Source organism: Thalassophryne amazonica, chromosome 9 (assembly GCF_902500255.1).
Source record: "Thalassophryne amazonica chromosome 9, fThaAma1.1, whole genome shotgun sequence".
NCBI lineage: Eukaryota > Metazoa > Chordata > Actinopteri > Batrachoidiformes > Batrachoididae > Thalassophryne > Thalassophryne amazonica.
Genome location: NC_047111.1, coordinates 5,211,419 through 5,333,314, shown reverse-complemented (window position 1 = coordinate 5,333,314; position 121,896 = coordinate 5,211,419). Strand labels below are relative to the sequence as shown.

Genomic DNA, 121,896 nt, shown 5'->3' with positions numbered 1-121,896 from the left:
CATTGTTACGACAGGCAATTCAAGTGCTATAAAAATCTGAAGTTTATTGGTGTCATAGTTCAGTCCATTTTACTTTTGTAACAATAATGTTATATGCATCGCATCCAGTTTATGTAAACAAAAATGCCACAAACTTACAAATAGGACAGTCGTTATGCACAGTGTTAGAAGCTTTATGTGTTTTTACTGTATTTTCTGACTGTTGATGTGTGTTTTTGGGGAGGACGGGGATGTCAGGGAAGTCCGTCTGTCAAAACCTGCCACTGTGGCTGACGTGAGGTATCACAGGTTGGCTTGATCAGGAGACGTCTCCACTGGAAGGCTGGTGGAGCTGATGAAGGATATGACGGGATAACGCTCTCCTCCTCGCTCGTAATATGGCATTTTTAATATTTCATCGAGTGCAAGTGGAGTGATCGACAGCATCAGTTTCTGTCAGGGAAATTTAACATGATAGAAACAAATGTTAAAGATGCTATAACTACCACAGTGTGTGTGTGTGTGTGTGTGTGTGTGTGTGTGTGTGTGTGTGTGTGTGTGTGTGTGTGTGTGTGTCACACACACAAATAAAATTAGTTAAAAAACCACAGCACAAACCACTGATATACTTAACTTTGCAACGCTCAGAGCTCGTAAAAATCAAGTTACTGGGGGCTTTCTTCCAATACACACACAGTATAAAAACTCCAGTCAGGGTTTGAGCCGTTACTGAGAAAGCATCAAAAGAAATCAGTTTGGAATTGAAGAAAAGAATTGTTGGTGCTCACAAAGCAGGAACAGGATATACAAAGTTATCACAGCATTTCCAAGTGTCAAGAACTGGAGTGAGAAGTACCATCAAGAAATTAATACAAAAGAAACTTGGCAGAGGTCGGAAGTGAAAGATGTCAAAGAAAATTTGTGAGAGACGTGTCTAAAGACCCCAGAACAGCTGTCAGGTCACTCGTGAGTGAAGAATTCTAGTCTCAAAAAAGACAATCACTAGAGCCCAGGGGCCGCATGTACAAAGACTTGCATAGATTTCTTAGTAAAACATGGCGTATGCCAAAACCCAGAAACTGGTGTAAACACAAAAATTTTCAGATGTATGAAACAATGCGTAGGCATGGATCCACGCACATTCCATTTGTACATCCCAATCAACATGGAATTGAGTGCACATGCACATGGGTGAAGCTCCTCCCTTTCCATGCCCCTATTTTTAAATAGGGGCGTGGAATTTGCATATTTAAACAAATGTAAATCCATGTAAATAGGCCCCGGAGCTGGGATTCCCCACGCTATCACATCAGTCAACATGAACACAGAAAAGAAATTATACACTTGTGTGTCACAGATGACAGGAAGTGACACGGACACAAGCAGGGATAGTTTATTTCCTACCCCGTTAAATGGAATGAACGGGAAATATGTTAGTAGGAGTGTGTGTGTGTGTGAGGCTGTAGCCACAGTGAGCTCACAGCAATGCACACACACGGAGGATAAGAGAAATGTGATGCTCCACAACTGAACACAAAACATATTTGAATGTGCACATGCCCAAATGTGCCCATGCTGGTTTTCATTTGGAACAATTACTTGAATAAATTTTTTAACCACCAAGCAACCATCCATCACACACCATGCCAGCCTCTAGCCTGTTCCCAACGTAACCCAATGCATTTGCACATCACGCGATTTGAACATTGATGGAATGAAAATGTTTACTGTTAACAAAAACAAATTCATCATGTGGTGACGCCTTTATGTGTGCAGTCAATAGCTCCAATTACATTAGGGAAACCAGCTCTTGCTGCAAATTGCAATTTAATGTTGGAATGTGATGTACCTGGATGACATTCGGATGATTTCATCCCACACAGCTGGCATGGCTCGTCTCAAGGTTGACTGGCACACTCCTGACTGATTGGCCAGCTCATGTTGGAATGCCCCTGTTGCCAGGAAGCCCAGTATGGTCAACACCTATGTGCACACAGTCAACCGCTTGGCTCCTCACCATATTGCGCTCTGGGCTGCCACAGGTCTGCTCACAACTCCAGTAACAGTGGCCTTGGTCATTTAAATAGGCTTATGAACCAGTTATCATAATTTGCAAGTAAATCCTTGCGTTCCCTGAATACACGCTCACGTCGGATTGCACCATTTGCAAGGTCCTCTAACAACGCTAATGCAGCCACTGTTGATACCATTTTCCTCATCACTTTGCACACGCTTTTATATCCACCCATATAACTGCAAACAGTTATGTTTGTTTTAATTGTTCATCAGTGTGGCTCCAATGTGCACATCACTCTGATAACTTCATGTTTTCATACTATTGATGGTTCCCAGCATCACCTCTATGTGTCGGCAGTGGAACACTAGCTGTGGAAACGTGCGTACCCCGGCAGGATGTTTGCGTGATGTGCCACACATTTCCACAATCATTTCACTTTTGATGCATCTGAATGTGGGCGTGCAGGCGGTCAAACGCCAGGTTTTTGTGCGTACACAGCCTTTGTGTATGAGGTCCAGGACAGGAATGGACTGTGAGGTTGTAGCCCAAGAAAGATAGGCCGCGGGACATGTAACAAATATATGCTTCATTTTTTTCATTTTCGTGCAATACAGGTGGGGGCAAACTAAAACTGGTATGTCTTTGTAGGAAATGTGTCCCTGATCAGGAATATCAATGTTCATGAATTTATGACGTGAAAACGCATGTTGTCCTCTGGTACATCAAGTGTATTGTGTATCATGTTTTCCACAGATCATCAGATTGGCGATTAAAATGGATTGAGAACAATATCCAAACTATTGTGAAGTACTTCAAGGTCTTGTGCATCTGCAGGGGTGGGGTGGGGAAAGGGGGCAAATTTATACCACATATTAAAAGTTGTTAGCAGGTAATCTAACGATATCTCATATTACATTTTTGGAGGGGTAAAGTGAAGCAGGCCATGTTGGAAAATAATTATAGATTACAATGTAGTCATATTAAAAAAAAAAAAACTCAATGGTAAGTCTTAAATATAGCCGAGTGTTGCTGGGGTGGGGTCAGTTATTACCATATACCTTCTTTGTATGAAATATGAAGTCCACAAATTTTGTGGTATTATGATTAACAAGACTAATCTACGTTTTATTGAATTGAAATGATCACTTCTCTTTGAGACAAGTGTCAGGACCACAAAGATAGGACAAGATCCCAGGACCTTCCCTAAGGACCCCAGGGAATGGATGAGACCCCAGATTGAACAAGATCTTACAATGCACATGAACACAAAATGCCAAATTTTCTGCACACTAGATCTTTGCTTTTAGGTAGTTGCTACTGAACAATAATGAAAATGCAAAGAATTGAAACTGTAGAAACAGTCCTATTATGTAAACAAAAACACAATATGACTCTAATAATCAACACAGACAAGTTATCTTGTTTTATAGTTTCTAATTCTCACCTTTTCATCAGTATACAATGAGCTACTGCAGCTTCCAATCATTTGACCCATCAAAACATATTTCTGAATCATATATTTTCCTAATTCTTTAAGCACTTTCAGTAATTTGTTGGATATGGATGGTGCATAAAACAACCAATTATACATTGTACATAACCAAATTATTAAAGAATTAAAAAAAAATTGTAAAAAATATTTTCTGATGGCGCGATTCTTCAGTATTATATGCTGTTTAATCTATTGCATTACAGTGGAACCTAATTATGAACATCCATGGGACAAGTAAATTACTTGAGCTCCGATTTTTTTATAATATCAGGGTGGAAAAAATAATGAATAATAAAGAATTTAAAAAATCAACTGTTTGATGTTCAAATTACTTTATTTTATGAGGAATTTATTATTGTAATAGGTTTCTTTATAACAAGTTTCCACTGTATCATGTGCCATATAATCAATTGTACAGTATTATATTTTACTGAGTGACAATAAATATTGTACAGATAATAAGTACTTGTACAGATACTTGACACTTGTAAGTTAATTTACAAATTTGATATTAACCCTCTGGAGTTGAATGACGTGCCCTTGGGAAGAAAGTCACATGACCTAATTAAGCGGACGTAACACTCAATCTGCTGCACTCTGAGGCTCCCTTTAAATGCGCGTTGAACGTGGAGACTTCAACCTTTATAGCACTTTTTAAATTTTATTAATGGCATAGTATAACTTGACTTATGAGTATTTTTACCTCCATCCGTTTTCATGAATATTATTGTCATTTTTCGCTGCACGTTTATCTACACACAAGCAGCGAAAAGGATCATTTCCTTCTCTACTGCAGCAGCAACAGCGGTGGGAAGAAATATGACTCCTTCTTCCTCATTGGTTGGCTCCTGAAACTTTCCACCAATCAGACGTCACTAACCCTGTGTGTGTTTGATCACAGCCCACCCCACGTGGGTCTGATTGTGTGTGCGTTTTCTCTTTGTTACTGATGGGAAACGTGTGTGGTTAGTGTTTTGTTGCTGTTTGGGTTTTTTTTTTTTGTAAAATTGAGGCATATGAATGTGGAGTAAGTGCTTCAGTTATTTTTTGAACTGGAAGAAGATGGAGCGTGCAGCGCATTGTCAGAGTCTGAAACAAACAGTGAGGATTCTGGTGCTGAAAGAGATGATCCCTTTTTTGTTCTGGAGGAGCAACCAAAGCAGGTGGATCCACCTACGTGCGCACAGAGATCTGAAGAGAGGGTCGGCATGCGCGCTTCTGTTTCCAGAACCAGATCTCCACTCGGATGCACAGCAGAGACATGCCCCAGCGCTGACTGCTGGAACATGGAGGAGGACACAGAACCCCCTCCAGCAGTAAGCAGATTTCAGCCTCGGAGAACACCAGAAGTCCAGGTTGATAGACTTTCCACCCAAAGTCCAAAAGATCTTTTTCTTTTGTTTTTTGCAACTGACACAATTAGAACAATTTGCACCAACACCAATAAATTGCTGCAAAAAACAAGGCATTAGGGAAAAAATACAACCTGGACAGACATTGAAATGGAAGATCTGCGCACATTTTTGGAATTCTGATATACATGTCTTTCTTGTCACTGCCAAGTCTCCAGGACTACTGAAAACAAAGTCATATTTTGTCTGTGCCCTTTCCAGCGAAAGTAATGTCCAGAACAGATTTAGATTGATATCTGAACATCCACCTGATGTGATCCAGATGAGGATGTAGAAAATTCATAGAAAAAAGGGTCATGACAAACTGTTTCGAGTCAGACGTGTGTTATTTATGATGACATCCTCAGTGCCTGAGACCTCCTCGGGTTATTACCACCCGAGGAGGGAGCTGGCAGTGAATGAAAGGATGGTGGTGACGAAGGCAAAAAACTGGAATGACTCAATATTTGAAGGACAAGGCAACAAAATGAGCATGAAACTTTTGTGTTGGCTGTTTCAAGTAATGGCTACACACCTCAAGTTTCACCATTTACACTGGCAAGACTGGGACCACAAGTGAGCACGGGCTGTCGTATGATGTGGTCATGACCTGATCCAGCCATCCTCGCTTGGCTACTGGGTACCACATTTACATGGACAATTTTTACACGAGTCCCAAACTGTTCATGGACCTGGCTAACATGAAGTTTGGGGCATGTGGCACATACAGGGATAACAGACGAGGATGCCCCAGAGGGAGGGCAAATGTTCTCACAAAAAATATGACAGAGGATCTATAAGACGGATAAAGAGGGGCCTCTGGTGTTTGTCAAGTGGATGGACACACAGGAGGTGTCTCTGTGCTCCACCATCCATCATGCTTTTTCAGTGAGACAGTGCAGAGAAGGGTGAAGGATGCGAAGGATGGATGCTGGATGGTGAAAGACATTCCCTGTCCTACCCCAGTGTTGGCTTATAATAAAAACATGGGTGGAGTCGACTTATCTGACCAGCTCATCCAGTATTATTCCACCATCAGAAAACTGCACGCTGGTACAGGACAGTGTTTGCTGCACTTCCTTGACATTGCAACCACAAATGCATTCATCTTGCATCATGAGATCAGCAGTGTCAAGCAAGTGCAGCCCATGACACACAAGGACTTTTTGGTGGAGCTGGTGTGTCAACTGTGTGGCACAGACAAAACAGGTGTCTCACAGAACAGGAGCCAGAACCATGTACCTGTGCCAACTGTGACAGGCATAGATCTTCGCCAAAAGGCCACAAAGACAGATTGAGATGCCAACGGCGCCTTCAGGTGGACAACAAGACAAGTGACACACAGTGGAAGTGTCAGGCCTGCGATGTGCCCCTCTGTTGTGTTGGACAGGAATTGTTTTTTTGAGTGGCACAAATAGTTTAGCATGTCCTGCACTACATTGTACATATGTTTTTGAAATTTACCATTTATATTTACATTCTAATCTTATTTTGACATCTGATTGTTTTCTAAATAGTTTTAACATTAGCGTTTCCTGCACTATATTTGTACATATGTTTTTGAAATTCTAAATCTTATTGTGAATCTGACTGTTTTGGAAATAATTGTACAAAAAAAAAAAACAAAAAAAAAAAACACCTGAAGCATTTTCTGCATTTATGTAAATACAACCCCAGTTCCAATGAAGTTGGGACATGTGTAAAATGCAAATAAAAACAGAATACAATGATTTACAAATCCTCTCAATCTATATTCAGTTGAATACACCACAAAGACAAGATATTTAATGTTCAAACTGATAACCTTTATTGGTTTTGTGCAATATTTCCTCATTTTGAATGGATGCCTGCAACACGTTTCAAAAAAGCTGGGACAGTGGTATGTTTACACTGTGTTACATCACCTTTCCTTCTAACAACACTCAATAAGTGTTTGGGAACTGATGACACTAATTGGTTGAAGCTTTGTAGGCAGAATTCCTTTCCCTATTCTTGCTTGATGTATGACTTCAATTGTTCAACAGTCGGGTCATCCGTTGTCATATTTGCGCTTCATGATGCGCCACACATTTTCAATGGCGACAGGTCTGGACTGCAGGCAGGCCAGTCTAGTAACACGTGCAGAATGTGGCTTGGCATTGTCTTGATGAAATAAGCAGCGACGTCCCTGAAAAAGACTGAAAAAATTGCTTGGATGGCAGCATGTGTTCAGCATGTGTTGCTCCAAAACCTGGATGTACCTTTCAGCATTGATGGTGCCATCACAGATGTGTACGTTGCCCATGCCGTGGGCACTAACACACCCCCATACCATCACAGATGCTGGCTTTTGAACTCTGCACTGGTAACAATCTGGATGGTCTTTTTCCTCTTTTGTCCGGAGGACATGACATCCATGATTTCTAAAACAATTTGAAACGTGGACTCATAGACCACAGCACACTTTTCCACTTTGTGTCTGTACATTTCAAATGAGCTCGGGCCCAGAGAAGGCGGCAGCGTTTCTGGATGTCGTTGATGTATGGCTTTCACTTGCATGGTAGAGTTTTAACTTGCACTTGTAGATGTAGTGACGAACTGTGTTAACTGAAAATGGTTTTCTGAAGTGTTCCTGAGCCCACGCGGTAAGATCCTTACACAATGATGTCCGTTTTTAATGCAGTGTCGCCTGAGGGATCGAAGGTCACGGGCGTTCAATGTTGGTTTTTGGTGTTGCTGCTTACGTATAGAAAGTTCTCCAGATTCTCTGAATCTTCTGATTATATTATGGACTGTAGGTGATGGAATCCCTAAATTCCTTGCAACTGAACGTTGAGAAACATTGTTCTTAAACTGTTGGACTATTTTTTTTTCATGCAGTTGTTCACAAAGTGGTGATCCTCGCCCCATCTTTGCTTGTGAATGGCTGAGCCTTTTGGGGATGCTCCTTTTATACCCAATCATGACACTCACCTGTTTCCAATTAATCTGTTCACCTGTGGGATGTTCCAAACAGGTGTTCTTTGAGCATTCATCAACTTTCCCAGTCTTCTGTTGCCCCTGTCTCAGCTTTTTTGAAATGTGTTTCACGTATCCATTTCAAAATGAGCAAATATTTGCACAAAAACAATAAAGTTTATCAATTTTAACATTAAATATCTTGTCTTTGTGGTGTATTCAATTGAATTTTGGTTGAAGAGGATTTGCAAATCATTGTATTCTGTTTTTATTTACATTTTACAAAATGTCCCAACTTCATTGGAATTGGGGTTGTAGTTGTATTTAACTTTGTTTTTTGCTACATTTGTACATATGTTTTTGAAATTTCCAATCTATATTTACATTTGAAGTTATGAAAATGGTTCGTTAAACAAATTTGTGGTTTTCACAGTTAAAAAAAACAAAAAACTTTTTCCTGCTCTATTTTATGTTTTTTTTGTGTGATTTTAGGTACACAGTTTCACTTTAGGTCAGAATGAATGAGAAACTGTACAGTCACACAGGTGAGGTTGTGCTGAAAAAAACGACACTAAACAAACCCAGGTAAACACTTTTTAAAGGTAAATTATAAAAGGTATATATAAAGTAGTCAAAAAACGGCCATTATACCCTGGACTCCAGAGGGTTATGCATGTTTTCTGTCCATTTTTCTCCTTATCCCGGCAACAACCAAAGGTATCTTAGCCTTTGTGACAGAAAATATTTCCATTTTAGACCAAATGTTTTGACACTCTACAAATTTGAAGCAGACATTTTTATCATTCATTTATGTAAAATGATTGGACAAAAAACATTATTGTAACCCAACAGGATCATGACAGTCAGCCAGTTTCCTGAACAAGACTATGCACTTGGGCTTTAAATGGATTTTATGACTATGAGAAACATGAAACCTAATAAGAATGTTTTATAGATTTTTGTAGCACGTGTGAATGCCTAGGAAGCAGCATCTGACAAAATGAACAGTGTTTGATTACTTTTGTCAAACTGATCATTCGGTATGTTGTCATATTCATGTTTCCGTGGGTTAAAAATTGCTATACAAATTTTAAATAATAGTACGGCAATCATAATTGGTCTACTACACCATCAAGTCTAATTTCGATATCGCTGATTTGATTTGCTGATCGCTGACAAGAGTCGGGCGAGTCTGCCTACAGACTCAATCACCTGGTGTCCTGGTGCAGATAAACTATCTGGAGCTCAACGCCCTCAAGACAGTGGAGATGGTTGTTGACTTCAGAGAAAACCCAGTTCCAGCCAACCCCATCACCTGTGTGACTGCCCAGTCACCATTGTGGAGTCTTTCTGTTACTTGGGGATCACCATCATCCAGGACCTCAAGTGGGAGCAGAACATCAACTCTCTCATCAAGAGAGCACAACAGAGGATGTACTTTCTGCGTCAGCTGAGGAAGTTCAACCTGCCAAAAACAATGATGGTGAACTTCGACACTGTCCATCACTGAGTCCATCATCTCCTCCTCCATCACCGTCTGGTTTGCTGCTGCCACTGCTAAGGACAGGAGGCAGACTGCTGCACATCATCACACAGCAGAGAAGGTGACGACTTTCTTTTTTATTGTTGTTTATGCACCAATAACACCAGATCAAATTCCTTGAATGTGAGAACTTACTTGGCAATAAATTTAATTCTGATTCTGATTGGTTGGCCACGGATGTTAAAGTGAAAATAATTGCTGAAATTATGAAATTTTACACTGTTGTGAGCAGCTTTTGATGTGAGGATATACATTTTCTGAACAACAATAATTTTTTCAAATGTCTGTTCAAGAATAAAGTTGTCCCTCTATGTGTTGCATGAAACTGAGCTTTAGATGAGATGTATTAAAAACTCCAATTCTGAAGAAGAGACACCTTGAAAGTCAGACTACGCTCAGGACACCTGGACAAAGAGTTTGCAAACTCGAGCATGTCCTTGGTCAAGACGTGCTTATGTTTGGAGAAAGAAGGGAGGAGCGCAATAACCCAACGAACAGTGTCCTCGCAGAGAAACATGGTGGTGGGAGTGTTATACTGTCGGGACGCATCTGGAACTGGAATCTCCTCAAGGTGGAAGGAATCATGAAGAAAGAAGGACGTGAAGATTCTGAAAGAAAACCTCAAGCAGTCAGCCGCAAAACTGGGTCTGAGTTGTCGCTTTGTCTTCCAGCACGACAACGACCCAAAACATACGACACTTCTGGTGAAGAAGGACCTCCAGAAGATCAACGTGAACATTACTGACTGACCTGCACAAAGCCCTGACTCGAATCATACTGAAAATCTGTGGAGGGGGACTGAAGGTCCTGACAGAAGACCATCACATCTGGAGGAGATTCACCAAAGAAGAATGGTCTGGGATTCCTCAGGAGACGTGTCTGAGACGTGTTTAAAAACTACAACAAATGACTACCCTGGTAGTTTTTGGGAAATAATTTTGTTTCTGTGTGCAAAGTAAAATAATGTTAACACCTAAAATAAAACTAGGATGTTTAGAAATGTTGTGTTGAAATTCATGACTCTGTTAAAAAAAAAAAAACTGTGTGTGTGTGTGTGTGTTACCCTCATCAGTGATCCAGGCAGCACCCACAGTGGTGTGAATGGCAGCCAATGGAATCCAGATGATGGAGGCCGAGCGATGACCCCGCCCACCCCCTGAGCCCATGGGGGAACACGTAGTCCTCATAACCGGGCTGGTTTGAACTGGATGACAGCGAAAATCAGGATAACCTGCAGAAGAAGGTGGTGTCCAATTTAGCTTTGAGTCGTTCAGAACAAAGATGTGTTTGATCTCTGGGAGGAGACTCACAGTGACCAGAACAGGAGCAACTACGAGCCAGCAAAGTCTGAAGAAGACGTTTGCTCTCTTCCCTGTCATCTCTTCAAGGTTGTCTGAAAGTCGATTCACACCTGCACAATGAAACATGCTTCAGAATCGCTGTCCCCTGTGTTCAGCTTCAACACGCTTTTGATTTTTAAAGGTTAACATTTCTCACCGTAACACCAGCACACAGCAATAACCTCAAAGAACGCTAGAAACACAGATGGACACGATTGCCGTGTAATGTCCATCAGCTGAAAGACATAGACCCCCACCTGGACAAAGACACACACACTTCAGGACAGACCACTTCAGCTCCATCCCGGAGAGATTTACCTCAAATTACCTGCATGACCGAAGGAATCCCAAGAAGGAAGGCTGCACCACAAACACAAGGACATACAGCTCCTTCCGACGGAAAACCTTCATGAGATGTTGATTGAATTAATCCATCAGGCTGGTCACCATCACATCAACCATCGCAAACTGAAATCAAATAAAAGACAGAGTCACAGCAGTTTGGGGGTTTAGTGCCCCTGAATGAGTATAAATGTAATACCTCGCTGTCCAGGCCGAGACAAAGCAACATGAAGAAAAACATGGCAGCCCAGAGCTGAGCCACCGGCATGCTTGCAAAGGCTTGTGGGTAAATGATGTAAACCAGCCCTGGACCTGAACATACAAATTATTTAATAAAAAAAAAAATGATGTGGAAATGTACTTACAACAGGAGCGCTGCACTTCATGGACACTGATTATCAGGTTACAGCACCAAAACAGCTGCACTTTATTTATCAAAACCTACTGTTGCCCTACGAGCAAAGTATCTGCAGTTGTTGTTGGTTTTTCTTTACTTTCTATCCAAAGATGTAATGGGTCATTTTACATAGTTTTAATCATATATTCACATCATCCACTTTTGGATCAATTTGTTTGAAAAAGGCATTAACTGCTATTTAAAGTGTTTCTAGCTTCCACCACATGATGAATTTCTAAAATGTGAACAGGTCTGTGGATAAAGTCGAGGAAGTGCTTTAAGACACTGACAAATTGAACAAAAAAGGAGAGAGAGACGACTGAATGACATGGAGACAGTAAATTAGAACATGCAATGGTTTAAGCACCCCAAATGAGGGCAACTATGAAGAGTGGAAAGGCAGTTGGTTCAGATGACATCCACTGGAGGCATCAAGTAAATGTTTTTGGAAAGATGTCAGTAGTTTTTAAACAGATTGTTTTAATAACATCCTGGAAAGTGAGAGGATGAGAAGAAACCCTCATCATGAAAAATACCCACTCTGGTGCCATCATTCCTCCCTCACATACGTTGCATCCAGAAAGTATTCACAGAACTTCACCTTCACCACATTTTGTTATGTTACAGCCTTATTCAAAAATGAATGAAATTCATTTTTCCTCAAAATTCTACACACAACACCCCATAATGACAATGTGAATAAAGTTTTTCTTGTTTATAGATTTTTGCAAATTTATATATACAGTAGTGTTCAGAATAATAGTAGTGCTATGTGACTAAAAAGATTAATCCAGGTTTTGAGTATATTTCTTATTGTTACATGGGAAACAAGGCACCAGTAGATTCAGTAGATTCTCACAAATCCAACAAAACCAAGCATTCATGATATGCACACTCTTAGGCTATGAAACGGGGCGTTCCAAATAATAGTATTGTGCATTTGGTCCAGTGAGTTGTCAATTTTGTGGAACAAAGCAGGTGTGAATCAGGTGTCCCCTATTTAAGGATGAAGCCAGCACCTATTGAAACATGCTTTTCCTCTTTGAAGCCTGAGGAAAATGGGACGTTCAAGACATTGTTCAGAAAAACAGCGTAGTTGATATAAAGTTGATTGGAGAGGGAAAACGTATACTCAGGTGCAAAAAATTATAGACTGGTTCATCTACATGATCTCCAATGCTTAAAATGGACAAAAAAAAAAAAAAAAAAAAACAGACGCGTGGAAGAAAACGGAAAACAACCATCAAAATGAATAGAAGAATAACCAGAATGGCAAAGGCTCACCCATTAATCAGCTCCAGGATGATGAAAGACAGTCTGGAGTTACCTGTAAGTGCTGTGACAGTTAGAAGACGCCTGTGTGAAGCTAATTTATTTGCAAGAATCCCCCGCAAAGTCCCTCTGTTAAATAAAAGACATGTGCAGAAGAGGTTACAATTTGCCAAAGAACACATCAACTGGCCTAAAGAGAAATGGAGGAATATTTTGTGGACTGATGAGAGTAAAATTGTTCTTTTTGGGTCCAAGGGCCGCAGACAGTTTGTGAGACGACCCCCAAACTCTGAATTCAAGCCACAGTTCACAGTGAAGACAGTGAAGCATGGTGGTGCAAGCATCATGATATGGGCATGTTTCTCCTACGAGGTCTGTCCAAAAAGTAACGGACCTTTTTATTTTATTCAAAAACTATATGGATTTGAATCACGTGTGATTGCATCAGCCAAGCTTGAACCTTCGTGCGCATGCGTGAGTTTTTTCACACCTGTCGGTTGCGTCATTCGCCTGTGAGCAGGCTTTGTGTGAGCACTGGTCCATCCCTCTTGTCGGATTTTTATTGTGAATAAAATGTCTGAATGATTTGGAGCTTTGCTGCATCAAATTTTTCCAGAAACTGTGAGAGACCTCCAGGTGGACACCATTCGGAAAATTCAGATGGCTTTCAGGGACGATTTTATGGGGATTACACAGATTAAGGAGTGCTCCAGCCGGTTTAAAGACCGCCCACAGTGTCTGAGAGCGCGGCGCACTCCGAGCGCCAATCGACAAGCTGAAACAACCAGATCATTTCCAAAGTGAAGGCTTTGTTGATCCGAGACATCGTGTGACTACCACAGAAATGGCAGAAGACGTGGACATCAGCACTTTTTCAGCACATTCCACTCTTACAGGAGATTTTGTAATGAAAGACGTGCGGAGGATTTCACACGCCTGGCATGGAGCCGCTCATGGCGCGCAACAAAAAAAAACACCTCCGTGTTGGAAGTCTCACAGGACATGTTGTGGCTTGCTTGCCTCTACTGGTGGTTGGCTCTCACTGCGGTATTGTATCACTTCCTGTTCCGGAGCACAGCGGTGTTTTTCTGTATCTGTTAGCTGTTTAATCTGCACAGTTAGATTGATCTAGTTATCTAGATTACGATTTGTTTCCCAGTGTAATCTTTACGTGCCTTAACTAAAGCACTCCTTCTGCTGAATCACCTCTAAATTATTTACACATTATTCACTTTGCGTGTTTTAGGAATCCGCTAGCTTAGCGTAGCTACTAGCTCTTAGCCGATTTAGCATGGTGGCTTCTCCTGTCTCTCCCGCACTTTTCTGCTCTGGGTGTGAAATGTTTAGTTATTCCTCGGCCTCCTTTAGCAGTAATGGTACTTGTAATAGTGTAGCTTATTCGTAGCTTTGGAGGCCAGGCTGGGCGAATTGGAGACTCGGCTCCGCACCGTGGAAAATTCTACAGCTAGCCAGGCCCCTGTAGTCGGTGCGGACCAAGGTAGCTTAGCCGCCGTTAGTTACCCCCTGGCAGATCCCGAGCAGCCGGGAAAGCAGGCCGACTGGGTGACTGTGAGGAGGAAGCGTAGCCCTAAACAGAAGCCCCGTGTACACCGCCAACCCGTTCACATCTCTAACCGTTTTTCCCCACTCGACGACACACCCGCCGAGGATCAAACTCTGGTTATTGGCGACTCTGTTTTGAGAAATGTGAAGTTAGCGACACCAGCAACCATAGTCAATTGTCTTCCGGGGGCCAGAGCAGGCGACATTGAAGGAAATTTGAAACTGCTGGCTAAGGCTAAGCGTAAATTTGGAGTTCCACAAGGTTCTGTGCTAGGACCAATTTTATTCACTTTATACATGCTTCCCTTAGGCAGTATTATTAGACGGTATGCTTAAATTTTCATTGTTACGCAGATGATACCCAGCTTTATCTATCCATGAAGCCAGAGGACACACACCAATTAGCTAAACTGCAGGATTGTCTTACAGACATAAAGACATGGATGACCTCTAATTTCCTGCTTTTAAACTCAGATAAACTGAAGTTATTGTACTTGGCCCCACAAATCTTAGAAACATGGTGTCTAACCAGATCCTTACTCTGGATGGCATTACCCTGACCTCTAGTAATACTGTGAGAAATCTTGGAGTCATTTTTGATCAGGATATGTCATTCAAAGCGCATATTAAACAAATATGTAGGACTGCTTTTTTGCATTTACGCAATATCTCTAAAATCAGAAAGGTCTTGTCTCAGAGTGATGCTGAAAAACTAATTCATGCATTTATTTCCTCTAGGCTGGACTATTGTAATTCATTATTATCAGGTTGTCCTAAAAGTTCCCTAAAAAGCCTTCAGTTAATTCAAAATGCTGCAGCTAGAGTACTGACGGGGACTAGAAGGAGAGAGCATATCTCACCCATATTGGCCTCTCTTCATTGGCTTCCTGTTAATTCTAGAATAGAATTTAAAATTCTTCTTCTTACTTATAAGGTTTTGAATAATCAGGTCCCATCTTATCTTAGGGACCTCGTAGTACCATATCACCCCAATAGAGCGCTTCGCTCTCAGACTGCAGGCTTACTTGTAGTTCCTAGGGTTTGTAAGAGTAGAATGGGAGGCAGAGCCTTCAGCTTTCAGGCTCCTCTCCTGTGGAACCAGCTCCCAATTCAGATCAGGGAGACAGACACCCTCTCTACTTTTAAGATTAGGCTTAAAACTTTCCTTTTTGCTAAAGCTTATAGTTAGGGCTGGATCAGGTGACCCTGAACCATCCCTTAGTTATGCTGCTATAGACGTAGACTGCTGGGGGGTTCCCATGATGCACTGTTTCTTTCTCTTTTTGCTCTGTATGCACCACTCTGCATTTAATCATTAGTGATCGATCTCTGCTCCCCTCCACAGCATGTCTTTTTCCTGGTTCTCTCCCTCAGCCCCAACCAGTCCCAGCAGAAGACTGCCCCTCCCTGAGCCTGGTTTCTGCTGGGGGTTTCTTCCTGTTAAAGGGAGTTTTTCCTTCCCACTGTAGCCAAGTGCTTGCTCACAGGGGGTCGTTTTGACTGTTGGGGTTTTACATAATTATTGTATGGCCTTGCCTTACAATATAAAGCGCCTTGGGGCAACTGTTTGTTGTGATTTGGCGCTATATAAAAAAATTGATTGAATTGATTGATTGAAGATGATGAAGATCCGAGCTGTTGATTCATGTCTTTTGTCTCGTCCCGATCAGATGATTGTAATGTCTTGTTTTCTGCCCCTAGGCGTCTGCAGAGTTCTGATCAGGACCAGAGTTTGACCATATGACCCTCTTTCTCTCCTGAAGTCTTCATGTCCATGTGAGCTCAGATTTTAAGCCCCAACCAGTCCCAGCAGAAGACTGCCCCTCCCTGAGCCTGGTTCTGCTTGAGGTTTCTTCCTGTTAAAATGGAGTATTTTCTTCCCACTGTCGTCAAGTGCTTGCTCACAGGGGGTCGTTTTGATAGTTGGGGTTTTTCCTGTGATTATTGTATGGCCTTGCCTTGCAATATGAAGCGCCTTGGGGCAACTGTTTGTTGTGATTTGGTGCTATATAAATGAAATTGATTTGATTTGATTTGATGTCCAGCTGTTAAACAAATTTCTTAGATACTCACTCGACTGAAAAGCCATCAAAAGCCGTCTGAATCTTCCGAATGGTTTCCAACACGGAGGTGTTTATTTTGTTGCGCGCCATGAGTGGCTCCGTGCCGACGCGCGAAATCCTCCGCACATCTTTCATTACAAATCTCCTGTAACAGTGGAATGTGCCGCAAAAGTGCTATGTCCAGCTCTCTTGCCATTTCTGTGGTAGTCACACGATGTCCCGGATCAACACAGCGTTCAGTTTGGAAATGATCTGGTTGATCCAGCCTGTCGATGGCCACTTGGTGCGCCGTGCACCCTCTGCCGCTGTGGGCCGTCTTTAAAAAGGTTTTAACACAACTTAATCCGTGTGACGCAGACAGAATCTTCTCCGAAAGCCATCTGAATCTTTCGAATGGTTTCCAACTGGCTGTCTCTAACTGTTTCTGAAAAAAATTTCATGGAGCAAAGCGGCAGTCTCTCAGCCATTTCCCAGACAAAAGAAATCCGACGAGGGGGATGGACCAGTGCTCACTCAAGCCGGCCCACAGGCGAATGACGCAACCGACAGGCGTGAAAAAACTCACGCATGCGCACGAAGGTTCAAGCTTGGCTGATGCAATCACACGTGATTCAAATCCATATAGTTTTTGAAAAAAATGAAAAGGTCCGTTACTTTTTGGACAGAGCTCGTATGGTGTTGGGCCATATATATCTTCTGTTAAAAGGGAGTTTTTCCTTCCCACTGTCGCCAAGTGCTTGCTCATAGGGGGTTGTTTTGACCGTTGGGGTTTTTCTGTAATTATTGTATGGCTTTTGCCTTACAATATAAAGTGCCTTGGGCAACTGTTGTTGTGATTAACCCCAATATAAATAAATTGACTTGATTTTGATTTGATTTGATATATCGCATACCAGGTATCATGGATCAGTTTGGATATGTCAAAATACTTGAAGAGGTCATGTTGCCTTATGCTGAAGAGGACATGCCCTTGAAATGGGTGTTTCAACAAGACAATGACCCCAAGCACACTAGTAAACGAGCAAAATCTTGGTTCCAAACCAACAAAATTAATGCCTCGCAGATGTGAAGAAAATCATGAAAAACTGTGGTTATACAACTAAATACTAGTTTAGTGATTCACAGGATTGCTAAAAAAGCAGTTTGAACATAATAGTTTTGAGTTTGTAGCGTCAACAGCAGATGCTACTACTATTGTGAACACCCCCTTTCTACTTTTTTTTTTAACTAATAGCCCAATTTCATAGCCTTAACAGTGTGCATATCATGAATGCTTGGTCTTGTGGGATTTATGAGAATCTACTGAATCTACTGGTACCTTGTTTCCCATGTAACAATAAGAAATATACTCAAAACCTGGATTAATCTTTTTAGTCACATAGCACTACTATTATTCTGAACACTACTGTATATATATATATATATATATATATATATTATATACTCAACAAAAATATAAACGCAACACTTTTGGTTTTGCTCCCATTTGGTATGAGATGAACTCAAAGATCTAAAACTTTTTCCACATACACAATATCACCATTTCCCTCAATATTGTTCACAAACCAGTCTAAATCTGTGATAGTGAGCACTTCTCCTTTGCTGAGATAATCCATCCCACCTCACAGGTGTGCCATATCAAGATGCTGATAGACACCAGGATTAGTGCACAGGTGTGCCTAGACTGCCCACAATAAAAGGCCACTCTGAAAGGTGCAGTTTTGGTTTATTGGGGGGGGATACCAGTCAGTATCTGGTGTGACGGAGTCAAGCCACAAGACTAGTTATCTAGTTAAACTGAAATAACGATGCAAATTGTACATCACTTTACCATTGAGACAGTGGTTCATTTTTTAGAGTGGTCTCCATCATCCATAAATAGAAGAAGTTCTGATCCACCAGGACGCTTCCTAGAGCTGGCTGCCTGTCTAAAGCCTGAGCGATCAGGGGAGAAGGACCTTAGTTCAGGGAGGTGACCAAGAACTGGATGGTCACTCTGTCAGAGCTCCAGCATTCCTGTGTGGAGAGAGGAGGAACCTTCCAGAAGACAACCACTCTGCAGCAATCCACCAATCAGGCCTGTATGGTAGAGTGGCTAGACAGAAACCACTCCTTAGTAAAAGGCACATGGCTGCCCGCCTGGAGTTTGACAAGAGGCACCTGAAGGACTCTCAGACCACGAGAAACACAATTCTCTGGTCAGATGAGACAAAGATTGAACTTTTGGTGTGAATGCCAGGCGTAATGTTTGGAGTAAACCAGGCATCATCCCTACAGTGAAGCATGGTGGTGGCGGCATCATGCTGTGGGGATGTTTTTTCAGCAGCAGGAACTGGGAGACTAGTCAGGATGAGGGAAAGATGAATGGCAGCGAAGAACAGAGACATCCTGGATGAAAACCTGCTCCAGAGCGCTCTTGGCCTCAGACTGGGACAACGGTTCATCTTTCAGCAGGACAATGACCCTAAACACACAGCAAAGATATCAAAGGAGTGGCTTCAGGACAACTCTGTGAATGTTCTTGAGTGGACCAGACAGAGCCCAGACCTGAATCTGACTGAACATCTCTGGAGAGATCTGAAAATGTCTGTGCACCGACGCTCCCCATCCAACCTGATGGAGCTTGTGAGGTGCTGCAAAGAGGAATGGACAAAACTGCCCAAAGATCGGTGCACCAAGTTTGTGGCATCATATTCAAGAAGACTTGAGGCTGTAATTGTTGCGGTTTACCCCTGATTCTGTCTGGTCTGTCTGGGTGTTCTGCTCTGTTCTCTCTCTCCAGGTGGAGCTGCTGTGGCAAGTTTGCTGTTTGCTTGGTGCATCAGCTGCTGGTGATGTTATGGCTCATCTCCCAGCTGTCAAGACAGCACATTGCTCTGTTGAGTGGCATCTCACGGCTGATTAGCATTCCTGCTGAGTGGGTGTCCACAGCCGACCATCATCTCATATCATCACGGTTCCAGATTTAACCTCAGATCCTCCATTGGTTCAGGGGCCAGAATCTCTGCTTTCCTCCAGCAGAACTTCTGTGTTCCTCTGGGTTGAAACCGGGTTGCCACAGGTTCCCAGCTGTGCTCCTACATTGCATCCAGTTGTTCTTCCAGTCCCACTAGCTCTGCAGGCTTGCTTCACCTGGTCCCGTCTGTTTTGTTGATCCGGTCCAACTGGTTTTTGTCCTATATAGCTCTACATAAAGGCAGTCCATTTACCATGTATGAAGTGTTGTGAGCAGAATTTTGAGGGAAAAAATTAATTTACTCCATTATTGAATAAGGCTGTAACATAACAAAATGTGGAAAAAGTGAAGCGCTGTGAATACTTTCTGGATGCATGTATGTGCTGAACATATCTTTTTAAAAACTACTAATTGAGGAGCAATGGCAATGCCAATGATTTCAACTTTTCCTTTGTATGAACAGAAGTTGGTTTATTGCCGTACCATCCACAGCCAGGTTTTCGATAGGAATCCCCTGCAGGTGAGACATGTATCCAAGGGCACCAAAGATGACAAAACCAGCCAGGATGCTGGTGAGGGAGTTGACGATGGAAATGACCAGGGTGTCTCTGCAGAAGAGAAGATGTTTAGATCATCTCAAATCCTCATTTTCCTGTTGATAAGGGGCAATTTGAGTTGAGAGGATCATCCATTGTAGATTCTTACTTCAAACACGTTGTTGTTGAAGGAGTTGTAGCTGGACATGGCCATGAGGGAACCATAACCAATCCCAATGGAGTTAAAGATCTGAGCTGCAGCGTTCACCCACACCTACCAACACAGTGTCATAAAAAAAACACCAGCCTGACCTGTAGCACCAGTATCACTACAGCAGCTTTACATTTAGTGACATGTGATCTGATGACTTTTACTTTGTTCTTACCTCCACAGAAAGCAGCAATTCCCACTGCGGCACAATAAAAAAGATTATTCCGTCTAATGATCCAGGAAGCTGCATGTTCATGATGAGCACAGCAAACAGTACCAGATATGGAAACAGAGCTGTGAAGTACACAACCTCCACACACACACACACACACACACACACACACACAAAGTACAAAACACTGAGACTAACTAAAAAAAATACAGTACTCTACTTAAATACACAACTAGTATGTTGCCCATGAGGATCCACGGGTTCTAGATTTGGGCAATGTTTATAAAATGGGACAAAGTAAGACCGTTCGGCTGCTCCCTTGTGTGTCGCCACAGCAGATCTGAGGTGGATCTGCATGTTAATTTGGCACAAGTTTTACGCCGGATGCCCTTCCTGATGCAACTCCACATTGCATGGAGAAATGTGGCAGGAGTGAGATTTGAACCGGGAACCTTCTGTACTAAAAATCAAGTGCACTAACCACTCATCCACCACCCCTGCTAGGGTTTATAAAATAGGTAGCTGACATTTTTCAAGGTTGGTTGTTGTGAATAATTGTATTTATTATTTGGCACATATAGTTGATGTCATGTTCTACAGCTGGCAAGGTTGAGACATTTCCTTTGTTCAGAGCTTGTCTGGTTACCAGGAACTGTTTAATGGTGATATCAATGTCCATTGTTCACTGTTGTTACGTAACATCCTTAAATTTTCCAAAAAATATTAGTCCTATCAACTTTCTGTCTTTGTGGTGTTCATCCTTGACCCAAAATACATAAACATAGCAAACGGAATGCAAGGGGACGCAGTCTTCTGGGTTGATGTGTGTAGCATCTCTGCAACAAGGAACAAGCTGAAGTTCACGGATGCAATCACACATCGTTGCCTGACTCCAGTGCAGACTAGAAATGCGTTTCTCCTCCTCCTTAGACCTGGACCATGGCTCCATCATGCAGAGATGTCAGAACAGCTAACAGCTCCTCACACCGCAGAGGTTTCAACAGTAAAAAAGGACCAGGCCAGCTGGTTACACACACAGCAGGGGGCAGACTGCTGCCTGCTCCTGCCACCATGCAGTGAGTGATCAGAATTCAAATATGTGTGATCAGACAGCTTTGAGAACAATCAATCGTACATCACCTGGCAGGGGTCCTGCCAAGAAAGCAGGTATGTGCATCTTGGTTTATTAACGCATATAAAACAGAACTGGAATACACATATGAAACAGGCTTTAACATATGGAGCTGGACACGCATTGTAACCACAGGTGGTGATCTGATGCTGAATTTGTCTTTGAACAGCGTATTGCATGTGGTCACATGATCTGATCTAAAACGGTGTGGGGGAAGAATTGATGCGGTCGCGGTAACGTCACTTCCAATTTGCTTCTGATCAGTCACCGGAGTGACAATACGCAGCTGTTGACGTGTTTTACCATAGAGACACATCCTGTCTGGAGTGGTATTTGCTCTTGAATTCTACATTCAAGTAATTATTTGTTTGAATTTAGTTGTATTTCTGTTGTTGGGACCTTAAATAAATGGACTGCATTTATATAGCGCTTTTCCATCTGCATCAGATGCACAAAGCACTTTACAGTAATGCCTCACATTCACCCCGAAGTGAGGGTGCTGCCACACAAGACGCTCACTACACACCAGGAGCAATAGGGGATTAAGGACCTTGCCCAAGGGCCCTTAGTGATTTTCCAGACAGACTGGGATTTGAACAGAGGATCTTCTGGTCTCAAGCCCAACGCCTTAACCACTAGACCATCACCTCCCCATTTCATTTTCCTTCTCGCTTTGTTGGTACAATCCACTGCCCAGGCATTTAGAAACAATAACAGTGGCTAAAATGTAAAATCCCGCATCTAATTATACTGTCTGACTTAAACGATTCCACCCAGCTCGATTAGTGTCACTCCAGCTGGTGTTGCTAAGCACATTGGTAAGACCTCACAGACGGAGTGCCCAGATGTGCGAACAAGTCAACAGACTGAAAACGCATGTTGGATTTGAAAGTAAGTAGTGCGTAGTGCCAAAATTGGCCACTTAGCACACCACTCAGATTTCTGTCAGTTGTTGTTTGCAACATCATCAAAATTGATTGAGAATCAGCGATATTCTTTAAACCTGATGCAGAATAAAGTAACATACTGCAGAAATTGAGTCGGAAGAAATGAAGAAATATGATTTCTACAGTGTAGAATGTTGTGTCCTTTACTCACACAAACACACACACATACACAAAACTACTGAAAACTTTCCAGGCCCAGCTTCATACCCTGCAGGGGACTTGACAGTGAAACTCAAAGGGCCGGGCTGGCTGATTGCATGAACAGCAGGTGTAGACAGTTGTCTGCGCTTGGCACAATGCAGTGAGTGATCAAAGTTTGCATTCACATTATCAAGACATCAATAGAACATTGCTCAGCAGGGGACCTGCCAGGAAAAGAAATGTGGGTCCCATGAGGTCCACATTCATGTGATCAAACCTCTGTTCTGGTACTAGGAAGTGAGGGGGGCTTTGATGTTTCAGTAGACCTTGGAGCCCTGGCAGTTGCCACAAGAGGCCACCCAGGCTCTAACATCTTTTTTGAGCCCATGCCAGACAAACCTGATTGCCACCAACCTTTGTGACGGTTTCATCCCCGGGTGGGAAAGGTGGTGCACAGCCTTAAAGATGTGCCGCTTACTGCGGCTGGGCTGACAGGTTGTGGCTGTCCTGTGGAAACATCAAAGAGCAGCCTGGTGCCGCCCTCACCGAAAGTGAGGTCCGTCAGCTGTAATCCGGTGGCCGCAGTCCTGAGTGTTTGCACCTCTGGCTCAGCAACCTGATTGGCTGCCATGAGGGCCTAGTCCAGGTCCAGGTGGATTGTGGCTGTGAAGGCTCGGGAGAGGCAGGAGAGTGACAGAGTTCGCCTTGCTGGCGATGTGTTGGATGTCTGTGATGAACTCTGGGATGTAGTCAAGCTGCCATTGTTGGCGGGCAGACCAGGGTTCCGACACTTTGGCTACAGCAAAAGCCAGCCTCACCTTCCTCAGCCCTTCTGTGATTATGTGTATATTGTCTTTTGGTTTCTTGATTTATGGGGTTTTTGTTAATCTGTGATGTGGTATTTGTATGTTCCTTGAGTTCCTGTCAGCTCGCAGTTCTTGTGACTCTCTGATTATTTATTGATTGTTGGTCCTCATTTGTTTTTGGCATTTTATGTTATAGTTTGGTTTGTAATTCATGATCAAGTTTATTTTTCCCACTCCTGTGATGAAATTGGTCTGACTGCATTCACTGAACTCGTCTGAGATGGAGTCTCTTCACCCAAAGCAATCAAATGGATTAATGGGATTATTAACCATCAGATAATAAAGGTAAAACCTCTTAATTGATTTTAAAGTAAGTTTTAGGCAGAAATTAGGCCATTTTAAGCAGAAACTCAGTGAAACTTCATGGCGCTTTGAAATAACCGACACGCAGTGAACGCATCAGCTAGCAGCTCATGTAGCTGCAGCACTCTGATCACTTCATCTGTCTTTTATTGATGAAATAATGCTCAATTTATGTGGAAATGATTGTTGTACCAAAGCTTCAGATATCTGTCGCTGAAATAGATGATGACTGGAGGCAGTTTGAAGCAGAAACCAGGTGATAATAAATGAACCGCAGCTAATGATACATGTGCAGTGAAGGCAGGGCGGACCGATTTTTTTTTGCAACAGTGGGTCTGCATCTCATGTCTCCAGTGTTTCCATTTTCACTTGTCACACACCTGTCACTCATTAGTTTTCCTGTTTACAACTCTAATTCCAATGAAGTTGGGACTTTTGGGAACTGAGGACACTAATTGTTGAAGCTTTGTAGGTGGAATTCTTTCCCATTCTTGCTTGATGTATGAATTCAGTTGTTCAACAGTCCAGGGTCTCTGTTGTCATATTTTGTCGCTTTTTCCTTCCCACTGTCGCCAAGTGCTTGCTCACAGGGGGTCGTTTTGACCATTGGGGTTTTTACGTAATTATTGTATGGCCTTGCCTTACAATATAAAGCGCCTTGGGGCAACTGTTTGTTGTGATTTGGCGCTATATAAATAAAATTGATTGATTGATTGATTGATAATGTGCCACATATTTTCAATGGGTGGCAGGTCTGGACTGCAGTCAGGCCAGTCTAGTACCTGCACTCTTTTACTACGTAGCCACGCTGTTGTAACACGTGCAGAATGTGGCTTGGCATTGTCTTGCTGAAATAAGCAGGATGTCCCTGAAAAAGACGTTGCTTGGATGGCAGCATGTGTTGCTCCAAAACCTGGATGTACCTTTCAGCATTGATGGTGCCATCACAGATGTGTAAGTTGTCCATGCCATGGGCACTAACACACCCCCACACCATCACAGATGCTGGCTTTTGAACTTTGCACTGGTAACAATCTGGATGGTCTTTTTCCTCTTTTGTCCGGAGGACACAACGTCCATGATTTCCAAAAACAATTTGAAATGTGGACTCATCAGACCACAGCACACTTTTCCACTTTATGTTTGTACATTTCAAATGAGCTTGGGTCCAGTGAAGGCGGCGGCGTTTCTGGATGTCGTTGATGTATGGCTTTCACTTTGCATGGTAGAGTTTTAACTTGCACTTGTAGATGTAGCAGCGAACTGTGTGTGCCCACACGGTAAAATCCTTTACACAATGATGTCGGTTTTTAATGCAGTGCCGCCTGAGGGTTCGAAGGTCACAGGCATTCATGCATTCCTTGCTGCTTACGTGTAGAAAGTTCTCCAGATTCCCTGAATTTTGATTATATTATGGCCTGTAGATGATGGAATACCTAAATTCCTTGCAATTGAACGTTGATAAACATTCTGCTGGACTATTTTTTCATGCAGTTGTTCACAAAGTGGTGATCCTTACCACATCCTTGCTTGTGAACAGCTGAGACTTTTGGAGATGCTCCTTTTATACCTAATCATGAGTGTCCTCAGTTCCCAAACACTTATTGAGTGTTGTTAGAAGGAAAGGTGATGTAACACAGTGGTAAACATACCACTGTCCCAACTTTTTTGAATCATGTTGCAGGCATCCATTTCAAAATGAGCAAATATTTGCAAAAAAACCCCAACAAGGTTTATCAGTTTGAACATTAAATATCTTGTCTTTGTGGTGTATTCAATTGAATATAGGTTGAAGAGGATTTGCTGATCATTGTATTCTGTTTTTATTGACATTTTACACAACGTCCCAACTTGATTGGAATTGGGATTGTAAAACCACAGCTGTCTATCTTTTCATTTGCTAGTTGATCACTTTCACCTTGACTCCCTGTGTCGATGTTCCTGGGCCTTGTTTCCTGTGTCACTCACCTTGCCCAGCGTAACCCATAGTTCACACCTTTATAGTACGTGTTTTTGCACTGTCAATTTTTTGACAGTTGGCTTTTGTTTATCACTTCATTTGTGGGCACACTAGACTGTCATAGCATTTTGGGATTTTTGTCACTTTGGACTTTTTGATGTCACTTTATCTACAGACATTGATAGCATTTTGGGTTTTTTGTCACTTTGAATTTTAGGTTACATTGCCAAAAGACATTAGTTATGTTTTGGATTTTTGTCACGTGAGACTGTTGTTCACACTCGTATATTTCATTGTCACCTAAAGAATAAACACCTTGTTGCTGCACTTAACCTCTTGTGTCTGGCTACCCTCATCCCGGGGTCCAATTCCTTGTGTTCTGTGGTTTCGACCACAACAGTGAGTGTGTGTGCATGTGTGTCCCCCGGTTTGTTGCGTATAATTCTCCCTGCTGCCGGTGTGGGTGTATCCATCCTGGTCTGTTGCATGCACTGCTCCCTGCCTTGGGTATGTGAGTGTATGTATGTGCTCCCCGGTCTGTTATGTGCACTTCTCCCTGCTGCTGGTGAAACGTCGTTTTGTTTTGAAACGTTGATATGTGTGTGAGTGTGTCTCCCCGGGTCCATTGTGTGCACCTGTCTCTCCACATCCTGCGTGTAGGTGTGTGTGTCATGCACATTGCTCCATTCATCGTCTGTGTCTTGTGTGTTTCCAATCCCCTGCTCTTGTTTTTGTTTTTGCTCTTGTCCTTGGTTTTGGTTTATGTGTCTGTCGTCTACCAGTTTCGGGTATGCACGGTTTACTTCTTTGTTCAACAGCTTTGATCCGTGTTGATTCAGGTTTTGGTTATGATCATAGTTTTGGTTTTGATTGTCATTTATGTTTTATTATCTTGATGTTTCATTCTATGTTTTTCATATTTGGTTTGCATTTTGTCATCTCCAAGGTTGTCATTGATTTCCGTCTTTTGTATTTCTCTTCTTCTGCGGTTTTGGTTGGTTTGTTATTTATTTTGTACTCATCATTTGTTGTCCCTTCATTTATTTTGTCTGTTCAGTTATTTGTCTCCCTGAGTTCTGTTCATTCACATGTGTCCTGTAGTTCTGCCTCCACCTTTGTCTCTCACCTGTTGTCAATTCCACCTTTGTTATTAAAGCACTTGTTGTGTGGGCTGCCAGAAGAGGAGGTACTGCTGGCCCACCACCAGAAGGCGCCCTGCCTGAAGTGCGGGCTTCAGGCATGAGAGGGCGCTGCCGCCTCAGGAACAAGCCGTGGTGACAGCTGTCACCCATCATCCGTGACAGCTGTCACTAATCAACACGTCTGGTATAAAAGCAGGAAGACACCTCCACCAAACTGCTGAGATATCATCTTCATCTGGAGGTAATACTCTCCTTTTGTGAGATCGATAAATCTATTATTGTGAGTGTTTGCAGGAGAACCGGTCGTTTTTGAGGAGGCTGTGCAAGACGGCGCTCCTTTTCAGCTGAGACCGCTGCAACGCGCTGAGTGAGAGGTGGAGGTGGCATTCCCACCATTGTTACTGGGTGTTCACACACCCACCCTTTGACTGTCTTTTGCTTTCTGCCAGCAGTACCAGATCCGACACACCGGGAAGGTGGCCACCTGGGGACTCCGGGACTTGGCGGCTCCAGTATTCCTCGGGTTCAGGTGGCGGTGGAAATCGTGTGGTTCCGGTTCATTTCCAGACGGGCGTCTCCTATCGTCGAGCCTGCCCACACGACACCTTTTATTAATTGACTGTTGCACATTCTGATTCTGCTGTGTTTGGTTGTGACATTCACACCAGTAAAGTGTTAGAATTTGACTCCTTTCATTGTCCGTTCATTTACGCCCCCTGTTGTGGGTCCGTGTCACTACACTTTCCCAACAGGATATCTCGGCCAGCGTCATGGACTTCGAGGGGCGTCACCAGGTTGTTGAACAACCAATGGGAGAGCAGGGAGCGCAGGCATCTGCAGAAGGCGTGATTGGTGAGCTACAGCATATCCTCACCGCCTTTACGGCTCGAATGGATCAAATAGCCGAGCAAAACATCCTCCTGAACCGCAGGGTGGAGGCTCTCTCCGCGCAAGTGGCGGCGAGCGCTCAGGGCGCTGCTGCAGCTCCTCCTCCTGTCGATCCTGTGCTAGATATTAATGTTCCAGTGGTGGTCCAACAACCCCTCCCACCATCCCCTGAAGCATACATAAGCCCTCCTGAGCTGTACGGAGGTTGTGTGGAGACGTGCGCGGACTTTCTTATGCAGTGTTCGCTCGTCTTCGCACAACGTCCCGTCATGTACGCGTCAGACGCAAGCAAAATAGCTTATGTGATCACTCTGCTTCGGGGAGAGGCACGCGCTTGGGCTACAGCGCTTTGGGAGCAAAATTCACGGCTCCTTCACACGTACACTGGGTTTGTGAGGGAGTTCAGAACTGTGTTTGATCACCCTAACAGGGGAGAGACCGCTTCAACTGTGCTGCTGTCGATGAGACAGGGGCGCCGGAGCGCAGCCGCTTATGCAGTCGACTTCCGCATCGCGGCTGCGAGGTCCGGCTGGAATAACGCTGCGCTCCGCGCCGCCTTTGTAAACAGACTGTCGTCAGTCCTAAAGGAGCACCTAGTGGCCAAGGATGAACCGCGGGAATTAGATGGGCTTATTGATCTCGTTATACAGTTAGACAATCGGTTGGAGGAACGCCATCGGGAACGAGACGAAGGACGTGGCCGGGCGTGCGCCGTCCCTCTTCCTTCCGGGTCCGAGAAGGGTCCGCCCTTCCCACGCTCCCTGGCCTCTACGTCCCGTGGGGCGACAGCTCCCCCTGCTGACGAAGCTATGGACACGAGCAGGGCCACATTTAGACCACCTATTAGACAGAGGAGGTTTCCACGCGGGGCGTGTTTTGTTTGTGGCTCAATGGAGCATCAATTGAGCGATTGCCCCGAACGGTTAAACACCAACGCCCGCCCCTAGAGACTGGGCTTAGGGTGGGCCAAAAACTTCACGTGGGACACACACATGTTGCCGCACGACTCCCAGTTACAATCCTTAGTGGGGATTTAACCCTTCAGGCCCCAGCACTGGTAGACACAGGGTCAGAAGGGAATCTGTTAGACAGCAGATGGGCCAGGGAGGTAGGGCTCCCTCTGGTGGCGCTACCTACACCATTGCAGGTGCGAGCACTAGATGGCACCCTACTCCCTTTACTCACACACAAGACACCACCAGTAACGCTGGTAGTGTCAGGGAATCATAGGGAGGAGATTGAGTTTTTTGTGACTCCTTCTACCTCCCGTGTGATTCTGGGGTTCCCCTGGATGTTGAAACACAATCCCCGGATTGATTGGCCGTCCGGGGTGGTGGTACAGTGGAGCGAAACCTGCCATCGGAGGTGTTTGGGATCCTCGGTTCCTCCCGGTTCCCAGGCGAAGGAGCAGGTCCAAGTACCCCCCAATCTGTCGGCGGTGCCGGTTGAGTACCACGATCTTGCTGACGTTTTTAGCAAGGATCGGGCACTCACTCTTCCCCCGCACGTGTTTTTGCACTGTCAATTTTTTGACAGTTGGCTTTTGTTTATCACTTCATTTGTGGGCACACTAGACTGTCATAGCATTTTGGGATTTTTGTCACTTTGGACTTTTTGATGTCACTTTATCTACAGACATTGATAGCATTTTGGGTTTTTTGTCACTTTGAATTTTAGGTTACATTGCCAAAAGACATTAGTTATGTTTTGGATTTTTGTCACGTGAGACTGTTGTTCACACTCGTATATTTCATTGTCACCTAAAGAATAAACACCTTGTTGCTGCACTTAACCTCTTGTGTCTGGCTACCCACATCCCGGGGTCCAATTCCTTGTGTTCTGTGGTTTCGACCACAACAGTGAGTGTGTGTGCATGTGTGTGGGTGTGTGTCCCCCGGTTTGTTGCGTATAATTCTCCCTGCTGCCGGTGTGGGTGTATCCATCCTGGTCTGTTGCATGCACTGCTCCCTGCTGCTGGTGAAACGTCGTTTTGTTTTGAAACGTTGATATGTGTGTGAGTGTGTCTCCCCGGGTCCATTGTGTGCACCTGTCTCTCCACATCCTGCGTGTATGTGTGTGTGTCATGCACATTGCTCCATTCATCGTCTGTGTCTTGTGTGTTTCCAATCCCCTGCTCTTGTTTTTGTTTTTGCTCTTGTCCTTGGTTTTGGTTTATGTGTCTGTCGTCTACCAGTTTCGGGTATGCACGGTTTACTTCTTTGTTCAACAGCTTTGATCCGTGTTGATTCAGGTTTTGGTTATGATCATAGTTTTGGTTTTGACTGTCATTTATGTTTTATTATCTTGATGTTTCATTCTATGTTTTTCATATTTGGTTTGCATTTTGTCATCTCCAAGGTTGTCATTGATTTCCGTCTTTTGTATTTCTCTTCTTCTGCGGTTTTGGTTGGTTTGTTATTTATTTTCTACTCATCATTTGTTGTCCCTTCATTTATTTTGTCTGTTCAGTTATTTGTCTCCCTGAGTTCTGTTCATTCACATGTGTCCTGTAGTTCTGCCTCCACCTTTGTCTCTCACCTGTTGTCAATTCCACCTTTGTTATTAAAGCACTTGTTGTGTGGGCTGCCAGAAGAGGAGGTACTGCTGGCCCACCACCAGAAGGCGCCCTGCCTGAAGTGCGGGCTTCAGGCACGAGAGGGCGCTGCCGCCTCAGGAACAAGCCGTGGTGACAGCTGTCACCCATCATCCGTGACAGCTGTCACTAATCAACACATCTGGTATAAAAGAAGGAAGACACCTCCACCAAACTGCTGAGATATCATCTTCATCTGGAGGTAATACTCTCAGTCCCTTTTGTGAGATCGATAAATCTATTATTGTGAGTGTTTGCAGGAGAACCGGTCGTTTTTGAGGAGGCTGTGCAAGACGGCGCTCCTTTTCAGCTGAGACCGCTGCAACGCGCTGAGTGAGAGGTGGAGGTGGCATTCCCACCATTGTTACTGGGTGTTCACACACCCACCCTTTGACTGTCTTTTGCTTTCTGCCAGCAGTACCAGATCCGACACACCGGGAAGGTGGCCACCTGGGGACTCCGGGACTTGGCGGCTCCAGTATTCCTCGGGTTCAGGTGGCAGTGGAAATCGTGTGGTTCCGGTTCGTTTCCAGACGGGCGTCTCCTATCGTCGAGCCTGCCCACACGACACCTTTTATTAATTGACTGTTGCACATTCTGATTCTGCTGTGTTTGGTTGTGACATTCACACCAGTAAAGTGTTAGAATTTGACTCCTTCCATTGTCCGTTCATTTACACCCCCTGTTGTGGGTCCGTGTCACTACACTTTCCCAACAGGATATCTCGGCCAGCGTCATGGACTCCGAGGGGCGTCACCAGGTTGTTGAACAACCAATGGGAGAGCAGGGAGCGCAGGCATCTGCAGAAGGCGTGATTGGTGAGCTACAGCATATCCTCACCGCCTTTACGGCTCGAATGGATCAAATAGCCAAGCAAAACATCCTCCTGAACCACAGGGTGGAGGCTCTCTCCGCGCAAGTGGCGGCGAGCGCTCAGGGCGCTGCTGCAGCTCCTCCTCCTGTCGATCCTGTGCTAGATATTAATGTTCCAGTGGTGGTCCAACAACCCCTCCCACCATCCCCTGAAGCATACATAAGCCCTCCTGAGCCGTACGGAGGTTGTGTGGAGACGTGCGCGGACTTTCTTATGCAGTGTTCGCTCGTCTTCGCACAACGTCCCGTCATGTATGCGTCAGACGCAAGCAAAATAGCTTATGTGATCACTCTGCTTCGGGGAGAGGCACGCGCTTGGGCTACAGCGCTTTGGGAGCAAAATTCACGGCTCCTTCACACGTACACTGGGTTTGTGAGGGAGTTCAGAACTGTGTTTGATCACCCTAACAGGGGAGAGACCGCTTCAACTGTGCTGCTGTCGATGAGACAGGGGCGCCGGAGCGCAGCCGCTTATGCAGTCGACTTCCGCATCGCGGCTGCGAGGTCCGGCTGGAATAACGCTGCGCTCCGCGCCGCCTTTGTAAACGGACTGTCGTCAGTCCTAAAGGAGCACCTAGTGGCCAAGGATGAACCGCGGGAATTAGATGGGCTTATTGATCTCGTTATACGGTTAGACAATCGGTTGGAGGAACGCCATCGGGAACGAGACGAAGGACGTGGCCGGGCGTGCGCCGTCCCTCTTCCTTCCGGGTCCGAGAAGGGTCCACCCTTCCCACGCTCCCTGGCCTCTACGTCCCGTGGGGCGACAGCTCCCCCTGCTGACGAAGCTATGGACACGAGCAGGGTCACATTTAGACCACCTAATAGACAGAGGAGGTTTCCACGCGGGGCGTGTTTTGTTTGTGGCTCAATGGAGCATCAATTGAGCGATTGCCCCGAACGGTTAAACACCAACGCCCGCCCCTAGAGACTGGGCTTAGGGTGGGCCAAAAACTTCACGTGGGACACACACATATTGCCGCACGACTCCCAGTTACAATCCTTAGTGGGGATTTAACCCTTCAGGCCCCAGCACTGGTAGACACAGGGTCAGAAGGGAATCTGTTAGACAGCAGATGGGCCAGGGAGGTAGGGCTCCCTCTGGTGGCGCTACCTACACCATTGCAGGTGCGAGCACTAGATGGCACCCTACTCCCTTTACTCACACACAAGACACCACCAGTAACGCTGGTAGTGTCAGGGAATCATAGGGAGGAGATTGAGTTTTTTGTGACTCCTTCTACCTCCCGTGTGATTCTGGGGTTCCCCTGGATGTTGAAACACAATCCCCGGATTGATTGGCCGTCCGGGGTGGTGGTACAGTGGAGCGAAACCTGCCATCGGAGGTGTTTGGGATCCTCGGTTCCTCCCGGTTCCCAGGCGAAGGAGCAGGTCCAAGTACCCCCCAATCTGTCGGCGGTGCCGGTTGAGTACCACGATCTTGCTGACGTTTTTAGCAAGGATCCGGCACTCACTCTTCCCCCGCACCGTCCATATGATTGTGCCATCGATTTGTTGCCAGGCGTGGAGTTCCCGTCCAGCAGGCTGTACAACCTCTCCCGACCTGAGCGCGAATAGATGGAGACCTACATCCGGGACTCCTTAGCTGCCGGGCTGATCCGTAACTCCACCTCTCCGATGGGAGCGGGTTTCTTTTTTGTGGGAAAAAAAGATGGCGGTCTTCGTCCATGCATTGATTATCGGGGGCTGAACGAGATCACGGTTCGCAACCGATACCCGTTGCCTTTGTTGGATTCAGTGTTCACCCCCCTGCATGGAGCCAAAATCTTCGCAAAGTTGGCTCTTAGGAACGCATACCACCTAGTTCGGATCCGGAAGGGAGACGAATGGAAGACGGCATTTAACACCCCGTTAGGTCATTTTGAGTACCTGGTCATGCCGTTCGGCCTCACTAACGCCCCCGCGACGTTCCAAGCTTTGGTTAATGATGTCTTGCGGGACTTCCTGCACCGATTCGTCTTCGTATATCTGGATGATATACTCATCTTTTCTCCGGACCCTGAGACCCATGTGCGGCATGTACGTCAGGTCCTGCAGCGGTTGTTGGAGAACCGGTTGTTTGTGAAGGGCGAGAAGTGTGAGTTTCACCGCACTTCTTTGTCCTTCCTGGGGTTTATCATCTCCTCCAACTCCGTCGCCCCGGATCCGGCCAAGGTCGCAGCGGTGAGAGACTGGCCCCAACCGACAAGCCGTAGGAAGCTGCAACAGTTCCTCGGCTTCGCAAATTTCTACAGGAGGTTCATTAAGGGGTATAGTCAGGTTGTTAGCCCCCTGACGGCCCTGACCTCACCAAACGTTCCCTTCACCTGGTCGGATCGGTGCGAAGCCGCGTTTAGGGAGTTGAAACGCTGGTTCTCGACTGCACCGGTCTTGGTGCAGCCCGATCCTGGTCGCCAGTTCGTGGTTGAAGTGGACGCCTCTGACTCGGGGATAGGAGCCGTGCTATCCCAGAGCGGAGAAACCGATAAGGTTCTTCACCCGTGTGCCTATTTTTCCCGCAGGTTGACCCCAGCAGAGCGGAACTATGACGTGGGCAATCGAGAGCTCCTTGCGGTGAAAGAGGCCCTTGAGGAGTGGAGACACCTGCTGGAGGGAGCGTCAGTGCCTTTCACGGTATTCACTGACCACCGGAACCTGGAGTATATCAAGACCGCCAAGCGACTGAACCCCAGGCAAGCCCGCTGGTCACTGTTTTTTGGCCGTTTTGACTTCCGGATCACCTACCGCCCCGGGACCAAAAACCAAAGATCGGACGCCCTGTCCCGGGTGCATGAACAGGAAGTCAAGACCGAGCTGTCGGATCCACCGGAACCCATTCTCCCAGAGTCCACTATCGTGGCTGCTCTGACCTGGGACGTGGAGAAGACCGTCCGGGAGGCCCTGGCACGGAGCCCGGATCCCGGAACAGGACCGACGAACAGACTATACGTCCCACCAGAGGCCAGGGCTGCCGTCCTGGACTTCTGTCACGGGTCCAAACTCTCCTGCCACCCAGGGGTGCGTAGGACCGTGGCAGTGGTCCGGCAGTGTTTGTTTCCTGTGGTGGAGGGAGAGGTCGGTGTGTCCTCGGTCCAGGCCCACCTGCGGAGATGCCGTCGGGTGTGGCGCACCGCCCGTTCGGCCTTGTTGAGGGCCCGGACGAGGGCTAAAGCCCATGCAGACCGTCGACGGTCCCTGGCCCCTACTTACCAGCCCGGGCAGGAGGTGTGGCTTTCCACCAAGGACATTCCTCTCCAGGTCAAGTCCCCCAAATTGAAGGACCGCTTCATTGGACCCTTCCCCATCCTCAAGGTTCTCAGTCCTACCGCAGTGAGGCTCCAACTCCCGGCCTCACTGCGGATCCATCCGGTCTTTCATGTCTCCAGGGTAAAACCGCATCACACCTCACCCCTCTGTGCACCCGGTCCGGCGCCGCCTCCTGCCTGTATTATCGACGGGGAGCCGGCTTGGATAGTTCGCCGGCTCTTGGATGTCCGTCAAATGGGCCGGGGTTTCCAGTATTTGGTGGACTGGGAGGGGTATGGACCCGAAGAACGCTCCTGGCTGAAGAGGAGCTTCATCCTGGACCCGGCCCTCCTGGCCGATTTCTATCGTCGCCACCCGGACAAGCCTGGTCGGGCGCCAGGAGGTGCCCGTTGAGGGGGGGGTCCTGTTGTGTGGGCTGCCAGAAGAGGAGGTACTGCTGGCCCACCACCAGAAGGCGCCCTGCCTGAAGTGCGGGCTTCAGGCACGAGAGGGCGCTGCTGCCTCAGGAACAAGCCGTGGTGACAGCTGTCACCCATCATCCGTGACAGCTGTCACTAATCAACACATCTGGTATAAAAGCAGGAAGACACCTCCACCAAACTGCCGAGATATCATCTTCATCTGGAGGTAATACTCTCAGTCCCTTTTGTGAGATCGATAAATCTATTATTGTGAGTGCTTGCAGGAGAACCGGTCGTTTTTGAGGAGGCTGTGCAAGACGGCGCTCCTTTTCAGCTGAGACCGCTGCAACGCGCTGAGTGAGAGGTGGAGGTGGCATTCCCACCATTGTTACTGGGTGTTCACACACCCACCCTTTGACTGTCTTTTGCTTTCTGCCAGCAGTACCAGATCCGACACGCCGGGAAGGTGGCCACCTGGGGACTCCGGGACTTGGCGGCTCCAGTATTCCTCGGGTTCAGGTGGCGGTGGAAATCGTGTGGTTCCGGTTCGTTTCCAGACGGGCGTCTCCTATCGTCGAGCCTGCCCACACGACACCTTTTATTAATTGACTGTTGCACATTCTGATTCTGCTGTGTTTGGTTGTGACATTCACACCAGTAAAGTGTTATAATTTGACTCCTTCCATTGTCCGTTCATTTACGCCCCCTGTTGTGGGTCCGTGTCACTACACTTTCCCAACAGCACTTCTTTGTTTGACTGTTAGTTGCTGGTTCATTGAGTATGTGTCCGTCATGGTCAATACCAGTATCTCGGTCAGTACCTCGTCTTTGTCCTCTTCTCGATTTCCTCGATATGTGTAAGTACCAGCTCCCTGTGTTTACCCCGTCGTAGTCCTTTGTAGATCTTGTTTAGTTTTGTTCATGTTCCATGTCACCTCTTGTGTTCACTTCTTGTGTTTCGCGCTTCTCTGGGATTGTGGATAGTTTTTGGAACTGTTGTTCACCTCTGCACTTTTGGAATAGTTGTCACAATAAATCAGTTTGATTGATAGATATCCCCCGTGTCCTCGCTGTCTGCACATTCAGTTCATCGAGTGAAAAGTGTATTGCATTTAATGTGTTCAACCACTGTCTCTGTTTGCGCATGTCTAAAAATAGAAGCACCTGCTTGCGGCAGAATGCAGAAAATCTCTTTGTGCATGCATGCGTACAACTTCAGTTACAGACAAACTGTGTAAAGCTGACATTTGCCATTTGGTATGCTTGTGTATTCTGCATCAAGGATGAACGCTGCAAAAATGGAACAGTGATAGGACTAATATTCTTGGAGAAACTACAGATTGATAATTATATTCTGGACAACACACCATTCCAGCAGGGGGCAGTAAATTAGCTTTATATTAAAAGCGTGGGTGTGTTCATGTGTGATTTTATTTAGTAAGTTCAATGTAAGTGCATAATATAATTGTAAAGCGCCTTGGGGCAACTGTTTGTTGTGATTTGGCGCTATATAAAAAATTGATTGATTGATTGATAAATATGTTAAAACACATGGATGACAAAAGAAAGTGAAAACACTTATTTCCATTGTGGTTCATTTACAAATCAAATGACAAAATAGAAGTAAAAATAAAATAAAATAATAACAATAATAACAGTGTGTGTATGATAACAAGAACCTAAATTTGTAAATACAAGACAGTAAATTAACATAAAAATTACATAACTACAATTACATACTTATTTTAAAAACCAGTGAGGTCTAATGTTCTAAAACATTTTGTACTCACATGCCATTCCAACTCATTATAGAAACTTATTACCACCCTTGAAAAATGTCAGCTATCTATTTTATAAACATTACCTCATCTAGATCTCGTGGATCCCCAAGGGCAACATGCTATAGTATGTTGCCCGTATGCTATAACATCCTAGGGTTGAGTTGACCATTAATTTATATTATAATAGCCAAGTGGCCTCTGTGTACGTGCATGCGTGCGTGTACATAGTTTTGATCACAGAGAACCTGGGAAGAGCTGACATTTGGTGTTTGGTATGCTTATGTATTGTGGGTCAAGAATAAACACTGTGAAAACGGAAAGTTGATAGGACAAATATTTTTGGAGAAATTAGTGATTTTAGCTAACAACAGTGGACAATGGACGTTGTGCTGCAATGTACCATGGGAGTTCAGGGTTTTGGGGTTTTAAATGTCATTGTGGTTCATATGTAATGTAATCAGAATGGCTGACAAACTAGAAACTAGATTGCCTGGCAAGGTTTTGCATGGCCAGCTTACTGAAGGCTGCCGCTCCGTGGGTGGCCAGAAAAAGAGATTCAAGGACCACATCAAATCTACACTCAAAAAATGGGTGATTCCCCCTGAGAGCTAAGAGCACCTAGAACACCTGCCGTTCTACCTGCAATACTGCAGCTACACGCGTTGACGAGGCCTATGACCGGGCCACCAACGAGCGACGAGCCCATCGACACCAACCCAACACTGAGGCTCTGGCCCCACCCGGTTCTGCTCTCTAATGCCCTGTGTGTCTTTTGGTTTCTTGATTTATGGGGGTTTTGTTAATCTGTGGTGTGGTATTTGTACGTTCCTTTAGTTCCTTAAAATAATACCATTAATTTAATTAATACCATCAGTTTGTCAAAAACACTATATCTGCCACGACATGAGATATTGTATAACTATTCTGATCCTCTCCTGTATTTGTTTTGACAAATAGTGGCTGTACAAATATGGGACTGAGTTTGAATAAATGTAACAGCACAGAAAATGCAGATTTATCCTGAAACTTTCTTTAAAACATTAATCATGTCCACATTGATTTCTATTGATGTCTGGTTTTCAGACGCTAACCACGATAGCGATGTTCTGGCAACAGCCAGCGAATGAGGTCACCGTGGCCCTCCATCTCGTGAGTAAATAAAAATCAATGGGCTGTCCACTGCTCCTAGTGGTTGCTTTGGGCCTCTGCAGTTAGGATGAGTTAAATGCTGTGGACACATTTTGTTGTATATATGTATGTACAATGGCAATAAAGGTTATTTACTTGACTTTATTTTACTTTGGTGGCCTCTGTCTACTGATGCACTCTGACTGGGTGACACAGATCCATTAACACTCCAGAAACCCTCTCACTTGTCAGGCTTTGAGTTTTGTTTGGTTTTATGTTTTATTTTGTTCTTTTGTTCTGTCTGTCATTTTTGCATTTCATTGCTTTTAGTTTGTTTATTCTCTTGCTGGGTTTCTCTGCTTGGGTCTGTCTGTCTCTGCTTCTCTTGTCTCTCTCTTGGTTCTTGGTGATGGGTGTTTCTCTCTCTTTGGCCATGCCCTGGTTCTGGTGCTTTCCATGCACACCTGTTTCTGATTTGCTAATTGTGACCTGGGGTTATTTAAGCTCACTGGGCGTGTTTGTTCCTCGCCAGTTTGTCATACCTTGTGCCTTCATTCCAGCTCTGTACCTGCGTTCCATAATCCTGCCTGCCTCCTGTGTGTTCCTAACCTCCAGGATGTTGCTTTGACCACGCCTGATTGCCTGATGATTTTTGTACTGCTGCTTTTTCTGGACTGCTTACTCGTGTACCGACCTCTGCTATCCTCGACAGTAAAGCCTTCTAAAAAACCAGAGCCGTTTGTTTGAGCTGTGCATTTTTGCCCTGCTATTCCTGACCATCCAACCAGATATCACTTGAGTCTGATTTCTATATAGCAACTCAACTCAACTCTTTTTTTTATATAGCGCCAAATCACAACAAACAGTTGCCCCAAGGCGCTCCATATTGCAAGGCAAGGCCATACAACAATCATGAAAAACCCCAACGGTCAAAACGACCCCCTGTGAGCAAGCACTTGGCAACAGTGGGAAGGAAAAACTCCCTCCCAACAGGAAGAAACCTCCAGCAGAACCAGGCCCAGGGAGGGGCAGTCTTCTGCTGAGACTGGTTGGGGCTGAGGGAAAGAACCAGGAAAAAGACATGCTGTGGAGGGGGGCAGAGATCGATCACTAATGATTAAATGCGGAGTGATGCATACAGAGCAAAAAGAGAAAGAAACAGTGCATCATGGGAACCCCCCCACAGTCTACGTCTAAAGCAGCATAACCAAGGGATAGTCCAGGGTCACCCGATCCAGCCCTAACTATAAGCCTTAGCGAAAAGGAAAGTTTTAAGCCTAATCTTAAAAGTAGAGAGGGTATCTGTCTCCCTGATCTGAATTGGGAGCTGGTTCCACAGGAGAGGAGCCTGAAAGCTGAAGGCTCTGCCTCCCATTCTACTCTTACAAACCCTAGGAACTACAAGTAAGCCTGCAGTCTGAGAGCGAAGCGCTCTATTAGGGTGATATGGTACTACGAGGTCCCTAAGATAAGATGGGACCTGATTATTCAAAACCTTATAATCAATCAATCAATCAATTTTTTCATATAGCGCCAAATCACAACAAACAGTTGTCCCAAGGCGCTTTATATTGTAAGGCAAGGCCATACAATAATTATGTAAAACCCTAACGGTCAAAACGACCCCCTGTGAGCAAGCACTTGGCTACAGTGGGAAGGAAAAACTCCCTTTTAACAGGAAGAAACCTCCAGCAGAACCAGGCTCAGGGAGGGGCAGTCTTCTGCTGGGACTGGTTGGGGCTGAGGGAGAGAACCAGGAAAAAGACATGCTGTGGAGGGGAGCAGAGATCGATCACTAATGATTAAATGCAGAGTGGTGCATACAGAGCAAAAAGAGAAAGAAACAGTGCATCATGGGAACCCCCCAGCAGTCTACGTCTATAGCAGCATAACTAAGGGATGGTTCAGGGTCACCTGATCCAGCCCTAACTATAAGCTTTAGCAAAAAGGAAAGTTTTAAGCCTAATCTTAAAAGTAGAGAGGGTGTCTGTCTCCCTGATCTGAATTGGGAGCTGGTTCCACAGGAGAGGAGCCTGAAAGCTGAAGGCTCTGCCTCCCATTCTACTCTTACAAACCCTAGGAACTACAAGTAAGCCTGCAGTCTGAGAGCGAAGCGCTCTATTGGGGTGATATGGTACTACGAGGTCCCTAAGATAAGATGGGACCTGATTATTCAAAACCTTATAAGTAAGAAGAAGAATTTTAAATTCTATTCTAGAATTAACAGGAAGCCAATGAAGAGAGGCCAACACGGGTGAGATATGCTCTCTCCTGCTAGTCCCCGTCAGTACTCTAGCTGCAGCATTTTTAATTAACTGAAGGCTTTTTAGGGAACTTTTAGGACAACCTGATAATAAAGAATTACAATAGTCCAGCCTAGAGGAAATAAATGCATGAATTAGTTTTTCAGCATCACTCTGAGACAAGACCTTTCTGATTTTAGAGATATTGCGTAAATGCAAAAAGGCAGTCCTACATATTTATTTAATATGCGCTTTGAATGACATATCCTGATCAAAAATGACTCCAAGATTTCTCACAGTATTACTAGAGGTCAGGGAAATGCCATCCAGAGTAAAGATCTGGTTAGACACCATGCTTCTAAGATTTGTGGGGCCAAGTACAATAACTTCAGTTTTATCTGAGTTTAAAAGCAGGAAATTAGAGGTCATCCATGTCTTTATGTCTGTAAGACAATCCTGCAGTTTAGCTAATTGGTGTGTGTCCTCTGGCTTCATGGATAGATAAAGCTGGGTATCATCTGCGTAACAATGAAAATTTAAGCAATACCGTCTAATAATACTGCCTAAGGGAAGCATGTATAAAGTGAATAAAATTGGTCCTAGCACAGAACCTTGTGGAACTCCATAATTAACTTTAGTCTGTGAAGAAGATTCCCCATTTACATGAACAAACTGTAATCTATTAGACAAATATGATTCAAACCACCGCAGCGCAGTGCCTTTAATACCTATGACATGCTCTAATCTCTGTAATAAAATTTTATGGTCAACAGTATCAAAAGCAGCACTGAGGTCCAACAGAACAAGCACAGAGATAAGTCCACTGTCCGAAGCCATAAGAAGATCATTTGTAACCTTCACTAATGCTGTTTCTGTACTATGATGAATTCTAAAACCTGACTGAAACTCTTCAAATAGACCATTCCTCTGCAGGTGATCAGTTAGCTGTTTTACAACTACCCTCTCAAGAATCTTTGAGAGAAAAGGAAGGTTGGAGATTGGCCTATAATTAGCTAAAATAGCTGGGTCAAGAGATGGCTTTTTAAGTAATGGTTTAATTACTGCCACCTTAAAAGCCTGTGGTACATAGCCAACTAACAAAGATAAGTTGATCATATTTAAGATTGAAGCATTAAATAATGGTAGGACTTCCTTGAGCAGCCTGGCAGGAATGGGGTCTAATAAACATGTTGATGGTTTGGATGAAGTAACTAATGAAAATAACTCAGAAGGAACAATCGGAGAGAAACAGTCTAACCAAATACCGGCATCACTGAAAGCAGCCAAAGATAACGATACATCTTTGGGATGGTTATGAGTAATTTTTTCTCTAATAGTCAAAATTTTGTTAGCAAAGAAAGTCATGAAGTCATTACTAGTTAAAGTTAATGGAATACTCAGCTCAATAGAGCTCTGACTCTTTGTCAGCCTGGCTACAGTGCTGAAAAGAAACTTGGGGTTGTTCTTATTTTCTTCAATTAGTGATGAGTAGAAAGATGTCCTAGCTTTACGGAGGGCTTTTTATAGAGCAACAAACTCTTTTTCCAGGCTAAGTGAAGATCTTCTAAATTAGTGAGACGCCATTTCCTCTCCAACTTACGGGTTATCTGCTTTAAGCTACGAGTTTGTGAGTTATACCACGGAGTCAGACACTTCTGATTTAAAGCTCTCTTTTTCAGAGGAGCTACAGCATCCAAAGTTGTCTTCAATGAGGATGTAAAACTATTGACGAGATACTCTAACTCCCTTACAGAGTTTAGGTAGCTACTCTGCTCTGTGTTGGTATATGACAATAGAGAACATAAAGAAGGAATCATATCCTTAAACCTAGTTACAGCGCTTTCTGAAAGACTTCTAGTGTAATGAAACTTATTCCCCACTGCTGGGTAGTCCATCAGAGTAAATGTAAATGTTATTAAAAAATGATCAGACAGAAGGGAGTTTTCAGGGAATACTGTTAAGTCTTCTATTTCCATACCATAAGTCAAAACAAGATCTAAGATATGATTAAAGTGGTGGGTGGACTCATTTACTTTTTGAGCAAAGCCAATAGAGTCTAATAATAGATTAAATGCAGTGTTGAGGCTGTCATTCTCAGCATCTGTGTGGATGTTAAAATCGCCCACTATAAGTATCTTATCTGAGCTAAGCACTAAGTCAGACAGAAGGTCTGAAAATAGCAGGGTGCTGTGTGCCTGCTGTGTGTATTGAATGTCATTTTGATTGGTTTAGATCATGTTATGTTAAAAAAATATGCCCACAGCTACTTCAGACAATAAATCCAGCATCTTATGCACCCTATTCTACACTCACATAACACACCTTTTAAACAGCAAAAAAGCAGTTGGGCCTATCTGAAATCCACTTGTGTTTTGTGTTTCAGAACATGCGCTGTGGATTGTCAAGATAGGGCCCAAGTGTTTTTGAAAACGTTTCTCGATTGCAACATTAAAAACTGTATACACAGATAACAATGTGTGTTCTTTTTAAGTGAGCCAAATTCTTTGTAACATTGTGCCAAACTGTCATGCTTAAAAAATGAAGCTGTGTGTGTTTAGTCATGAGACCATCTCTCCTCTCTTCACTCACTTTGCCTGTTGATTTCACTCCTTTGAAGATGCAAAAATAAATGATGATCCAAGCCAGCAGGAGAATTAGAAAGAGGTCCCAGCGCAGCACTCCGGCCTCCTCCACTCCCCGAGGTCTGCTGCAGCATCTTGTATCTGAGAGAGAGATGGCGGGGAAGAGGCCAGGTTTAACTGGACATGGATAGTCAGATGTGTGTGAGATCCCTGCGCCAATCCTGGTGGGAGGCATAGAAAATGACTTAAGGCGAATTAACATGACTTTTAACAATTAAAATATTGGTACACTTAGGCCCCGTCGTGCCCTACACTACACCCTTCTCTTCATTTTGCACGAATGTGTAACGTTGCTGGCAGATGACAGAAATGATGACAAGTCAATGTCACATCATTAATAAAACAATGTAGACTTGTTTGCTGGAACATTATCTAAAGCTTAGCTTGTGTTTGTCTCTCACACTCATATTGTTTGTTGTAATTTCCATGAATCATATGTGATAACACCATAACTACAGTGCATCTGGAAAGTAGATTAGATTAGATTAGATTAGATTAGATTAGACAGAACTTTATGAATCTCTTGGGAAGACTCCCTCAGGAAAATTGGAGGTTCCAGCAGCATTGTATAGCAGCACACAGGGTAGGAAGCACACAGAGTATCAAGAGTAAAAGTAAAAAACAATTTGCAAAATGTAATACTAGAGCCTGACCGATATGGATTTTTTGAGGCCGATGCCGATAACGATATTTGGATGAACAAAAAATGCCAATAATCTATAAATCGGCTGATTTGCCGATAGCCGATAAATCAGCCAATATTATTATTTTTTTTTTTAAATGAATAAAATGTTCTTTTTTGGACCCTTAACAAAAAAGGTATGAGTTAAAGCTGAAGCTTTGTCCTCATATTGATTAACTTATAACAGAGAAGAATTAAGTAATAATTATGTAAGCAGCTCTCAGTTGAATGGAGTCAGAGCTCCATCTACTGGACAAACAGTGCAAGGACATTTTACATTGCCGACAAACATAATTTCAGTAACTGTCTGTTTATGAGAAATTATCTGCGTTCTAGCTGCAAAGTTTTGGCCGACAGTGAGTACTTTGAAAGGGCTTGTATTGGCCGATAATATCGGCCGCCGATATATCGGTCGGGCTCTAAGTAATACAACATAAATACCAGCAATACTGCTCACTACTGGTGGAAGGTGCCTTGACACTTGCACGAATTTGATCCTTGCACTGGCACTCAATCTGGCATGCCAGTGAGTAGGCTAGTTTGTAAACTGTGCGTGGCTACGTGCCAGTGTGCAAAGAAAATTTTGAACTTCTGGAATGCATTAACTTTGTGAACTAGGCAGGAACATTGCGCAACCCTATTCAAAAACACTGTGTGTCACTGCTAGTCAATGCATCTCATTGCCCACAGCGCATCTGATCGAGATGTTATATCCATAATAAACCTAATTTGTCAGATACATTGTCTAAGGAAGGAATGACAATGCAACTGTCTTACAATTTCCATTACAGTATAAATATTATAAATAATTTGAATAAATAAATAGAAGCTGCAGCTGTAAATAATTTCTCTGTGTTTCTGGGAGTGATGAGAGATAGTTCATCAGCCAAGTTCTGAGGAGCAAATTGCATCATGGGCTATGAAATTATTACCTCCGCCAAGGAGTTATGTTTTTCTGTTGCGTTTGTTGGTTGTCTGTTCTGTTTGTCAGCAGGATAACTCAAAACGTTTTGAACGGATTTGATGAAATTTTGTGGAGTGGTTGGAAATGACAAGAGGAACAAGTGATTAAATTTTAGTGGTGATCTGGATCATGATCTGGATCCGATGCTAACGCGGTTCGCATGTCTAAGGCATTTTCATGTTAAAGTTAGCATAAGCAGTTGCAGCTGTCATCGAGTTCAGGTGCTTGTTTTCAAATTGTAATATTTCTTAAATTTATTTTTGTTTATATATAATAATCTAATGATTATTATATACAATTTTAGAGAAAGAGACAATAAGAAATAGATCAGTGTGCAAGGAGGGAATCTCTTTAGGGTCAGTGACCCTATGGCTGTTGTGTGGGCTGCGAAGAGGAGGTACTGCTGGCCCACACCAGAGGGCGCCCTGCCTGTTGGCAGGTTTCAGGCATAGAGGACGCAGTAAGCCAGGAAGGAATCCACCAGGTGCGCCGTGGGGCTCGTCATCACCAGTCATCAATCACCTCATCTCTTCATCCATAAAAGCCTGGGAGAGACCACAATACTATGCCGAGGTATCCGCTTACCTTACAGGTAAACCAACTCAGCCGTTTTGTGCCGTATGCCACATTCATGGTTACTAAAGTCTTTGCAGTCGTGACTTATACTTGCAGCTTGTAGCCGAGTTGTGGAAGTTGGAGGAGTTGGCATCTCAACTCCTCTCTTCTGACTTACTAAGTATAACAATTGACACTGCACGTCCTCAGTTTTTCCTCTGCACTCTGGGCGTATCTGGATTTTTCCTTTAGGAGGATTCGTGAGTTACTGACTGTTTGCTGGGGTGGCACACACCCACCTTAACCTGTTTTATTCCTGCCCGCAAGTACCGTGTCTGACAGCTGGAGCGGTGGCCACCCTGGGGATTCAGGAATTGGCAGCTCTGGTGTGTTGCAGGTCTCCGTTGGCGGCATATTTGAGTGTTTATGCACATTTTGCAGAATAAATTTGTTATTATTTGGAAACCCTATTGACCGTTCATTTACACCCCCTGGCGTAGGTCCGTTGCATTCACTTTCCCCAACAGGTAACTAGACCATGTCATGGACTCCGAGGGGCGTTTATACCACCGACGTGAACAGCAACTGGAGATGCAAGGTGCGCAGGCTCCAGCAGGAGGTACGTTGGGTTGAGTTGCCAGCATATTCTCACCAACCTCACTGCTCGGTTGGATTGTTAACGAACAGAATATTCACCTCAACCATAGGATTGGAGGCTCTCACCGCTCAGGTGGAGGGTGCGGCGCGCAAGGCACTGGCTGCAGCCACGGCTGCAGCCACTCCTCCTGCGGACCCCCCGTCCCCGTCACCTGAAGCTTACATTAGCCCACCGGAACCATACGGGGGTTGTGTCGAGACTGTGCACAGACTTCTTGATGCAGTGCTCGCTCGTCTGTGCACAACGCCCCGTGATGTACACATCAGACCACAGCGGGTGGCTTATATTATAAATTTGCTTCGAGGCGAGGCACGCACCTGGGCTACGGCACTCTGGGAGCAGGACTCACGGCTCCTTTCGACCTATACTGGGTTTATTAGGATTTTCGACAGGTGTTCGATCATCCCAATAGAGGCGAATACGCTTCACATTATGCTGCTGTCGATAAGACAGGGACGCTGGAGCGCGGTCCGAATACGCAGTCGACTTTCATTGTTGTGGCAGCGAGAGCTGGTTGGAATTCGGTAGCGCTCCGCGCCGCCTTTGTAAAGGGCTGTCTCCAGCCCTAAAGGAGCATCTGGTAGCGTAAGGATCAGCCACGGGATTTAGATGGGCTGATAGATCTGGTTATCCGGTTAGACAATCGGTTAGAGGAACCTAAATGGGAGCGAGACGAAGGATGTGGCCGGGCACGCGTTGTCCCTCTCCCTTCCAGGTCTGAAGCAGCACGTCCTCACCCCGCTCCAAAGTTAGGGCTTTCCGCGTAGCACCAGCTCCCCCTGCTGACGAGCTATGGACACGAGCAGGGCTAAAGTTAAATCTAATGACAGACAGAGGAGGCTGGCCCATGGAGAGTGTTTTTACGCGGCTCGAGTGAGCAGTGCAGGAAAGAAACTGCCCCAAACGGTTAAACGCCAATGCTCGCCCTTAGAAACTGGGGTTAAGGGTGCGCCATAAACACACACGAGGGCATTCCACCGGAAATGCACACAACTCCCAGTCACAATCTTCTGTGGGGATTTAACCCTTACCCGCCCCACACTGATCGACACAGGGTCGGAAGGGAACCTACTGGACAGTAGGTGGGCTAAGGAGGTAGGGCTCCCTCTGGTGGCCATTCCTTCACCATTGAAGGTGCGGGCACTAGATGGCACTCTACTTCCAGGGAGTTTTTCCTTCCCACTGTCGCCAAGTGCTTGCTCATAGGGGGTCGTTCTGACCGTTGGGGTTTTTCTGTAATTATTGTATGGCTTTTGCCTTGCAATATAGCGCCTTGGGGCAACTGTTGTTGTGATTTGGCGCTATATAAATAAATTGATTTGATTTGATTTGATTCCAGAAATCACACACCAGACACAGCCTTTAACCTTGGTTGTCTCTGGTAATCACAGGGAGGGGATTGTGTTCTTTGTAATGCCTTCTACCTCCAGAATTATTTTGGGATTTCCATGGATGGTGAAGCAAATCCCCGGATCGATTGGCCGTCTGGGGTTGTGGCTCAATGGAGTGAAACCTGCCACCAGGAGTGTTTAAGATCCTCGGTGCCACCCGGTGATGCTGTTAAAGAGGAGGTCCGTGTCCCCCCCAATCTCACGACGGTGCCGGATGAGTATCATGATCTTGCTGATGTTTTCAGCAAAGATCTGGCACTCACCCTGCCCCCACTGACCGTATGATTGTGCCATTGATTGGTTCCAGGCGCTGAGTACCCGTCCAGCAGGCTGTACAATCTCTCACGTCCTGAGCGCGAATCAATGGAGACCTACATCCAGGACTCTTTAGCTGCTGGGCTAATTCAAAATTCCTCATCCCCGTTAGGTGCAGGTTTCTTTTTTGTGGGCAAGAAGGATGGCGGACTCCATCCATGCATTGATTATAGAGGGCTGAACGAGATCACGGTTCGCAACCGATACCCATTACCTCTATTGGATTCAGTGTTCACGCCCCTGCATGGAGCCAAGATATTCACAAAACTGGATCTCAGAAATGCTTATCGCCTGGTTCGGATACAGAAGGGACGAATGGAAGACGGCATTTAACACCCCCTTAGGTCACTTTGAGTACCTGGTCATGCCGTTCAGCCTCACCAACACCCCCGCGACATTCCAAGCTTTGGTTAAAGACATTCTGCGGGATTTCCTGCACCGATTTGTCTTCGTATATCTAGACGATATCCTCATCTTCTCCCCAGACTCTGAGACCAATGTTAAGCATGTCCGTCAGGTCCTGCAGCGGTTGTTGGAGAACTGGCTGTTTGTGAAGGGCGAGAAGTGTGAGTTCCACCGCACTTCTTTGTCCTTCCTGGGGTTTATCATCTCCTCCAACTCCGTCGCACCCGATCCGGCTAATGTAGCAGCGGTGAGAGATTGTTCCCAACCGGTAAATCGTAGGAAGCTGCAACAGTTCCTAGGTTCGCCAATTTTTACATGAGGTTCATTAAGGGCTATAGTCAGGTTGTTGGTCCCCTTACTGCCTGACCTCCACAAAAGTCCCCTTCACCTGGTCGGATCAGTGCGAAGCCGCGTTTAGGGAGTTGAAACACCGGTTTTCGACTGCACCAGTTTTGGTGCAGCCTGATCCTAACCACCAGTTTATTGTTGAAGTGGATGCCTCTGACTCAGGGATAGGAGCCATGCTGTCCCAGAGCAGGGAGTCCGATAGTGTTCTCCACCCTACTTCTCCCGCAGTTAACCCCCGCTGAGCGGAACTATGACGTTGGCAATCGGGAACTCCTGGCAGTGAAAGAGGCCCTTGAGGAGTGGAGACATGTGTTGGAGGGAGCTGTGGTCCCATTTGTGGTTCTCACTGACCATCGGAACCTGGAATACATCCAGACTGCTAGGCATCTGAACCTCAGACAAGCCCGATGGTCACTGTTCTTCGGTCGCTTCAATTTCAAGATCACGTATCACCCCAGGACCAAAAACCTTAGGTCTGACACCCTGTCCCGGTGCATGAAGAAGAAATTGGAGCAAAGCTGTTGGACCCACCTGATACCATCATACCGGAATCCACTGTCGTCGCTGCCCTCACATGGGACGTGAAGGAAGTGGTCAGGGAGGCCCTGATGCGACACCCTGATCCCAGAGGTGGACCATCCAACCGGCTGTAAGTCCCACCAGATGCTCGGACTGCCGTACTGGACTTCTGTCACGGTTCCAATCTCTCCTGGCATCCGAGGGTGCAAAGAACTGTGGCAGTGGTCCGGCAGCGATTCTGGTGGGCGTCGGTTGAAGCCGACACCCGGGACTACGTCCAGGCCTGTACCATCTGTGCCAGTCAATCAATCAATCAATTTTTTATATAGCGCCAAATCACAACAAACAGTTGTCCCAAGGCGCTTTATATTGTAAGGCAAGGCCATACAATAATTATGTAAAACCCTAACGGTCAAAACGACCCCCTGTGAGCAAGCACTTGGCTACAGTGGGAAGGAAAAAACTCCCTTTTAACAGGAAGAAACCTCCAGCAGAACCAGGCTCAGGGAGGGGCAGTCTTCTGCTGGGACTGGTTGGGGCTGAGGGAGAGAACCAGGAAAAAGACATGCTGTGGAGGGGAGCAGAGATCGATCACTAATGATTAAATGCAGAGTGGTGCATACAGAGCAAAAAGAGAAAGAAACAGTGCATCATGGGAACCCCCCAGCAGTCTACGTCTATAGCAGCATAACTAAGGGGATGGTTCAGGGTCACCTGATCCAGCCCTAACTATAAGCTTTAGCAAAAAGGAAAGTTTTAAGCCTAATCTTAAAAGTAGAGAGGGGTTGTCTGTCTCCCTGATCTGAATTGGGAGCTGGTTCCACAGGAGAGGAGCCTGAAAGCTGAAGGCTCTGCCTCCCATTCTACTCTTACAAACCCTAGGAACTACAAGTAAGCCTGCAGTCTGAGAGCGAAGCGCTCTATTGGGGTGATATGGTACTACGAGGTCCCTAAGATAAGATGGGGACCTGATTATTCAAAACCTTATAAGTAAGAAGAAGAATTTTAAATTCTATTCTAGAATTAACAGGAAGCCATGAAGAGAGGCCAACACGGTGAGATATGCTCTCTCCTGCTAGTCCCCGTCAGTACTCTAGCTGCAGCATTTTGAATTAACTGAAGGCTTTTTAGGGAACTTTTAGGACAACCTGATAATAAAGAATTACAATAGTCCAGCCTAGAGGAAATAAATGCATGAATTAGTTTTTCAGCATCACTCTGAGACAAGACCTTTCTGATTTTAGAGATATTGCGTAAATGCAAAAAAGGCAGTCCTACATATTTGTTTAATATGCGCTTGAATGACATATCCTGATCAAAAATGACTCCAAGATTTCTCACAGTATTACTAGAGGTCAGGGAAATGCCATCCAGAGTAAAGATCTGGTTAGACACCATGCTTCTAAGATTTGTGGGGCCAAGTACAATAACTTCAGTTTTATCTGAGTTTAAAAGCAGGAAATTAGAGGTCATCCATGTCTTTATGTCTGTAAGACAATCCTGCAGTTTAGCTAATTGGTGTGTGTCCTCTGGCTTCATGGATAGATAAAGCTGGGTATCATCTGCGTAACAATGAAATTTAAGCAATACCGTCTAATAATACTGCCTAAGGGAAGCATGTATAAAGTGAATAAATTGGTCCTAGCACAGAACCTTGTGGAACTCCATAATTAACTTTAGTCTGTGAAGAAGATTCCCCATTTACATGAACAAACTGTAATCTATTAGACAAATATGATTCAAACCACCGCAGCGCAGTGCCTTTAATACCTATGACATGCTCTAATCTCTGTAATAAAATTTTATGGTCAACAGTATCAAAAGCAGCACTGAGGTCCAACAGAACAAGCACAGAGATAAGTCCACTGTCCGAAGCCATAAGAAGATCATTTGTAACCTTCACTAATGCTGTTTCTGTACTATGATGAATTCTAAAACCTGACTGAAACTCTTCAAATAGACCATTCCTCTGCAGGTGATCAGTTAGCTGTTTTACAACTACCCTCTCAAGAATCTTGAGAGAAAAGGAAGGTTGGAGATTGGCCTATAATTAGCTAAAATAGCTGGGTCAAGAGATGGCTTTTTAAGTAATGGTTTAATTACTGCCACCTTAAAAGCCTGTGGTACATAGCCAACTAACAAAGATAAGTTGATCATATTTAAGATTGAAGCATTAAATAATGGTAGGACTTCCTTGAGCAGCCTGGCAGGAATGGGGTCTAATAAACATGTTGATGGTTTGGATGAAGTAACTAATGAAAATAACTCAGAAGGAACAATCGGAGAGAAACAGTCTAACCAAATACCGGCATCACTGAAAGCAGCCAAAGATAACGATACATCTTTGGGATGGTTATGAGTAATTTTTTCTCTAATAGTCAAAATTTTGTTAGCAAAGAAAGTCATGAAGTCATTACTAGTTAAAGTTAATGGAATACTCAGCTCAATAGAGCTCTGACTCTTTGTCAGCCTGGCTACAGTGCTGAAAAGAAACTTGGGGTTGTTCTTATTTTCTTCAATTAGTGATGAGTAGAAAGATGTCCTAGCTTTACGGAGGGCTTTTTTATAGAGCAACAAACTCTTTTTCCAGGCTAAGTGAAGATCTTCTAAATTAGTGAGACGCCATTTCCTCTCCAACTTACGGGTTATCTGCTTTAAGCTACGAGTTTGTGAGTTATACCACGGAGTCAGACACTTCTGATTTAAAGCTCTCTTTTCAGAGGAGCTACAGCATCCAAAGTTGTCTTCAATGAGGATGTAAAACTATTGACGAGATACTCTAACTCCCTTACAGAGTTTAGGTAGCTACTCTGCTCTGTGTTGGTATATGACAATAGAGAACATAAAGAAGGAATCATATCCTTAAACCTAGTTACAGCGCTTTCTGAAAGACTTCTAGTGTAATGAAACTTATTCCCCACTGCTGGGTAGTCCATCAGAGTAAATGTAAATGTTATTAAAAAATGATCAGACAGAAGGGAGTTTTCAGGGAATACTGTTAAGTCTTCTATTTCCATACCATAAGTCAAAACAAGATCTAAGATATGATTAAAGTGGTGGGTGGACTCATTTACTTTTTGAGCAAAGCCAATAGAGTCTAATAATAGATTAAATGCAGTGTTGAGGCTGTCATTCTCAGCATCTGTGTGGATGTTAAAATCGCCCACTATAAGTATCTTATCTGAGCTAAGCACTAAGTCAGACAGAAGGTCTGAAAATAGCAGGGTGCTGTGTGCCTGCTGTGTGTATTGAATGTCATTTTGATTGGTTTAGATCATGTTATGTTAAAAAAATATGCCCACAGCTACTTCAGACAATAAATCCAGCATCTTATGCACCCTATTCTACACTCACATAACACACCTTTTAAACAGCAAAAAGCAGTTGGGCCTATCTGAAATCCACTTGTGTTTTGTGTTTCAGAACATGCGCTGTGGATTGTCAAGATAGGGCCCAAGTGTTTTTGAAAACGTTTCTCGATTGCAACATTAAAAACTGTATACACAGATAACAATGTGTGTTCTTTTTAAAGTGAGCCAAATTCTTTGTAACATTGTGCCAAACTGTCATGCTTTAAAAAATGAAGCTGTGTGTGTTTAGTCATGAGACCATCTCTCCTCTCTTCACTCACTTTGCCTGTTGATTTCACTCCTTTGAAGATGCAAAAATAAATGATGATCCAAGCCAGCAGGAGAATTAGAAAGAGGTCCCAGCGCAGCACTCCGGCCTCCTCCACTCCCCGAGTCTGCTGCAGCATCTTGTATCTGAGAGAGAGATGGCGGGGAAGAGGCCAGGTTTAACTGGACATGGATAGTCAGATGTGTGTGAGATCCCTGCGCCAATCCTGGTGGAGGCATAGAAAATGACTTTAAGGCGAATTAACATGACTTTTAACAATTAAAATATTGGTACACTTAGGCCCCGTCGTGCCCTACACTACACCCTTCTCTTCATTTTGCACGAATGTGTAACGTTGCTGGCAGATGACAGAAATGATGACAAGTCAATGTCACATCATTAATAAAACAATGTAGACTTGTTTGCTGGAACATTATCTAAAGCTTTAGCTTGTGTTTGTCTCTCACACTCATATTGTTTGTTGTAATTTCCATGAATCATATGTGATAACACCATAACTACAGTGCATCTGGAAAGTAGATTAGATTAGATTAGATTAGATTAGATTAGACAGAACTTTATGAATCTCTTGGGAAGACTCCCTCAGGAAAATTGAGGTTCCAGCAGCATTGTATAGCAGCACACAGGGTAGGAAGCACACAGAGTATCAAGAGTAAAAGTAAAAAACAATTTGCAAAATGTAAATACTAGAGCCTGACCGATATGGATTTTTTGAGGCCGATGCCGATAACGATATTTGGATGAACAAAAATGCCAATAATCTATAAATCGGCTGATTTGCCGATAGCCGATAAATCAGCCAATATTATTATTTTTTTTTTTAAATGAATAAAATGTTCTTTTTTGGACCCTTAACAAAAAAGGTATGAGTTAAAAGCTGAAGCTTTGTCCTCATATTGATTAACTTTATAACAGAGAAGAATTAAGTAATAATTATGTAAGCAGCTCTCAGTTGAATGGAGTCAGAGCTCCATCTACTGGACAAACAGTGCAAGGACATTTTACATTGCCGACAAACATAATTTCAGTAACTGTTCTGTTTATGAGAAATTATCTGCGTTCTAGCTGCAAAGTTTTGGCCGACAGTGAGTACTTTGAAAAGGGCTTGTATTGGCCGATAATATCGGCCGGCCGATATATCGGTCGGGCTCTAAGTAAATACAAACATAAATACCAGAAATACTGCTCACTACTGGTGTAAGGTGCCTTGACACTTGCACGAATTTGATCCTTGCACTGGCACTCAATCTGGCATGCCAGTGAGTAGGCTAGTTGTAAACTGTGCGTGGCTACGTGCCAGTGTGCAAAGAAAATTTTGAAACTTCTGGCATGCATTAACTTTGTGAACTAGGCATGAACATTGCGCAACCTATTCAAAAACACTGTGTGTCACTGCTAGTCAATGCATCTCATTGCCACAGCGCATCTGATCGAGATGTTATATCCATAATAAACCTAATTTGTCAGATACATTGTCTAAGGAAGGAATGACAATGCAACTGTCTTACCATTCCATTACAGTATAAATATTATAAATAATTTGAATAAATAAATAGAAGCTGCAGCTGTAAATAATTTCTCTGTGTTTCTGGGAGTGATGAGAGATAGTTTCATCAGCCAAGTTCTGAGAGCAAATGCATCATGGGCTATGAAATTATTACCTCCGCCAAGGAGGTTATGTTTTCTGTTGCGTTTGTTTGTTTGTCTGTCTGTTTGTCAGCAGGATAACTCAAAACGTTTTGAACGGATTTTGATGAAATTTTGTGGAGTGGTTGGAAATGACAAGAGGAACAAGTGATTAAATTTTAGTGGTGATCTGGATCATGATCTGGATCCCGATGCTAACGCGTTAGCATGTCTAAGGCATTTTCAATGTTAAAAGTTAGCATTAAGCAGTTGCAGCTGTCATCGAGTTCAGGTGCTTGTTTTCAAATTGTAATATTTCTTAAATTTATTTTTGTTTATATATTAATAATCTAATGATTATTATATACAATTTTAGAGAAAGAGACAATAAGAAATAGATCAGTGTGCCAAGGAGGGAATCTCTTTAGGGTCAGTGACCCTATGGCTGTTGTGTGGGCTGCCGAAGAGGAGGTACTGCTGGCCCACCACCAGAGGGCGCCCTGCCTGTTGGCAGGTTTCAGGCACTAGAGGACGCAGTAGCCAGGAAGAATCCACCAGGTGCGCCGTGGGGCTGTCATCACCAGTCATCAATCACCTCATCTCTTCATCCATAAAAGCCTGGGAGAGACACCATAACTATGCCGAGTTATCCGCTTACCTTACAGGTAAACCAACTCAGCCGTTTTGTGCCGTATGCACATTCATTGTTACTAAAGTCTTTGCAGTCGTGACTTATACTTGCAGCTTGTAGCCGAGTTTGTGGAAGTTGGAGGAGTTGGCATCTCCACTCCTCTCTTCTGACTTACTAAGTATAACAATTGACACTGCACGTCCTCCAGTTTTTCCTCTGCACTCTGGGAGTATCTGGATTTATTCCTTTAGGAGGATTTCTGTGAGTTACTGACTGTTTGCTGGGTGTGCACACACCCACCTTAACCTGTTTTATTCCTGCCAGCAGTACCGTGTCTGACAGCTGGAGCGGTGGCCACCTGGGGATTCAGGAATTGGCAGCTCTGGTGTGTTGCAGGTCTCCGTTGGCGGCATATTTGAGTGTTTATGCACATTTGCAGAATAAATTGTTATTTATTTGGAAACCCTATTGACCGTTCATTTACACCCCCTGGCGTAGGTCCGTGCATTCACTTTCCCCAACAGGATAACTCGACCATGTCATGGACTCCGAGGGGCGTATACCACCGAGTGAACAGCCAATGGAGATGCAAGGTGCGCAGGCTCCAGCAGGAGGTACGTTGGGTGAGTTGCAGCATATTCTCACCAACCTCACTGCTCGGTTGGATTTGTTAACCGAACAGAATATTCACCTCAACCATAGGATGGAGGCTCTCACCGCTCAGGTGGAGGTGCGCGCGCAAGGCACGGCTGCAGCCACGGCTGCAGCCACTCCTCCTGCGGACCCCCCGTCCCCGTCACCTGAAGCTTACATTAGCCCACCGGAACCATACGGGGGTTGTGTCGAGACGTGCACAGACTTCTTGATGCAGTGCTCGCTCGTCTGTGCACAACGCCCCGTGATGTACACATCAGACCACAGCCGGGTGGCTTATATTATAAATTTGCTTCGAGGCGAGGCACGCACCTGGGCTACGGCACTCTGGGAGCAGGACTCACGGCTCCTTTCGACCTATACTGGGTTTATTAGGGATTTTCGACAGGTGTTCGATCATCCCAATAGAGGCGAATCCGCTTCACATATGCTGCTGTCGATAAGACAGGGACGCTGGAGCGCGGCCGAATACGCAGTCGACTTTCATGTTGTGGCAGCGAGAGCTGGTTGGAATTCGGTAGCGCTCCGCGCCGCCTTTGTAAATGGGCTGTCTCCAGCCCTAAAGGAGCATCTGGTAGCGAAGGATCAGCCACGGGATTTAGATGGGCTGATAGATCTGGTTATCCGGTTAGACAATCGGTTAGAGGAACATAAATGGGAGCGAGACGAAGGATGTGGCCGGGCACGCGTTGTCCCTCTCCCTTCCAGGTCTGAAGCAGCACCGTCCTCACCCCGCTCCAAAGTTAGGGCTTTCCGCGTAGCACCAGCTCCCCCTGCTGACGAAGCTATGGACACGAGCAGGGCTAAAGTTAAATCTAATGACAGACAGAGGAGGCTGGCCCATGGAGAGTGTTTTTACTGCGGCTCGAGTGAGCATGTGCAGAGAAACTGCCCCAAACGGTTAAACGCCAATGCTCGCCCTTAGAAACTGGGTTAAGGGTGAGCCATAACACACACGCGGGCATTCCACGGAAATGCACACAACTCCCAGTCACAATCTTCTGTGGGGATTTAACCCTTACCGCCCCAGCACTGATCGACACAGGGTCGGAAGGGAACCTACTGGACAGTAGGTGGGCTAAGGAGGTAGGGCTCCCTCTGGTGGCCATTCCTTCACCATTGAAGGTGCGGGCACTAGATGGCACTCTACTTCCAGGGAGTTTTTCCTTCCCACTGTCGCCAAGTGCTTGCTCATAGGGGGTCGTTCTGACCGTTGGGGTTTTTCTGTAATTATTGTATGGCTTTTGCCTTGCAATATAAAGCGCCTTGGGGCAACTGTTGTTGTGATTTGGCGCTATATAAATAAAATTGATTTGATTTGATTTGATTCCAGAAATCACACACCAGACACAGCCTTTAACCTTGGTTGTCTCTGGTAATCACAGGGAGGGGATTGTGTTCTTTGTAATGCCTTCTACCTCCAGAATTATTTTGGGATTTCCATGGATGGTGAAGCACAATCCCCGGATCGATTGGCCGTCTGGGGTTGTGGCTCAATGGAGTGAAACCTGCCACCAGGAGTGTTTAAGATCCTCGGTGCCACCCGGTGATGCTGTTAAAGAGGAGGTCCGTGTCCCCCCCAATCTCACGACGGTGCCGGATGAGTATCATGATCTTGCTGATGTTTTCAGCAAAGATCTGGCACTCACCCTGCCCCCACACTGACCGTATGATTGTGCCATTGATTTGGTTCCAGGCGCTGAGTACCCGTCCAGCAGGCTGTACAATCTCTCACGTCCTGAGCGCGAATCAATGGAGACCTACATCCAGGACTCTTTAGCTGCTGGGCTAATTCAAAATTCCTCATCCCCGTTAGGTGCAGGTTTCTTTTTTGTGGGCAAGAAGGATGGCGGACTCCATCCATGCATTGATTATAGAGGGCTGAACGAGATCACGGTTCGCAACCGATACCCATTACCTCTATTGGATTCAGTGTTCACGCCCCTGCATGGAGCCAAGATATTCACAAAACTGGATCTCAGAAATGCTTATCGCCTGGTTCGGATACAGAAGGGAGACGAATGGAAGACGGCATTTAACACCCCCTTAGGTCACTTTGAGTACCTGGTCATGCCGTTCAGCCTCACCAACACCCCCGCGACATTCCAAGCTTTGGTTAAAGACATTCTGCGGGATTTCCTGCACCGATTTGTCTTCGTATATCTAGACGATATCCTCATCTTCTCCCCAGACTCTGAGACCAATGTTAAGCATGTCCGTCAGGTCCTGCAGCGGTTGTTGGAGAACTGGCTGTTTGTGAAGGGCGAGAAGTGTGAGTTCCACCGCACTTCTTTGTCCTTCCTGGGGTTTATCATCTCCTCCAACTCCGTCGCACCCGATCCGGCTAATGTAGCAGCGGTGAGAGATTGTTCCCAACCGGTAAATCGTAGGAAGCTGCAACAGTTCCTAGGGTTCGCCAATTTTTACATGAGGTTCATTAAGGGCTATAGTCAGGTTGTTGGTCCCCTTACTGCCCTGACCTCCACAAAAGTCCCCTTCACCTGGTCGGATCAGTGCGAAGCCGCGTTTAGGGAGTTGAAACACCGGTTTTCGACTGCACCAGTTTTGGTGCAGCCTGATCCTAACCACCAGTTTATTGTTGAAGTGGATGCCTCTGACTCAGGGATAGGAGCCATGCTGTCCCAGAGCAGGGAGTCCGATAGTGTTCTCCACCCTACTTCTCCCGCAGGTTAACCCCCGCTGAGCGGAACTATGACGTTGGCAATCGGGAACTCCTGGCAGTGAAAGAGGCCCTTGAGGAGTGGAGACATGTGTTGGAGGGAGCTGTGGTCCCATTTGTGGTTCTCACTGACCATCGGAACCTGGAATACATCCAGACTGCTAGGCATCTGAACCTCAGACAAGCCCGATGGTCACTGTTCTTCGGTCGCTTCAATTTCAAGATCACGTATCACCCCAGGACCAAAAACCTTAGGTCTGACACCCTGTCCCGGGTGCATGAAGAAGAAATTGGAGCAAAGCTGTTGGACCCACCTGATACCATCATACCGGAATCCACTGTCGTCGCTGCCCTCACATGGGACGTGAAGGAAGTGGTCAGGGAGGCCCTGATGCGACACCCTGATCCCAGAGGTGGACCATCCAACCGGCTGTAAGTCCCACCAGATGCTCGGACTGCCGTACTGGACTTCTGTCACGGTTCCAATCTCTCCTGGCATCCGAGGGTGCAAAGAACTGTGGCAGTGGTCCGGCAGCGATTCTGGTGGGCGTCGGTTGAAGCCGACACCCGGGACTACGTCCAGGCCTGTACCATCTGTGCCAGTCAATCAATCAATCAATTTTTTTATATAGCGCCAAATCACAACAAACAGTTGCCCCAAGGCGCTTTATATTGTAAGGCAAGGCCATACAATAATTATGTAAAACCCCAACGGTCAAAACGACCCCCTGTGAGCAAGCACTTGGCTACAGTGGGAAGGAAAAACTCCCTTTTAACAGGAAGAAACCTCCAGCAGAACCAGGCTCAGGGAGGGGCAGTCTTCTGCTGGGACTGGTTGGGGCTGAGGGAGAGAACCAGGAAAAAGACATGCTGTGGAGGGGAGCAGAGATCGATCACTAATGATTAAATGCAGAGTGGTGCATACAGAGCAAAAAGAGAAAGAAACAGTGCATCATGGGAACCCCCCAGCAGTCTACGTCTATAGCAGCATAACTAAGGGATGGTTCAGGGTCACCTGATCCAGCCCTAACTATAAGCTTTAGCAAAAAGGAAAGTTTTAAGCCTAATCTTAAAAGTAGAGAGGGTGTCTGTCTCCCTGATCTGAATTGGGAGCTGGTTCCACAGGAGAGGAGCCTGAAAGATAAAGGCTCTGCCTCCCATTCTACTCTTACAAACCCTAGGAACTACAAGTAAGCCTGCAGTCTGAGAGCGAAGCGCTCTATTGGGGTGATATGGTACTACGAGGTCCCTAAGATAAGATGGGACCTGATTATTCAAAACCTTATAAGTAAGAAGAAGAATTTTAAATTCTATTCTAGAATTAACAGGAAGCCAATGAAGAGAGGCCAATATGGGTGAGATATGCTCTCTCCTTCTAGTCCCCGTCAGTACTCTAGCTGCAGCATTTTGAATTAACTGAAGGCTTTTTAGGGAACTTTTAGGACAACCTGATAATAATGAATTACAATAGTCCAGCCTAGAGGAAATAAATGCATGAATTAGTTTTTCAGCATCACTCTGAGACAAGACCTTTCTGATTTTAGAGATATTGCGTAAATGCAAAAAAGCAGTCCTACATATTTGTTTAATATGCGCTTTGAATGACATATCCTGATCAAAAATGACTCCAAGATTTCTCACAGTATTACTAGAGGTCAGGGTAATGCCATCCAGAGTAAGGATCAGGTTAGACACCATGTTTCTAAGATTTGTGGGGCCAAGTACAATAACTTCAGTTTTATCTGAGTTTAAAAGCAGGAAGTTAGAGGTCATCCATGTCTTTATGTCTGTAAGACAATCCTGCAGTTTAGCTAATTGGTGTGTGTCCTCTGGCTTCATGGATAGATAAAGCTGGGTATCATCTGCGTAACAATGAAAATTTAAGCAATACCGTCTAATAATACTGCCTAAGGGAAGCATGTATAAAGTGAATAAAATTGGTCCTAGCACAGAACCTTGTGGAACTCCATAATTAACTTTAGTCTGTGAAGAAGATTCCCTATTTACATGAACAAATTGTAATCTATTAGACAAATATGATTCAAACCACCGCAGCGCAGTGCCTTTAATACCTATGGCATGCTCTAATCTCTGTAATAAAATTTTATGGTCAACAGTATCAAAAGCAGCACTGAGGTCTAACAGAACAAGCACAGAGATGAGTCCACTGTCCGAGGCCATAAGAAGATCATTTGTAACCTTCACTAATGCTGTTTCTGTACTATGATGAATTCTAAAACCTGACTGAAACTCTTCAAATAGACCATTCCTCTGCAGATGATCAGTTAGCTGTTTTACAACTACCCTTTCAAGAATTTTTGAGAGAAAAGGAAGGTTGGAGATTGGCCTATAATTAGCTAAGATAGCTGGGTCAAGTGATGGCTTTTTAAGTAATGGTTTAATTACTGCCACCTTAAAAGCCTGTGGTACATAGCCAACTAACAAAGATAGATTGATCATATTTAAGATCGAAGCATTAAATAATGGTAGGGCTTCCTTGAGCAGCCTGGTAGGAATGGGGTCTAATAAACATGTTGATGGTTTGGATGAAGTAACTAATGAAAATAACTCAGACAGAACAATCGGAGAGAAAGAGTCTAACCAAATACCGGCATCACTGAAAGCAGCCAAAGATACCGATATGTCTTTGGGATGGTTATGAGTAATTTTTTTTCTAATAGTTAAAATTTTGTTAGCAAAGAAAGTCATGAAGTCATTACTAGTTAAAGTTAATGGAATACTCAGCTCAATAGAGCTCTGACTCTTTCTCAGCCTGGCTACAGTGCTGAAAAGAAACCTGGGGTTGTTCTTATTTTCTTCAATTAGTGATGAGTAGAAAGATGTCCTAGCTTTACGGAGGGCTTTTTTATAGAGCAACAGACTCTTTTTCCAGGCTAAGTGAAGATCTTCTAAATTAGTGAGATGCCATTTCCTCTCCAACGTACGGGTTATCTGCTTTAAGCTACGAGTTTGTGAGTTATACCACGGAGTCAGACACTTCTGATTTAAAGCTCTCTTTTTCAGAGGAGCTACAGCATCCAAAGTTGTCTTCAATGAGGATATAATACTACTGACGAGATAATCTATCTCACTTACAGAGTTTAGGTAGTTACTCTGCACTGTGTTGGTATATGGCATTAGAGAACATAAAGAAGGAATCATATCCTTAAACCTAGTTACAGCGCTTTCTGAAAGACTTCTAGTGTAATGAAACTTATTCCCCACTGCTGGGTAGTCCATCAGAGTAAATGTAAATGTTATTAAGAAATGATCAGACAGAAGGGAGTTTTCAGGGAATACTGTTAAGTCTTCTATTTCCATACCATAAGTCAGAACAAGATCTAAGATATGATTAAAGTGGTGGGTGGACTCATTTACGTTTTGAGCAAAGCCAATAGAGTCTAATAATAGATTAAATGCAGTGTTGAGGCTGTCATTTTCAGCATCTGTGTGGATGTTAAAATCGCCCACTATAATTATCTTATCTGAGCTAAGCACTAAGTCAGACAAAAGGTCTGAAAATTCACAGAGAAACTCACAGTAACGACCAGGTGGACGATAGATAATAACAAATAAAACTGGTTTTTGGGACTTCCAATTTGGATGGACAAGACTAAGAGACAAGCTTTCAAATGAATTAAAGCTCTGTCTGGGTTTTTGATTAATTAATAAGCTGGAATGGAAGATTGCTGCTAATCCTCCGCCCTGGCCCGTGCTACAAGCATTCTGACAGTTAGTGTGACTCGGGGGTGTTGACTCATTTAAACTAACATATTCATCCTGCTGTAACCAGGTTTCTGTTAGGCAGAATAAATCAATATGTTGATCAATTATTATATCATTTACCAACAGGGACTTAGAAGAGAGAGACCTAATGTTTAATAGACCACATTTAACTGTTTTAGTCTGTGGTGCAGTTGAAGGTGCTATATTATTTTTTCTTTTTGAATTTTTATGCTTAAATAGATTTTTGCTGGTTATTGGTGGTCTGGGAGCAGGCACCGTCTCTACGGGGATGGGGTAATGAGGGGATGGCAGGGGGAGAGAAGATGCAGAGAGGTGTGTAAGACTACAACTCTGCTTCCTGGTCCCAACCCTGGATAGTCACGGTTTGGAAGATTTAAGAAAATTGGCCAGATTTATAGAAATGAGAGCTGCTCCATCCAAAGTGGGATGGATGCCGTCTCTCCTAACAAGACCAGGTTTTCCCCAGAAGCTTTGCCAATTATCTATGAAGCCCACCTCATTTTTTGGACACCACTCAGACAGCCAGCAATTCAAGGAGAACATGCGGCTAAACATGTCACTCCCGGTCCGATTGGGGAGGGGCCCAGAGAAAACTACAGAGTCCGACATTGTTTTTGCAAAGTTACACACCGATTTAATGTTAATTTTAGTGACCTCCGATTGGCGTAACCGGGTGTCATTACTGCCGACGTGAATTACAATCTTACCAAATTTACGCTTAGCCTTAGCCAGCAGTTTCAAATTTCCTTCAATGTCGCCTGCTCTGGCCCCCGGAAGACAATTGACTATGGTTGCTGGTGTCGCTAACTTCACATTTCTCAAAACAGAGTCGCCAATAACCAGAGTTTGATCCTCGGCGGGTGTGTCGTCGAGTGGGGAAAAACGGTTAGAGATGTGAACGGGTTGGCGGTGTACACGGGGCTTCTGTTTAGGGCTACGCTTCCTCCTCACAGTCACCCAGTCGGCCTGCTTTCCCGGCTGCTCGGGATCTGCCAGGGGGTAACTAACGGCGGCTAAGCTACCTTGGTCCGCACCGACTACAGGGGCCTGGCTAGCTCTAGAATTTTCCACGGTGCGGAGCCGAGTGGGGCTTCTGTTTAGGGCTACCGCAGTGAGCCAACAAGGGGCAAGGCAGTTCACCAGCCGAGAAGGGACTCCTCCAGCCGTTACCCGTGCCTCGTCCCCCCGGTCCCACATCGGCCTGGACTTCGTCACAGCCCTCCCTGCGTCCCAGGGAATGACTGTCATCTTGACGATAGTGGACCGGTTTTCCAAGGCGGCCCACTTCGTGGCCCTCCCAAAGCTCCCGACTGCCCAGGAGACTGCAGACCTCCTGGTCTACCACGTCGTGCGTCTGCATGGTATCCCAACTGACATCGTATCGGACCGCGGTCGTCAGTTCTCCTCGCAAGTCTGGAGGAGTTTCTGTAGGGAGCTGGGGGCCACGGCGAGCCTGTCATCTGGGTACCACCCCCAGACCAACGGCCAAGCAGAGCAGGCCAACCAGGACTTGGAGCAGGACTTGAGGTGTGTTACCTCTGTGCACCCGATGGCCTGGAGTCAACATCTGGCCTGGATCGAGTACGCCCATGACAGCCAAATCACGTCATCTACCGGCCTCTCCCCCTTTGAGGTCTGTTTGGGGTACCAGCCCCCATTGTTCCCTGCCATGAAGGGAGAGGTCAAGGTGCCCTCGGTCCAGGACCACCTCAGGAGATGCCGTCAGGTGTGGAAGACAGCCCGCTCTGCTCTCTTGAGAGCCCCGACACGGGCCAAGGACCATGCAGACCGCCGACGAGCCCCGGCCCCAGCTTACCAGCCAAGTAGGAGGTTTGGCTGTCAACAAGAGACATACCTCTGCATACGCACTCCCCGAAACTCACTGACCGGTTCATCGGATCATTCAAGATCCTTAAGGTCCTCTTGCTTGCCTCTACTGGTGGTTGGCTCTCACTGCGGTATTGTATCACTTCCTGTTCCGGAGCACAGCGGTGTTTTTCTGTATCTGTTAGCTGTTTAATCTGCGCAGTTAGATTGATCTAGTTATCTAGATTACGAGTTGTTTCCCAGTGTAATCTTTACGTGCCTTAACTAAAGCACTCCTTCTGCTGAATCACCTCTAAATTATTTACACATTATTCACTTTGCGTGTTTTTAGGAATCCGCTAGGTTAGCGTAGCTACTAGCTCTTAGCCGGTTTAGCATGGCGGCTTCTCCTGTCTCTCCCGCACTTTTCTGCTCTGGGTGTGAAATGTTTAGTTATTCCTCAGCCTCCTTTAGCAGTAATGGTACTTGTAATAAGTGTAGCTTATTCGTAGCTTTGGAGGCCAGGCTGGGCGAATTGGAGACTCAGCTCCGCACCGTGGAAAATTCTACAGCTAGCCAGGCCCCTGTAGTCGGTGCGGACCAAGGTAGCTTAGCCGCCGTTAGTTCCCCCTTGGCAGATCCCGAGCAGCCGGGAAAGCAGGCCGACTGGGTGACTGTGAGGAGGAAGCGTAGCCCTAAACAGAAGCCCCGTGTACACCGCCAACCCGTTCACATCTCTAACCGTTTTTCCCCACTCGACGACACACCCGCCAAGGATCAAACTCTGGTTATTGGCGACTCTGTTTTGAGAAATGTGAAGTTAGCGACACCAGCAACCATAGTCACTTGTCTTCCGGGGGCCAGAGCAGGCGACATTGAAGGAAATTTGAAACTGCTGGCTAAGGCTAAGCGTAAATTTGGTAAGATTGTAATTCACGTCGGCAGCAATGACACCCGGTTACGCCAATCGGAGGTCACTAAAATTAACATTAAATCGGTGTGTAACTTTGCAAAAACAATGTCGGACTCTGTAGTTTTCTCTGGGCCCCTCCCCAATCGGACCGGGAGTGACATGTTTAGCCGCATGTTCTCCTTGAATTGCTGGCTGTCTGAGTGGTGTCCAAAAAATGAGGTGGGCTTCATAGATAATTGGCAAAGCTTCTGGGGAAAACCTGGTCTTGTTAGGAGAGACGGCATCCATCCCACTTTGGATGGAGCAGCTCTCATTTCTAGAAATCTGGCCAATTTTCTTAAATCCTCCAAACCGTGACTATCCAGGGTTGGGACCAGGAAGCAGAGTTGTAGTCTTACACACCTCTCTGCAGCTTCTCTCCCCCTGCCATCCCCTCATTACCCCATCCCCGTAGAGACGGTGCCTGCTCCCAGACCACCAATAACCAGCAAAAATCTATTTAAGCATAAAAATTCAAAAAGAAAAAATAATATAGCACCTTCAACTGCACCACAGACTAAAACAGTTAAATGTGGTCTATTAAACATTAGGTCTCTCTCTTCTAAGTCCCTGTTGGTAAATGATATAATAATTGATCAACATATTGATTTATTCTGCCTAACAGAAACCTGGTTACAGCAGGATGAATATGTTAGTTTAAATGAGTCAACACCCCCGAGTCACACTAACTGTCAGAATGCTCGTAGCACGGGCCGGGGCGGAGGATTAGCAGCAATCTTCCATTCCAGCTTATTAATTAATCAAAAACCCAGACAGAGCTTTAATTCATTTGAAAGCTTGTCTCTTAGTCTTGTCCATCCAAATTGGAAGTCCCAAAAACCAGTTTTATTTGTTATTATCTATCGTCCACCTGGTCGTTACTGTGAGTTTCTCTGTGAATTTTCAGACCTTTTGTCTGACTTAGTGCTTAGCTCAGATAAGATAATTATAGTGGGCGATTTTAACATCCACACAGATGCTGAGAATGACAGCCTCAACACTGCATTTAATCTATTATTAGACTCTATTGGCTTTGCTCAAAAAGTAAATGAGTCCACCCACCACTTTAATCATATCTTAGATCTTGTTCTGACTTATGGTATGGAAATAGAAGACTTAACAGTATTCCCTGAAAACTCCCTTCTGTCTGATCATTTCTTAATAACATTTACATTTACTCTGATGGACTACCCAGCAGTGGGGAATAAGTTTCATTACACTAGAAGTCTTTCAGAAAGCGCTGTAACTAGGTTTAAGGATATGATTCCTTCTTTATGTTCTCTAATTGTTGTGTGGGCCGCTGAAGAGGAGGTACTGCTGGCCCACCACCACCAGAGGGCGCCCTGCCTGGAGTGCGGGCTCCAGGCACCAGAGGGCGCTGCCACCTTATGGGAGCAGCCTGGGTGACAGCTGTCACCCATCACTGGACACAGCTGTTCCACTCAGCACGGAGGTATATCAGTAGGACGGCGTCTCCACCTCAGTGCCGAGATATCGCCTTAAGATAAAGGTAACGTTCTCTGCTGTACTTCGTACATTATTATATTGTCTTTCTTGTTGAGCATTGCAGGACAGCTGTTTACAAGAAGCCGTAGCTTCAGATAAGTACTCACCTTCCTGCAGCATTGTGACGTGAGGTGGAGGCGACTTCTCCCCTCCTCTGTGTTACTGGGTGCAGCCGCACCCACACCTGTGTGTCTACTGTTTTCTTGCCAGCAGTACCGGATCCGACGAGCGGAGGCAGTGGCCACCTGGGAATTAGACCCCATTCCTACCAGGCTGCTCAAGGAAGCCCTACCATTATTTAATGCTTCGATCTTAAATATGATCAATCTATCTTTGTTAGTTGGCTATGTACCACAGGCTTTTAAGGTGGCAGTAATTAAACCATTACTTAAAAAGCCATCACTTGACCCAGCTGTCTTAGCTAATTATAGGCCAATCTCCAACCTTCCTTTTCTCTCAAAAATTCTTGAAAGGGTAGTTGTAAAACAGCTAACTGATCATCTGCAGAGGAATGGTCTATTTGAAGAGTTTCAGTCAGGTTTTAGAATTCATCATAGTACAGAAACAGCATTAGTGAAGGTTACAAATGATCTTCTTATGGCCTCGGACAGTGGACTCATCTCTGTGCTTGTTCTGTTAGACCTCAGTGCTGCTTTTGATACTGTTGACCATAAAATTTTATTACAGAGATTAGAGCATGCCATAGGTATTAAATGCACTGCGCTGCGGTGGTTTGAATCATATTTGTCTAATAGATTACAATTTGTTCATGTAAATGGGGAATCTTCTTCACAGACTAAAGTTAATTATGGAGTTCCACAAGGTTCTGTGCTAGGACCAATTTTATTCACTTTATACATTCTTCCCTTAGGCAGTATTATTAGACGGTATTGCTTAAATTTTCATTGTTACGCAGATGATACCCAGCTTTATCTATCCATGAAGCCAGAGGACACACACCAATTAGCTAAACTGCAGGATTGTCTTACAGACATAAAGACATGGATGACCTCTAATTTCCTGCTTTTAAACTCAGATAAAACTGAAGTTATTGTACTTGGCCCCACAAATCTTAGAAACATGGTGTCTAACCAGATCCTTACTCTGGATGGCATTACCCTGACCTCTAGTAATACTGTGAGAAATCTTGGAGTCATTTTTGATCAGGATATGTCATTCAAAGCGCATATTAAACAAATATGTAGGACTGCTTTTTTGCATTTACGCAATATCTCTAAAATCAGAAAGGTCTTGTCTCAGAGTGATGCTGAAAAACTAATTCATGCATTTATTTCCTCTAGGCTGGACTATTGTAATTCATTATTATCAGGTTGTCCTAAAAGTTCCCTAAAAAGCCTTCATTAATTCAAAATGCTGCAGCTAGAGTACTGACGGGGACTAGAAGGAGAGAGCATATCTCACCCATATTGGCCTCTCTTCATTGGCTTCCTGTTAATTCTAGAATAGAATTTAAAATTCTTCTTCTTACTTAAAAGGTTTTGAATAATCAGGTCCCATCTTATCTTAGGGACCTCGTAGTACCATATCACCCCAATAGAGCGCTTCGCTCTCAGACTGCAGGCTTACTTGTAGTTCCTAGGGTTTGTAAGAGTAGAATGGGAGGCAGAGCCTTCAGCTTTCAGGCTCCTCTCCTGTGGAACCAGCTCCCAATTCAGATCAGGGAGACAGACACCCTCTCTACTTTTAAGATTAGGCTTAAAACTTTCCTTTTTGCTAAAGCTTATAGTTAGGGCTGGATCAGGTGACCCTGAACCATCCCTTAGTTATGCTGCTATAGACGTAGACTGCTGGGGGGTTCCCATGATGCACTGTTTCTTTCTCTTTTTGCTCTGTATGCACCACTCTGCATTTAATCATTAGTGATCGATCTCTGCTCCCCTCCACAGCATGTCTTTTTCCTGGTTCTCTCCCTCAGCCCCAACCAGTCCCAGCAGAAGACTGCCCCTCCCTGAGCCTGGTTCTGCTGGAGGTTTCTTCCTGTTAAAAGGGAGTTTTTCCTTCCCACTGTAGCCAAGTGCTTGCTCACAGGGGGTCGTTTTGACCGTTGGGGTTTTACATAATTATTGTATGGCCTTGCCTTACAATATAAAGCGCCTTGGGGCAACTGTTTGTTGTGATTTGGCGCTATATAAAAAAATTGATTGATTGAAAAATTGATTGTTTGATCAGCCCCGCTGCAGTGAAGCTCCAGCTCCCAGCTTCACTGTGGATACATCCGGTGTTCCATGTGTCAAAAATAACCCCCAGACCGGCGCCGCCTCCTGCCCGCATCATCGATGGCGAACCAGCTTGGACCGTGAGAAAGCTTCTTGATGTCTTCAGCTTTCAGGCTCCTCTTCTGTGGAACCAGCTCCCAATTCAGATCAGGGAGACAGACACCCTCTCTACTTTTAAGATTAGGCTTAAAACTTTCCTTTTGCTAAAGCTTATAGTTAGGGCTGGATCAGGTGACCCTGAACCATCCCATAGTTATGCTGCTATAGACGTAGACTGCTGGGGGTTCCCATGATGCACTGTTTCTTTCTCTTTTTGCTCTGTATGCACCACTCTGCATTTAATCATTAGTGATCGATCTCTGCTCCCCTCCACAGCATGTCTTTTTCCTGGTTCTCTCCCTCAGCCCCAACCAGTCCCAGCAGAAGACTGCCCCTCCCTGAGCCTGGTTCTGCTGGAGGTTTCTTCCTGTTAAAAGGGAGTTTTTCCTTCCCACTGTAGCCAAGTGCTTGCTCACAGGGGGTCGTTTTGACCGTTGGGGTTTTACATAATTATTGTATGGCCTTGCCTTACAATATAAAGCGCCTTGGGGCAACTGTTTGTTGTGATTTGGCGCTATATAAAAAAATTGATTGATTGAAAAATTGATTGATTGATCAGCCCCGCTGCAGTGAAGCTCCAGCTCCCAGCTTCACTGTGGATACATCCGGTGTTCCATGTGTCAAAAATAACCCCCAGACCGGCGCCGCCTCCTGCCCGCATCATCGATGGCGAACCAGCTTGGACCGTGAGAAAGCTTCTTGATGTCTTCAGCTTTCAGGCTCCTCTTCTGTGGAACCAGCTCCCAATTCAGATCAGGGAGACAGACACCCTCTCTACTTTTAAGATTAGGCTTAAAACTTTCCTTTTTGCTAAAGCTTATAGTTAGGGCTGGATCAGGTGACCCTGAACCATCCCATAGTTATGCTGCTATAGACGTAGACTGCTGGGGGGTTCCCATGATGCACTGTTTCTTTCTCTTTTTGCTCTGTATGCACCACTCTGCATTTAATCATTAGTGATTGATCTCTGCTCCCCTCCACAGCATGTCTTTTTCCTGGTTCTCTCCCTCAGCCCCAACCAGTCCCAGCAGAAGACTGCCCCTCCCTGAGCCTGGTTCTGCTGGAGGTTTCTTCCTGTTGAAAGGGAGTTTTTCCTTCCCACTGTAGCCAAGTGCTTGCTCACAGGGGGTCGTTTTGACCGTTGGGGTTTTACATGATTGTTGTATGGCCTCGCCTTACAATATAAAGCGCCTTGGGGCAACATCGGAGGGGTCGGGGGTATCAGTACCTGGTAGACTGGGAGGGATATGGCCCAGAAGAATGCTCCTGGGTGAAGAGGAGCTTCATCTTGGATCCCGCCCTCCTGGCGGATTTCTACCAGCGGCATCCTGACAACCCGGGTCGGGCGCCTGTTGTTGATGATGGGGGGGGGGGGGGGGGGGGGGGTGGTCCTGTTGTGTGGGCCGCCGAAGAGGAGGTTTCTGCTGGCCCACCACCAGAGGGCGCCCTGCCTGTTGGCAGGTTTCAGGCACTAGAGCGCGCAGTAGCCAGGAAGAATCCACCAGGTGCCCTGTGGGGCTGTCATCACCTGTCATCAATCACCACCTCATCTCTTCATCCATAAAAGCCTGGGAGAGACAGCATAACTCTGCCGAGTTAACCGCTTACCTTGCAGGAAAACCAACTCAGCCATTTTGTGCCGTACGCACATTCATTGTTACTGAAGTCTTTGCAGTTGTGACTTGGCTACACAGTTGTGTAGCCGAGTTTGTGGAAGTTGGAGGAGTTGGCGTCTCCACTCCTCACTTCTGACTTACTAAGTATAACAATTGACACTGCACGTCCTCCAGTTTTTCCTCTGCACTCTGGGAGTATCTGGATTTATTCCTTCAGGAGGATTTCTGTGAGTTACTGACTGTTTGCTGTGTGTGCACACACCCACCTTAACCTGTTTTGTTCCTGCCAGCAGTACCAGGTCTGACAGCTGGAGTGGTGGCCACCTGGGGATTCAGGACTTGGCGGCTCTGGTGTGTTGCAGGTCTCCGTCGGTCTCTGGATAGGCGTCTCCTACCCTCGGGCCTGCCCACCCGTCACAGTTTTGAATTGACTGTCTAAAGCATATTTAAGTGTTTATGCACATTTGCAGAATAAATTATTTATTTGGAAACCCTATTGACCGTTCATTTACGCCCCCTGGCGTGGGTCCGTGCATTCACTTTCCCCAACAATGGCCTTGTTTAGAGAAGTGTTTCATGAATGTTAAAAAAAATCATATATTTGCAGTTTAGTTGAATAATAAATTGAATTTTGTCTCTTATTTGTTTTTGTCTATAAGCACATGCAATATCAATATCAGTGCTCAGATGACAGTAGCTTCTGGGAAAGGTGCAAGTTGCAATAAACTGTGATGCCAAGCACTAAGGATACATGCTATCCAGTCACAGCAAACTTTTTTTACTACTGAGCAAACATCATTGTTAGACTTTTTTAGGTTCAATGATTCCACGGCGTGTAGATGTTATGGTGTCAGTGACCCCATGGCCTTAGTGGAGGTTTGCACTCTCTGAGTGCTTCTAGTTATTTTATAAAATGTGCATCAAACAAGACAAGGCACAGCATCCAGCGGGACAAAGGGGGTCGCGCTGGCACCACAAATTGCACTGCAGTGCGGGGATCAAATTCATGTAAGTATCAAGGTAGCTTTACTGGCTACTACCGTTCCTCTCCTTCCCGTTCTGTCCTCCTGTTACTCCCCATCACCCCAAGTGAGGAATTGTACATTCCATAATGTTCAGCAGTTTGTCGAGTGTTCTTATCTACAACATCGTCACCACAGAGTCCAGCTTCATGCCAACCACGGAGCCAGCCTGATCAGTTTGTCCAGCCTGGATGTCTCCTTCTGGGATGTGCTGACCCCCAGCACACCACGGTGTAAAAGAGGACACTGGCACAGTGCTTCCTGCATATGTTAAACTACCGTAGCCTCTTCAGAAAGTACAGCCTGCTCTGTCCCTTCCTGTGGGTTGTCCAGTCCAGTTTGCTGTCCAGCCACAGCCCGAGGTACTTGTTGGACTCCACAGCCTCCGCCTCAGCCCCCTGTTCAGAACACAAAACACAGGTCCCACCAGGACCCTGTGCAATGTGGCTCCTATAAAGGGGCGCACAACAAAGTGTCCGCTATCAGATCTTCTGCTCCTTAATATGTTTTATGTCCAAATGATACGTTTGGGGGTACAGAGACCACCACACCAAACGCTGATTAGGTGCCTTAACAGAGGTCAAAAACATTAGTGAATTATGGTCAGTATAAACAGTCATTTTGGCACCACCACACAAATACACTTCAAAATGCTTTAAGGCCAAAATTAACGCAAGTGTCTCTTTTTCAATTTAGCTGGTGTTTGTCAAATTTCTTTGAAAAATAGCTAACAGGTCTATCCAAAACAAAATGATCAGATTGTGTCAGAACTGCTCCAGCCCCCACGTGACTTGCATCCACGTACACATGAAATGATTGGTTTAAACGTGGGGCGGCCAACACCGGAGCTGCACAAAGGAGCTTCTTCACACTTTCAAACGCCTGAAGACGAAGAGAAGACCAGGCAAATTTAGCATCTTTGCACAACAGATTAGTTAACAGGCGCAACAACTGAAGAAAAGTTCTTGCAAAAACAACGATAATAACTGACCAGTCCAAGAAAACGCATAAGTTCTTTTTTAGTACTAGGAACCAGAAATTCCTCGATGGCTTGAACTTTAGCTGCAACAGGACGGACTTCTTTGAAAAATAGCTAACAGGTCTATCCAAAACAAAATGATCAGATTGTGTCAGAACTGCTCCAGCCCCCACGTGACTTGCATCCACATACACCTGAAATGGTTGGTTTAAACGTGGGACGGCCAACACCGGAGCTGCACAAAGGAGCTTCTTCACACTGTCAAATGCCTGAGGACGAAGAGAAGACCAGGCAAATTTAGCATCTTTGCACAACAGATTAGTTAACGGCGCAACAACTGAAGAAAAGTTCTTGCAAAAACAACGATAATAACCGACCAGTCCAAGAAAACGCATAAGTTCTTTGGAACTGCAACAGGACGGACTTCCCCCTGACCAACTACACAACCCACATAGGTAACAGTTGCCCTCGCAAACTCACACTTTGCAAGATTGACGGTCAACCTCGCCCCTGCCAGACGAGTGAAAAGCTCCTGCATGCGCTCCAAATGTTCTTCCCAGGTGTCAGAATAAACCACCATGTCATCCAAGTACACCGCGCAACCAGACATATCGCCCCCAACAGCATTCATCAACCTTTGGAAGTCCACACGGCATCACTGTGTAAGAAAACAAACCTGGCGGAGTAATAAATGTGCACGTGCACATTTAGACAACGCTTAGACGACACTTGCCGGTAGCCCTTCAAAAGATCAAATTTACTCACAAATTTAGCAGAACCCACCTGGTCTATGTAATCATCCATTCTTGGCAAGGGAAAATGATCTGGTTTTGTAACTGCATTAAGCTTACGAAAATCAGAACAAAAACACGATGTATTATCTGATTTAGGAACCCAACTCGAGGCACTTGGCTCCGCCATGCCATTCTCCAACATGTACTTTACCTCTGCATCCAGATGTTTGCGTTTATCCAAACGGAGCCTGTAAAAGCGCTGCTTAACTGGCCGAGCATCTCCACATTAATATCATGCTCAATAAGATGTGTGCGCCCCGGTATATCTGAAAACAAACATGGAAAGCGATGTATTAGATCACGTACCTGTTCAGCATGACACCGAGGCAAATGACCAAACAACACATCCAAATTTGACAAGACTTCTGAGATCTTAAGACGCCCCTGTGTAAAAGCACTGTCCAAAGTACCAGCTTCACTGTCAACCCCCCCCGTTAGCCAAGCTAGCGGGAACGTCTTTTCAATCAGGACCCGGGACCTTCATCCCGCTACACATACATACAGCAGAAGCCTCAGCACCCTCCGTTTGCTGTCACTTTTCTGGAACAGTAAGGTTTTAACAAATTGACATTTGCATTGAGGCATTGAGATTAAATAATTTTGATCAGAACGTTGTTTAAGCACAGTGTAAGGACCATTAATCTTTGCTTGAAAAAGTGACGTAATAACCAGACAAAGGGCCAACACTTGATCACCAGGAAAAAACGAACGCACCTCCAAACGCCTGTCAAACAGAGACTTCATTTTATTCTGCACAGCAGTCATTTTCAACTTGACCAAATCTCTTGCAACATACAAGCACTGTTTGAACCCATTGACATAATCTATCAGATTTTTAGGTGGGTTTGGCTCCGTTAATCTGTCTGCCACTACAGCCAAAGGACCTTTCACTGTATGTGCGAAGACCAACTCATTTGGGCTGAACCCAGTACTCTCTTGAGTTACTTCACAAGCAGCCAGCATCAGCCAAGGCAAACTTCTTCCCAGTCACCACCCAACTCAGCACAGTAAGCACGCAACAGTGACTTCAAGGACTGGTGGAAACACTCCAAAGCACCTTGAGACTCGGGATGAAAAACCGTCGCTCTGCAATGCCGCACTCCAAGCTGCTTCAAGACCTGGCCAAACAGATGAGATGTAAAATTACTGCCTTGATCTAACTGTATGACTTTCAGAATACCAAACACAGAAATAAACTGAGTAAGCGCCCGCACCACTGCCCTAGCAGTTATCGTCCGCAATAGATAAGCTGCCGGATACCGTGTAACTTTATATAATGACCTTGACCTTGAACGAGGCAAAGGCCCGACATAATCAATTATTAAATGCTCAAATGGTTCAGATGCAACTACAATTGGACTCAATGGAACTGGCTTCAACACTTGATTGGATTAGCAGTAAGCTGGTACACATGACATGTCTTAATATATGAAGAAACGTCCCTTTTTAGACGCGGCAAAAAAAAAATCTCAGGACACAGGATCACCAACAATACCCACATGGGGCAACCATTTTCTCACCAACAATGAATCCTGAAAAAAGTACCCACATGCGCAATCCAGAACCTCACACGCACACCTGATCAAAGAGGCCTTTTAAAGACACGTCAGCGTGTTGCTCCGCCACCAGCTCACTACGAGACAAGGACACAGGAAAATCAGACAGAGGTCCATAAACATTTTTAACACATTTCCCCTTTTTAACTTCATTCTGTGTGATAGCCCGAGTAACAGCACACGCAGTGAACACCTGGGGGAATTGTTTACTGCTCTCATCAGTCTGAGGAAGCAAATAAGGAACTGCCTCCGCTTCCTTCTGTACAGCTGACTGAGCAACATCTTTCCACAAACGCGTACCAGCCAAACCATTACCCAAGATAACGAAGACACCTTCCACTGGCAATGCAGGACGAACAGCCAAAACTGCTTCACCACTGAACAGTTCACACTCAAGTGACACTTTATGCAAAGGAACAAAGAGCACGTTGAAACCTATACCTTGAACTGGAACCCGTGCACCTGTCTCTGACTCCACAGACAGTGGCAACACATCAGCTTGGATAAACGAGTCAAACGCCCCTGTGTTGCACAAAATTTTGACATGCACCTTTTTATCATCTCCCACCAATGAGACAAACCCCTCACGAATGAAAGGCAAGTACGAGTCACACTGTTCAGAGCTCACGTTTTCCACCTCAAGTTCCACAGCGTTACGCACCGGGGCAGCTAAACCCACTCCTTTTGGCTTAACAGGAGACATCCTTAACTTTAGCAGAGCACAATCTGCTTTAATGTGCCCGCGCCTGTGACAATAGTGACACACCTGATCACTGTCACGCAAAACAGAGTTTTTTACTTCCCCCTGTTTCACCCAACTAGACCGACCAAAGCCCTCAGAGCGCTCCTCTCTTGGTACACTGGAACCAAGGCACAGGTTTGGAGACACATTTTTTGAAATAGAACTATGAGTCAATCTGTATTCATCCGCCAAAATAGCAGCATCCGAAACATTTGCAGCCTTTTGCTCACTAATATAAGTTGCAATCCTCTCTGGTATATAGTAAATGGTGGAATAAATCAAATACACTTGTTAAAGTCTGCTTCACCAGGATTAACAGTCCGCACGCCAGACACACTGTTGTGTGGGCCGCTGAAGAGGAGGTACTGCTGGCCCACCACCACCAGATGGCGCCCTGCTTGGAGTGCGGGCTTCAAGCACGAGAGGGCGCCGGAGCCACTGGGAGTGACAGCTGTCACTCATCCTCAGCACCAGCTGTCACTCATTCATCATCATCACCATCACCATAAAGGCCGGACTGCAACTTCACCTCCTCGCCGAGAAACCAGCTACCATTCAGGTAATTTTCTCTGCTGACTCAAAACGTTGAGTAATAATCTGAACTTCTTTTGCAGCCGTTATCCTGTGGTGTTTGCCTTATCTGTGGGATTGGCGTTTGGTGTGATCAGCGACGGCTTCGCTTCACACTCCAATCAGATAAGTGGTTAGACAGGAGCTGCACGAGTGTGTGATTGGAGGTGGAGGTTCTCCCTCCTTTACTGAACACTGACTGTGGGATTACTGAGTGTGCGAACTCACACTCATCAGGACTGTCTCTGTTTTCTGCCAGCAGTACCGGGTCTGACTGCTGAAGACAGCGGCCACCTGGGGCGCAGGGCTTGGCAGCTCCGGTGTTCTTCAGCTCTGTTGGTGGTGGAAGCTGTGTGGGGATCCAGCTCTTCTCTCGCCAGGCGTCTTCTATCGTCGAGCCTGCCCACACGTCACCTGGTGTATGATTGACAGTCCACCATATTGTTATTGTCTGTACGTCGTTGTGCGATTCACAACATTAAATTGTTACTTTTGGCTTATCCATTGTCCGTTCATTACCGCCCCCTGTTGTGGGTCCGTGTCACGACACTTTCACAACAGGATTTCTCGGCCAGCGTCATGGATCCCGAGGGGCGTCAACCATCGCTTGAACAGCCAATGGAAGAGCGAGGTGCACAGGCGCCAGCAGGAGGCGTGTTGGGTGAGCTGCAGCACATCTTAACCGCCTTTACCGCTCGGTTGGACTTAGTTACCGAGCAGAGCAGTGTTCTCAATCGTAGGATGGAGGCTCTCACTGCCCAGGTGGAAGCGCGTGCTCAGGGCGCTGCTGCAGCACCTCCTCCTGCTGACCGTGTGCCAGAAACAGACATTCCGCTGGTCGTTCAACGAACCCCCCCACCGTCCCCTGAAGCATACATAAGCCCTCCGGAGCCATACGGAGGCTGTGTGGAGACGTGCGCGGACTTCTTGATGCAGTGCTCGCTCGTCTTTTCACAGCATCCCGTCATGTACGCGTCAGACGCTAGCCGGGTGGCTTACGTTATAAATTTGCTTCGAGGAGAGGCACGTGCCTGGGCTACAGCGCTTTGGGAGCAGAATTCACGGCTCCTAACGGTTTATACTGAGTTTGTGAGGGAGTTCCGACAGGTGTTTGACCACCCTCATAGAGGCGAGACCGCTTCAAGTGTGCTGCTGTCGATACGGCAGGGTCGTCGGAGCGCAGCGAAGTATGCTGTTGCGCTCCGCACTGCCTTTGTAAACGGACTGTCTCTGGTCCTTAAGGAGCACCTGGTGGCGAAGGATGAGCCGCGGGATTTAGATGGGCTTATCGACCTGGTTATACGGTTAGACAACCGATTAACGGAACACCGACGGCAGCGAGACAAGGGGCGTGGCCAGGCACAAGCCATCCCTCTTCCTCCCGGGTCCGAAAGGAAGCCGACTTCCCCACACTCCACTGCCAGGGCTCTCCACATGACAACAGCTCCCCCTGCTGACGTTGCTATGGAAACGAGCAGGGCCAAAAAACGATCAGATCAGAGACAAAGGAGGCTGATCCGTGGAGAGTGTTTTCTCTGCAGCTCTACCGAGCACACACAGAGAGAATGCCCCAAACGGTCAAAACAGCAGCACTCGTCCTTAGAGACTGGGCTAAGGGTGGGTCACAACACCCACGTGGGGAAACCCTGACGATCTGCACGAATCCCAGTCACGATCCTGAGTGGGGATCTAACCCTTCACGCCCCAGCACTGGTGGACACGGGGTCGGAGGGGAATCTGCTGGATAGCAGATGGGCAAAGGAGGTTGGGCTCCCTCTAGTGGCCTTACCGTCACCATTGTCGGTGCGGGCACTAGATGGCACCCTTCTTCCACTAATCACACACCAGACACAGCCAGTGACATTGGTGGTGTCTGGGAATCACAGGGAGGAGATTGTGTTTTATGTAACACCTTCTACCTCCCGAGTGATTTTGGGTTTTCCATGGGTGTTAAAACACAATCCCCGGATTGATTGGCCGTCTGGGGTTGTGGTTCAGTGGAGCGAAACCTGCCACCGGGAGTGTTTAGGATCCTCGGTTCCACCCGGTGTGACAGCTAAGGAGGAGGTTTTAGTCCCCCCCAATCTGGCGGCGGTGCCGGCTGAGTACCACGACCTTGCTGACGTCTTCGGCAAGGATCTGGCACTCACGCTGCCCCCGCACCGTCCGTACGATTGTGCCATTGATTTGATACCGGGCGCTGAGTACCCGTCCAGCAGGCTGTACAACCTCTCACGTCCGGAACGCGAATCAATGGAGACCTACATCCGGGACTCGTTAGCTGCCGGGTTGATCCGGAACTCCACCTCCCCGATGGGTGCTGGTTTCTTTTTGTGGGCAAGAAGGACAGCGGACTCCGTCCATGCATTGATTACAGAGGGCTGAACGAGATCACGGTTCGCAACCGATACCCGTTACCTCTGTTGGATTCAGTGTTCACGCCCCTGCATGGAGCCCAAATTTTCACGAAATTGGATCTTAGGAATGCTTATCACCTGGTTCGGATCCGGGAGGGAGACGAGTGGAAGACGGCATTCAACACCCCGTTAGGTCACTTTGAGTAAGTGGTCATGCCGTTCGGCCTCACCAATGCGCCCGCGACGTTCCAAGCATTGGTTAATGACATCTTGCGGGACTTCCTGCATCGGTTTGTCTTCGTATATCTAGACGATATACTCATCTTTTCTCCGGATCCTGAGACCCATGTCAAGCATGTACGTCAGGTCCTACAGCGGTTGTTGGAGAACCGGCTGTTTGTGAAGGGCGAGAAGTGTGAGTTCCACCGCACTTCTTTGTCCTTCTTGGGGTTCATAATCTCCTCCAACTCCGTCGCCCCTGATCCGGCCAAGGTTGCGGCGGTGAGAGATTGGCCCCAACCAACGAACCGTAGGAAACTACAACAGTTCCTCGGTTTTGCAAATTTCTACCGGAGGTTCATCAAGGGCTACAGTCAGGTAGTTAGCCCCCTGACAGCCCTGACCTCCACAAAAGTCCCCTTCACCTGGTCGGATCGGTGCGAAGCCGCGTTTAGGGGGTTGAAACGCCGGTTCTCGACTGCACCGGTTCTGGTGCACCCCGATCCCAAGCGCCAGTTTGTTGTTGAAGTGGATGCCTCTGACTCAGGGATAGGAGCCGTGCTATCCCAGAGCGGGGAGTCCGATAAGGTTCTCCATCCATGTGCCTACTTTTCCCGCAGGTTGACCCCAGCTAAACGGAACTATGACGTCGGCAATCGGGAACATCTTGTGGTGAAGGAGGCTCTTGAGGAGTGGAGACACCTGTTGGAGGGAGCATCGGTACCATTTATGGTTTTCACGGACCATCGGAACCTGGAGTACATCTGGACCGCGAAGCGTCTGAACCCCAGGCAAGCCCGCTGGTCGCTGTTCTTCGGGCGTTTTGACTTCCGGATCACCTACCGCCCCGGGACTAAGAACCAATGATCTGATGCCCTGTCCCGGGTGCATGAAGAGGAGGTCAAGACTGAGCTGTCAGACCCCCCTGAAACCATCATCCCCAAGTCCACTGTCGTGGCCACCCTTACCTGGGACCGGCCTCTCCCCATTTGAGGTGTGTTTGGGGTACCAGCCCCCATTGTTTCCGCTAGTGGAGGGAGAGGTCGGGGTGCCCTCGGTCCAGGCCCATCTGAGGAAGTGCCGTCGGGTGTGGCGTACCGCCCGCTCTGCCCTGCTCAGAGCCCGGATGAGGGCTAAGGCCCATGCAGACCGCCGCCATTCCCCGGCCCCTGCATACCAGCCCGGGCAGGCGGTTTGGTTATCCACAAAGGACATACCTCTGCAAACGGAATCCCAAAAGCTGAAGGACAGATTTATAGGACCCTTCACCATCGTGAAGGTCCTCAGTCCAGCCGCAGTGAAGCTGAAGCTGCCAGCTTCACTGCGGATACATCCGGTATTCCATGTCTCCAGACTCAAACCCTGCCACACCTCTCCCCTCTGTGCCCCCGGACCGGCGCCGCCGCCTGCCCGGATCATCGACGGGGAGCCGGCTTGGACTGTGCGCCGACTCCTGGATGTTCGTCGAAAGGGCCGGGGGTTCCAGTATTTGGTGGACTGGGAAGGATATGGACCCGAAGAACGCTCCTGGGTGAAGAGGAGCTTCATTCTGGACCCGGCCCTCCTGGCCGAATTCTACGCCCGGCACCCGGACAAGCCTGGTCGGGCGCCAGGAGGCGCCCGTTGAGGGGGGGGGTCCTGTTGTGTGGGCCGCTGAAGAGGAGGTACTGCTGGCCCACCACCACCAGATGGCGCCCTGCTTGGAGTGCGGGCTTCAAGCACGAGAGGGCGCCGGAGCCACTGGGAGTGACAGCTGTCACTCATCCTCAGCACCAGCTGTCACTCATTCATCATCATCACCATCACCATAAAGGCCGGACTGTAACTCCACCTCCTCGCCGAGAAATCAGCTACCATTCAGGTAATTTTCTCTGCTGACTCAAAATGTTGAGTAATAATCTGAACTTCTTTTGCAGCCGTTATCCTGTGGTGTTTGCCTTATCTGTGGGATTGGCGTTTGGTGTGATCAGCGATGGCTTCGCTTCACACTCCAATCAGATAAGTGGTTAGACAGGAGTTGCACGAGTGTGTGATTGGAGGTGGAGGTCCTCCCTCCTTTACTGAACACTGACTGTGGGATTACTGAGTGTGCGAACTCACACTCATCAGGACTGTCTCTGTTTTCTGCCAGCAGTACCGAGTCTGACTGCTGAAGACAGCGGCCACCTGGGGCGCAGGGCTTGGCAGCTCCGGTGTTCTTCAGCTCCGTTGGTGGTGGAAGCTGTGTGGGGATCCAGCTCTTCTCTTGCCAGGCGTCTTCTATCGTCGAGCCTGTCCACACGTCACCTGGTGTATGATTGACAGTCCACCATATTGTTATTGTCTGTACGTCGTTGTGCGATTCACAACATTAAATTGTTACTTTTGGCTTATATATTGTCCGTTCATTACCGCCCCCTGTTGTGGGTCCGTGTCACGACACTTTCACAACACACACGCGCGCCTCGTGTCTCTGCACCTCTTCCATATCCAATTAATGTTGTTCTAACTGAATTTCTTGCTCTCGGAGATTCATCTCCAAATGTCTCATTTCCAACTGCAACTCCAATTTACGCAAATCAGCGTCAGCTGTCCCAGCTGCCACCTGGGTTACCACTGACGCAGCAGGAAAAAAAACGGCCTTTGCAACCAGCACATCAACTGGAATGTCAAAATAAGCCACAATTGCCAGCAGATTATCGTTGACGAAAACATTAAGCTTCTCCCTTGTGGGATTAGCCACATTACACACCGCGCCACGTAACCAAACAATTCACACACCAACCAAGTCAATACACTGCAAATTGAAGTGCTAACATGTGCACAGCACGATGCCCAACGCAACCATGTCCCCTCTATTCTATACCTACCTAACAAAACCCCACCTAACTAACTTACCTAACTCTTCATGTGGTTTGGCGGTGGGATGATTAAACACGCAACCAGCGAGAAAACATTTCTCCTGGACTGCTCCCGAGAACACTGTAACAAAGTGAACGCCAACCGCACCCCCACGACACTATCAAAAAAAAAAAAAAAAAAGCAGGCTACGCATAAAGCAGCAAAGCCTCTTACCTTACCAGGAGACACAGTCACAAAACAGAGCTCAATACTCGTGCACCAGCAGGAACACTTCACTCAAATATATTTTCTCGGTTGTGTCCGTCAAAACACATCAAGCCATCCAAAAAAAAAGAACACCAAACATGCTCCTGTGCATCGTCACTGCAGCCTACTGCGAGCATCCACGCCCCATGCCGACGCATCTGCTCACCGCAAAGGTAGGTCACAGCCAAAGAAACACAAACTACAAAAACAAGATGTTGTGTGTTGGGGGGGGTGTGGCTTGACATTTTGGTGTTCTTTTCTTTTCTTTGCTCTCCAGGTGGTATGAAAACTGATTTGTCTGTGGAGAAGGTGCTGGCTGAAGAGTCCCTCACCCTCATCAACATCATGTGCAGCACCTGTGGATGGTGCTCACATGCAACCTTAAAGACTTTCAGCTGAAGCAGATAATTGGATGGCGTTCTGCATTTAAGCCATGTGTGATTCAAGCAGAATTGCCGGGAACTCGACCTTGTGATGTTCGTTTGTGAGACGCTGAGGACCGCGCCTGGGTTTGACACATCGAGCCTGTGAAGCAGGAAGGGTGAGGGACACATGCTGTCAGCACACATCAGAGGTGATTAATTGTTTGACTACTTGTTGATAGTAACTTGGTATTTTGTTACGCAGTAGATTTGAATTGTGATGAGAATTGTGCAGCTCGCTTCTCACTGCTGTGGCGTGCGGACAAGTGATCCTCCACCTGTTGTGAGAAGCTGCTCATTTGCATAAAGCTTAAAATACAGACCTGAATGTGTTGCTGATGGTGTGTGTCTTTTGAAGGATATTGGTTGTAACTGCTGACTTACCTCACCTCTTCTATCCTTCGCAGAGAGTCGGTTTGTCGTGTCCACCTGGGGGGTGTTTGGTGGTAACAGTGAGTCCAGAAGTGCCGGGCTTCGATCCTTATGGGCGCTGGAGAGCGTGCCAGCCTTCACTCCACCAGAATGATGCTGTTTTAGTTTCTACACTTTGTTTAGCACCAGAGGGTGACACAATAAATTGTTTTTGTTATTGGAACCGCTTTCTGGTTATTTTAGCGCTGGGTTCCGTCAGACGCAGGTCCGCTCCTCAACCCGCGTCGACACATAACAGTAGTTCCCGGCCATTCCATAATGGACCCAGCGGCAGAGGCGGTTCCTTTTGCCGAAAAAGTTCTAGAGCACTTGGAGAAAATATGGGAGCAATTACAGCTTCTCGCAAACCAAATTAAACAAACAGACGCCCGTGTTACGGAGCTTGCAGCGCAAGCCGTTCCGCTTCCTGCTGCTCCAGCTGCGGCACCATCGATACTGGTGCAGATAACTCCGTCACTCAGAGATTCGGCGTTCGAACCGAGTATTTGTCATCCGGAGCGTTATGCGGGAGACGTTGAAGCCTGTGCTTCGTTTTTGATGCAATGTTCTCTGGTTTTTGCTCTGTGACCGGCTTCCTTCTCTTCTGATGGGAGCCGTGTTTCATATGTGACAAATTTGCTCCGAGGTGATGCCTTAGCTTGGGTCACAGCATTGTGGAGTAACAACTTGCCATTGTTAGGATCCTTTAAGGATTTCTCCCGGGAGTTCCGACTGGTTTTTGACCATCCGGTGAAAACGTATACCGTTGCCCAATGGTTGCTGAATCTCAGGCAGGGGAGGCGGAGTGCGGCGGAGTATTCCGTGGACTTCCGGATTTTTTCTGCTCAGTCAGGTTGGAATGCCGCAGCTTTACGAGGAGTGTTTGTAGATGGGTTAAATGAGTCATTAAAAGACGAGCTGGTAGTCCGTGACGAGCCAAATGATTTAGATGAGCTAATATTGTTGGTGATTCGTCTAGATGATCGGATGAAGGAGCGTGGACGCGAGAGAGGGCGGCCATCAGAGCGGGTTTTTTCGTCTCGGGGCTTTCCCCGACACAGATCTGGGCCACCTCTTCTTCGCCCCACTGAGGCTCCTCCGACGGGACCTCTGGCTCCTCTTGCTGACGAGCCCATGCAGCTCAGACGAGCAGAGACCACTGTATTGCCCCGACATATAAGCGTCAAGAAAAATAATGGTGACGTATCTCCAGGTGTTCTGGGACAGGCAAAATAACACACACACAAAAAAAAAACAAAAAAACTTGTATGGGTTAATGTTTTGTTTTCTTTGAATAGGGGTTATAATTTGTTTGGGGAGTCAGAGGCGTGTCTGGTGGAGTGAACGTTAGGCTGTTAGAAGCCTGTCTGGGCTCACTTGATCGTTATTTTTTATGTGTATTTAGGTATTTTCTGTTTGGGTTTTGGGGTCGTTTTATTTTGTTGTTTTTTATTTCCCTACATCCCTAACCCCAACCTCACTTGCCCCAAGACCGTTCGTCTTGTGGGTTGTGGGGTGGTGCAGGTTGGTCACGCTGAGCGTTCTCAGAAGACCTCTGCACCTAGGGGGGGGTTGTTAGGGGCGTTTTTCTTGGTTTTCTTAGGGCCCGGTTCCACTCCAGCCTCGGTGAGCCTTTGTACCGTTCGTCATTGGTGTTGCCGGGGTGTGGTGCAGCGGGAACATACCTCAGTCGGAGGGGTGGGCCGATCTGTTGCCGTTCACCATTTCGGTAGTTCCACCCCTCCTGAGAGGCTGGGGTATGGTCGAGTTGGGGCACCGGACGTATTTCCGGTTTTCTGCTGCGCCTTGGGGTTGGGGCTGGGTTAGTTTTTCCTGTTCCCTTCCCCGGCTTAATGTTTTGAGCCGTTCGCCAAAATTGAGCCGCCGAGGGGCTCTGGGAGGGACCTGGGGTCTTTCGGGGTGCCGGGGAAGGTAACAGGGTTTACGGTTGTTTTATTTGCCCCCGGGGTTGTTTTAGGTAGTCCTCCGGGGGTTGGATTTTGATTTTGTTTTGTTTCCTTCCGGGTTCCACCTCCAGGGTTGATGGGACGGTCCTCTGGGGGGGAATTGGCTTGTGGGGCCGACTAGCCAAGTGTGGCCGGGTCTGGGGTTCCGGGGTTGTGGGGAGGGTACCTCCTGGGGTTTGATGGTACGGTCCTCTGGGGGGCGCCGTTTGCTCCATGTACACCTGGGGACCTGTGTGGGATTCTGGTTCTGGCTGTTCCTCCTGGAACCGGCGGTAAAGGCCTTCTGGGGGGGGGGGGGGTTGGGCTCTGCAGGTCGTTCTGGGGGGGTTGTTTGTTGTTTTTCTTTTATGTATTTGTGTTTGTATTGTGTTTGTGGGGCTGTGTTGGGTTTTTGCGTTTGGGAGTTTTTCTTTTCTTCCCGGGGTTGGATGGGACGGTCCCCTGGGGAGGTTTTGGGTGGGTTTTATGTTTTTTCTTGTGTGTTGGATTATACTAGGGACTGTTTTGGGGTTTTTGTTGATGCCAGCCAACCTTCCAGCTGCGGTGCCCTGTCCTGCTGTCTGCTTCCTGGCGAGGACCCCGAAGGGAGGTGCTGTTCTCGGACCTGGTCTGTTCGGTCGCCGGGAGGCTTCCCGTTAAAGGGGGGGTACTGTTGTGTGTTGGGGGGGTGTGGCTGGACATTTTGGTGTTCTTTTCTTTTCTTTGCTCTCCAGGTGGTATGAAAACTGATTTGTCTGTGGAGAAGGTGCTGGCTGAAGAGTCCCTCACCCTCATCAACATCATGTGCAGCACCTGTGGATGGTGCTCACATGCAACCTTAAAGACTTTCAGCTGAAGCAGATAATTGGATGGCGTTCTGCATTTAAGCCATGTGTGATTCAAGCAGAATTGCCGGGAACTCGACCTTGTGATGTTCGTTTGTGAGACGCTGAGGACCGCGCCTGGGTTTGACACATCGAGCCTGTGAAGCAGGAAGGGTGAGGGACACATGCTGTCAGCACACATCAGAGGTGATTAATTGTTTGACTACTTGTTGATAGTAACTTGGTATTTTGTTACGCAGTAGATTTGAATTGTGATGAGAATTGTGCAGCTCACTTCTCACTGCTGTGGCGTGCGGACAAGTGATCCTCCACCTGTTGTGAGAAGCTGCTCATTTGCATAAAGCTTAAAATACAGACCTGAATGTGTTGCTGATGGTGTGTGTCTTTTGAAGGATATTGGTTGTAACTGCTGACTTACCTCACCTCTTCTATCCTTCACAGAGAGTCGGTTTGTCATGTCCACCTGGGGGGTGTTTGGCGGTAACAGTGAGTCCAGAAGCGCCGGGCTTCGATCCTTTTGGGCGCTGGAGAGCGTGCCAGCCTTCACTCCACCAGAATGACGCTGTTTTAGTTTCTACACTTTGTTTAGCACCAGAGGGTGACACAATAAATTGTTTTTGTTATTGGAACCGCTTTCTGGTTATTTTAGCGCTGGGTTCCGTCAGACGCAGGTCCACTCCTCAACCCGCGTCGACACATAACACAAGACATGCAAAACCCCCAAAATTTACAGCGTGCCACAACACGAGTCTAGGGAAAGCAAAACAACAAAAACTGTTTGGACGAGCCCCCATTTGTTACATCCCGGCTCAAAAGCCGCAACAAAAAGTGAGGCGCACACAGAAGCACAAATCTTTTTAACCCTTTGTACGGCATTTATTATAAAAAGTAAAAAAAAAAAACAAAAGAAAAGAAAAGGAGGATGTGGCAAGACAAACCCAGGACCAAACCAGGACAAAGCGCACGTGGCCGCCCTCCACGCCGCAAACCAGAGGAGAAAGGAGGAGCACCAAAATACGGGAACGCCCTCCTTTTATAGCCCCATGGCAGGAAGCAGAGTCAGCACCTCCCGGTGGCCAAGACCTCAAAACACACAACAAACATATTAGGACAACATAACAAACACATTGGGGTGGCTGCAAAGGGCTGTCACACTGTAGATGGATTGTGTGGCACCAGGCAGCAAAGTCCCTAACTCAGCTCCTGTACTCCTCCTCTCTGTCATACCTGATGCATCCACAATGGCTGTGTCATCTGTGAACTTCTGGATGTGACACAGCTCACAGTTGGAGCAGAAGTCAGACGTGTACAGGGTGAAGAGGAGAGGGGCCAGCACCGTGCCCTGGGGTGCTCCGGTGCTGCTGATCACAGTGTCAGACATGGTGTCGCTCAGCCTGATGTACTGCAGCCTGTCAATGAGGTAGCTGGAGATGCAAGTGTCCAGACAGGGGTCCACTCACATCCTGTTCAATTTGTCCTGAAGCACAAGCGCTGGATGGTGTTGAAGGCACTTGAGAAGTCCAGGAAGAGAATCCTCACTGTGCCATTTCCCTTATCCAGGTGAGTGGACTCGGTGTAGCAGGTAGAGGATGATAACGTCCACACCAACACCTGCCCGATAAGCAAACTGCAGACAGTCCTGGGCGTGTTGCACGTGGGGTTTGAGGAAGTTGAGGAAAAGTTGCTCCTACATCTTCATCAGATATGAAGTGAGTACCACTGGTCGGAAGTCATTCAGCTTGCTGGGCTGGTTCTTCTTAGGAACTGGAATGATGCATGAAGTCTTCTAGAGGGTAGGCACTTTCCCTTGCTGCAGGCTAAGGTTGAAGAAACATTGTAGTGGTTCTCCCAGTTCAGTCACACAGGTCCACAATAGGTCGGGGACACACCTTATCAGGGCCTGGTGCTTTCCTGGGATGAAGCTTCCTCAGCTGTCCACTGACCTGGTCTACAGTGATGTATGGAGGAGGTTGGGTTGAGGTGGGGGAGGAGGAGGAGGACCAGGGGACTGCTGCTGTGATGTCTGGGGGGAGGTGTGCTGAGGGAAAGAGAGATGGCTGCAGTGAGGGAGAAGGTGAGAGCGAGGGGCATGAACTGGTTGAACCAGTTGAAGATGTTGTTAGTATCAGGTTTGACTGGCAAAGCAGGCTGGATACAAATACATGACGCAGAAACAGAGCTCTGTAGTTTTAAAGCATTTACTTGAGATGTTAGCTGGAGTCGGTACACAGAAAGGCAGTCCAAAATGAACAACAGTACAAAAAACATCAGGCTTAGGCATGGCCAAGGCAAACCGGCGGTGGTTGAAAAACACGATGAGGCAACATGAAGATCCCCTGTTTACAATGGGGTACTCAGGTCAAAGCAGTTTCAGTCTTTTGTTCATGGTAATGAGTCATTCACATCACCAGCAGAGTCGTCAAGGGAGCCATCAGGAGAGGGACAGCTGCCCTGTCATTAGGAGGGTGCTAACTAGAGCACAATAGGTGCTAATTAGAGCTATTGTTTAGTCACTAACCTATAGCAGTCTGCCTCTCGGTAGGAGGGGTCTGGTTAGGTTTAAAACTCCAGCTTTTGTGACTTCTTGATTATTCTTCTCTACAAGAGTCAAGACAGAAGTCAGACCACCAGAGCAAGAATTTTAGCTGAGGAAGCTTCTGCGATTTGAAGCGAAATGTCCTCGCGTCAAGCAACCCAGTCCAGTCAAAGATTCAAGCTTCTCTACTATGGAAACCACCTGGACAACTGAGAGCCTACACAGAAACAACATGAAGAGGCAACAACAGCAAGGCAAAAACAAACAAACAAACAAACAGAGCTGGAAAGGAAGGCACAAGGTACATTGATCTGGTGAGGGACATGAGAACATTGTGAGGCTTAAATAGCACCCAGGTGATGAGCTGCAAAAAAGAAACTTCCAGAACCAGGGTGTGGCCAGACAGAGAGGAACACCCACCACCAAGCACCAAGAGAGACACAAGAAAGAACAGGACAGAGAAAACCCAAGCAGAAAGACAGAGCAAGACAGAAGACAGAACACAAAACCAATCCAACAGAAAAATAAAACAAAACACATACCAAACAAAATCCAAATCCTGACAGTTAGGTTTGTACACAATCTCCATTGCGCCCCCCCCCGCCGTGACTGTGGTCCTGTGTTATGGTCTGTGATGGTTTTCACACGTTCCCAGACCTCCTTCATATTGTTTTCTTTCAGCTTCTACTCCATCTTTCTCCTGTAGCTTTCCTTTGCTTCCCTCACGCAGTGTTTCACCTCGCGCTGTGCTGCCTTCATCACCTCCATGTCTCTGCTGCTGATGGTGACTTTCTTCTTGTTGAGGACACCTTTGACTTCCTGCATTACCCATGGTTTGGTAACAGCAGACAGTGTGGCTTAATGTCTGTGCAGACATGTCTGCACAGATAATCCATCAGACAGTGTGTCAGCCCCTCTATGTCCTCACCGTGCAGGTTGATCAGCTCATCCCAGACTGTGGTATTGTAGCAGCCTCTCAGAGCACTTTCCATTTCAGGGGACCACCTCCTGACAGAGCGAGTGGTCACCAGCTGCCTTTGGATCAAGGTGGTGTACTGTGGCTGTCGGTGGATCAGATTGTGGTCAGACTTTCCTCGAGGGTGGAGGGGTGTGGCTCTGTATGCATCCCTCACATGAACATACAGTAAGTCAATTGTCCTGTTGTTTCTTGTTGGACAGTCCACAACCTGGTACACTTCAAAGTTGCATGGTTACAATCCCCATAAACGATCATCAGTGCGTCAGGGTGCTTTGTCTGCAGCCTTGCTGTGACAGAGTGAATCTTTTCACATGCAGAAGTTGCATCTGCTTTCGAGGGGATATAGACACAGATGGTGATCATGTGACTGAGCTCCCTCAGTAGATAGTATGGCTGCAGGATAACAGCTAGCAGCCCAAGGTCCTGGCAACACAAGACTGTCTTTATGGAGATATGTCCTGGGTTACACCAGCAGCTGTTAAAGCCTGGGTCCCACCAAATAATAAGCCATGAATAATGAGCCACGCACGGGTGTGTCAGTGATTATTTGAAGAATGACCCACATTTTCATCTATCACATATCCGCAATGAAGGTGTCTCTATGTGCTTCTCTGTACCCCGCATGTGCCATGTAGCAGCCTCTAGTGAGCCACAACCGACCGGTCATTAGAGCCTCGAGTGGCTCGCATCAGCCACACTAAGCCACGTCATGCCGTGATAGCGCCATGATAACTCCATGTTGGCACACGTTTAGGCATGGGTTTGGTCCAAACCTCCAGCCCTCCCACACTTGGTCCCTTTAAAGTGTGGGTTTTCAATCACAGATTCACAGCAGCATTTAAAGATGTCACATTTTTAAAAAATGCAGTCTAAAAATAGATGCTCCAGTAGGTTGTGCGCTGTGTGCCAGACTGCTCTCCACCTGTAATGCACCAGACCACCTAGAACTGAACCAAGGGTTCCTGGACAGCCACCTCTGTGCTCCTCACTGGCTCCTCAGCTCGTTGGCTTTATTTCTTCTGTGGCTTTAAACACACACACCGTGATCCCACTTTTAACTTTATGTTCATCTGTTTATTTTTGTAAAATCACTCTTTTGCGCACGCTGCCGTTCTGCAAACACAATGAGGTGACCGCTTTATTATATACACCTGTGGATCACTTTTAAATATATATATATATATATATATATATATATATATATATATATATATATATATTTCTTCCGCAGCTTAAAAGTCACCGTGATACAACTTTTAACTTTGTGTTATGTCTTCAAAATCGGTCTTTTGTGCGCTCTTCTTCTGTGTGGCTGCACAGCTCTGTGCTGCTTTTAGCGGCTTCACTGGAGTTATTTCTTCCATGGCTTTAAACACACATCCACTTTCACACAGTCATCCAAATTTTAACTTTGTTTTCATCCACTACTGACTGAAAAATCACTCTTTTGTGAGCTGGCGTTCTGCCTAAATGCTCGTTTGGAGCGTGATGAGTCACTGCCTCAGTGCGCACACACAGTGGAGCTCATGTGATCCATTAACAAGATATTAAATCAATTATAGATATACTTTTACAGCTAGGAACTGTTTTATCAAGCTATAATAACATTAAAAATAGTTGCTTTAAGTTGTTCAAAATACATTCCACATGGAGCAGGAAAGAGGAAAAAGCGTCCAGATGAAACAGTCCTCTGTGATTCTAGAAGCGATTAGAGGTGTTTTCAGCATCCAAGGTTTGGCAGAAAATGATTAATCTGCTACAAAATAATTATTTTATATACAGCATCCAGCGCACAGAGCAGGTGGAATTGTGTGGGCAAGACAGCAGCCGCTCCAAAAACAGCCTCTCAGGTCCTGCGTAGCTTCCAGGTGCATGGATAATGTGCTTTTAGCAGACTTGTAAGTGCCACACAAATGCCTCTAAAACCTCATACACAAAGTGCCCCACGCTGCTGTTGAATAAAATTTGACCATCTTGAAATTAGCGTCACACTCAGAGAGGAGCCTCGTTAACTGAAGATAATGCCTCTAAGAACCACTCAGAGCCATGAAACTCCCACGATAGTTGAAGAAACCCTCTTGTAGCAAAGAAAACATGCTGCATGGCTCATTATTCATCCTTCATTATTCGGTGGGACCCAGGCTTAACGTACATGATAATGTTAATGTACATGATAAGTCCCCCAGCTTTGCTTTTCCTCACACTTTAGTGTCTCTGTCAGCTCTCACAGCAGTGAATCCCAGCAGGTCAACATTATCATAGCAAACATAGCAAGTATTCAGAGAGCTCCACTTTTTCTACATTTTGTTATGTTACAGCCTTTTTCCAAAATGGAGTAAATTAATTTTTCCCCTCAAATTTCTACTCACAACACCTCATAATGACAACATGAAAAAAGGCTTTTTTTTTTTTGTGGGGGGGGGGGGGGGGGGGGTCATTTTTTCAAATTTATTAAAAATAAAAGAAGAAGAAGAAGAAGAAATCACATGTACAGTCCATCCAGAATGTACAGCTACGACATTTTGGCCATGTGGCCCATTTCCTTGTGCATGATCCAGCACAGTGATGCCTGATTGTCAAGGACCTCAGCAGTTGGAGAAGACCAAGGGGACGGAGGAGACTGAGTCGAGACCGCCTCACCCTGCAGGGTCCACCAGAGACTGAGTTGGAAAAGTGCAACCCTTCAGGGTCCACAGTGGAGATGGAGCTGGAACCGTGCGACTTTCCAGAGTCCATGGCCGAGACAGAGTCGAGACTGTGTGACACTCCAGGGTTTACGGCTGTATCAGGAGGGTGACTGGAGTCCTTCCCTGAACCAGCTGATCCCCAGAGTCAGATACCAACCAAGAGCGGAGAGCCGGGCGGCACATTCCAAGATAAATGACAGTTGTTAGTGCTATCCCTGCCCACCAACGAGCCTTGAGGAGGCTCACCAACTCCACATAAAAAGTCCTCTTGGACAGGACCCTGGGTATCCGCCTGGGCTGCAGGCGGACTGTTGGATGGCACCTCGTGACCCACCTCAGCTGTGGGCAGATGAATGGATGGCACCTCAGAGTCTGCCTCAGCCATGGGCGGAATGCTGAACAGCACTCTGGGTTCCACTTCAGCTGCAAGCGGATGGCCGAATGGCACATGGGAATCCGCTTCAGCCGCGGGTGGATGGCCGGAAAGCACTCAGTGACCCACAATAGCCGTGGGAGGAATGCTGGACAGCAACCTATGATCTGCTTCAGCTGTGGGCGTAACGCCGAACGGCGTACCAGGATCCACTTCAGTTGCAAGCGGACAACTGAACGGCACTCTGTGATCCTTTTTGGATGTGGGTAGAATGCCGGATGACAACCTGTGATCTGCTTCAGCCATGGGCAGAATGCCGGACAGCAGCCTGTGATCCACTTCAGCCGTGAGCAGACTGCTTGATGGCATTGTGGAAGTCGCCTCATTCGTGGGGCCACCAGGTTCATTAATGGCCTCATGACCCGCAAGATACATCACAGCTGTTAATGCCCACCCCGGAGGCAACAGGCAGCTCCGCTGGAAAGCTGGGTGTCTTCTTCAGGGCTGGGTCCAAGTTGGGAACAGGAGGGGCTGTGGCTGTTGCGGCCACCAGCTGAGGCTCCCCTCCATAGCCTTAGCATGGCCCTTCCTCCTTCTCTTCGGGGCCCTGCCTAAGCCACTGATGGCAGCTGGCAAAGTCACTGTGGGAGGGAGCTGGGAGGGCAAGGATGCGGAGGAAGCCTGGGTGACTAACGTGTTACTGGTGGGGCCCCCTGGAGTCTACTGGGGGGGCAGTGGCCACCGACCCCTTGGGAGTGTGAACTCTGGCGGTCCTGCCCACATGAATGGAAAAAAGCAACTGGGTCACGTGCCCTGTCAGGGGGTTCTGTACACCACATCAACCCTTCTATGGAAGACAGTTCTGGAAAAAACTGTACAGCCCATGGGTGGGCAGAAACTACAGTCTCAGCTGTAACCAGATATCTTCTCTTCAGGCTCTTGTTTGGAGCGCAGTGAAAAGAATTAAAACACAGACTGAACTGTTCACAAAAAGTTTTTAACACGTTGAGATCAGGGAGGCTACCTGTGGGATCTATAATGGCCGGTTGCCTCTGTTGTGGTTTGAAACACTGGATCTGGGTTGGACCCCAAGATGCAGGTAGCCAAGACATGAAAGGTAAGTGCGAAAAAAAGGTATTTAATTCTTCCAAGGTGACAGTGAAACAATAGTGACTCCATAATTGTTATGTGTCGGACACAGCCCGGAGAAGCGACCAGCGTTTGAAGGACCCAGTATAAAATAAGCAGAGCACAGTACAAAGGATAACAGAGTTTAATAAACATAACAGTGATGTGAAAAAATACAAACAAATAAGTGCGCGGTCTGGCGTGGCGGATTTGCGGTGTGCTCCCAGCAGCACAAAACGGTCCGGAGCCAGAACCAGTTCGGACCCAAGGACCCCGCCGACACCCCCCCAGGTGGCCGCGACAAACTGAGTCTGTGAAAGAAGAAATCATCATGTGAGTCCACACTCTACACACAGAGGGACCGCTCAAAGGTGTACAAACAGCAAACACTTCCTGGCTTAATTACTAATCAGCTTCCCACCCTGCAGGCATAGAACACCCTGTTCACAAAACTCCACTGCAGTGGAAGCTGATTAAACGACTACATACAGCTCAATATAATAAGGTGTGAGGGACACCACATTTACTGACTGTATAAATGTTAGTCACAAAATCTAACGTACCTCAGGAAGTGTGCTGACGAGCGTGAGACCTCACCCCCTCCTCTTTCACAGACCGTGCATCAAACCTGGACATTCTCTGCATCCACTGATGATGAGATGGCTCTCGAGACGACGATCTCACCCGTCTGGTCACAAGGTCGAGTCTCTGGCAAATACACACTGTGTACTCCAGTCTTAAATGCCACCATGTTCCAATCCATGTAGATGCACCACAGCTGTGAGTCCTGACGAGCCGCAGGTGATCAGCCTCAGGTGATCAAGGTGAGGTCCTGATAAACTCAGCTACACAGCCACTCAGTCCCAAATGCGCACCACCTGGGAGGAAAACCAAAAGACAGAAACAAAAGACACAAAAGCCAGCCAGGCACGCCAGCCACAACAATAATCCCAAATTTAAAAATTACAATAGTGTCTTTATTGAAGGTGGCAAAAATACTACAAGGTGACAAATTCCAACAACTGATTGACAGAAAAAAGCACAAAGAAAAGCAATTGTCCAAAAGAGACAGCAAGATACACTTACTGAAGAAGGATGACAGGAGATGACAGACAATACAGGGCAGGAGCCAAACGACAGGCAATGAACACAAGCAAAGACGTAGCTAATATAACATAAACTGATAAACTATAAACTGATAAACTGATTACGCACAGGTGTGATGAATAGAGGGGCACAGAGGGGGCACGTGGCAGAACGTAAATAAGTGTACAACGATGACAAAATATGCAGACAAGCTGTGTGGAAGACTAAAACCAGATCATGTAACATGAAGCAACAAAATGGCACAGGTGAACAGGCATACAATAAATGGACTGAGAAAATAAAGGACATGAACCACAAAGGTGAGACATGAATGAGTGTGCGAGGGATGGAGCCCTCACCGTGAACAGCTGTCAAAAACCACGCTCAGCTGTCAGTCATCACCCTAACACCCAAGCATGGCTGTGGACCAGGAAGTAACTGGGAACAAATGATCTAATGTAAAATATCATAATTCTGAAACCAACAATGGAATGAGTGTAACAATCACAAGACTTCTAAAAACGGACATGGAGACAACGCAGGAGGGCAAAATAAAGACCAGTTCACATAGATGACAACACTCTGGGACTCAAGGGACAGGAACACTCAGACATGGAGAACAGAGGGACGACAGAGAGCTATCATACTGAAGGGGAAGACAGAACGAGACCAGAGGGAATGACAGCGCGTGTATGCCCCCATCCAGGGGACCACCCACACAGTTGACTGACAGACATCGCGCACAGCTGTCAGGCAGAGCCTTGGCAACCACACATGGCCTATCCACACACACACACACACACACACACACACACACACACACACACACACACACACACACACACACACACACACACACACACACACACACTGACAGACCACAGGAGACATAAAACCAAGTCAAGAGGGTGGGGCCCTTGGACCTGGAGGATCAGGTGGTTCCCACACATGGCTGACAGGTAGGAATCTCATTCACACACCCACGTGCACAACCTCCACACATAGACACTGGTATGTCCATTCACTTCCACAAACGCACTCACTCACACGACTGACAGGACTACTTGCACAAAAGAGACACAATGAGGAACATCCACACCCACGCACGACAGACAGGTGACAGGGATGGACCATGAGGAGACGGAACAGAACACAAGCTCAAAGACATGAAGACATGGGGACCACTCCAAAAACCCCGGCCACAGACCAAACCCCAACATGATGCACTGTATGGAGCTTTTCAAACAGTTTCACGTCTCTTCTTGAACAATCCCCCATGCTGCTTTCTCCCACAAACCTGAAGAACTCCTGACTGGCTGTGGTGGAGTAAGTGCTGTTAGTGGTGTGACTGGTGCAGTTTGCTGTGTTCCAGCTGTTGTTGCAGTTCTGCCATGGTAACGGTGCCTGGAAGGAGCTGAACAGGTAATAGAGAGCCCACGTGATGACAACATTGTAGTAGGTACTCATGATGAATGAGATGGCCACTGATGCTATTCCCACTCCTGGAACAAACAAAAATACACAAAGATAAGTTTGCATTTCCAACGTTCTACCTCTGCTGACTGATGGATTTAGTTTAATTTATTACTCTGATTTATTGTGAAATTAATTAAGGCATATTCCACCTTTCAAGAGTGGGCAGACTTTAGCCAGAGCGTGTATGGGCCCCCTCCTCGTGTACTGTCCCACAATGAGCTCCATGTAAAGCAGCGGGATCCCCAGAACCACCAACATCAGCAGGTACGGCACCAAAAAGGCACCTGGCAACAAGCGATCCCAAAGTTATAATCATCACACAAAGTTTAAGCGAGAACAACATTTCCTATATAAGTTCCTTCACCCTCAACTTTCATCAGTCACTGTGTGATCACATTTTTCTGGACAATTTGTAACCATCAAGTAAAAGATCGCTCTTAAACCAGTCTTCTTACAAGCTACACTGTAAAACCAGAGATGTTCAACTCAAACGTTGCGAGGTCAAAAACAAAATGAAGCAGGCAGGACTAGAGATCACGAGGACAAGAGCTGGAGAGAAGGCACAGGGTGCATCAATCTGGCGAGGAACAAACACAGACAGTGAGCATATATACCCCCAGAAGCCAATCAGCAAATCCAGGACAGGTGTGCAAGGAAGGAACCAGAAACAGGGCATGGCCAGAGACAGAGAGCAAGACAGCAACAGACACACCCCAACCAGAAAAGGAACACAAAGCAAAGCATACATGAACAAAAGGAAGATAACCAAACTGACCAAAAACCAAACAGAAAACCAACCCCACCGTCAATCCCTGACAATAAGTCATTTTTATTTATTTATTTCCTTTTGATTGCCCTCAGTTGTCACAGCGGATCTGGTAGACATCTGCATTGGGAAATGCCGCACCGGACACCATTCCTGATGCAGTGCCAGTTTGACTTGGAATAACCTGCCCACTGCTCCTGGTGTTGCTGAGGGGTCTTCCAGCCTGTGGTGGGCACAGTTCAGCTGATCAGTTTAACTGATTGGCAACACAGCGAAGCTAACGTTTTCAGATGAGCTTTTTAGCTAACTTTGTAAAACATTAGCTGATTGCCTATTAGCTTCCACTAAATTTCAAAGGCTACCTTTAAGTCAGCTAACATGTTTTTAAAATGATGGGCCAAACATGACTCACTGACTGCACAGTGGAAACTGGTCCTCTGGTGCAGCACAGCAGCTGACTTAACAAGACACACTGTGACAAAACAGTCACACAGACCGTATTAAGAATCACAGTGTTTACTGTTTTTTTTTTTGTTTGTTTTTTTTTGTTTGTCTTGTTTTGGTTTGGTTTGTTTTTTTTTAATGACAATTTGCCTTCAACAGTGCAGCTGTCTGGTGTGAAACAAGAGTTAGAGTGCATATGCCCTACAGGTAGGTTGCAAGATGAAGGAAAAAGAAGATTTCTGGAGTGTGTTAGATGAGGTGGTGGAGACTGTGCCCACACATGAAAGAGTGGTGATAGGAGCAGACTTCAATGGGCATGTTGGTGAAGGGAACAGAGGTGATGAGGAAGTAATGGGTATCAAGGATAGGAATGGGGAAAGGCAGATGGTAGTTGATTTTACAAAAAGGACGGTAATGGTTGTGAACACCTGCTTTAAGAAAAGGGAGGAACACAGCGTAATCATGGAGGAAGGTGCACACAGGTGGACTACATTCTTTGTAGGAGATGCAACTTAAAAGAAATTGGAGAATGTATGGTGGTGGCAGGGGAGAGTATAGCTAGAGAGCATAGGATGGTGGTTTGTAGGATGACTTTAATCAAATAAAATCAAATCAATTCTATTTATATAGCGCCAAATCACAACAAACAGTTGCCCCAAGGCACTTTATATTGTAAGGCAAGGCCATACAATAATTACAGAAAAACCTCAACGGTCAATACAACCCGCTACGAGCAAGCACTTGCCGACAGTGGGAAGGAAAAACTCCCTTTAAACAGGAAGAAACCTCCAGCAGAACCAGGCTCACAGAGGGGCAGTCTTCTGCTGGGACTGGTTGGGGCTGAGGGAGAGAACCAGGAAAAAGACATGCTGTGGAGGGGAGCAGAGATCAATCACTAATGATTAAATGCAGAGTGGTGCATACAGAACAAAAAGAGGTGAATAAAAAGAAACACTCAGTGCATCATGGGAACCCCCCAGCAGTCTAGGTCTATAGCAGCATAACTAAGGGATGGTTCAGGGTCACCTGATCCAGCCCTAACTATAAGCTTTAGCAAAAAGGAAAGTTTTAAGCTTAATCTTAAAAGTAGAGAGGGTGTCTGTCTCCCTGATCTGAATTGGGAGCTGGTTCCACAGGAGAGGAGCCTGAAAGCTGAAGGCTCTGCCTCCCATTCTACTCTTAAAAACCCTAGGAACTACAAGTAAGCCTGCAGTCTGAGAGCAAAGCGCTCTATTGGGGTGATATGGTACTATGAGGTCCCTAAGATAAGATGGGACCTGATTATTCAAAACCTTATAAGTAAGAAGAAGAATTTTAAATTCTATTCTAGAATTAACAGGAAGCCAATGAAGAGAGGCCAATATGGGTGAGATATGCTCTCTCCTTCTAGTCCCCGTTAGTACTCTAGCTGCAGCATTTTGAATTAACTGTGGGCTTTTCAGGGAACTTTTAGGACAACCTGATAATAATGAATTACAATAGTCCAGCCTAGAGGAAATAAATGCATGAATTAGTTTTTCAGCATCACTCTGAGACAAGACCTTTCTAATTTTAGAGATATTGCGTAAATGCAAAAAAGCAGTCCTACATATTTGTTTAATATGCGCTTTGAATGACATATCCTGATCAAAAATGACTCCAAGATTTCTCACAGTATTACTAGAGGTCAGGGTAATGCCATCCAGAGTAAGGATCTGGTTAGACACCATGTTTTTAAGATTTGTGGGCCAAGTACAATAACTTCAGTTTTATCTGAGTTTAAAAGCAGGAAATTAGAGGTCATCCATGTCTTTATGTCTGTAAGACAATCCTGCAGTTTAGCTAATTGGTGTGTGTCCTCTGGCTTCATGGATAGATAAAGCTGGGTATCATCTGCGTAACAATGAAAATTTAAGCAATGCCGTCTAATAATACTGCCTAAGGGAAGCATGTATAAAGTGAATAAAATTGGTCCTAGCACAGAACCTTGTGGAACTCCATAATTAACCTTAGTCTGTGAAGAAGATTCCCCATTTACATGAACAAATTGTAATCTATTAGATAAATATTATTCAAACCACCGCAGCGCAGTGCCTTTAATACCTATGGCATGCTCTAATCGCTGTAATAAAATTTTATGGTCAACAGTATCAAAAGCAGCACTGAGGTCTAACAGAACAAGCACATAGATGAGTCCACTGTCTGAGGCCATAAGAAGATCATTTGTAACCTTCACTAATGCTGTTTCTGTACTATGATGAATTCTAAAACCTGACTGAAACTCTTCAAATAGACCATTCCTCTGCAGATGATCAGTTAGCTGTTTTACAACTACCCTTTCAAGAATTTTTGAGAGAAAAGGAAGGTTGGAGATTGGTCTATAATTAGCTAAGATAGCTGGGTCAAGTGATGGCTTTTTAAGTAATGGTTTAATTACTGCCACCTTAAAAGCCTGTGGTACATAGCCAACTAATAAAGATAGATTGATAGATTGAACATATTAAGATCGAAGCATTAAATAATGGTAGGGCTTCCTTGAGCAGCCTGGTAGGAATGGGGTCTAATAGACATGTTGATGGTTTGGATGAAGTAACTAATGAAAATAACTCAGACAGAACAATCGGAGAGAAAGAGTCTAACCAAATACCGGCATCACTGAAAGCAGCCAAAGATAACGATACGTCTTTGGGATGGTTATGAGTAATTTTTTCTCTAATAGTTAATTTTATTAGCAAAGAAAGTCATGAAGTCATTACTAGTTAAGTTAAAGGAATACTCGGCTCAATAGAGCTCTGACTCTTTGTCAGCCTGGCTACAGTGCTGAAAGAACCTGGGGTTGTTCTTATTTCTTCAATTAGTGATGAGTAGTAAGATGTCCTAGCTTTACGGAGGGCTTTTTTTATAGAGCAACAGACTCTTTTTCCAGGCTAAGTGAAGATCTTCTAAATTAGTGAGACGCCATTTCCTCTCCAACTTACGGGTTATCTGCTTTAAGCTGCGAGTTTGTGAGTTATACCACGGAGTCAGGCACTTCTGATTTAAAGCTCTCTTTTTCAGAGGAGCTACAGCATCCAAAGTTGTCTTCAATGAGGATGTAAAACTATTGATGAGATACTCTATCTCACTTACAGAGTTTAGGTAGCTACTCTGCACTGTGTTGGTATATGGCATTAGAGAACATAAAGAAGGAATCATATCCTTAAACCTAGTTACAGTGCTTTCTGAAAGACTTCTAGTGTAATGAAACTTATTCCCCACTGCTGGGTAGTCCATCAGAGTAAATGTACAACCCCTGGCAAAAATTATGGAATCACCGGCCTCGGAGGATGTTCATTCAGTTGTTCAATTTTGTAGAAAAAAAGCAGATCACAGACATGACACAAAACTAAAGTCATTTCAAATGGCAACTTTCTGGCTTTAAGAAACACTATAAGAAATCAAGAAAAAAAGATTGTGGCAGTCAGTAACGGTTACTTTTTAGACCAAGCAGAGGAAAAAAATATGGACTCACTCAATTCTGAGGAATAAATTATGGAATCACCCTGTAAATTTTCATCCCCAAAACTAACACCTGCATCAAATCACATCTGCTTGTTAGTCTGCATCTAAAAAGGAGTGATCACACCTTGGAGAGCTGTTGCACCAAGTGGACTGACATGAATCATGGCTCCAACACGAGAGATGTCAGTTGAAACAAAGGAGAGGATTATCAAACTCTTAAAAGAGGGTAAATCATCACGCAATGTTGCAAAAGATGTTGGTTGTTCACAGTCAGCTGTGTCTAAACTCTGGACCAAATACAAACAACATGGGAAGGTTGTTAAAGGCAAACATACTGGTAGACCAAGGAAGACATCAAAGCGTCAAGACAGAAAACTTAAAGCAATATGTCTCAAAAATCGAAAATGCACAACAAAACAAATGAGGAACGAATGGGAGGAAACTGGAGTCAACGTCTGTGACCGAACTGTAAGAAACCGCCTAAAGGAAATGGGATTTACATACAGAAAAGCTAAACGAAAGCCATCATTAACACCTAAACAGAAAAAAACAAGGTTACAATGGGCTAAAGAAAAGCAACCGTGGACTGTGGATGACTGGATGAAAGTCATATTCAGTGATGAATCTCGAATCTGCATTGGGCAAGGTGATGATGCTGGAACTTTTGTTTGGTGCCGTTCCAATTAGATTTATAAAGATGACTGCCTGAAGACAACATGTAAATTTCCACAGTCATTGATGATATGGGGCTGCATGTCAGGTAAAGGCACTGGGGAGATGGCTGTCATTACATCATCAATAAATGCACAAGTTTACATTGATATTTTGGACACTTTTCTGATGTTTAAGGATGATGAAATCATTTTTCAAGAAGATAATGCATCTTGCCATAGAGCAAAAACTGTGAAAACATTCCTTGCAAAAAGACACATAGGGTCAATTTCATGACATTGGGTTAATGTCAACGAGCAGATCTCCCAGGCCGGTGATTCCATAATTTTTGCCAGGGGTTGTAAATGTTATTAAGAAATGATCAGACAGAAGGGAGTTTTCAGGGAATACTGTTAAGTCTTCAATTTCCATACCATAAGTCAGAACAAGATCTAAGACATGATTAAAGTGGTGGGTGGACTCATTTACATTTTGAGCAAAGCCAATAGAGTCTAATAATAGATTAAATGCAGTGTTGAGTCTGTCATTCTCAGCATCTGTGTGGATGTTAAAATCGCCCACTATAATTATCTTATCTGAGCTAAGCACTAAGTCAGACAAAAGTTCTGAAAATTCACAGAGAAACTCACAGTAACGACCAGGAGGACGATAGATAACAACAAATAAAACTGGTTTTTGGGACTTCCAATTTGGATGGACAAGACTAAGAGTCAAGCTTTCAAATGAATTAAAGCTCTGTCTGGGTTTTTGATTAATTAATAAGCTGGAATGGAAGATTGCTGCTAATCCTCCGCCTCGGCCCATGCTACGAGCGTTCTGGCAGTTAGTGTGACTCGGGGGTGTTGACTCATTTAAACTAACATATTCATCCTGCTGTAACCAGGTTTCTGTAAGGCAGAATAAATCAATATGTTGATCAATTATTATATCATTTACTAACAGGGACTTAGAAGAGAGAGACCTAATGTTTAATAGACCACATTAACTGTTTTAGTCTGTGGTGCAGTTGAAGGTGCTATATTATTTTTTCTTTTTGAATTTTTATGCTTAAATAGATTTTTGCTGGTTATTGGTGGTCTGGGAGCAGGCACCGTCTCTACGGGGATGGGGTAATGAGGGGATGGCAGGGGGAGAGAAGCTGCAGAGAGGTGTGTAAGACTACAACTCTGCTTCCTGGTCCCAACCCTGGATAGTCACGGTTTGGAGGATTTAAGAAAATTGGCCAGATTTCTAGAAATGAGAGCTACTCCATCCAAAGTGGGATGGATGGCGTCTCTCCTAACAAGACCAGGTTTTCCCCAGAAGCTTTGCCAATTATCTATGAAGCCCACCTCATTTTTTGGACACCACTCAGACAGCCAGCAATTCAAGGAGAACATGCGGCTAAACATGTCACTCCCGGTCCGATTGGGGAGGGGCCCAGAGAAAACTACAGAGTCCGACATTGTCTTTGCAAAGTTACACACCGATTCAATGTTAATTTTAGTGACCTCCGATTGGCGTAACCGGGTGTCATTACTCCCGACGTGAATTACAATCTTACCAAATTTACGCTTAGCCTTAGCCAGCAGTTTCAAATTTCCTTCAATGTCGCCTGCTCTGGCCCCCGGAAGACATTTGACTATGGTTGCTGGTGTCGCTAACTTCACATTTCTCAAAACAGAGTCGCCAATAACCAGAGTTTGATCCTCAGCGGGTGTGTCGCCGAGTGGGGAAAAACGGTTAGAAATGTGAACGGGGTGGCGGTGTACACGGGGCTTCTGTTTAGGACTACGCTTCCTCCTCACAGTCACCCAGTTGGCCTGCTTTCCCGGCTGCTCGGGATCTGCCAGAGGGAAACTAACGGCGGCTAAGCTCCCTTGGTCCGCACCGACTACAGGGGCCTGGCTAGCTGTAGGATTTTCCAAGGTGCGGAGCCAAGTCTCCAATTCTAAGCTAGCGGATTCCTAAAAAACACGCAAAGTGAATAATGTGTAAATAATTTAGAGGTGATTCAGCAGAGGGAGTGCTTTAGTTAAGGCACGTGAAGATTACACTGTGAAACAAATCGTTATCTAGTTAACTAGATCAATCTAACTGCGCAGATTAAACAGCTAACAGATACACTAAAACACTGCTGTGCTCCGGAACAGGAAGTGATACAATACCACAGTGAGAGCCAACCACCAGTAGAGGCAAGCAAGCACTTCAATTACTGATGAATATTAAGATGTCCTACCTTTACGGAGGGCTTTTTTATAGAGCAACAGACTCTTTTTCCAGGCTAAATGAAGATCTTCTAAATTAGTGAGACGCCATTTCCTCTCCAGCTTACGGGTTATCTGCTTTAAGCTGCGAGTTTGTGGGTTATACCACGGAGTCAGGCACTTCTGATTTAAGGCTCTCTTTTTCAGAAGAGCTACAGCATCCAAAGTTGTGCTCAATGAGGATGTAAAGCTATTGACGAGATAATCTATCTTACTCACACAGTTTAGGTAGCTACTCTGCACTGTGTTGGTATATGGCATTGAAGAACATAACAAAGAAGGAATCATATCCTTAAACCTAGTTACAGCGCTTTCAGAAAGACTTCTACTGTAATGAAACTTATTCCCCATTGCTGGGTAGTCCATTAAAGTAAATGTAAATGTTATTAAGAAATGATCAGACAAAAAGGGTTTTTCAGGGTATACTGTTAAGTCTTCAATTTCTATGCCATATGTCAGAACAAGATCTAAAGTGTGGTTAAAGTGGTGGGTGGGCTCATTTACATTTTGAGCGAAGCCAACTGAGTCTAATAATAGATTAAATGTAGTGTTGAGGCTGTCATTCTCAGCATCTATGTGGATGTTAAATCAGCCACTATAATTATCTTATCTGAGCTAAGCAGTAAGTCAGACAAAAGGTCTGAGAAATCACAAAGAAACTCACAGTAACAACCAGGTGGACGATAGATAATAACAAATAAAACTGGTTTTAGAGACTTCCAATTTGGATGGACAAGATAAATAGATTTTTACTGGTTATTGGTGGTCTGGGAGCAGGCACCGTCTCTACGGGGATGGGGTATTGGGGGGGATGGCAGGGAGAGAGAAGCTGCAGAGAGGTGTATAAGACTACAACGTAGAAGAGAGTGAAAGCTCAACAAAGGATCAGATGGTGGAAGCTGAAGGAGGAAGACTGTCGTGGGAAATTCAGTGAGCAGGTGAGAAAGGCACTGGATGGAGGGGGAGCGGTTTTGGACAACTGGAAAAGTACTGCAGATGTGGTGAGGGAGACAGTTAGGAAGGTGTTTGGTATATTTATGGGTTTATATTCTATTTTGTAATGTTTTAGTGCTAAATAATCACTTCATTCAAAGGATCACATTTTTAGTTTGCTAGGAGTATGTGGAATTAGTTAGAACTGGGTTTTTGCACTTAGAACAAAAGAACTATTAGATTTCATCCCTGCATGGGTCAGGGCAGGGCAATGGACCACATGGACCAATTAGGTCAGGATTTGCGAAATAAGGTCTGCCTGTTGTTACACCTATATTGTCTTTCATACAAACTCTTTTTCTTCTTTGTTCCAGGTTCAGATCACATGTTCTCCTACGTGAGAGACATGTCCAAGAACCCAGGCCTGTAAACCTCACCAACGCTAAATAAATTTAATCTGAAGAATAGATTGAATCCAGACTCTATTTGGGACGGGACACCAAAGATCAGGGGAATTACAAAGGTACTGGGTGTGACTTCTGAACAGTAGAAGGAAGTCAAGGAGATTTGTTGGTGGAATGAAGATGTCCAGGAAAACATATGGAGAAAGAGGTTGTGGAAAAAGAATTGGGATAGTCAGAGAGATCAATCAATCAATCAATTTTTTTTTATATAGCGCCAAATCACAACAAACAGTTGCTCCAAGGCGCTAGAGATGAAGAAAGTAGACAGGAGTAAAAGGAGGTGCAGCGCATGGCGAAAAGAGAAGTAGCAAAAGCGAAGGAAAAGAGATTTAGCAAGCTGTACAAGAAGTTGAATAGTAAGGAAGGAGAAGGACTTGTGCTGATTGGCCAGACCTGGAAAGGATGTGCAGCAGGTTAGGGTGATAAAAGATGCAGATGGCAATGTGCTGACAGGCGAGTGTGTTGAGAAGGTGGATGGAATATTTTGAGGAGCTGATAAATTAAGAAAATGAGAGAGAGAAATGGGGCTGGATGATGTGGAGAGAGTAAATCAGGAAGTGCAAAAGATTAGTAAGGATAAAGTGAGGGCAGCTATAAAGAGTGGAAAAGCAGTTGGTCCAGATGACATTCCAGTGGAGGCATGGAAATATCTTATGAGAGATGGCAGTAGAGTTTCTAACCAGATTGTTTAATAAAATCTTGAAAAGTGAGAGGATGCCTGAGGAGTGGAGACAAAGTGTGCTGGTTCCTATTTTTAAGAACATGGCTGATGTGCAGAGCTGCAGAAACTACAGAGGCATAAAGTTGATCAGCAATAGCATGAAGTTATGGGAAAGGGTAAAAGAAGCTTGGCTTAGAAACAGGTGAATATATGCAATATGGCCAAAACTGAGTGCGTTAGTGACAGGGGATTCTATCACACGCAAAGTTAGATTACAAATGCCAGCTAATGTTAAATGTATTCCTGAGGTCAGAGCACATGATTTTGCCTCTCACCTTAGGGTGCTGACATTGCACAAGGGCAGACAGCCAAAGGAACACAACACTAAGTATAGCCACATAGTAATTCACGTCGGTGTCAATAATATTAGGATGAGACATGTGGAGGTCACACAAATGGACATAGAGAGGACTTGTGGCCTTGCCAGAAAGATGTGTCATCATCAATTAATTGTCTCTGGTCCCCTCCTCTCCAGGGGTAATGATGAGGAGTTTAGCAGGTTGACTTCATTGAAAAAGTTGCTGGTGCAATTTTATAGACAGCAAGGTTTTAGTTTCATTGATAATTGGCCTTCTTTTTTGGGGTCGTCGTGGCTTGCTTATGCCAGATGGCCTTCACCCTACTGGGGAAGGTTCCGGGGGTCTTATCAGCGAACATAGATGGAGCTCTAGAGGGAGGGTAACATAAGGACTCTACAGCAGGGCACGGAGCAGGTGATTAGAGAATCTGCAGGGCTTTTGACTAATGTGGACAGGGACTCCATTAGCTTAGTGGGGAAATTAGTGCAGAAAGTCCACTATGGTGATAGTGCAGTTTATGTGGCAGGGAGGGAAATTCATCAAGTTGAGACCGTGGCCTGTTTCCGCAGAGGTGTCCATAGAGAGCATAGATGTTTTATGTTTTGCAAACTTAATACCTGTTACAACATTGGATGACATTAAAATTGAGGATGCCCCACTGGCTGTTCCTGCAATATAAAATATTTTTTGTCTGATACCTGCAACCTGCATGGACCTCCTTAAACCTAAACCTAAATTTAGGCATTATATATATATATATATATATATATATTCTCCCTCCTCATTGTGTACAGACTGTGGGATTACTGAGTGTGCGAACTCACACTCATCCAGAACTGTTTCTGTTTTCTGCCAGCAGTACCGGGTCTGACTGCTGAAGACAGTGGCCACCTGGGGCGCCAGGCTTGGCGGCTCCGGTGTTCTTCAGGTCCGTTGGTGGTGAGGCCTGTGTGGGATCCGGCTCTTCTCGCACCAGACGTCTCCTATCTTCGAACCTGCCACACGTCACCTTTTTGTCGGATTGATATAGCCAGAATTCTTGCTGTATGGTAGGAGTTCAAATACTTACAGTATTTGCAGTAGTAACATACAAATAAATTATTAAAAATCACACATTGGGTGTTCAAATACTTATTTTCCTCACTGTATACGAGGGCTGTCAATAAAGTTCCGGTCCTTTTTATTTTTTTCAAAAACTATATGGATTTCATTCATATGTTTTTACGTCAGACATGCTTGAACCTTCGTGCGCATGCGTGAGTTTTTCCACGCCTGTCGGTGACGTCATTCACCTGTGAGCACTCCTTGTGGGAGGAGTCGTCCAGCCCCTCGTCGGAATTCCTTTGTCTGAGAAGTTGCTGAGAGACTGGCGCTTTGTTTGATCAAAATTTTTTCTAAACCTGTGAGACACATCGAAGTGGACACGGTTTGAAAAATTAAGCTGGTTTTCAGTGAAAATTTTAACGGCTGATGAGAGATTTTGAGGTGATTCTGTCGCTTTAAGGACTTCCCACGGTGAGAGACGTCGCGCAGCGCTCTCAGGCGGCGTTGTCAGCCTGTTCAAGCTGAAAACCTCCACATTTCAGGCTCTATTGATCCAGGACGTCGTGAGAGAACAGAGAAGTTTCCGAAGAAGTCGGTTTCAGCATTTTATCCGGATATTCCACTGTTAAAGGAGATTTTTTTAATGAAAGACGTGCGGACGGTGACTCGGGGGTGTTGACTCATTTAAACTAACATATTCATCCTGCTGTAACCAGGTTTCTGTAAGGCAGAATAAATCAATATGTTGATCAATTATTATATCATTTACTAACAGGGACTTAGAAGAGAGAGACCTAATGTTTAATAGACCACATTTAACTGTTTTAGTCTGTGGTGCAGTTGAAGGTGCTATATTATTTTTTCTTTTTGAATTTTTATGCTTAAATAGATTTTTGCTGGTTATTGGTGGTCTGGGAGCAGGCACCGTCTCTACGGGGATGGGGTAATGAGGGGATGGCAGGGAGAGAGAAGCTGCAGAGAGGTGTGTAAGACTACAACTCTGCTTCCTGGTCCCAACCCTGGATAGTCACGGTTTGGAGGATTTAAGAAAATTGGCCAGATTTCTAGAAATGAGAGCTACTCCATCCAAAGTGGGATGGATGGCGTCTCTCCTAACAAGACCAGGTTTTCCCCAGAAGCTTTGCCAATTATCTATGAAGCCCACCTCATTTTTTGGACACCACTCAGACAGCCAGCAATTCAAGGAGAACATGCGGCTAAACATGTCACTCCCGGTCCGATTGGGGAGGGGCCCAGAGAAAACTACAGAGTCCGACATTGTCTTTGCAAAGTTACACACCGATTCAATGTTAATTTTAGTGACCTCCGATTGGCGTAACCGGGTGTCATTACTCCCCGACGTGAATTACAATCTTACCAAATTTACGCTTAGCCTTAGCCAGCAGTTTCAAATTTCCTTCAATGTCGCCTGCTCTGGCCCCCGGAAGACATTTGACTATGGTTGCTGGTGTCGCTAACTTCACATTTCTCAAAACAGAGTCGCCAATAACCAGAGTTTGATCCTCAGCGGGTGTGTCGCCGAGTGGGGAAAAACGGTTAGAAATGTGAACGGGGGTGGCGGTGTACACGGGGCTTCTGTTTAGGACTACGCTTCCTCCTCACAGTCACCCAGTTGGCCTGCTTTCCCGGCTGCTCGGGATCTGCCAGAGGGAAACTAACGGCGGCTAAGCTCCCTTGGTCCGCACCGACTACAGGGGCCTGGCTAGCTGTAGGATTTTCCAAGGTGCGGAGCCAAGTCTCCAATTCTAAGCTAGCGGATTCCTAAAAACACGCAAAGTGAATAATGTGTAAATAATTTAGAGGTGATTCAGCAGAGGGAGTGCTTTAGTTAAGGCACGTGAAGATTACACTGTGAAACAAATCGTTATCTAGTTAACTAGATCAATCTAACTGCGCAGATTAAACAGCTAACAGATACACTAAAACACCGCTGTGCTCCGGAACAGGAAGTGATACAATACCACAGTGAGAGCCAACCACCAGTAGAGGCAAGCAAGCACTTCAATTACTGATGAATATTAAGATGTCCTACCTTTACGGAGGGCTTTTTTATAGAGCAACAGACTCTTTTTCCAGGCTAAATGAAGATCTTCTAAATTAGTGAGACGCCATTTCCTCTCCAGCTTACGGGTTATCTGCTTTAAGCTGCGAGTTTGTGGGTTATACCACGGAGTCAGGCACTTCTGATTTAAGGCTCTCTTTTTCAGAAGAGCTACAGCATCCAAAGTTGTGCTCAATGAGGATGTAAAGCTATTGACGAGATAATCTATCTTACTCACACAGTTTAGGTAGCTACTCTGCACTGTGTTGGTATATGGCATTGAAGAACATAACAAAGAAGGAATCATATCCTTAAACCTAGTTACAGCGCTTTCAGAAAGACTTCTACTGTGATGAAACTTATTCCCCATTGCTGGGTAGTCCATTAAAGTAAATGTAAATGTTATTAAGAAATGATCAGACAAAAAGGGTTTTTCAGGGTATACTGTTAAGTCTTCAATTTCTATGCCATATGTCAGAACAAGATCTAAAGTGTGGTTAAAGTGGTGGGTGGGCTCATTTACATTTTGAGCGAAGCCAACTGAGTCTAATAATAGATTAAATGTAGTGTTGAGGCTGTCATTCTCAGCATCTATGTGGATGTTAAATCAGCCACTATAATTATCTTATCTGAGCTAAGCAGTAAGTCAGACAAAAGGTCTGAGAAATCACAAAGAAACTCACAGTAACGACCAGGTGGACGATAGATAATAACAAATAAAACTGGTTTTAGAGACTTCCAATTTGGATGGACAAGATAAATAGATTTTTACTGGTTATTGGTGGTCTGGGAGCAGGCACCGTCTCTACGGGGATGGGGTATTGGGGGGGATGGCAGGGAGAGAGAAGCTGCAGAGAGGTGTATAAGACTACAACGTAGAAGAGAGTGAAAGCTCAACAAAGGATCAGATGGTGGAAGCTGAAGGAGGAAGACTGTCGTGGGAAATTCAGTGAGCAGGTGAGAAAGGCACTGGATGGAGGGGGAGCGGTTTTGGACAACTGGAAAAGTACTGCAGATGTGGTGAGGGAGACAGTTAGGAAGGTGTTTGGTATATTTATGGGTTTATATTCTATTTTGTAATGTTTTAGTGCTAAATAATCACTTCATTCAAAGGATCACATTTTTAGTTTGCTAGGAGTATGTGGAATTAGTTAGAACTGGGTTTTTGCACTTAGAACAAAAGAACTATTAGATTTCATCCCTGCATGGGTCAGGGCAGGGCAATGGACCACATGGACCAATTAGGTCAGGATTTGCGAAATAAGGTCTGCCTGTTGTTACACCTATATTGTCTTTCATACAAACTCTTTTTCTTCTTTGTTCCAGGTTCAGATCACATGTTCTCCTACGTGAGAGACATGTCCAAGAACCCAGGCCTGTAAACCTCACCAACGCTAAATAAATTTAATCTGAAGAATAGATTGAATCCAGACTCTATTTGGGACGGGACACCAAAGATCAGGGGAATTACAAAGGTACTGGGTGTGACTTCTGAACAGTAGAAGGAAGTCAAGGAGATTTGTTGGTGGAATGAAGATGTCCAGGAAAACATATGGAGAAAGAGGTTGTGGAAAAAGAATTGGGATAGTCAGAGAGATCAATCAATCAATCAATTTTTTTTATATAGCGCCAAATCACAACAAACAGTTGCTCCAAGGCGCTAGAGATGAAGAAAGTAGACAGGAGTAAAAGGAGGTGCAGCGCATGGTGAAAAGAGAAGTAGCAAAAGCGAAGGAAAAGAGATTTAGCAAGCTGTACAAGAAGTTGAATAGTAAGGAAGGAGAAGGACTTGTGCTGATTGGCCAGACCTGGAAAGGATGTGCAGCAGGTTAGGGTGATAAAAGATGCAGATGGCAATGTGCTGACAGGCGAGTGTGTTGAGAAGGTGGATGGAATATTTTGAGGAGCTGATAAATTAAGAAAATGAGAGAGAGAAATGGGGCTGGATGATGTGGAGAGAGTAAATCAGGAAGTGCACAAGATTAGTAAGGATAAAGTGAGGGCAGCTATAAAGAGTGGAAAAGCAGTTGGTCCAGATGACATTCCAGTGGAGGCATGGAAATATCTTATGAGAGATGGCAGTAGAGTTTCTAACCAGATTGTTTAATAAAATCTTGAAAAGTGAGAGGATGCCTGAGGAGTGGAGACAAAGTGTGCTGGTTCCTATTTTTAAGAACATGGCTGATGTGCAGAGCTGCAGAAACTACAGAGGCATAAAGTTGATCAGCAATAGCATGAAGTTATGGGAAAGGGTAAAAGAAGCTTGGCTTAGAAAACAGGTGAATATATGCAATATGGCCAAAACTGAGTGCGTTAGTGACAGGGGATTCTATCACACGCAAAGTTAGATTACAAATGCCAGCTAATGTTAAATGTATTCCTGAGGTCAGAGCACATGATTTTGCCTCTCACCTTAGGGTGCTGACATTGCACAAGGGCAGACAGCCAAAGGAACACAACACTAAGTATAGCCACATAGTAATTCACGTCGGTGTCAATAATATTAGGATGAGACATGTGGAGGTCACACAAATGGACATAGAGAGGACTTGTGGCCTTGCCAGAAAGATGTGTCATCATCAATTAATTGTCTCTGGTCCCCTCCTCTCCAGGGGTAATGATGAGGAGTTTAGCAGGTTGACTTCATTGAAAAAGTTGCTGGTGCAATTTTATAGACAGCAAGGCTTTAGTTTCATTGATAATTGGCCTTCTTTTTTGGGGTCGTCGTGGCTTGCTTATGCCGGATGGCCTTCACCCTACTGGGGAAGGTTCCGGGGGTCTTATCAGCGAACATAGATGGAGCTCTAGAGGGAGGGTAACATGAGGACTCTACAGCAGGGCACGGAGCAGGTGATTAGAGAATCTGCAGGGCTTTTGACTAATTTGGACAGGGACTCCATTAGCTTAGTGGGGAAATTAGTGCAGAAAGTCCACTATGGTGATAGTGCAGTTTATGTGGCAGGGAGGGAAATTCATCAAGTTGAGACTGTGGCCTGTTTCCGCAGAGGTGTCCATAGAGAGCATAGATGTTTTATGTTTTGCAAACTTAATACCTGTTACAACATTGGATGACATTAAAATTGAGGATGCCCCACTGGCTGTTCCTGCAATATAAAATATTTTTTGTCTGATACCTGCAACCTGCATGGACCTCCTTAAACCTAAACCTAAATTTAGGCATTATATATATATATATATATATATATATATATATATATATTCTCCCTCCTCATTGTGTACAGACTGTGGGATTACTGAGTGTGCGAACTCACACTCATCCAGAACTGTTTCTGTTTTCTGCCAGCAGTACCGGGTCTGACTGCTGAAGACAGTGGCCACCTGGGGCGCAGGGCTTGGCGGCTCCGGTGTTCTTCAGGTCCGTTGGTGGTGAGGCCTGTGTGGGATCCGGCTCTTCTCGCACCAGACGTCTCCTATCTTCGAGCCTGCCACACATCACCTTTTTGTCGGATTGATATAGCCAGAATTCTTGCTGTATGGTAGGAGTTCAAATACTTACAGTATTTGCAGTAGTAACATACAAATAAATTATTAAAAATCACACATTGGGTGTTCAAATACTTATTTTCCTCACTGTATACGAGGGCTGTCAATAAAGTTCCGGTCCTTTTTATTTTTTTCAAAAACTATATGGATTTCATTCATATGTTTTTACGTCAGACATGCTTGAACCTTCGTGCGCATGCGTGAGTTTTTCCACGCCTGTCGGTGACGTCATTCACCTGTGAGCACTCCTTGTGGGAGGAGTCGTCCAGCCCCTCGTCGGAATTCCTTTGTCTGAGAAGTTGCTGAGAGACTGGCGCTTTGTTTGATCAAAATTTTTTCTAAACCTGTGAGACACATCGAAGTGGACACGGTTCGAAAAATTAAGCTGGTTTTCAGTGAAAATTTTAACGGCTGATGAGAGATTTTGAGGTGATTCTGTCGCTTTAAGGACTTCCCACGGTGCGAGACGTCGCGCAGCGCTCTCAGGCGGCGTCGTCAGCCTGTTCAAGCTGAAAACCTCCACATTTCAGGCTCTATTGATCCAGGACGTCGTGAGAGAACAGAGAAGTTTCAGAAGAAGTCGGTTTCAGCATTTTATCCGGATATTCCACTGTTAAAGGAGATTTTTTTAATGAAAGACGTGCGGACGGGTCCGCGCGTCGGGACGCAGCCGCCGCGACGCTCCACCACAGGAAAAACACCTCTGTTGAAAGCCTTAAGGACAAGTTGGAACATGTCCTGCCTGTTAAACAATTTCTCATATACTCACTCCACTGAAAGCCATCAAAAGCCGCCTGGATTTTACAAATGGTTATCAACACGGAGGTGTTTTTCCTGTGCCGCCGCACCGCGTCGGCTGCGTCCCGACGCGCGGATCCGTCCGCACGTCTTTCATTAAAAAAATCTCCTTTAACAGTGGAATATCCGGATAAAATGCTGAAACCGACTTCTTCTGAAACTTCTCTGTTCTCTCACGACGTCCTGGATCAATAGAGCCTGAAATGTGGAGGTTTTCAGCTTGAAACAGGCTGACGACGGCGCCTGAGAGCGATGCGCGACATCTCGCACCGTGAAAAGTCCTTAAAGCGACAGAATCACCTCAAAATCTCTCATCAGCTGTTGAAATTTTCACTGAAAACCAGCTTAATTTTTCAAACCGTGTCCACTTCGATGTGCCTCACAGGTTTAGAAAAAATTTTGATCAAACAAAGCGCCAGTCTCTCAGCAACTTCTCAGACAAAGGAATTCCGACGAGGGGCTGGACGACTCCTCCCACAAGGAGTGCTCACAGGCGAATGACGTCACCGACAGGCGTGGAAAAACTCACGCATGCACACGAGGGTTCAAGCATGTCTGAGGTAAAAACATATGAATGAAATCCATATAGTTTTTGAAAAAAATAAAAAGGACCGTTACTTTATTGACAGCCCTCATATATGTACTACTCTGGAATCACTGCCAAATCCCAAAAGTCCAATTGTCAACCCCATTAAGGTCCTTAGTTTGGATCTCGTTAACATAAGGTCACTGTCCTCAAAATCACTGTTGTCAAATGATCTAATTACATCTGACTCTCGGCTCTGCCCATGATACTATGCATAGCCAAGGTCAGAAGAATAAAAATTGACCATGCTGTTTTGTCACTGTATATAGACACCCGGGCCCATATTCTGAATTCTTAGATGAATTTGGTGAGTTTATCTCAAATTTGTCAACCTGTGCAGATAACATTGTGATTGTTGGTGACTTCAACATTCATATAAATAAGCCTTCTGAGCCCCTCTGTAAATCATTTATGGGCATTATGGATGTATTAGGATTCCAGCAATGCATTCAGGTTTCGACACACATTAGTGGAAATACCCTGGATTTGGTTCTCGTTCGCGGTATCACTGTCACAAATATTGACATCATGCATCTTGTGTCAGTGGTCTCCAATTATTCACTTACTAATTTTGCAGTGTCACTGCCATGTTTACTGAAACAGGAACCTTATTCGCCATTGTGGCGACACATCAACTCCTCAACGACAACTGAACTTGAAGGCAGACTGTCTGATATCTTAGCATCACTTTTGGAAAATGACCATTCAGTAGACAGTCTTGTGGACAGTTTAAACTCAGTGCTCACAGCCACACTCGATATGATCCACCTATATTAACCCCCCCCCCCCCCTTGAGCCACTGCAGTCTGCATTTAGAACATATCATTCCACTGAGACAGCTCTGACCAAAGTGGTAAACAATCTTCTGCTTGCAATGGATTTGGACACCACTACAGTTCTGGTGCTGTTAGATCTTAGTGCTGCGTTTGATATGGTGTATCACCATATTCTACAACCCCTGGCAAAAATTATGGAATCACCGGCCTCGGAGGATGTTCATTCAGTTGTTTAATTTTGTGGAAAAAAAGCAGATCACAGACATGACACAAAACTAAAGTCATTTCAAATGGCAACTTTCTGGCTTTAAGAAACACTATAAGAAATCAAGAAAAAAAGATTGTGACAGTCAGTAACGGTTACTTTTTTAGACCAAGCAGAGGAAAAAAATATGGACTCACTCAATTCTGAGGAATAAATTATGGAATCACCCTGTAAATTTCCATCCCCCAAACTAAAACCTGCATCAAATCAGATCTGCTTGTTGACATTGACCCTATGTGTCTTTTTGCAAGGAACATTTTCACAGTTTTTGCTCTATGGCAAGATGCATTATCATCTTGAAAAATGATTTCATCATCCCCAAACATCCTTTCAATTGATGGGATAAGTGTCCAAAATATCAACGTAAACTTGTGCATTTATTGATGATGTAATGACAGCCATCTCCCCAGTGCCTTTACCTGACATGCAGCCCCATATCATCAATGACTGTGGAAATTTACATGTTCTCTTCAGGCAGTCATCTTTATAAATCTCATTGGAACGGCACCAAACAAAAGTTCCAGCATCATCACCTTGCCCAATGCAGATTCGAGATTCATCACTGAATATCACTTTCATCCAGTCATCCACAGTCCACGATTGCTTTTCCTTAGCCCATTGTAACCTTGTTTATTCTGTTTAGGTGTTAATGATGGCTTTCGTTTAGCTTTTCTGTATGTAAATCCCATTTCCTTTAGGTGGTTTCTTACAGTTCAGTCATAGACGTTGACTCCAGTTTCCTCCCATTCGTTCCTCATTTGTTTTGTTGTGCATTTTTGGATTTTTGAGACATATTGCTTTAAGTTTTCTGTCTTGACGCTTTGATGTCTTCCTTGGTCTACCAGTATGTTTGCCTTTAACAACCTTCCCATGTTTTTTGTATTTGGTCCTGAGTTTAGACACAGCTGACTGTGAACAACCAACATCTTTTGCAACATTGCATGATGATTTACTCTCTTTTAAGAGTTTGATAATCCTCCTCCTTTGTTTCACACTGACATCTCTCGTGTTGGAGCCATGATTCATGTCAGTCCACTTGGTGCAACAGCTCTCCAAGGTGTGATCACTCCTTTTTAGATGCAGACTAATGAGCAGATCTGATATGATGCAGGTGTTAGTTTTGGGAATGAAAATTTACAGGGTGATTCCATAATTTTTTCCTCAGAATTGAGTGATTCCATATTTTTTTCCTCTGCTTGGTCTAAAAAAGTAACCGTTACTGACTGCCACAATCTTTTTTTTCTCGATTTCTTATAGTGTTTCTTAAAGCCAGAAAGTTGTCATTTGAAATGACTTTAGTTTTGTGTCATGTGTGTGATCTGCTTTTTTTCTACAAAATTAAACAACTGAATGAACATCCTCCGAGGCCGGTGATTCCATAATTTTTGCCAGGGGTTGTACTTGATAGGATGGAGAATCATTTTGGGATTACTGGGAATGTCCTTGCATTCCTTGCATGGTTGACATCATACCTAACCAGTCCTTCTCACTGTCTTGTACAAAAACACTACCTCTAACCTTGGTGACATGAAATATGGGGTTCCACAGGGGTAGGTCTTAGGCCTGCTGCTTTTCTCCTTTTATATAGCACCAATTGGGCACATATTGCGGCATTTTGGGATTACCTTTCATTGCTATGCTGATGATACTCAATTGTCACTGTTGGTAATCTCACACACATAAAATCCTTAGAGGATTGCCTTGCCTCAGTAAAAAGCTGGATGTCCAGCAATTTCTTACTTTTAAAGTCAGACATGATGGTCCTTGGTCTAACGAGACATTGGCATCAGTTTGATCAGCTAACACTTAACCTAGGCTCATGTGTCATACATTACACTGACAAAGTGAGGAACCTTGGGGTCATTTGTGATCCCACATTCTCCTTCGACCTCCACATTACGAGGACTGCTTTCTTCCACCTGTGAAATATAGTGAAGGTTTGTCCCATCCTGTCTATGACTGATGCAGAGACCCTGATTCATGTATTTGTCTCTTCTAGATTGGACTATGGCAATGTTCTCTTTTCTAGTTTACCTCAGTCCAGCAATAGGGCTCTCCAATTGGTTCGAAATGCTTCTGCCAGACTCTTGACAGGAAGCAGAAAGTTTGACCACATTACACCCATTTTGGCGTCTCTTCACTGGCTTCCTGTCTCTGTGAGGTCAGATTTTAAGGTTCTGCTGTTAACCTATAAAATTATTCACAGACTAGCACCTTCCTACTTAGCTGACCTATTTAAACCCTATGTACCGGCCCAGGCTCTGGGTTCTCAGGGCATAGGACTACTTTGTGTCCCTAGGGTGAATAAAAAGTCTGCGGGCCACAGAGCCTTCTCTTATTGTACACCTGTTTTATGGAATGATGTCCCTATGGAGATAAAGCAGTCAGATTCTGTAGAGACATTCAAGTTCAGAGTTAAGACACATTTATTCTTTCTTTTTATGGCTAGCATACTGGCATAGTATGGAACTATGCTTCCTATCGTTTTAAATTCATTTTATTAGTAATGGAACAGGTCTCGGCCTCAACTTTATCTACAAATTTGGGGTCGGTTAGCGAAGCATAGGGTTAGCGGCTGGCGATCACCTTAGTATTTTCTCTGCTTTACTGTGATTTACTTCTGATGAATTATACCTTAGGTGTAGTTTTTCCGGGAGTCTGATTCTGCTCTTTTTCCTCTCTGTCCAAGGTACGGATAGCGGTATGGCTACTGAAAGACTGCACACTGCAGTCTGCATTTGGAATGGACATTGCTGTGGGAACAGGCCCAGTGGCGGCATGAGGACTGCTGGATGACCTCTGGCCTGTGGCATAACAGCCTACGAAGACTTCTCATCAAATGCATATTCTTTTGTTATTTTGTCATGTTGTTTTGATTTCCTGTTTTCTGTTTCTTCACCTTTGTAAAACTTTGTAAAAACCTTATAACTGTTATCATGGCCCAAGCAGTAAGTCTGTGTCTGGTCTGCTTGAGGTCTCTTCCTCCACATCATCAGAGGGAGTTTTTCGTTACCACTGTCACCTGTGTGCTTGCTCTAGGTGTTGGTAAGATTAGACCTTACTTGTGTGAAGTGTTTTGATGCAGCTTTGTTGTGACTTGGCGCTGTATAAATTAAATAAATTGAATTGGGGAGATGATGGTCTAGTGGTTAAGCGTTGGGCTTGAGACCAGAGGATCCTCGGTTCAAATCCCAGCCTGACCGGAAAATCACTAAGGACACCTTGGGCAAGGTCTTTAATCCCCTAGTTGCTCCCGGTGTGTAGTGAGTACCTTGTATGGCAGCACCCTCACATCGGGGTGAATGTGAGGCATTATTGTAAAGCGCTTTGAGCATCTGATTCAGATGGAAGTGTGCTATATAAATGCAGTCCATTTACCATTTACCAACTGAATTGGTGGACAGGTGAAGAAGAGAGTGCAGACAGGGTGGAGTGGGTGGAGAAAGGTGCCAGGAGTAATTTGTGACTGAAAAATATCTGCAATAGTGAAAGGGAAAGTCTACAAGACAGTAGTGAGACCAGCTACAATGTACGGCTTAGAGATGGTGTCATTAGCAAAAAGACAGGTGGCAGAGCTGGAGGTGGCAGAGCTGAAGATGTCATGTTTCTCTTTGGGAGTGACGAGAATGGACAGGATTAGAAATGAGCATATCAGAGGGACACCTCATGTGGGACGGTTTGGAGACAAAGTCAGAAGGGACACAGGGTATATAGAGAGAAGGATGCTGAGGCAGGAGCAGGAGAGGGAGGCCAAAGAGGAGGTTCATGGATGTACTGAGGGAGGACATGCAGGTGGTTGGTGAGACAGAGGACGATACAGAGGACAGGATGAGATGGAAATGATTGATCTGTTGTAGCGCCCCTAATGGGAGCAGTTAAGGAAGAAGTTACACGTTTATTATACGGCAGTCTTATCTCATCGTCGTGTGCAGCCGCCTTATCAGGTCTTACAGTATATGTGTCTCTTTCCACTTATGACAAACGAATTTCATAAGTCAAGAACATAAACTGGGCTGTTTGATTTTATTTATTTATTTATTTATTTTTTACCTGAACTCTACAGGACAAAATGAATTCAGTCAGCCTTCCTAACTCAGTGTGTCCAAAGGCAGGACACACTGAGTCCTGCCTTTGGACTCAGATCTGGTTTCTTGGTTTCTTACCTCCTCCACTCCTGTAACAGAGATAGGGGAACCTCCAAACGTTGCCCAGACCCACAGCACAGCCGATGCCGGCCAAAGTGAACTCGATCTGCCTGCTCCAGGTCGCTCGGCTGAGCTCCTGATCCGTGCTCGCTCCTTCTGCCGTCTTTATCATTCTTCAGAGCCCAAACTCCATATGAAGATTAGCTGCTTGTGTGAGTCCTAAGTATTGTATAACTTTAATCATTACCTTAAATGAGACGCAGCAGCTCAGCTCTCTCAAATCTTATCATATCTTGATTTACAAGAGATTTACACTTTATTACTTTCAGGCACATTTCAGTCAGGGTGTGGTGACCAAGTGGTGAGTGTGTTTGCTTTCAGTGTGGGAAGGTTCCCAGTTGAAACCCCACCCGTGCCACATTTCTCCATGTAATGTGGAGTTGTGTCCGGTGTAAGACGTGTCAAATCAGTGTGCACACACCTTGAATCCGCTCCCTGAGTCAAAAACAGTGGAGCAACGGAAAGGACTTTAAGCCACATTTCAGGAACTGCTTCACTTATACAAGTAGCAGCTCAAAGTAGAAGAAGAAATAAAAGAGGATTGTTGTACAAACTTAAAAAAAAAATGTTTTATTTGGTGAAACACAAATTAGATTGAGTCAAAAGAACATAACACATAATACTTATGTAAATTTTTGTTATTTTAATTTGGACAAACTTAAAGCTGATATTTGTACCTGCAAAGGCTGCAAACAAAGATATAAGACAGACAGTAAGACAGACAGTAAGACAGACAGTACTCACTACTGCAGCACGCAGAGCATCCAGAAAGTATTCACAGCACTTCGGTTTTTCCACATTTTATGTTACATACAGCCTTATTCCAAAATGGATCAAATTTATTTTTTCCTTAACATTCTACACACAATACCCCATGACAACAATGTGAAACAAGGTTTTTGAGATTTTTTTCAAATTTATTAATTTTTCTTTTCTTTTCTTTTTTTTTTTTTAAAGAAATCATATGTACATAAGTATTCTTAGTCTTTACCATGTAGCTCAAAATTGAGCTCAGGTGCCTCCTGTTTCCACTGATCATCGTTGAGATGTTTCCACTGTTTAACTGGAGTCCACCTGGGGTAAATTCAGTTGATTGGACATGATTTGGAAAGACACACACCTGTCTACATATAAGGTCCCACAGTTGACAGTCAGAGCACAAACCAAGCATGAATTCAAAGGAATGTCTCTGTACATGTCCTCTTTCCATGACAAAAACTCCTGTAACAGTGGAATGTGCCGTTCATTTCTAAAACTGTCTGACTAGCACAGGAATTGTGAAAAGACGTGGACATCAGCACTTTTTCGGCACATTGAGACAGACATGCGGAGGAGTTCCGCGCATCGCGGTGGAGCCGCATGGCACAAAGCAACGCCGTGATGAAGCCTCACAGGACATGTTGGGGCATGTCCAGTTCATGCTCAATTTCTCGGATAATCACACAACTGAAAAGCAGCCGACAGCCATCTGAAATCCACCTGAAAGCCGTCCTGTGAGACCAACACGGAGGTGGTTTTGTCCCGCGTAATGAGCGGCTCCGTGGCACATCCCTCCGCTTTTCTTTCCATGAAAAAACCTCCTGTAACAGACGAATGTGCCGAAAAAGTGCTGATGTCCACACCTTCCGCCTTTTTGTGAAAGTCAGACGACGTCCCGGATCAACAAAGCCTTCACGTTGGAAATGATCTAGTTGTTTCAGCGGGGTTTGAGCCTGTCGATCGGCGCTCGGAGCACAGCGCGCTCTCAGCAGTTGTGGGCGGTCTTTAAACCGTCTGGATCACTCCTTAATCTGTGTAATCCCCATAAAATCGTCGCTGAAAGCCATATTAATTTTCCGAATGGTGTCCACCTGGAGGTCTCTCACAGTTTCTGGAAAACATTTGATACAGCAAAACTCCAAATCATTCAGACATTATTCACAATAAAAAATGACGAGAGGGGTGGACCAGTGCTCACACAAAGCCTGCTCACAGGCGAATGACGCAACCGACAGGCGTGAAAAAACTCACGCATGCGCACGAAGGTTCAAGCTTGGCTGATGCAATAACACGTGATTCAAATCCATATGGTTTTTGAAAAAAATAAAAAGGTCGGATACCTTTCTAACAGACCTCGTACAGAAGCTGAGCTTGAAAGCACCCATAACCTAATGTTGTCATGCCCGGCCCTGATCTAGGTTTTGTTCCCTACTTTGCCCCTTTCTTTGCCTCATCTTCTGTTCCAGCTTTGATTTATTATTTATTTTATTTTCATCATGTGTTTATTTCTGTTCTGTTTTACTTTATCACTTTGTTTTCTTTGTTACATTTCATTCTTTAGCCATTGTTCAGTTCTGTTCTAGTTTTGTTCACCTGGTTTTTGTTTTAATTATGGATCATGTTTATCACTTGTTTATTTTGCTCTTCTCATTTGTGTTAACAATTATGCTGTGATGTCGGGTTTTGCTTTCTTGTCATCATGTAGTCCTCTGTTTTTCTTATAGTTTATTTTACCACCTTGTTTTCTTAGTCAATTCCATTTTAGTTTTGTTTAAGTATATATTTTCCATTTTATTCTCTGATAAGTTCTCATGTTTGTTGTAGTATTATATTCTGCCCTCAATTTCCCTTTTTAGCTCTTTTCTGTTTTTCCTCATTACCATTTGTTTCTTTCCACTCCACACCCCTGCACCTGCCATCATGTCTTCGTCCCTCACTCATATTTGATTGTGTTCACTGCACCTGCCTCGTATCTTTCACTTACACTCTTGACACCAGCTCACGTGTCTTTGTCTATTACTTCACTCCACTCTGTGTTTCCCTTCCTTAACTATTTTGCACTTTGTTTAATCTTTGTCCACTTTCTAGATTGCTCCACACCTGCACCTCCTTAACACCACCTGTTCCTTGTTTCACACCGATTAGTCCAATAGCATTTACAAGTAAATCCCCACAGTCTCACAGCTCACTGCCAGATTGTTTTCTTTTGTACACTTTCCAGCGCTACATTCACAGTCCTGATTTTTGTCTTGCCATGTTCCGAATCCTGCTCTGTACTCCTCGACCATGCCTCTTGCGTCATGCCAGAAATCTGTGTTTGCTTGTGCCTCTGAACCCTGCTCGTTTATGACTGCGTCTCTGTCTAATCCTGTTGGTACTTCTGCTTCGCTGACTGACCACATGTGTACCGAAACAAGGCCTGGAATAAAGACCATGATTTCTCTTTCACCAAAGCCTAGTCTGGGAGTCTGCTTTGTGGGTCCAGCTGCTCTGGGTGCCGGGCAGCCGCTCGCCCTGACAAATGTATTTATTCCCCATTGTTTTTCAGAGACACCAGAACAAATTTCATTGTTAGCTTGAGAAAAACAAAACAAACAAAACAAAACAAACACTCAATTCAACGAAATTGCTCTGCTCCAAAAACAGAAAACAATCTGCATTGTATTTCAATTTTAGCCTTTAATTGTAACCTGGCATAAAGTGACTCTGCAGCCAATCCACATTTCAATAGAAAAGATTTATGTCAAGTTGTAATATCATCCATTTTCTATACCTGCTTACTCCACTTAAGGGTGATGGGGGACTGGAGCCTATCCCAGCAGTCATAGGGTGTGAGGCGCGGTATAGACCCTGGAAAGGACACCGATCTGTGACAGGGACACATATAGACAAACAAACACATACACACCCACACAAGCCAGAGCACCCCAAGGGAACCCACACAAACACGGGGAGAACATGTAAACTCCACACAGAAAAGCCACAGGTGGGAATCAATCCTATGACCTTCTTGCTGTGAGGCAACAGTGCTAACCACTAAGCCACCTGCTGCCCATGTTAGTGTTATATAAAAATGTTTTATTAAATCTGCCCCTTCTATTTTAAATGT

At 45.3% G+C, this 121,896-nt stretch overlaps 1 protein-coding gene across 1 annotated transcript; it reads right to left on the bottom strand.

The window, feature by feature from the left end:
• Positions 1-282: 282 nt before the first annotated feature.
• si:ch211-283g2.1 (sodium- and chloride-dependent GABA transporter ine) lies at positions 283-118,412 on the bottom strand. The gene is given in 16 exon segments (XM_034178106.1): positions 283-432; positions 10,110-10,186; positions 10,423-10,494; positions 10,497-10,590; positions 10,670-10,770; positions 10,857-10,956; positions 11,028-11,074; positions 11,077-11,167; positions 11,241-11,353; positions 19,776-19,900; positions 20,005-20,102; positions 20,215-20,349; positions 51,987-52,119; positions 94,585-94,789; positions 94,913-95,047; positions 117,987-118,412. Coding segments are annotated over 16 exon segments (1,830 nt in total). The 5' UTR covers positions 118,141-118,412.
• Positions 118,413-121,896: the final 3,484 nt, after the last annotated feature.